This window comes from Globicephala melas, chromosome 5 (assembly GCF_963455315.2).
Source record: "Globicephala melas chromosome 5, mGloMel1.2, whole genome shotgun sequence".
NCBI lineage: Eukaryota > Metazoa > Chordata > Mammalia > Artiodactyla > Delphinidae > Globicephala > Globicephala melas.
In genome coordinates, this window is record NC_083318.1 from 29,347,054 (window position 1) to 29,491,232 (window position 144,179).

At 37.1% G+C, this 144,179-nt stretch overlaps 1 protein-coding gene across 1 annotated transcript; it reads right to left on the reverse strand.

The window, feature by feature from the left end:
- Window positions 1-8,687: 8,687 nt before the first annotated feature.
- On the reverse strand, window positions 8,688-113,282 carry ENPEP (glutamyl aminopeptidase). The gene is made up of 20 exons (XM_030864062.3): window positions 112,473-113,282; window positions 98,269-98,410; window positions 95,887-96,018; window positions 71,160-71,280; window positions 68,688-68,842; window positions 68,145-68,258; window positions 63,585-63,719; window positions 61,677-61,742; window positions 56,621-56,686; window positions 56,333-56,484; window positions 39,791-39,870; window positions 29,649-29,785; window positions 29,469-29,524; window positions 22,526-22,676; window positions 21,127-21,200; window positions 20,911-21,015; window positions 20,652-20,822; window positions 18,631-18,771; window positions 10,464-10,542; window positions 8,688-9,434 (listed from the first exon to the last, which is right to left on the reverse strand). The coding sequence occupies exons 1-20, from the start codon at window positions 113,111-113,113 to the stop codon at window positions 9,288-9,290; spliced, it is 2,865 nt and encodes a 954-aa protein (XP_030719922.2). The 5' UTR covers window positions 113,114-113,282; the 3' UTR covers window positions 8,688-9,287.
- Between the last annotated feature and the right edge of the window lie 30,897 nt (window positions 113,283-144,179).

Consider the following 144,179-nt stretch of genomic DNA (forward strand, 5'->3'; position numbering starts at 1 on the left):
ACAGGTAGACTCCTAGAAGAGAAAAGAAGTATGAATTGACCCAGGTATGCCCCAAATATGAGGGGAGAAGTGAGTAAAGAGACAGAGAAGGGTTCTACTTCTAAATATGAGGGGAGAAGTAAAGGGGCAGAGAAGTGTCAGTACTTTTGCTCCGTTAGAAGATACCTCTGCATTGAAGGACACATTAGGTGTTGGAAATACATTCATTTCTAACATTTGGGGAGAAAGAAAAGGGATTCTTGCCAGAGAAATTTCCTAGGGACTTATAGCACTTGCATCAATAGTCTTGAAAACTTCGAGAAAGAATCTTTCTCTTCTACCATCTCTGAAATAATCCAAAGATCACCCTAATTCTTTTTTTTTGGCTGCATTGGGTCTTTGTTGCTGTGCACGCACTTTATCTAGTTGCGGTGAGCGGGGGCTACTCTTTGTTGTGCTGCACGGGCTTCTCATTGTGGTGGCTTCTCTTATTGCAGGGCACAGGCTCCAGGCTCACGGGGGCTTCAGTAGTTGCAGTATGCGGGCTCAGTAGTTGCGGCACGGGGGCCCCTAGAGCGCGTGGGCTTCAGTAGTTGTGACTCGCGGGCTCTAGAGTTTAATGTCCCCTGCATTGGCAGGCGGATTCTTAACCACTGCACCACCAGGGAAGTCCTTATCACCCTAATTCTTGAGTTTGCTTTGTGGATAGCTACACCCTTGACTTAATATTTATAATTTCCTATTATCTATTGACAGTGTCTGGCTTGAAAAATATTGGCAGTTAACAAAACAAGGCACAACTAAAACTATGGCCGTATCTGTAAGGTGTATATGAAATCGAAGTGCCCATGTTGGAACTTGTATACTTAAATCTTATTCTTTATTGTTTCAAATTAAAGACCCTCCTTCCCCAATACCAACATGAAATATGAAAATAAAAACGTCCACGTGAGAGAATCTAAGCATGGCAGTCAGAAACAGAACTTAGGGTAGATTCTGGGGCAGTGTTACATGCAGCATGAATTTGGTGAATGAGGTTAGAAGATCAGATCCCAGTTGACCACTAGGACTCTTCTCAGCTAACTGCTGAAAATGTTGTAGATCCCATGTTGCTCTGTTCTGTTCTCAAGTTATGACTGCACATTTGATTTAAAAGTTTAACCTAAACTTTGATAATTTATATACAGTCATTGACTGATCTTAGCTGGATCCAGAGTGTAGTCTATCACTGTATATTTGAAAGAAAAAAAAAAGCACAGCCCTTTACTTACCCCAAATTATGCATGTGTTAGTTTACCAGGAATTTTGTCTAAATTTTTTATAGCTTCCTCCTGGAAGTATTTCAAGTTTAGACGTTCCTGAAAAATCAGAGCATTGAATCTCCTTATTGTCATGTTGTGGGTAAATTTTTCAGGAACAGCATACATTTATTTGAGCTTTTATTGATTCTTATACCTAGACCTTTAATTCCTTGGGTAGGAATCATTTACACCACTCAGGGATAATCATTGTCATAATGTTGACATAGATCCTTCCAATTATAATACATCTTTAATTTATCTTGAAGTGTTGATTGCAAAGGTATATTAATTAAAGTTATAGATTTTATGATACTGTATCAAGAGTTGTTTTATTTTTTCCCCTAAGAGAAGATAGCTGAGGAGGAAGCTTAGCAATATTTTCTTTAAATCTTTTACAGGCTAAAACAACTGGAGCCATGCTCTACATCCTATAATTTTGGACCTTAATAATTAGCCTATGTGTTAGATGCAAAATTATCTATCTGGGAAAATCTTACCTTTGTACAGTGGTTCTACTTTTGGAATGGAAGTCTGTTCATACAGCTGCTTCTCAACTTTCATAAGAATATGTCAACATTTCTCTCAGTTTGTCTGTTAAAATAACAGGAGAGAAAATCTGTATTCAGACTCACTACTATTTTGATAAAACATCAAAACTCAGTTGAAAATAGTATTTTTGAGAGGTTATCTGAAGAATATATAGTCCATTTCATTTGTCTAGAAGTCTTAAAATTTAACTTTGGATTAAGTCAGATATCAGTTAGCTGAGAATTGACTTTTGAATTTAGCAAGTCCTGACCTCACAAACGCACTTTAAGTGGAATGGTGGGGATTAAAGCCCGATTAGAATGGGCTCAAGGGAGAAATTTTAGATGAACCTAGACAACTCTGTTTTGTTTTGTTTTTGTCTTTTATTTGCTGATAAAATCTTGGACATAACAAATGCTGTATAATATTGGTTGAATGAATAAATGAATATCTCTAGGTATTTATCTAAAAGGGATCCCTGATATTGGAATTGCTAGGTCTGATGGCATACCCATTTAAAATCTGATAGTCTCTGCTAAATTCTCCTCTAAAAAAGAATGGACAACTCTTTAGAGAAATTTGCAGTAAGTAGGAGAGATCTGGAAAGAGAAATAGGGTTAAGAGATTTTGGGAGGGGAGGTTATTTTGGGGGAAAATAATACCATGGTTCCCTCCTGATGCAAAGAATCCAGTAGATAAGGAAACACTGATGGTATGAGAGAGGACGTAGATTTATTAGTGCAGTGCTTTGGGAAGTTGAACAAAGATGAGACCTAGTGCATTGGCCTTAGCTAGGAGCTCAGCTGTAATGGAGGAGAAGGTAGAGCATATGGGAATGGGAATGCTGGTATCTTATTCTGGTGTACGGGAACATCATAATTTATTTAACAAGTTTAGTAACTGCTATAAGTTTTTCACTTTCAGGAGCTCTGAGGTGAAAATCCTTTCATCCCTGTATACCATGTGAATGTCTTTATATAGCATCTAAAGGATAAATCTCTAGAAGCTGTATTGCTGGGTCAAAGGAAAAGCATATTTAAAATTGTAAAATATGTTGCCAAATTCCCATTTAAAACACTGTTCCAATCCACACTGCTACCAGCTGTGGTGAGAGGGCCACTTCCCCATCCCTGCATCAAAGTGAATTTTACCAATCTCTTTAGTTTTGGTTGATCTGGTAGGTGAAAAATGGTATCTCTGTTTTGATTTTGTGTATTTGGGGATATTCTTTCTCTATTTTCAATTTCTGGGTGGCTTTTAAAAACATCTTATTGAGACATGATACACATACCATAAAATTCACCCGTTTAAAGTGTACAATTAAATGATTTTCAAAGTTCATACATGTTATATCATGTATCAGAATTTCATTCCTTTTCCATAATATTGCACTACAGGTATATACCATCTTTTTTTTAATCCATTCATAATTTGATTTGTTTCATTTTTGACTATTACAAATAATATTGCTATAAACATTTGCATACAGCTTTTTGTGTGGGCATATGTTTTCATTTTTCTTAGATATATACCTTGGAGTAAAATTGCTGGGTCCAACACTAACTCTATGTCTACTATTTGGAAGAACTGCCAAACTTTTCCAAAGCAGCTGCAGCATTTTAAATTCCTACAAGCAATGTATGAAGGTTCCAATTTCTGCATATCCTTGCCAACAGTTGTTATTGTCTGTCTTTTTTAGTATTGCCATCCTAGTGGGTGTGAAGTGGTATCTCATTGTGGTTTTAATTTGCATTTCACTATTGGTTTGTAATGTTGAGCATCTTTTCATATACTTACTGGATATTTGTTTATCTTTAGAGAAATATTTATTCAATTCTTTTGCTCATTTTTTATGGGTCATTTGTCTTTTTATTATTGAGTGTAAGAGTTCTTTATATATTCTGCATACAAGTCCCTAATCAGATATTTGATTTACAAATAAGGTTGTCATCACTTTCCTGATCGATTTACTTGCATTTTTTATTTTTATTTTTTAGCAGTTTTGTAGTTTTTTAGGTCTATGATGCATTTTGAGTTAATTTTTGTGTATGGTGTAAGAAAGTGGTCCAACTTTATTTTTTTGCATGTGGATATCCAGTTTCCCAGCATCATTTATTGAAAAGACTATTTTTCCCCACTGTATTGCTTTGTCAAAAATCAAATGACCATATACATAAGTATTTATTTCTGGACTCTCAGTTCTATTCCATTGACCTATATATCTGTCCTTATGGCAGTATCACATTGTATTGGTTACTGTAGCTGTGTAGTAAGTTTTAAATTTGAGAAACGTGAGTTCTACAACTTTGTTCTTACTTTGAAGATTCTTTTATTTATTCTGTGTTCATTTCAATATGAATTTTATGATCAGGTTTTCAGTTTTTGCAAAAAAGCAAGCTGGGAATTTTTAGGGATCATGTTGAATCTGTAGGTCAATTTGGGGAGTATTGCCGTTTTCACAGTATTAAGTCTTCCATTCTATGAACCTGAGATGTCTTTCTGTCTGTTTAGATCTTTACTTTTTTTTAACAGTGTTTCCTAGTCTTAGGTCTACGAGTCTTGAACTTCTTTTGTTAAATTTATTCCTAAGTATTTTATACTTTTAGATGGTCTTGGAATGTAATTAATTTTAATTTCATTTTCTTATTTTTCATTGCTAGTATATAAAAATACAATTACTTTTTATATATTGACCTTGTATCCTGCAACTTTGCTGAACACATTTAGTGGTAATCATGTGTATGTTTGTGTGTCTGTGTGTGTGTGTGTATTCCTTAGGATTTTCTATGTGCAAGATCATGTCATGTGATAATAAAGATCATTCTCCTTTTTCCAATTTCTATGTCTTTTATTTCTGTTCCTTACATAATTTCCCTTGCAAGAACTTCCACTACAGTGTTAAGTAAAGTTGCAAGCGAGAACATCCTTGTCCTGTTACTGATCTTAGGGGCAAAGCATTCAGTCTTTTACCTATATGTATGATGTTAGCTGTTGGTGTTTCTTTATTTTTTTTTTAATTAATTTATTTTTGTCTGCATTGGGTCTTTGTTGCTGTGCGTGGGCTTTCTCTAGTTGCGGCTAGCGGGGGCTATTCTTCGTTGTGGTATGCAGGCTTCTCATTGCGGTGGCTTCTCTTGTTGTGCAGCATGGGCTCTAGGCACGCAGGCTTCAGTAGTTGTGGCACATGGGCTCAGTAGTTGTGGCTCGCAGGCTCTAGAGCGCAGCCTCAGTAGTTGTGGCCCATGGCTTAGTTGCTCCATGACATGTGGGATCTTCCCTGGGCATGGCTCGAACCCGTGTCCCCTGCATTGGCAGGCAGATTCTTAACCACTGCGCCACCAGGGAGGCCCCCTGTTGGTGTTTCATAGGTGCCCTTCATCAGGTTGAGGAAGTTCCCTTCTATTCCTAGCTTGTTGATTGTTTTATCATGAAAGGGTGCTGGATTTCGTCAAATGCTTCTTTTGCACCATTGGTATGATTATGTGGTTTTTGTCCTTATTCCATCAACATAGTATATCATGTTGATTGATTTTCATATGTCAAAACAATCTTGCGTTCTTGGGTAAATTCCAGTTGGCACTTGGTCATGGTCTTTCACCATTTTTCTTTGTTGCTAGATTTAGTTTGCTAATATTTTGTGGAGGATCTTTGTGTATACATTCGAAAGGGATGTTGACCTGTAGTTTGGGGTTTTTTTTCCTTATGATGTCATTGCCTAGTTTTGGTATCAGTTTTGGTATCTGTGATCTCATAGAATGAATTGAGAAGTTCCCTCCTCTTCTATTTTTTGCAAGTTTATGAAGGATTGGTGCTAATTTTTCTTTAAATGTTTGGTAGAATTCATTAAGGAAGGCATCTGGTCCTGGGCTTTTCTTTGTGGGAAGTTTTTTGTTTTTGTTTTTGTTTTTATTACTAAATCAATCTCTTCAGTTGTTATAGGTCTGTTCAGATTTTCTATTCTTGAGTCAGTTTGATAGTTTGTTTTTCTAGGAATTTGTTCATTTTGTCTAAGTTGTTGACAACACTAATTTGTTGGGGTATGGTTATGCATATTCTCTTTCTTTTTATCTCTGTAGGTTTGGTAGTGATGCCTCCTCTTTCATTCCTGATTTCAGTAATTTAAGTCTTCTCACTTTTTTCTTGGTCAGCCTAGCTAAAGGTTTGTCAATTTTGTCGTTCTTTTCAAAGAACCAATTTTCGGTTTCATTGTTTTCATTCTGAAATTCAGGCTAACAGAGCAGCCTCTATATGAAACATTGCTGGATGTAGGGTGGCAGAAGAAAAATGGCAAAACATGTGCTGACTCCTTATATTTCTGCCTGAAATCAACATAGATCACTTTTATTCATATTTCACCAGCCAAAAGCAACATACCCATGTTAGACTTCAGTGGGGTAAGATAATGGAATTCTCCCCAGGGAGGGCCAGTGACTATTAATGAACAATAACATAATCTGACACACTGCCTTTCCTTAGTGCCTTTAGTTGCTTAGGTTTGGTTATTCCTGAACCCAACTTTATTCTCCAAACGGGTGTCTTAAATGGGGACTAGGCGATATCATAATAGTAACAATAATAGCATCTAATGTTGAGTGATTATCATTTCCCATACATGCGTCCTTTACATGTATTTTTGCATTTAATCCTCACAACAACGCAGTGAGGTAGTGATTATTTTTATCCCCACTTTATAGATGAGGAAACTGAACAATAGAGAGATTAAAGGCAAGTAGTTGAGATTCAAACTCAGGTCACTTTAATTTTAAAATGCATGTTTCTACTTTAATATGTGGTTAAGTACATAGATTCTGGTGATAAACTGACTAGGTTCAAATCCTGGCTTATGCCAGATACTATTTTTTGGCCTTGGGCAAGTTTTGTTACTTCTCTGTCTGTTTCTCCATCTGTAAAATGGCGAAATTAACAGTACCTACCTCATGGGGTTTTTGTAAAGTTTAAATATATAAATTGATGTATGTGGAGTGCTTGCGTGTAGAACAGGGCTTGGTATAAAAAGGAGGTTGATATTATTAGAGTATTAGTATTATTACTACTATCACTATTATCATTATTTAGCAAAGCTTTGGAAAGCTCCACTGGTTATCCTGCTTTCTTCCTTCTGTTCCCTGCTTCTTAATCCCCTTTGAGAATTACCATTCTAGATTTTTGTTCCCACCTAATATTTATCTATTTTTGGATTAACACTTCACCAACATGGAGGGTAACTGTAGGAGTACCATTGTCTTCAACCCAGCTGTGTATCTCTGCTTCCCAGAACTTCCCTGCTGGTCACTTTTATATTCATAGTTTATTATTTAAACTCCTACTTTATATTTATGGGGGTGCACAGCAATGATCTGCAATATAGAAATAAACTGCCTAGGGGGAGGCAATCATTATTACTGGCACTGCTTCTTGCTACATGACTTTGCTGATCATTTCTTCCAATTAATTCTTTAAAGTTGATGGTTTACCGTGGTTTAATTTTGGATACAACGTACTAAATTTTTTCGCTGTAAAAATCATGACACAACCAAGAAAGCACAGTAGCAAACTGTTCTTGGCATAGATCTGTCTACTGGTCATCAGCCTTTTAAAAACCAGATGCTGTTTGAGAAAGGCCTGATTAGCTAGTGGTGTCATAGCAAAGTGTGCACAGTTCTTTTTCACGTGGGCTAAAGAGAACTAAGCAATTCATTCTCAGTTTTAGTGCTTAAAGTAGAATGGAACAGAATGACTTGTAGGCAAGTTGGAATCTGTTTCATTTACCATCCCCCTCAAATTTATATTTTTCTTTTAAGAATTTATTACATAAAGCAGAAGGATAAACGATCCCACTTCCTTATTTGTCCACTTGATACAATACATAGACTTCAGGTGCTGGTTTTGATTGCGGTCAATTTGAAGTTAGGGATTTTTTTTTTTTTCCTGATGATTTATGATGTTAATGTGTTTTTTTCTTCTGAAGTAATTTAAAATAATACTTTAAAAGTTTTAGTCTGAAAATTTCTTCTTTTTTTGTCTTTTTTTCCCCTCCAGTCTACATTTGAATTTGCCAGTTTAGCTATGTGGATTGAAAAGTGATAATTAAGAGACAGTGATAGGAAAGGTTACAAAATTTGAGAGTCCTTGATTAGGGCACATTTTTATGTAAAGTCAAAGCAAAGATTTTGATTGTTCCCATGTGCTTCAATTATCATCAAACCAATCTTAAATTATCTTATACTTCTGAAGGTTCCAAATAAATTTAGATTTCCAGATATAGCAGATTGGAACATAGTAATTTACCATCTTTTCTGCCTATTGGACTTGTATTGTGGATCTGCTAGGCATCGAGTGCCATATTAAACATGTTCTTGCCACCAGCTTCTACAAAATTGATGTCTTTAATCAAGTCATGAATATAAATTTGATCAATGCTATTCTGTATGGATTAGGATCTAAGGATTTATGCATAAAAGTTATATATAAGAAGATACATCCTCACATATGCAGAGTCATGTTGGAGACATCCATGGGTTTCCTCATTTTCACACTTAGATTGCTAGGTTAGGTCAAAGCTAAATTCTAATTCCATATAGTTTTATGGAATAATCAGCCTTCTCTCTTTCCTAATCAGTTTCCAATTATTTAGCCCTTTTCCCCTAAAATCCATGGAGTAGAGTTAAGCACTATCTTCCCTTTAATTTCATAGCTTATTTGAAGGAGCTTTGTAGGGAATGGAGCAAGATGACAGAGTACCAAGCATGAAAAAGACTGGGTTCTTGAATCTTATTTGCCTCCAGCTAAATTATTGGGGGATGCTGCAGTCATTATTATTCAAGAGTAAAGTGACACTGGAAAACAATGTATTTTTTCAAGGTAATCATTCAAATTTATTTTAAAAGGAGAGGAGAGTTCTTTTTTGATATTATGGGAACAAAGGCAACAGTCAGGCATTTCTTTGGCTAACTCATGCAATCCTAGAGTAAAATATAAACCCAGGTTACTTTGATAGGATTTAAAGGAGTAAAAACATATGTGAATACAATGATACTAGATCTGTGTAATTCTGAATAATAAAATAAAGATTAAGATGATACTATTGGTCCCTCAAGTACTGGTATTTAAACTTTAAAAATCAATCAAGAGAGAAGATTAAGTAGTTTTTCTTTGGTACAAAAAATGTAAAGCTAAGACCAAATTGTTCTATTTTCACAGATTTAAGATACAAAGAATGATATTTAAAGACATTAAAATGGCTCTTAAATTCTCTTCAGTTTGTAAAGAATCTCCTATGAAGTACACTTAGAAGAAATCCCTGAGTACCTTAACTACTCTATTAGTATCTTCATAAACAAAGAGGAACAATTTAAAGTACTTAGCAAAAGCAGTATCTATGTATAAGACTTCCTCCAGAGTGCTTGTAAATTAGGCCACCAAATATTTAACGGGAGAAACAATACAGTCACAAAATTAAAATATGATAATTTGAACACATTAACCATTCAAATCAAAAAACCAGTCTCTTATGGTGTCTCTGTTTTGTTTTAGCCATTCGATATTGTTTTTCACTGTTTCCAGCACTTGCTTCCTAGGTTTTTCTCCTGCTCCAGCTTCTGGATATCTTTTGAAAAAGCTCTCCATCTATAAAAGAGAAGGAAATAAGAAAGTAATTTTAAGCCCAATTATTCTTCAAGGATTTTCTTTACACTCTGGATTTATTTCCTTCTTTCCTGGACATTCAGTATCACTGAATAACACTGAGATACATTTTCTGGTGCATCATTTAGATTGAGCCCATCTCTCAGATTAGCAATCATTACCCATGGCTTTTGGACACCTGGCAGCATGTCACACAAAAAAGGCCCTGATGTATTGGGGAAGGAGAGCAGCACACTGGTGGCTGGCATGCTCTTTCTGCTGCTTCGGGTTTCTCAATTTTCTGCACATTCCCCAAGGTGTTCCCTGGAAAATCTGGTCTGTGAAATGATGGCTTTGCTTAGCCTTTCATTCCAGGAATCTGGAGTATTTTAATACGCGTTCAGTTCATTTATTGAGGGCTCATCAAAAAATATCTGTTAAACTTGGTTCATTTTCCCTCTTCCCTCCAAAATCCTCCCCCAAACTCCACCATAGTAGTATTTGTTATTTATAAAAATAAGGATTATTCTGTTTCTTAATACAGAGGAATGTAACATTCCAGTATCTAATACAGGTACTGAAAATTCATACAATCTCTATTTGTGCAACATTAATGAACATTCCCTACCCCCCTGGGAATTGAGATATTTGAAATCTGAAAGATTTGGGCTTAGTTTTGAAATTCCAAAACTATGAATTCAGAAAGGAATCAAATCTTGACCAGCTTATCCCAGGATTACATTTACCTGGAAAGGGGAGACATACTGTTCATGCTTTGGTAAACCAAATGGTCTCATGGAGCCTTCTAATCCTCCCAAGGCCTCACGTTTCTCAACTTTTAAACTTTATTTATTTCTTGGTTGTTTGAATTTTTTTCAGTTTAGAAAAAACTAGGTGTACATTTAATTATATATAAGAATTATTTCTTTTTTCTTGTCTTCTGGGATCTGAATAGAGAAAATATCACTTCTCCTAGAAAAAAAATTAATTCTGTTCCTTCCTTGACAAGTATAGAGGAATTTATCTTCATACCTGCCAGAGTTGTAGTTCAGTGTTGAATGGCTCTGCTATAGTGACAATCCGGCCAAGGTTTCTGTCATTGAGTGTATATCTGAAGAGAAATTTAGGGGAGGAAAAGGGTATGTAAGTGCCCAGAACTTTAAATATTTTCTCTAAATGCAGACATATCCTTTTTATTTTGGGAGTTTTTAAAAAAGTAATTTTCAAAGTACAGAAAGTACAAAACAGAGTAAGTAAACATATTTAATTTAAAATCCAATTCAGGAGAAATTCTCAGCAAATTCTACACTTCTTTTTGTAGACATATCCACACCACTTACTCAGAGATGGTAGACTGCTTATTACATTCCCCAAATCTGTTCTCCTTTTTTCCTGCACACATGAGAACCACAGTCAGATGACATTTCTCAGCCTTCCTCATAGCTAGGTGCAGACAGGTGATCTAGTTCTCATCAGTGGAATATGAACAAAAGTGATATATTCGGGGCTTCCTTGGTGGTGCAGTGGTTAAGAATCCGCCTGCCAATGCCGGGGGCACGGGTTCTAGCCCTGGTCCGGGAAGATCCCACATGCTGCGGAGCAACTAAGCCCATGTGCCACAACTACTGAGCCTGTGCTCTAGAGACCATGAGCCACAACTACTGAAGCCTGTGTGCCTAGAGCCCATGCTGCGCAACAGGAGAAGCCACCACAATGAGAAGCCCGCACACCACAACAAAGAGTAGCCCCTGCTCGCCACAACTAGAGAGAGCCCACGCACAACAACGAAGACCCAATGCAGCCAAAATAATAAATAAATGATTAATTTTTTTAAAAAAGAAGTGATATGTTCAACTTCCACCTCCTTGCTTAAGTAAAGGGAAATTGCTTGCCTTGGACTTTTTTTTTTTTTCCCCTCCCCTTTTTCCAAACTTCAACCACACAGATAGAATAAGGTCAGACTACCCTAACAACTTGGAATGCTCATTTCAGGAGACCAACCTGAGTGAGAAATAATTATTTATGTCCTTTAAGCTGCTGCATTTCTGTGTTTCTGTTACAGCAGAATAGCTCTATCACCTTTATCCTAACTAACACTTCCTGTCTTCCTGCAGGTACAGGAATTTGAATATAGGCTATTTATTCTGCTTTCAAAAAGCTTTATTAGCTGCTTGCATATTTGGGGTTATGATCTATATCAGTCTGCTAAGCAAAGACACTTGAAGCTGGGTGCAAAGATAGCACTTTCGAGATAATATTCTATTCCTATCTCTTTTGCATTTTCTCTCTTAAAGAACAAGAATCAGAAATTTCTTTATAGACCAAAATACAAATCATTGTAATACAGGTAAAAATTTCATCCCAATTAATCACAGTGTAAGAAAAATAATCACAGGAATTATGTATAAACCTTGAACTGTTGGAATGTTGGGGAAAGATAAAGGAAAATATATCAATATATAAAGAGGTAAACAAACAGGAGAAATTTTACATTTAAAATTTATCACATAACAGAAGCAGAAATCGTGAAATAAAAAGTAATAAAGTTTGTCACATACACATTACAAAATTTTATACTGAAGAAAAACTGCCATAAAATTAAAAATTTATTATTTTGTTTTAAAAATGGCAAATATTTTCACTATAAAAAGAACCCTTACAGATTGGTAATAGGGAGAAATATGCCAACATGAAATTAGTGAAGGAATGAATCAGCAGTTTTCAAAAGAAACGTAAAGAGAAAATGTATTAATGGAAACAGATGAAATGTTCTAATAATTATCCACAATTTCAGTATACTAGGTCCAGTGTTCACTCTTATCACAGACACCATTGAATTTAAATCCATTATGTCTTTCATCTTTCTTCTCTTAGAAATCTAAGGCAAGCAGTTTCCCTTTACTTAATGTCATCAGCCATTATTCAAAATGTAAGAATCTCAGTCATCTATGCTCAACACTGTCCTTACAATGTGTGTACCTCCTTGCCTCTGACTTAGCTGTCTAGAGCTGCCCAACCTCTCAAACCCGCCACCTGACCCTCTGGAACTGCCCCTTTACGGGGAATACTACTTATTTGGAGAATGTTTATTTTCCCACATCCTCCATAGCACCAGGTCAGAAAGGGAATTGGTGTGGTCATGCTCCCCATTGTGGATTCCCAACCATTATTCCTCCACTCTCTCTTTAAGAACCTCTGTTCCTTCAAGTTATTCCCCTTCATCTCATTTATGATACACTTTGGCACCTGACTCCTATCATCCTTTCTACTTCAGGCCATGATTTCAAGGTCCACATGGATGAAGATATAACAGCTTAGCGCCTTAGTTTCTTGACCTCCTCATTTCCAATGGTATTTTCTCCACTCTACTCCAGCCACCAATTCCCATCATCATACCTTGTGATTATCCATAGGTACTCTGACTCTAAAATTATTAATTTATGCATGCTCCATGACATAATTTACCATTCACTTTCCACTATGACCATTCTTTGACGTTATCTGGATTTCTGACCCATTGACCATCCCTACCCCTACTTTCTTCTGGATCATCAGCTCTTCCTTTGCTTTCACTTGTTTCCTTATATAGTTTAGATTCCATGGTCTACCATTTTCAGTAACATTTTTGCATAAGCCCTAAGCGCCCTTATATTTCAGTAATTTGAGTCTGGCAAAACTCCAGCTTTGGGTGAAATTAACTGCTCATTTCCTTTGTTTGTACCACGTAGACACATTCTGTCAAGGGAGGTCACCCAACATTCCCCATATTCTATATATACTATATACTATATATACTATATACTATATAGTATATGTATATATACATATACTATAAATTCATGGCTGTCAATCTTAAATGGGCCCTTCACATTGACAGTCCTGCATTATCCTGGTCAACTCATTCTCTTCCTCTTTGAATTGCCTTTTGCAAATGTTTTCACTCCCTTAAAACCTCCAAACACTCTCCCTCTTCCCTTCCTCCTCAGATGATCTTGTCTTCTAATTCACGGAGAAAATACATAGTAACCTCTACATCTTTTAGCTTACAAACATATAAATATACCTGTTTTCCTTCTATCATCTGTGCTTTGGTTCCTATTTCTCCCTCACTTTCTCAAAAACATTAATTTTTAAAAAATCTTTTTCCTGTCTTACATATTAAATCTCTCACTCTTCACTGGATCTGTCTCATCAGCTTTTAAGTATATTAAACATATTAAAATATCTTCCATATAAAAAAAGGGAAGATCCTCTCCCTTGATCTAGCATCGCTCTCTTAATATCTTCTCTCACCTCCCCATTCATAGTCAAACTTTTCAAGAGGCTTCTCTACATTTCTTGCCTCCATTGTGTTACTACTGACTGTTATTTGCTTCCATTTGAGTTTTGCCCCCACCGCTCCACTGAAAGACTCTTTCTGAGTTACCAATAAGTTTAGTGAGCATTTTTATTCTTTGATTTATTCAAACCTTAAGCAGCATTTGGCAAGGGACTCTAACTTCCTTGAAACAATCTCCGCTTTAACATCTCAAAGGAGACTCAAAAGGCATATATATATAGATAGATAGCTAGCTAGATAGATAGATAGATCTCAACTCATGGTTCTTCTGCAAACTTTTTCTGGAAATTTAGACATTTTATTCTTGTCACCTCACTTGCCTCCCATTTCTAATCTACCAAATTCTAAATGTTCTTATCTTTTCATCTTCACCATTACATCCATAGTACAGTGTCTCACTGTCTTTTGCTGGGACTACTCCAATAGCTCTAATTGCTTTCCTCAGATTCGCTCTGGTCTGTGCTTTACTTTACCACCAGAGCTTTCTTTTCAGAGTAAAATTGATCATTTTACTTTCTTACTTAAAACCCTGTAGTGACCTTATCATTGCTCTTAGAACAAAAGCCCAAATCTTAATGTGACCCTGAAAAACTTAGCCCTTATCTTTCCTCTTTTCTGATAGTAGGCATTCAACCAGGAAAGCTTTGCCTCCTGTTCATATAATTCACTCCTGTCCTTCCTTCAGAATTCAGCTCAATCATCACTCCCTTAGGAAAGCCCTTAACCTTCAATTTCTCTTGACTTGGTCAGTTTCCCCATTACACTCTTTCGGTGTGCCCTGAACCTCTTCTATTTGTAGTTATTACAGTTTTAACTGTACTACATGTATTTGTGTGATTCTTTACTTAATATTGATCTTCATTATTAGACTCTAAGCTCCATGAGAACAGAGAACCAGATCTGTTTCTCCTTGTATACTGTTGTACTTTGAGTACCAAGCACTGTGCCTAGCACATAGTAGATGCTCCACAATATTTACAGGATGAAAGAATTATAATTTAAAATGAGATATTAGTTTTCACGTACTCAATTAGCAAGAATATTTTAAAATGACAGCACTGAGTATTGTCAAGGGTTGGAAAAATAGTCAAAGTTAATAGTAAATTTTGTTGTGGATGACAGTTTTGCAGCACTCATCAGAAACTCTAAAAATGAACACATCCTTTAACACAGCAATATTACTTGTACTATTATTTTTATCCTAAGGAAATTCTCAAGGATGTTCAAAGAGAACAGAGGTTCAGTTTCAAAGATGTTCATGAGTACATCATTTATACAGTGGAAAGTTTGGAACAATTTTATTATCCAACAGATGGAGATTGGCTAAGTAAACTAAGATGTATCTACACATTGAAATATGACTGAGGATTTAAAATAACATCGAAGAAGCATACTTAAAGACATGAAAAGATATCCACAATATAGGATAATGTAAGAAAAAGCAGGTTATAAAACCGTATGTCTGGGCTTCCCTGGTGGCGCAGTGGTTGAGAGTCCGCCTGCCGATGCAGGGGACGCGGGTTCATGCCCCAGTCCGGGAAGATCCCACATGCCGCGGAGCGGCTAGGCCCGTGAGCCATGGACGCTGAGCCTGCGCGTCCGGAGCCTGTGCTCCGCCATGGGAGAGACCACAACAGTGTGAGGCCCGCATACCACAAACAAAACAAAACAAAATAAAAACCATATGTCTAATATAATTCCATTTCTGTAAATAAATGAACAGCCATAGAAAAATGACTCAAGGAAAAACAGTGTGACAACAGAGGTTATTTTTAGGTGGTGGGTTTATGGGTGATTTTTGTATCCTTATTTTTGCTTATCTGCATTTTGTGCAAAACAATACACACCTATTTTATAATAAGAAAATTGAGATTTTAAAAAAGGAAATCACACAAAGTTCCAGTAATGATATTTTACAGATTCAAAGAAAGTTTGTTATTACAGGTAAGAAAACAGTTTTTCCAGTGACTTTCTATAATTTCTATAATATTCCTCTTCTGTTTTGTTCTTTGTGAAAAAAAATTGAAGAATATATTTAGAAACTAGCAATGAATAGATTGAATAAAAACTGCAACTACCTGTAAAAATATCAGAAATATAAAAACAAAATACGTTCATTCCAAGAAACCATCATATGAAGTGTACCATTTAAGGGGAAATATGCTGTATATTTATCATATTTGATTACTTTTGAAACTAAAATAAGGATTTAATTATATCTTAAATATTTTGAAAAATAATTATGTAAAAATAATCTTCTTGAATTTAATATTTATGTAAGTACTATTATGTTATCCAGAAGAAATGGTTTTGATGCACTTAAAACTTTTAGTTAAGTGCTTATTAAATTATCTTGTTTATGAGATACTGTTTAAATGACTTCAGTCATGTCCCATTGACTTAATTTTTCATTCATAGTCATAAATTTAAATCAAACTTTATCACACCACACTATATTGGCTTATTGAGTTCGTTCAACTTCATAGTTTCATGTAAGAGTTTAATGGAATAAACAAAAGCAAATAATAATTTCTGAAGTATCTTTGGAACTTTGTGGTTAAGTCTCAAAGTGGAAAGGACATTAGTGGTGTGGCCATCAGCTGTCATAAAAATCACGTAACAAAAGCTTTATAAAAAAGCAGCTTATTTATTTTAAGATGACAATAACTTGTTCAGAAACAAAGGCAATAAAACCACACATTCTGAAGTCTGGAAAACATTTAAGAGTTTGAAAATATTTGGCTAATGCTTGGATCATTTCTGTTTAATTTGCCTTATCCAATTTTAATGGGGAAATTATATATTTTTCAAACTAACCATAATTAATATTGGGCTTTTTTTATCTGACATGTGGTTATTATATAATTTTATGTTTTAGGCTATTTGAAATGATACGAGAATTAGATCATTAGACTATGAAGAAATATTAAAAGCCTTGGGAGAGGGTTTTGGAACTAGCACTGCAAATACTTCATCATTTTGTTTTTCCTGAAAATTTCAACATTAGGTCTAATAGATTTATTTTAAGGCCAACTGTTTATGACTTTATGGCAATGTAACACCTGTTCTTTTTCCTACTTCTTAATTCTTAAGAGGTATAACAATGAGCTAATTTTTAAAAATGAAATATGCATTATTTGAAATAACTCACATGACAGCAATTCAAATAAGCCTTGAGAAATATTCTGTTCAATAAACAATAAGGAAGTGCCCACTTTATTATGTAAAATAGAATATTATTTACTTATATTTTCACAATAATTTAATAGTAAGCATTTTTCTTCATCTACATAGGTTTCTTACAGCATGTACCAAAAAAAAAGTTGCGTAGTCTTTTCGATTAAAACAAAATACACAGTACGTGTCATTAGCCATATATCTTTCAAAATGGAAAGTACTACCTTGCATAATATGAACTATTACCTCCAGATAACATGTTTTCAATAGGTAGATTTATTAATTCTAAGCCAAATAGTTTATTGAAACAATTATAAACAGATGAACAGAGCATCATATACACACCACACACACGCATACACAAGCATGCCAATCAATCTTCATAGAAATGGATGAGCAGTTACATTCAATAGTTGCAATAATACAAAAGGCAAAAATTTATCACAAGTAAGCAAAAGCAATGCAGGGTATCTTTGCTGAGAGCTAGAGATATAATTTGGATCTCAGAAGGATAAGAAATGTGAATGAACATAATGGCACACTGGTTAATTGTAGGGTAGAAAAGAGTATAGAAATAAAAAGTTATCTTTGCAGTTAATATTTCTGATAAGGTGGTCATTATGCACTAGGCAGTGCTGAAGGGAAGACAGGAGAGATTAGGAGGAGATGACACAGGCCATTTCTTGGTATGGAGATTATAGATGGTATAGTTCTTTGGTCAGTGTTTACATATTTGTTTGGGACATATAATCTATATTTTATACTCTGTCAAAGAAGTATCTTTTTAATGGAAATAAGCATTAAATTTAGAGGATCAAGACCATGAGTAGCAACATTTCTTCCATATGAGGCGGAAGAAATAAGAAATTTAGGAAAGCATCTCTTTAGCTCATTTGCTCATCTTTTGTCCTTGCTCCTTATTTTAAAACTGCTATTGCCCGGGAAATATAGTTTGCTTTTAAGAAGGGAGGAATTGGGAGATTGGGATTGACATATATACACTATTGATGCTATGTATAAAATAGACAACTAATGAGAACATACTGTATAGCACAGGGAACTCTACTTAATGCACTGTGGTGACCTAAATGGGAAGGAAATCCAAAAAAAGAGGGGATATATGTATATGTATAGCTGATTCACTTTGCTGTACAGTAGAAACTAATACAACATTTTAAAACAACTATACTCCAATAAAAAATAATTTAAAAAAAAAGAAATTTTCAAAATACCTAAAGCTTAATTATCTGGTTAAGGGTGGCAAAAGTTATCCATATGAACTCAGTAAGATGTAGGGCTCTAATGGGAACCCAGGTCCAGGAATTACCATTTCGTTTTCATTAAAAATTAATTGAGAACTAAATATGTGCCTGGCATTATGCTAGGTGCTAGCACAATAGGCAGAATTAACTTGTTTTAACCAAACTAAAAATAATGCTTAGTCATCTTTGCAGATTTCAAAATTCTGTTGATCAGTTGGAAACACTACTTTCCAGAAAATGAACTATGCTTAAAATTTACTAGTACATTGCTTCCCTGGAAGGAAAATACCATGATCCTTACCTCTGATAATATGCCATTTCAGATATCGTATAGATGTCAGAGAAAGCACAGAAAAGAGAAAAAGAAAGAACTTGTAGATGGTATCAGACAGAACAATAAACCATTATCTGATCATCCCACCTGTTGACTAGATATTCCCAGTTGAGCTGTATCCAATTCCAGGCCATAGTCTTCCCATAGCTATTATATGAGATGTATCGAATGACTGTAAACACATCCTGAGTTTTAATAAGATTTGAGTCCTTGAGCAAATCCAGATATCTGAGAGAAGCCAAACAAACACAATTCAAAATGAACTTTTAGTGTTCACCCTTAGCTAAATTCCAATAGAACATCGCTTTCATTCCAGTAATTCAATTCTTGAGTCACCAATTGACACAGTCAATTAAGTAAGACAAATGATAAAACACAATTTAATATTTTCTAAAATATTTAACTTTTTAAAGAACAACCTATAATTTTGAGGACTAGTGTAATGTAAACTTTAGGAACATTTAAATTATTTTGGAGGTACTAAAAACAACCACAATTTCAACTATTAATTTAAAAAATTATTTGTATTTATTTAATAGAAGTACTTCATCCATTTTACCTGGTTATTCAATTATACTAAAAAACCCCCCAAAACCCAGCAAATTAAAGGAAAGTACTTACATTACTATTTTATATGGGATTACAGTTGTCTTATTTGCTCTTCCCTAGATTGTAAAAAACAACTTTCTAATGTAACTTGTATGGTTGGATTAATTGGCTATAATTATGGTATAATGCAAATAAGTGTAAGATAAATTAAGTGACCAAATCAATAGATTTTTATTAAATTTATGCCGTGGCTGTACCCAGAGGGAATATCTGAACGTGCTCTGGTAAACTTCCAGAAACTGCACTGGTGTGGTGGGCTCCTGAATTTTGTACAATTTATCTCTTATCCTCTAGTTCACAAGAGTCTTAGTAAGGCATCTAAGTACTTGCTAATTTTCTCATCATATACAATTAGCACAATGCCATCAAAGTAATGAATCAATATAATGTTTTGTGGAATGTCAAGATGATCAAGTTCTTGATATCTTAGGGCAGAGAGAAGAATTCACATATAGCCCTAAGGTGAGATGGTGAAAATGTATTGTTAGCCCTGCTAAGTAAAAGCAAACTGCTTTTGGTAGTCCTTACAGATTGGTTATTGCCTTGCAATTTACTATTTATATTCTGCTTCTCCCAGGAACCTTTAAGTTTCTCAAGGATAGATTTCATTCTTGTTCATTTTTATTCCCACAATCTATATACCTGTACATAGAAAGGACATCTTAAGTGTTGTTTAAATGAATGAAGTAAATAACTCAGAAGCCATAACTAAGGAAAAATAAAAAAGGCAGAAGCTAGTTGATTTGGGACATAGATGTGGAGTGGGAGAACATTCATAAATGGGCTTCAAGCAGTCTTTGTACCTTCTGAGTGGAATGTAAATACCTTTTGGGTGTGTGTCTATGCATGTTGTGGCAGACACTCCTCTGCTGACAGAGACCAGTTTTGTTCTGGGCTTGGGTCAAGGTATCCTTGATCCTAGGGAAGGTAAACTACTACCCCATCCTCAGAGTATCATGATTGGCCCAAATCAGTCAAAGGAATTCAAGTTCATCCTAGTCAGCAAATGATCAAATGGTAGATCCAGAGTATAACCCAGAATGATCAAGGGTGACCTAGTTCTGGATTATGAGGGGAAGTGGAGATAACTGACCTCTTATCATAAAAGACAGAGCCTTGTGAGGAGGAGCTCTTTTGCTCCTGTCCTTCTTCCATTGAATGTGTTTGTGTGAAGGCAAAATGCTTGGAGCTCTGGAAGTCATAAGACGTCCAACATGTAGAGGATGGCAGAAAAGAAAGAGAAAGAGCCTAGGTCTTGGATGAAAATGTTGAACCACTGTACACAACTGGAAGCTCCCTACCTCCAGAATTTTTTATATGAGATTACATGTCTTTATTTTTTAAGCAACTCTTACAGGGATATTTTGTTTCTTGCCAGGAAAATAACTATTTAATAGATTTTCTTGGAAACATCATCCATAATTAGCATTTTAAAGAGACTGTGACGTATAAATTATCAAGTACCAATACACGTAATTTTTTCAAAAGTTCCAGCTTACCTTGACAAAATAGTAACATTCTTCACTGATGCTAATCCATACAATAGCTTTTCTTTTTCTTGAGCTAATGAAGTTTTCTGGTATTGCTGAAGAGTGTAGTTCCATGAAGTCTCATTGCCAGAGTTCTGCATTCCATACCGATATACCAGAAGCCTGAGATTTACAGGAAGACTAGAAGAAGAAACAGTATTTCAGAGATTTTAATTCCTCATTTCTCAGTTTAAAGTCTTCCAGAAATGAAAACATGGTGAACAGTCACCTTACGGTCCCAGTTAGCCATGCCTGAAATAGCTGGGAAGCGTTGTTCAAGGCATCGCTGTCTCCCATCTTGCACGCGAGCCCTAATACAGAGGCACGGAGTAATCTAAGAAAAGAAACACACACAGAACTGGTGCCTTGACCACTTTTCAACATGTCTTAACATATACAAATGAATACTAAATGAATATTAATTTTTAAAAAGGTAAAAAATAACTTTGTGAGGTGGTCTCCAGTATCATTCCATCCCAGAGAATCTGCAATGGGCTTCACTTGATCTCGGAAGTATTTCTGAAATAAAAGCACCATGCAGAGTGAGTAATAATTTACTATTTAGCAACAGTCTCCCGTTTATTATAATCTACAGTTCCCTGTGGTAATCTTTTCCCCCACTAGCTCAGAGAACTTTGGGCCTGTCCTAGGAAAGGGATGTATTAAAGTTTTTATAACATTGTAATTTTACTTCAGTCCCAAACATAACATCCTGGATCACTCTCTAATGTTTTATAGAACTTTGGGTAAGCCCCTTTTAACCTCCACTTCTTAGTTAACATGTGTAATAAATAGAATAACACCTGACATACTTACCTCACTAAGGAAGATTGCTCAAGTATCGATGAAATGATAACTAATATTTGTATATTGGCTTAGGATTTAAAAATGACATTTATATTATATGATTCTCACTATTCCATTACCATAGGCAGCCAACTGCTGACATTCCTATTGTACAAAGGAAACAAAGACTCACAAATATGAAAGCATTTGTCCAAGTTCTTTCATAAAGAAAGTGGAAGAGCTAGAGATTGGAATCCAGAATTTGTTTAAAATTACAAGTGTCCTGCAAAAGTGCTGCAGAAATCACAAAGCCAAGAAAAGCATTTAGAATGACTATCTTATAATAAAATCTCAATGTGGAAATAATAGCAGTAAGAATAAGGAAAAATTATGTCATATTTTGATGAGAATAGATTCATTTTTACATAGATAAATCCATTAAAAATAGGATCTAGTTTGTATCTATGGTTTAAAATGTTGTTTATTTTAAATTTATTTATTTATTTATTTTTGGCTGTGTTGGGTCTTCGTGTCTGTGTGAGGGCTTTCTCCAGTTGCGGAGAGCGGGGGCCATTCTTCATCGCCATGCGCAGGCCTCTTACTGTCGTGGCCTCTCTTGTTGCAGACCGCAGGCTCCAGACGCGCAGGCTCAGTAGTTGTGGCTCACGGGCCTAGTTGCTCCACGGCATGTGGGATCTTCCCAGACCAGGGCTCGAACCCGTGTCCCCTGCATTAGCAGGCGGATTCTCAACCACTGCGCCACCACGGAAGCCCCTAAAATGTTGTTTATTTTAAATAAAATATTAACTATTGTATTGCTTCTAACACTAAAATACACCTTTAAGAGGTATACTGAACCAGAAATACTGATACATTTCAAGTTGAAAAAACAAATAGCATCTCTTTGATTTGATTAGTCAAGTCATTATAATTTCCTTTGATTTCACTTGGCAGGCAAGATATGCTTTTGTGTTTCCCACAAGCTCCTTCTCTCAGAAATCTTCCTATTCTGCTAATGGCTAAACATCTCCTTTCATAAGATATAGCATTAACATTACCTCAATCATAGGGTATAGCTCTTTATCATCTTCAAACATGCTAATAATATAGGTTACAGCTGAAATGACTCTCTGCCATGGTAAAAATTCCTCTTCCATTTTGAGATACTTGGTCAAGTTCAGAGCCTCCTTGTAATTTAGAAGTTGAGCTCTAAGAAAGAAAAAGAAAGCCCACAGTAAATTAAAAACCACAGACTAGTTTCCTTCGACTGAAAGTACTAATATGGGGATCATAGACTTCAATGTTAATGAGAACCCTTCCATTAAACAATTAAGAAAATGCATTACTGTTAAGGCCCAATCAAAGAGGTTTGTTCACAATGATGTATTAGAGCTTTCATATATTCAGTAATAAAGGGGAAGAGAGAACATTAAGGTGTGCATTTGAAAAATTGCTATGGCAGAATTTTAGATAAAACGAAAGCCATTTAGCTATACAGTTAATATTGACAAATAGAAACTTTTAAATTTTAGGTTCACAAGCTGATTGTAGTATACAAATGCACCTTTATAAGTGTATTGTATTGAATTTTTTTACATTTGACATGAATAGGAAATATAACAGTACTCGAGAATTGTGAATATTTAAAACATTCCAATTGAACTTATATTTACCATAAAAACATCTCCCTTTTTTATACATTTCCCAATAATAGTGATAAATAAAAATAGATTTTGTTTCTCAAAAAAGTGAAGTTACCATCGACATTTCAAAGTTTAAAGAGTTCGATTTCTTCCTCCTTAGAAAAGATTTTGGAACCTTTTGAAATAATGTTCTCAGAAATCTGTTATGCCTCAAATTTCAGCCTAGGTTTTGGAAAGAATCTTAGATAGGAATCCTGTCTTTCCAAATTACATTTTGAAAGTTAAAATTAAAGAATAAACTTTAAATTATTGAGAAAGTAATACTGATGCATTGAGTGCTAGTATATTTGAGGTAATTTTTTGTGAATGGCAAATAATGTAACCATATCTTGATTTCTCCCCTGAGAGTTGATAAGATAAACTGGTACTGGAGAGCTAGATAAGAATAAACACCTTTGGTATCATATGATTTGCACTAATGTGATATGATACAGTTTGTTTTCAGTTCAGAGAGCTGATTTCTTCTATTTTCTCAGTTCCTGATCTTATTTAGAAGAATTTATATTTTGGAGCATTCAGCCTGTCTTAATAAAAGTATAAATAATGTTGAGAAATGGAGTGTTTTATTGAGAATGTTTATTGAGTAAAAAAAAAATTGTAGGGTTTTATGTTGATGGTTGAAACTTGAGAATTTTCTAATTTTAATGATTCTCTATTTTCCCGGGTGGATAGCACAACAGTCAGTTGTGCAACAGTCCAGTCAGTATTTTCTTAGACTACTTATGAAGAATAATTGTTGCTCTGAGGATCAAATTAAAGAAAAGGCTAATGAAAGTTCAGGAAGAATGGCAGGTAATTTGGTTAGAAACCTCGTGGGCTGCACATTTATAGTAGGTGAAAAGATTAGAAGGAGTGGGTCTTGGTTACAAAGGCCAAAAGAATTGGCTAAATTAGCATAAGTAGAAGTAAGGAAATAATCCAATGATCCAAAGGTTAGAGGCCCTGATGAAATACTATATATTTAACTGTTGAAAAAATCAATATCCTATCCTAGTGCCTTGTTTTTTCAACATACTTGATAGCTATGCAGTTGTTCCACTTTGGTATCACTTGTTTAGGTTTGAGTCACATGGTCAGAACACTGGACTGAGAGTGAATTTTTTGCTGGTTATTATAGAGATAATATTTCGAGAATTAAGTTGATGCACTTTTCATTTCCCACAAATCATGTTACTCTGTGGTATTTGATACTTCCGAGGAAGAGCAGTATCATTTAGAATCATGATTCTCAAGTTTGTGCATGTATCTGTAACACCTGGAAGGTTTGTTAATCACATACCCTTGGGCCCTATCCCTAGAATTTCTGATTCAGCAGGTCTGGAGTAGGGCCTAAGAAGTTGCATTTCTCATAAGTTCCTAGGCAACGCTGATACTACTGGGACGACGAGTGAAGAATCTGTTTTTAGAACAAAGACATGTATAGTGCCCTTCCCTCCCAGACCCCCTTACAGTGCTGCGTTGGCTCATAGCTGCACTTTCCTCAGAGAATAGCGCTTGACCAGATACATCCATCTGGCTTAAAAGGTTATGCTACCCCCACCCCTGGCCATTAATTGTCTGATTTAGGAATGCAACAGGCCAGCCTGCTTCCCTCAGGTTGGATCCACTCTGTAGTACAATTCATGGATACGGCTTCCTACTGGAATCTGGCAAAGCTAGACTCCAGCTGAGACCATATTGTCGCTCAGCCTTTTTCCCTGCCCCAGCCTGCTTCTCGCACTCCCTATCTCACGAGAGTACTCTCTAAATAAACCACCTATTCGGGAACCTCCATTTCAGACTCTGCTTTGAGGGAACTCAACCTAAGACAGCATTTTTACTCAGCTTTGAGTCTCAAACTCTGTTAAATTCGTAGACCAGCAGCAGCTCTGAAAGCCAGATTTGGTTGAGAATTTTCCTTGTTCAGAAATCTTCCATTTATAGTAAGAGTCCAACCTGAGGAACTTAAATCCTAGAATTGTCCTATAATCTATAGTGTGGAGAGGATGGAGGCTATAAACTTAAAGTTCTCACAAAATGCTGTAAAGAAGAAGAAGAAAACAAAGAGGTCTTTTGAGGGAATTCTTACTTTCCTGTCTTGGCCTGAGGTACCCAGAAGATTGGGGAATCTGGAACAAAAGGTTTGTTTTTGCTTCCTCCGGTGTGACCTGGAAAGACTGCACAGTCCTTCTCCAAGAAGCTCAAATTAAACATAGTGTCTTACCAAACATGGCTTTCGAATGGGACATTAGACATGGTTGAGAGAGGTGGTTATGTGGATAGAACTGACCCCATGGTCTCTCGTTCTTCAGCAGAGCCTTCAGATGGTGTGGAGACTTTTGAAAACTTCCCATGTGTCTGGTCTCTCGATGTTAACTTACTAATTAAATTCAGATTTCTGGCTTAAAACAGTCTCTTTGCAATCAGCTGGATCCCTTTTGGAGTCTTTCCGCATTCCCCTACTTCTCCCTTCTTTAAAAGGCAGTCCTTGATAGGGTGGGGAAAGTTGCTTATCTGGTTCTGTGTTGTGGTCTGGTCAGCTCTGTTAGCACCTGTGAAATGGTAAATCTGGTGTACCTAGAAGTCTGTAATCTCGGCGTGGCTGATGTCCACCTTGTGGTCTTTATTTGCTAACCTGGCCCTCACCTTGGAAAGCACTGGAGCCACTACACCTTGAAGCCTGACTGAAAGTCTGTTTGGATCCTTAGCTTAGGGGGCTTTTGAAGCCATCCTTTCTGCCACTCTGCCCTTGCCTAGGGACTCCTGGTCCCTCCCATGTGCCTGCTAGCCAGCACTCTGCTTTCCCTTGTGCTGTTCCTCACCCACTCTCTTTGTCACACAGTGGGCTGCAGAGTGCCATATAAGCTACTGACAAGGTAAAAAATCTGTAACAGGTAGACAAAAAAAGGATTTTTTCTGTCTCCGTTTTGGCAAGGCCTCCAAACCAAGCCCCTTAACCTACACTCCAAAGTAAGACGCAGGCCCATCGAATTAGGACTGACATGGTTAGGAACAGGTTTTTGTGACCCTTAGCTGATAGCCCACTACCAGCCTGCGAAAGAGATTGGAGCGGCAAAGGGGGAGAGGGAGACATTTTAGAAGAGGGCTTTTGGAGGATTCTGTCAGTGTACTGTGAATGCTGTCCTCCCACAGGAGACAGGAGGGTGTAGGATGCTTTTCCCCTCACATGAAGCCTAGAAAAGGGGCTTTAATGGAACCACCTGAAGAGTTTTATCTGTGTACCCTGGAGCTTGGGGGCACAGTGGTCTGGTGTCTGATACCCCAAGAAATCTAAAGGATGAGAGACTGTGGTTGCTACTGCTCTGACATCGGAGTGAAGATAGAGGACTGCGTGAGGTTGCCCATCCTTCCAGACCTTGTCAGGGGAACGGATATATGAATACTTCCTGTAGACTGGATGCGGTTCAGAGGTTTTCACTTCCTCACCTCAAAGAACTGCAGGAGAAAGACCCTTGGCCATGGAATGTGTGTGGATGGTACATATTCCGCGAAAGCACCACACAAGGAAAAGGATCAGTGTTAAACATCTGCAAAGTTCAGAGAGGACCAGAAGTAGACAGCATGTCAGGATCTTTCTTGCCTTCATCTGCCCTCCTTCTGCTCTCCTTGCCTTAACACTGGAGGAATCAGAGGCAGCATGGTGAGAAGCAGAAGTTCCATGCAGCAAAACGGAGAAGAAATCAAGCGCTTTATTCCCATTGCAGGGGGCTGGCCTGAAACTAGCCTGAGCTGGGGGCTGGAGGAACTTTACATGAAGTTGAACGTTTGAGGGTTTTACTGGGCAGGGCATATAGTTGAAGTGAGTCTGTTGTGGGGACTCAGAAGTGACTGGGTGAATTTTTACTCCTTATCTTCAACAAATGTGCCCAGCGGGATATTCCATCCAAGGCAGTAAGAGTACTAGCTCCTCAAACCTGGGGGCAGGGGTATCAAGCATATTTTTGTTTTTAGATCCGCCCTTTTAGTCTTGCTGATGAAACAATAGTTCCATTTCTTTTTGAATACCAGAGTAGAACTGTGTAAATTCTAACGCAACCACATGCACTTACCCATCTAAGTACGCATTTCTGCTTTTCTGCAAAGTTTCAGAGTGATCTGGACCGGACTCTAACCAGCACAGGTGGGGTCTGTTTCTCTTTGAGTCCCTTTTACCTCATGCATTACAGAAGGAAACTGAGTGATAATAGCTCAGGCGATATTTCAGGTGATAGCTAAGGTATTTTCTGGATTGGTGGCTGTGTGATTCTACATGTTTCTTGGCTTTCAAATTTGTTTCACTTTCTGCCTTTCTGAAGCTCTTCAAAATGTTATGGGCTATGGCCAAGGAGCTGAGCAAATGTGAGAGAGTCGTTCAATTGTGTGAGTTATCTGCTTTGTACACAGCTCCTCAGAGAAAGCTGTTCAAGAGGCTTTCACTTCTTAAAGCAAAAGAACTGTCTGCATTGTGTTGTGATGGAAATTAAACCATAAGGTTATTACAGCTCTGTGTAATTTCTAACAGCCAAGATGCTAAGCTTTGGAAGAGATCACTATGTTTTCACAGGAGAGAGTTTTCCTGAAAAAAAAAATCTAAATGGTCCTATTATGTTTTAAAATGTTTAATTTTTAAGTTTTTGGCCGCACCACATAGCTTTCAGGCTCTTAGTTCCTTGGCCAGGGATTGAACCCGTGCCCTCCACAGTGAAAGCGCGGAGTCCTAACCACTGGACTGTCAGTAAATTCCCTAAAATGTTGATCATTTTCTTTCACCACTTAATTTCCCCAGTCTACACAGTACCAGGTACAGAGTAGGTGCTCAATAAATATTTATCAAATGAGTGATTGACATACCATAGCATAATGAAAATAATTAATCTGTTGCATATCCAGGAGATTAAACTTGGAGATTCACCAAAGAGAATCAAGTTGTCTATTACCTACAAAGGGAATCTAGATTGCAAATTCATAAGAGCTTTTCTAAATGCTTCTTTGCTGCTACTAAACAATGGTGGATGCTTTTTCATCAAGTAATACAATCTGCTGAGCACTTCCTAAAGACCAGACAATGTTTGGTGTCCCTTATGTGCATTATTTCATTTGCTCCTCACGAGAGTCTTATGAGGTCATCTCCATTTTACTAACAATAAAATTGAAGCAGAGACAGGTTAAGAAACTTTCTCGAGGTTATTCAGAACCAGGATTTTAACCTGGTTTGAGAGCTTGTTTTTTAACCCTATAAATTCCCTCCTTAAAAATGTCACAAATGTTTTCTGACTTCCAGTATACTATCTAGGGAGTCCATGTAAAATAGTTCTCCCATGCCTTTAGTGCTGCTATACTATCCTTCCAGCCATGTATTCAGCTCATATTTAATGAACATCTACTAGGGGCCGGGCACAGTTAGGAGCTGGGGATAAAATGAATAGGAACATGATCTAGGTGCCTACCTTTGTGAAACTTGCAGTTTGGTGGGTGAGATGGATAATTAATAAGCATTGACAATATAATATTATCGGAAATGCAGGACCCCATAAAAGGGACACCTAACCCAGACAAAGGGGCCATGAGGCTTCCTGAGGAACTAGCATCTCATTCTCAGTACCTTGCTTATGTCTAAAATGAGGCCACTACAAAGCCAGCAGAGCAAGTTGGCTGTGTCCCTAGCTCCTACAAAAGTGCCAGAAATTCAAAAAATACTTGTTGAATTACTAGTGTTAGACTACCTGAGAAAAATGTCTCAAAGGTACTGTGGTTACTACTCTTACATTACCCCAATCTGTGTTGATTATTTTTTTCAAAGTGTAGGTTGTTTTTTTTCTAAGTGTAAGTTACCTTCAGGCCATGAGAAAAAAATTCAAATTTCCTAAACAGTACCTTAATTCAATCCTAGGGCGCTATGTCTCATACTTCTTACCCCAGTGACCTGAATAAGATTTGACAACTCTAACCATAAAATCTTACAATGGGCTTGGGCTCACAGAGATGAGTTAATGAAACACACTGTTCGTCTTTTTAATAAATCAAATTATGACAGTACACTTTTGTGCATTTGCAAGTGTCACTCCTAATTAGCTCAAGGACTCTGATTAGACAAACCTATCTAAAGTCAATAGGGTAGGTGAGTTTTTGTGTATGTTGAGTTGATATCAATATTTTAGCTATAAGGCTCATATTAGTTTTAAAAAAGTTATGAAAAAAATAATGTAAATAGTGGCTTCGGATATTTTAAACTATAGTACTTTGTTGTAATTCATTTTTAAAAAGATTTATGACAAGATCCACAGTATTTTAAACGATTGAATCTCATTCCAAAACCCACCTTGCCAAGGCAAAAGCGTCATCGATAAGACTTGCACGATCAGCAGAAGAAAAGTACTGGGAAGAGAAAGAAAAAAAGGTAAGAAACATGAATCTTAAAACGAAACGTGTTGAAAATTAATGTCATTATGATGCTGTTCTTAGAACAAAAAGAAAACAATTCACAACCTGCTATTCTTACCTTGTGGTTGAGGGAAAGATTGGTAGCTATCCATTCCCAAGTTGATACTTCATAATTTACACGATAAAACCCAATATGGTCTGGGTTTATTTTGAGAAAAGTGTTTCCACTAGGTTTAGGAGAGTTCAAAGTGATTCCTGTGGTAGTAAATAAACACTAATGAGAAACATGTTTGCACATACTATAAACACAGAGAAATTAGACCCAGAGGGTAAAAAGCAAAGAAAAGAAATATTAGCTCAAGGAGTCAAGTTTGATTTGGATCCAAAGCCCCAAAGCCTAATTCTTATTTAGTTGCCTAACTTTAACATGTCATTGTAGTGTGTGAGCTGAAAAAGAAATAAGTAATGTAAATAAGTGTCCTGTAATTTGTGACTTATTATTATTTCTTACTGGCAGAAGCTTGTCATATGGGTGAAATAATTCTGTGCTTGTCAGTCCTTCAATAAGTAAAGCAATGGTTAAAGACAGAGAAGTCCATGCCCTTTGGGGGTAATCCATACATTCTTAATCGTGATGGATTAACTACACAAAGAATATTCACTGGGGCAGCCTGGGGAGGGGATAAAAATGTAAACATTTAAAAGAATACTTTGTTTATTAAAATCAACATTCAAATTGATGGAAATGGTGATTGCTAAGCAGAGCAATGATTTGACGGTCAGTAGTGCTTTTAAAATGTCAAGAAGGCTTGCAATAGGACTAAAATCCAGATAAAACATTCTTGATTTTGTGGTCCATTTCATGCTCGTCCTCCCAATTTTATTTATCTTTGTAAAGTCTTCTGCTTCCTTATTTCAGCTGATTACGTCAATGTTTTTTCATCAGTGGATTTACCAAATTAACTTTCTGAAGTAGCATTCAGAATTTACATAGGACTCTAGGATATAGATTTTGGAAGTTCAACATTGAGGAACAAAGACTTATGTTTTAAGTAAAAACTGCTCAAAATAATAGTTGTGCTCTGACATGACCAGTGTTTGTTAGCATTAGCGAACGAACATTAGGATGTTCGTTAGCATCCTGTACTTTTATACTTATATACTCTTTTGTTTGTGTGGACAATATGCAATTTAAATAATGATGTGGGAATACTTAGTATATTTAAATAATTTCAAATAGTTTAATGTAGTGATAATGTGGGATGTGATATTGGAAAATAGGAGATGAGGCTGGAAGTAAAAGTGAGGCCTCAGTGTGAAGAGCCACAAGCTGTGTTAAGTTCATCTTTTTTTTCTTTTTTTTCAAATTTATTTATATTTATTTTGGCTGCGTTGGGTCTTTCGTTGCTGCATATGGGCTTTCTCTAGGTCTTTTGTTGCTGCGTACGGGCTTTCTCTAGTTGTGGTGAGCGGGGGCCACTCTTCTTTGCAGTGCGCGGGCTTCTCATTGCGACGGCTTCTCTTGTTGCAGAGCATGGGCTCTAGGCACATGGGCTTCAATAGTTGTGGCACGTGGGCTCAGTAGTTGTGGCTCATGGGCTTAGTTGCTCCACGGCATGTGAGATCTTCCCGGAGCAGGGCTCAAACCCGTGTCCCCTGCATTGGCAGGCAGATTCTTAACCACTGAGCCACCAGGGAAGCCCAAGAAGTCCATCTTCTGAGAGATGGTAAGAATAGAGAAGATTTTTAAGCAGGGAAATAATATGCTCCAGCCTGTTTCTAGAAAGATAATTTTGATGGTGGTATGGGAAGGAGATATTGGAAGGAGATTCTAGAGTCTACTGTAATAATCTAGGGCAAGAGAGAATGAGGGCTTACACTAATGTGGAGATGATGAAAATAGGTGATGTGTTCAAGGGACACATCACTGGTAAAATCAACACTGTCCTTTTTCTGAGTTGATGAGGACAGTTAGAGGAGGGAAAAATAGCTTGCATGATTGGATGAATAATGGTGTTGCCCTTACAGAATAGAGAAAGATGAGTCAGTTTGGGAGGAAAGATGATTTAAATTTTGGAAGCATTCACAAGGTTTGGAGGATATCCAGGACACAGTAGTTTTCCATAATATATAAGTAAACTCTTCAATAAAGTTTCTTTAGGAACGTTCAGAGTAGGTTCTTGACAAATTGTAAACATTTACCTCACTCATATAGTATTTATCTTTCTTTGTCATCCTCCCATGGACATGTTGTTGAAAGGAAGCTAATCTTTTGGCAGCCATACACTTTGAATGTTTGTATTGGGAGGACAGCCTCTTGCTTAAGCACAGAGCCATATATTATAGGAGAAAGAGCATGAACTTTCCAGTCTGAGAGACTGAGGATAAAATCATTGCTCTATGACTTACTAGCTGTGTGATCTTGGCCAAATCACTTGACCTCTCTGTGTCTCAGTTCATCATGAGGGAAGTAGGGATAAAAATCCCTCACAGGGCTGTTGTGAAGATTAAATAAGATAACATAGGTAAAGTGTTGGTCACATAGTTATGTGTCCAACAGATGGTAGCTATCCCCATTATTATGAAAGGGGATATGCCGCCAGTTCTATAAATAGCAAAGCAAATATAAATAACGTTGAGAAGTTCCTGGCAATCCATCCAAATACTGCAGTATTTTATAAAGTGTGCTTTATATATACCTAGTTAAGCCTGTCTAGAGTTACAGTGATTTTTCTCACTTTATAGATGAGGAAGCTGAGATCCAGGAAGTCAGTAGTTACCAGACTTTCCAAGTTCATGCTACTCTTGGAACAGTTGTCAACAACAAAATACTGTTGGGTTGTTTAGTTACATAATGAAGTAAATAGGACTAAAATATTGATGCCTATTCCAGGTGGTGCATAGAAGTAAGGGTGTATGTTTCATTCTGTTTCTCCAATTACTATTAAGAATTTTCTGATTATAACAGTAGTATGTGTTCTTTAGGTTCCAAATATGTATTTGGAAAATACAAAAAGAGTATAATGAAGAATACAGAAATTACCCACCACCAGTTGACATTATGTTTTTATCTTGTGTGCATGTATGTATCTTCCATACATATGTACATATGAACACACAATACACGTACTGGAACCTTACTGTGTTTATTATTATTAATCCTTTTCATTTGAAATTATATTGTAAGCACTTTGCAATTTCATTTTCTATATATGAAGATTTAAATTTAATGGCCATATAGTACTCTATCATTCAGTTTATAAATTGTTTTGTGCTATTTCTTGCTAGTTTTACACATAAAAGTGGTGAACGAATTCTTTCTGGGTAGGGGCTCTTTCTAGAAAAATTGTTTCCTTCTATTATTTGTCTGATAATTATCTTTTCAAAATTTCATCCAGAGGCTAGTTTCAACTCAGATTTCAATAACATAGCATGCATAATAATTCTCTAATAGACTATTTTATATAAATAATTGTAACAAGCTTCAGTCAACTAGACAGCTTGTGACAGCCTGAAATTTTTAGAGAAGGAAACATTTTTCTTTGTGGACATAAATACTGTGTTGCATCGATCCTTTAAGCAAGTTATTTTTCTGTGTAAAATGACAGTTTATATCTATCTTATTAAATTTGTGTATCAGTTAGTAGTAAAACAACTGAAATACACAAGAGTAGTGTTTTTTGACTAATTACACACAAATTATATTTGGAGACCTAAAAATTTCAAGTAGGATGCACTGTCAGAATTTGGGGGGACTTCCCTGGCAGTCCAGTGGTTAAGACTTCACCTTCCAATGCAGGGGGTGCGGGTTCAATCCCTGGTCAGGGAGCTAAGATCCCACATGCCTTATGGCCAGAAAACCAACACATAAAACAGAAACAATAACAATAACAAATTCAATAAAGACTTTAAAAATGTCTCACATCAAAGATATCTTTAAAAAATTCCACTAGTATTCTGACTAGTTACAGTTTAAAAAAAAAAAGGAATTTGGGGTCAAGGAAGAAAAGCTTAATCTCTGAAACGAAGACTAACATGACCCATTGTACAAATGGATTGGTTCCATTTGTGACAATGTTTTCAACAAATTACTTATTCAAGGAAATATTATTGATTGTGTTAATAATAATTATAGAGTCCCGTCTAAATCTCAGCAAGTAGCCTAGAGAATCTCCCTGAAAAGAAAGATGTAGGATTAATATGTAATGTATAATAAGTAGGAATCGGGAAAAAATGCAATCTGACTATCGTGATGAAGGATTATCATAGGCAATGGTTTTGGTGATTGTGAAGAAATAATTGCAAAGGAGAGTTGGATAGTGAAGATCCGTTGATGTGTCCCTAGTCTGCCTAGGAAAGCAGGTGCCCAACTTAGTTGGTACATGTGTTCCAGATCATTTGACAGATCTGCTCTTATAGAGAACAGTGTATATGGAGAAACCTGTTGGTTGTTTACCATACTGTTCCCTTTTCCTCCTGGGTACACAGCTAGACTATATTTATTAGCCTCCCTTGCAGTTAGGTGGCAACATATGATTGACACCGAGACATAAAGTGTGGGGAGAAATAATAGATGCATTTCTAGTTCTGGTCTCTCCATTATCTTCCTCTGTATTCTGATCAGATGCAAAAGATTCAGCAGAGAATTATTTAAAAAGGATAACCAACAAGGACCTACTATAAAGCACAGGGAACTCTGCTAAATGTTATGTGGCAGCCTGGATGGGAGGGGAGTCTGGGGGAGAATGGATACAGGTATATGTATGGCTGAGTTACTTTGCTGTGCACCTGAAACTATTGCAACATTGTTAATCAGCTATAATCCAATGTAAAATAAAAAATTAAAAAAAAAAAAAAGAGAAAAAGATCCAGCAGAGAAGTCCAAGATTGGGTCAAGGGGAGGGAGGAGGTGGAGCCATGAGAAAGAAAAAGCCAGGAATTCTAAGTCATTATCTGAGAGTGAGCTACCTAGGAGAGATGGTAGGTCAGGAACACCTCCATTGGAGTGTTGCATGAATAAGAAATTTTTATTGCATGGAGCCACCCCTGATAGCCTCTCAATGCAATAATTAGACTCCCCTAGTTAATGCAGTATATATACAAAGCAGTCACAGCTTATGACCTCTTTAAAATAATTAATATACCCCAACTCTCTATGTACCCTTATTAAGTAAATTTTCTTCCTGGAAGAGATATCTAATTAGCTGAAGTGAACATTCTGTTTCACCTTGGCCAGTATGTTTTTATTTGTGTAAATTAACAAATTAGCATTCTTATATGTATGGTTCACGTGAATAAGATTTCTGAGACTTGGTTGACCAGGGCTGAATTAAACAAACTGAGCTTCTGAATCTGCAAAATGGAATCTGTAATGATTCAATCAAAATTCAAAGATTCCATGAGGCTCAATTTGGAGGAATGAAGAAAGTTTCTCTCTCTCTCTCCCCTGCCCTATTTGCCATTAAATTAAAAAATATATGCCCATCATTATCTTGATATGAAATATTTAAGTATAACAACCATCAAATTTTCGTAATATTTATGTGATAGTCAGAATTTGGTTATCTAAACCATCCAGAATGCATCCTCAATCTGAAAGAGTTATGAAAACAGTCATCACAAAATCTATTCCACCTCCTATGCCCTAAACTGTCTTTTAGACCCTATGTGCTTGTGAACCCCTATTTTTATTTATTTATTTTTTTATAAATATTTTTTAAAGCAATTGAAAATTTTTTTTCCTTTTTTAAAAAAATGAATGAATTTACTTTTTGGCTGTGTTGGGTCTTCGCTGCAGCGCGTGGGCTTTCTCTAGTTGCAGCGACCGGGGGCTACTCTTCATTGCAGTGCGCAGGCTTCTCATTGTGGTGGCTTCTCTTTGTTGTGGATCACAGACTCTAGGCGTGCTGGCTTCAGTAGTTGTGGCTCGTGGGCTCAGTAGTTGTGGCTTGTGGGCTCTAGAGCGCAGGCTCAGAAGTTGTGGTGCACGGGCTTAGTTGCTCTGCAGCATGTGGGATCTTCCCGGAGCAGGGATTGAACCCATATCCCCTGCATTGGCAGGCAGATTCTTTTTTTAAAATACATTTATTTATTTATTTATTTGGCTGTGTTGTGTCCTCATTTCTGTGCGAGGGCTTTCTCTAGTTGCGGCGAGCGGAGGCCACTCTTCATCGCGGTGTGCGGGCCTCTCACTGTCGTGGCTTCTCTTGTTACAGAGCACAGGATCCAGATGCGCAGGCTCAGTAGGTTGGCTCATGGGCCCAGTTGCTCCGCGGCATGTGGGATCTTCTCAGACCAGGGCTCGAACCCATGTCCCCTGCATTGGTAGGCAGATTCTCAACCACTGCACCACCAGGGAAGCCCTGAGTTAGATTCTTAACCACTGTGCCACCGGGGAAGTCCCAAATCCCTATTTTTAAATACTATGTTTTAGCAAGATTGGTTGTCTGATATCATGTGATAATCTACAAGTCTTCGAAATGTTAGAAAGCAGCAGATTAGAAACAAAAAGGTGGCATACTACTAAATGTAGATGCACTGACAGTAGCCAAAATAGTAGCTGATGCTAAAGATAGAGGCATTACTATACACAGTCAGCCTCTAGAAGCACAGCGGTCTGCAGGCAAACAAACGTTCATTAAGCAAGGACTTCCTGAACTCTTAGTAACTCTTAGGATGCACACAGAACCTTGTTGGGAATAGGGGAGCAGGAGACAAGGAGTATGATGTGTAGTTGGTATCTTCAAAGAGCTTATAATTTACTTTAAAAAGAAAAGACAGAGCATATGAATCGTAAATAACCATGCTGCTGCTTAAAATCTAAGGAATAATACTAAGAACAAGGATTGATGAAACTAACAGCATAAAATATACTCTCAACAATGAGAGGAGAGATTATTCAGGGTAGGTTAGAATAGCCAGAGAAGCATCTGAGATGGAGATCCTCTTCTTTTGTTATAAAGTACATGTTTAATTTAAAATACCGTGTGTAACACAAATGTAAATAAACGACCTTAGGGGAAGTCCCACTCTTGCCTGGGAAATTTCTAACTGATGAATCACCAAAGAAAATGAGAAGAGGGAGGTGGGGCTGGTAACCTGAGCTGATTGCCCATTCAGTACACTCAGGACATGTTGTCATCTGTGCTCTGAGCTGAGAGCTGAAGATGTCCCCAAACAGGAAACCGGAACTTATTGCATAGCCTAAAAATGGAGCAGGCACTTTGAAGTAGGAAGAGATGTCTAGTTTGCTTCTGGCTAAGTGACCAGTCATGATTCTGAAGTTGCAGATAAAGATAGGTTTGTCATCAAAGCTCTGTGAACATTAGAGCCACTTCATTCATTCAATAAACAATTACTAGGTACCTGCTGCAGATATAGAACAACCACACAACAACAAAAAATAAGCTCCATTTCTCAAGGAATATTCTACAGAGAGGGGAGAGACAGATAAAGTCAATAGTTACAGCAAAAAATGTCTTAAATGTAATGACAGAGGGATAGAGCTTCCCCTAAGAGCCCTTTGCTTTCTCACTTTCATACTAGCATTTTCTGTCTGTAGCACTATTTCAGTCTACACTCAGTCCATCCTGTCATCCACTTAAACTCTACCTTTAGCCCCCCCTAACTCTGAGACTAGATGTCCCTTTCTTTAGTAACTTTGCTCAACCCCTAAATCTCCGCTGGTGCTTCTCCTGCGAGTGCTTTTGGCTGTTACCACACCAGGCCCTTATGACATGGTATTATGTTTGCCTGACTCGTCCACACCCTCCCTAGACAGTAATTACCACAAGGTAAGGATTGTGGGTTCCCCCCTACCCAGCATTATCTCCATACCTATCCCTGTGTTTGGCCCATAAGTTAGTTCTCAGTAAATACTTGTTTGAAATAATTAATTTAATTCATTATTTAATTCATTATTCAAATATTCTGTCTAATAAGTACATAATACATACAAGAAGAATGTTTATTGTTAACTCCTGAAACCTATTTTACAAAGCACTTGAATAAGCTTTAGTTATCTGGAAAATTTACTTTTGTGGAAACCTCATTTCATGAAAATGCTAGGTACATTGTGTTAGTGTATATAAATTACTCATGCTTTTAAATTTGTAAACAACAAATCAAGCAGCTTCCCAGACATTCCCCCAACCCTCAGTTAACCAATGGTGACCAATGGGGAAAATATGTAGTAATATTTAAACCAGATCCACTGAAAACCCCCCAAGGGAATCCTAGCCTTATTATGCCTTTTATCGGTGCTATTGCACATTTTTTAAACTTTTTTTCTGTCTTCTCCATTTTCCTTTGGCTTGAGTAATGTACTTGAGTAAGAAAATGGTCAGAAGACGGCCCACAAAAGATAGAGCTTGGTACTCAAACACAAAATTATCCTATATAAAATACTAAGACAAAATGGCATTGATCTGGGTATTCTAAAAGAATTCAAGAGAAATTGCTGACTACATCAGTTAAGGTTAGCCTAAATGACCGAAAGAAAGTTTTGTTGTAAAGGCAACAGAAAGGGGTCTTACCTCGACTATAGCAAAGCTGGTAGAGTTTATAGTAAAAATTAAAACTCACAAAATAATTTATAGTAAAAGTAAAAACCAAAGCTGAAAAAACTATATCGGAGCCACATAAAACCTTGTTGACAAATGTTTATAGCAATATGATTCATAACAGCCAAAAGGCAGAAACAATTCATATGCCCATCAACTGTTGAACAGATAAACAAAAGGTAGTATCAATATGATACTACCTTTGTAATATCAATATGATATTACAAAAGGTAATATCAATATGATGTGAATATAATTTGGCAATAAAAAAGAATGAAGTACTGATACATGCTATGACATGGATGAACTTGAAAACATTATGTTAGGTGAAAGAAGCTATCACAAAATGCTACATGTATCATTCCATTTATGTGAAATGTCTAAAATAGCCAAATCTATGCAGACAGAAAGTAGATTAGTGGTTGCTTAGGGCTGGGGTTATAGGAGAATAGAGGAGTTGATAGCTAAAGGATATGGAGTTTCTTTTTGAGGTGATTGAAATGCTCTAAAATTTACTGTGATGATGGTTACAAGTGTCTGTGAATGTAATAAAAACCATTGGATTGTACACTTTAAATGGGGAAATTTCCTAGTATGTGAATTATATCTCAATAAAGTTGTTTTTTAAAAAAAATCTACTGGAAATAGTGTAAAAACTTACTTGCCAGAGGAAATTAATTACTATTTTAGAATATCTTACAGGAGCAAATAGGCATATGTAATTAGAGGATAGATGATCTACTTTTATCCCTGAGAAGCCATGGGGGAAAGTCCATGCCAAATGCTATTCTGAAACCAAGTCCTCATGGGAAGGGATGAAGAAGAGTCTCATTTGTCTTAGATAAGAAGTGATTTTGAAACACAAAACAAGCACAATAGCAAAAGTATAAAAAGCAAGATTCTTCTGGGATGGTTGCTAAAACCTGTCTTATTTTTTCAGCGATCTGTAGTAGAGAACATGTGATAAGGTCTCCCATGTTTTTATGTAACTCTAAAATTTTTCAAGAAGGGAAAAGACAAATCAATGGAGATAGAATACAGAAATATATTTCTAGTTGGTTTAAGTGAGCAGAACAGTCACAGCTGAATTTAACACAGGCAAGTGCCAAGTCATTCACTTAGGGAGATGGTTAGATGGATGGATATAGATATAGGTAATGCCTTGAGCTACTGGTGACAACTTGACAGCTTAGAAAAAATGATTTGGAGTCATTAAAGATTCTAATGTCATGCTAGTTGAAAAAATGATAGGTCCAATTTAATGGCAGCATTTAAAAAGTCAGGCTTGTTACATAACATTCTAAGAAATTCAGTGGCTTATCTGATATTTAAAAAGAAGAAAGGAAAAGAGAAGGAACAAAGGAAGGAAGGAGAAAAAGCGAGGAAAGAAGGAAGAGAGCAAAGAAAGGATGAAAATTGATACATTGATCTTCCAGTGGTTGGGTATCTGACCCTTCTCCTTTGGATATGGGTATTTATTGTACCAGTCATGGTAAATCATTACAAAGAATTTCTTAAGGTAAAAAAGTTCTCATTATTATAGATGAGGATTTTGGCTCACCAGTTAATTACTTAAAAGGTTTCTTTTTGCTGAAGTTTACATCATAAGTTCCATCTTTATTGTTGTTTCTTTACACTTCTATTCATTTAATGTAGTACATTAATTCAAAGAAGAAATAAATCAATTGATGATATTTACCTCTTGTTTCTGACCTATTGTAGAATGTAATCCTTGATTTGTTATCTTCAGTCCATTTAACTGGAATATTCCATGTGTAACTAAAGTTTTTTAAAAAGAAAAATTTTAACTTTTATTACTAAAAAATAACATTTCCAAAGTAAAAATAGACAAGCATAAAAAGCAATAGACAAGCATATTTTCCTCATAAGCAATTGTCCAGTGTATAGTATACAATTAATACAGTTAATACAGTACTCTTTTGTGGTAAAGATAGGCTATGTAATTGCTTTCAATATATATAAATCTCTAAAATTTGGAACTTTGTATCAAAAATTAGCTAAGGATGAAGAAGATTATTTCAAGAAAAATGGCTTGAAGCTTTGGAATAAAGATATTGCATAAATATAACACATATAAAATTGAGCATTCACATACATACTTGCACAGACTTTAATATGCTATAGTTTCTGTCAAGGAACACAATACATTTTTAGAATTCAGAAGACAATATTAAAATGCTGTGAAGGAAATAATGCATTTTAGAAATTATGTTGCAATGACACCACCACCATCATCCCTTAAAGCTTATCATGCTCTTTAAATATCTCCTATTTACAATCATGTGAACCAGTGTGTTGCAAAGAAAACTCACCAGGCAAGCATGTTTCAGTGGGTTTTAGTGTTCTTTTTAGCTTCTTAGTATTTTCTTGTAGAGCAGGGGGGAGGAGGTTAGCTTTGTACTTTGATACAATATATACTTAACATTTTAGTCTTGAAATCTCATAAAAGAGGTCTTAAATGTCTTTTAGATCGTTCTCATATCATATCTTACCAGTCAGAAAACACAGGAGATCTAGAGAAAAGATGAATCTGTGTTTGGGTTTAGGTTTCAACTCAAGAGTTGGCCTTGTTTTTCTTCATCTGTGTTCATTCAAGTCCCTAATAGAGAATGGGGGAATGATATTTCTCCCTTTCAAGATACAATAAAATTTATGTAATTCAGGGAGAATATATATTTGCCATCTATATGAAAGAAGTCATCCTTTGTTGTCTAACTAGTGAAATGTTTTATAGATTGAACTTTTCCTAGCGCTCTTGAAGGAGTTTATTGCAGTGGAATGTTTTTGGATGTAAGTTTCATAGAACCAGTACATAAATTGTTTCTTGGATCCTATAGGAGAAATTGTCAGTGCTCCACCCTTATCCCCTTGAATTTCTTTGTCATTTTTGTACACCCTGGATTCCATTATGCTTTCCCTGCCCACAGCCAGCACCTGGGTCTCTCTGTTAGAGGACTGCCCTCTGGCTGCCTGAGCAAGGAAAGCTAGAAGTTCCTGGGAGTTTACATCCTTGGATGCAGCCCTTAGCCAATGATGGATGGGCATGGAAATGTTCTTTGCCCCATCTGCAGGACCACACTGAAGCACTGTCTCTAGAACTTCCCTGCAGGGTAGTCACCCTGGACAGAACCTGTTTATTGTTGCACCTTTTCTGCTTGATATCCCTCTTGCCAATCCCCCTACCAGCCTTTCCTAGACTTCCTAATGAGTCACTTTCACTTGAATGATCACCTCAGGGTCTGATTTTAGTGAAGCCAACCTAAGAACGATCCCTTTACTAGACTAGTACTTGTAGTCTAGTAAAGTCTGTCTGTAGTTTAGATAGACTAGTAATATTGCCAGAGCTTCTCGACAGATAGACAAAGAAGCATTATTTTAAAGTCACATTCTACCTACAGATTGCACTCTTTCACTGCTCTGCTGATGTGGTGTTGCCATGTAGACTAACATTTCATTCCTCCTCACCTTTCCCCAATGCCAACCCGACTGAAACAACAGAGTACGGAGTATCTTGATACACTGTATGCACAGTTAGGATTTCACATTTCCACTGTCCCCTCTAAGACACGGTCTCTGGGACTAGGCTGTGCCTAAGAGTAGGCATAAGATATACTGCTAAGGTCATGTAAAAAATATTACTCTGAGGTCTGTAAGAGCATCATAAGACAAAAAAGGATGCAGGGTTGAGGCTATATAGTTTTGGAGCCACTTACAGGATCTAATGTGAGTACAATTATAGATTGGAGAGTACAAAATGTCAAGAAATAGAAATGACATAAATGAAATGATAGAGTTTCCTATATGTTTTCTAAAATTCAAGAGTATCAGATTTAATTTTTTAAAGGTATAATTCACTTTTAAAATATCTAACAATATAACAGTTTCTGACAGTATAAATATGGCCAATCTAATTTTCACTAAGGAAACTGACTTTGCCCCAACATGACATACCTACTACCATTCTTCCACCGGTTTACATTGACTGGACTGCCAAAGACATGTAAACTTGTCCCATAGAGAACTATCCCTGATGGAGATGTGAAACTGGCCCATTTCTAAGAGATGGTTGAAGCCATAGTGTAAAACAGTAACTTACAAATGTGTGGTCCATTTAAATTATAAAAAGTTTCTGGTCAGTAAGAATTCCCTAATATTGGAATATTTAAGCAGTGAGAAAAGGGAAGAGACCATTTAGTTTATAATACAACTTAACATTGTCTACCAGATAGTAATATACCTGAACAGAGAGCAGGTGAACACTAGGGTTGGAGAAAAAACGAATTCCTTTCTGGGGGCATTACTCCCCATATAATCTAATCTATAATTAGATTATATTATGATCTAACTTTTTAATCAAACAGAAAAATAAGGAATGATAACTTTCTATATAATGTCTTTTTCTCTCGTATTTGTTCAAGAGCCACTACAGATTTTTAAGAAATGTTCTCAAGAGGATAGCCTGTCTTTTCTAGGTTTATTTTCCTATGCATATATAACTTGTAACTTTTTTTTAAAAAACAGGGAACACATAGATTGACTTTATGATAAATGGTCACTAAAAATCATGCATCTATGAATCTAAAAATTTTTTAAAGTCTCTGAAGGTTAAAACTAAAAAAAAATTAGAGAAAAGTGTAAATGTTAGTATGGTTCCATGTTCTAAATCTTGATGAATACTATTTAAAGATTTATTATAACTTTAAAAGTGATTTTAGACCTGTTGATATGTTTAGTTCCCTTGGTAATAAAGTTTTTTGTTTGTGTGGAGAGGAATCTATAACCCAGAAGTAGTCTTTAAAAATGTAATCCCACAGGTTTAAAAACAGTGTTGGCTATGTCTCTGGCTTAACAGATCAGTGGATATGAAAGAGAAGGGAACAACTACTGTGAAGCTTTCCCAATGGAAGTTTGTTTCGCAAGAAAGAAATATATTTTTTAAATTTTATATGTGCAAACACTCTTAAATAGCAGTGTTAAATATGGCCAGTCTGATTTGCTAGAACATAAAACAGTAACTGTAAAAAACAATTTATGGTTAACAGAATGATCACAGAAATTATGTTGATTTATGTAATTGAATTATCACCTGATAACAAGTCAGATCTAAGTTTCAAATCATTCATATATTATGAAGAGGAAAGAGTGAAAAACAGAAAAGTTTTCTCCATCATAATCTTTCCTCTCCAAAATAAAGATAAAGAAGGAAATACAGACACTCCCTGACTGATTTCATTGGGTCTAAGACCTCAAATTTTCCTTTGTTTTGGCATGAACTATTAATTTTCAGAACCTGCATTCCAGCAAGATATCCAGTTTCTCTGAATTTCATTTACTGTGGAAGAGCTGAGTGAGGTTTCCAGGGGGAGAGGCTGGTAACAGGTTTCAACAAGGTGAGCACCACTGGCTTCTCCAGTTCAGGTGCCAACCAGTTTCTTTTTTATTTATTTATTTTTATTTTTTATTTTTTACATCTTTATTGGAGTATAATTGCTTTACAGTGGTGTGTTAGTTTCTGCTTTATAACAAAGTGAATCAGTTATACATATACATATGTTCTCATATCTCTTCCCTCTTGCGTCTCCCTCCCTCCCACCCTCCCTGTCCCACCCCTCTAGGTGGTCACAAAGCACCGAGCTGATTTCCCTGTGCTATGCGGCTGCTTCCCACTAGCTATCTACCTTACGTTTGGTAGTGTATATATGTACATGCCACTCTCTCACTTTGTCACAGCTTACCCTTCCCCCTCCCCATATCCTCAAGTCCATTCTCTAGTAGGTCTGTGTCTTTATTCCTGTCTTACCCCTAGGTTCTTCATGACATTTTTTTTTCTTAGATTCCATATATATGTGTTAGCATACGGTATTTATCTTTCTCTTTCTGACTTACTTCACTCTGTATGACAGACTCTAGGTCCATCCACCTCACTACAAATAACTCAATTTCGTTTCCTTTTATGGCTGAGTAATATTCCATTGTATATATGTGCCACATCTTCTTTATCCATTCATCTGATGATGGACACTTAGGTGGCTTCCATCTCTGGGCTACTGTAAATAGAGCTGCAATGAACATTTTGGTACATGACTCTTTGAATTATGGTTTTCTCAGGGTATATGGCAGTAGTGGGATTGCTGGGTCATATGGTAGTTCTATTTGTAGTTTTTTAAGGAACCTCCATACTGTTCTCCATAGTGGCTGAACCAATTCACATTCCCACCAGCAGTGCAAGAGTGTCCCCTTTTCTCCACACCCTCTCCAGCATTTATTGTTTCTAGATTTTTTGATGATGGCCATTCTGACTGGTGTGAGATGATATCTCATTGTAGTTTTGATTTGCATTTCTCTAATGATTAATGATGTTGAGCATTCTTTCATGTGTTTGTTGGCAGTCTGTATATCTTCTTTGAAGAAATGTCTATTTAGGTCTTCTGCCCATTTTTGGATTGGGTTGTTTGTTTTTTTGTTATTGAGCTGCATGAGCTGCTTGTAAATTTTGGAGATTAAAGCCTTTGTCAGTTGCTTCATTTGCAAATATTTTCTCCCATTCTGAGGGTTGTCTTTTGGTCTTGTTTATGGTTTCCTTTGCTGTGCAAAAGCTTTGAAGTTTCATTAGGTCCCATTTGTTTACTTTTGTTTTTATTTCCATTTCTCTAGGAGGTGGGTCAAAAAGGATCTTGCTGTGATTTATGTCACAGAGTGTTCTGCCTATGGTTTCCTCTAAGAGTTTGATAGTTTCTGGCCTTACATTTAGGTCTTTAATCCATTTTGAGCTTATTTTTGTGTATGGTGTTAGGGAGTGTTCTAATCTCATACTTTTACATGTATCTGTCCAGTTTTCCCAGCACCACTTATTGAAGAGTCTGTCCTTTCTCCACTGTACATTCCTGCTTCCTTTATCAAAGATAAGGTGACCATATGTGCATGGGTTTATCTCTGGGCTTTCTATCCTGTTCCATTGATCTATCTTTCTGTTTTTGTGCCAGTACCATACTGTCTTGATTACTGTAGCTTTGTAGTATAGTCTGAAGTCAGGGAGCCTGATTCCTCCAGCTCCGTTTTTCATTCTCAAGGTTGCTTTGGCTATTCTAGGTCTTTTATATTTCCATACAAATTGTGAAATTTTTTGTTCTAGTTCTGTGAAAAATGCCAGTGGTAGTTTGATATGGATTGCATTGAATCTGTAGATTGCTTTGGGTAGTAGAGTCATTTTCATAATGTTGATTCTTCTAATCCAAGAACATGGTATATCTCTCCATCTATTTGTATCATCTTTAATTTCTTTCATCAGTGTCTTATAATTTTCTGCATACAGGTCTTTTGTCTCCTTAGGTAGGTTTATTCCTAGATATTTTATTCTTTTTGTTGCAATGGTAAATGGGAGTGTTTTCTTGATTTCACTTTCAGATTTTTCATCATTAGTATATAGGAATGCCAGAGATTTCTGTGTGTTAATTTTGTATCCTGCTACTTTACCAAATTCATTGATTAGCTCTAGTAGTTTTCTGGTGGCATCTTTAGGATTCTCTCTGTATAGTATCATGTCATCTGCAAAGATTTACAGCTTTACTTCTTCCTTTCCGATTTGGATTCCTTTTATTTCTTTTTCTTCTCTGATTGCTGTGGCTAAAACTTCCAAAACTATGTTGAATAAGAGTGGTGAGAGTGGGCAACCTTGTCTTGTTCCTGATCTTAGTGGAAATGCTTTCAGTTTTTCACCATTGAGGATGATGTTGGCTATGGGTTTGTGATATATGGCCTTTATTATGTTGAGGAAAGTTCCCTCTATGCCTACTTTCTGCAGGGTTTTTATCATAAATCGGTGTTGAATTTTGTTGAAAGCTTTCTCTGCATCTATTGAGATGATCATATGGTTTTTCTCCTTCAATTTGTTAATATGGTGAATCACGTTGATTGATTTGCGTATATTGAAGAATCCTGGCATTCCTGGAATAAACCCCACTTGATCATGGTGTATGATCCTTTTAATGTGCCGTTGGATTCTGTTTGCTGGTATTTTGTTGAGGACTTTCACATCTATGTTCATCAGTGATATTGGCCTGTAGTTTTCTTTCTTTGTGACAGCCTTGTCTGATTTTGATATCAGGGTGATGGTGGCCTTGGGAGTGTTCCTCCCTCTGCTATATTTTGGAAGAGTTTGAGAAGGATGGGTGTTAGCTCTTCTCTAAATATTTGATAGAATTCGCCTGTGAAGCCATCTGGTCCTGGGCTTCTGTTTGCTGGAAGATTTTTAATCACAGTTTCAATTTCAGTGCTTGTGATTGGTCTGTTCATATTTTCTGTTTCTTCCTGATTCAGTCTTGGCTGGTTGTGCATTTCTAAGAATTTGTCCATTTCTTCCAGGTTGTCCATTTTATTGGCATAGAGGTGCTTGTAGTAATCTCTCATGATCTTTTATATTTCTGCAGTGTCAGTTGTTACTTCTCCTTTTTCTTTTCTAATTCTATTGATTTGAGTCTTCTCCCTCTTTTTCTTGATGAGCCTGGCTAATGGTTTATCAATTTTGTTTATCTTCTCAAAGAACCAGCTTTTAGTTTTATTGATCTTTGCTATCGTCCTTCATTTCTTCTTCATTTATTTCTGATCTGCATTTTATGATTTCTTTCCTTCTGCTAACTTTGGGGGTTTTTTGTTCTTCTTTCTCTAATTGCTTTAGGTGCAAGGTTAGGTTGTTTATTCGAGATGTTTCCTGTTTCCTAAGGTAGGATTGTATTGCTGTATACTTCCCTCTTAGAACTGCTTTTGCTGCATCCCATAGATTTCTGGTCGTTGTGTCTCCATTGTCATTTGTTTCTAGGTATTTTTGATTTCCTTTTTGATTTCTTCAGTGATCACTTCGTTATTAAGTAGTGTATTGTTTAGCCTGCATGTGTTTGTATTTTTTACAGATCTTTTCCTGTAATTGATATCTAGTCTCATAGCATTGTGGTCAGAATAGATACTTGATACAATATCGTTTTATTAAATTTACCAAGGCTTGATTTGTGACCCAAGATATGATCTATCCTGGAGAATGTTCTATGAGCACTTGAGAAAAATGTGTATTCTGTTGTTTTTGGATGGAATGTCCTATAAATATCAATTAAGTCTTGTTTAATGTATCATTTAAAGCTTGTGTTTCCTTATTTATTTATTTATTTAACATCTTTATTGGGGTATAATTGCTTTACAATGGTGTGTTAGTTTCTGCTTTATAACAAAGTGAATCAGTTATACATATACATATGTTCCCATATGTCTTCCCTCTTGCGTCTCCCTCCCTCCCACCCTCCCTATCCCACCCCTCCAGGCTGTCACAAAGCACCAAGCCAATATCCCTGTGCCATGCGGCTGCTTCCCACTAGCTATCTATCTTACTATGTTTGTTAGTGTGTATATGTCCATGACCCTCTCTCGCCCTATCACAGCTCACCCTTCCCCCTCCCCATATCCTCAAGTCCGTTCTCCAGTAGGTCTGCGTCTTTATTCCTGTCTTACTCCTAGGTTCTTCATGACATTTTTTTTTCTTAAATTCCATATATATGTGTTAGCATACGGTATTTGTCTTTTTCTTTCTGACTTACTTCACTCTGTATGACAGACTCTAGGTCTATCCACCTCATTACAAATAGCTCAATTTCATTTCTTTTTATGGCTGAGTAATATTCCATTGTATATATGTGCCACATCTTCTTTATCCATTCATCCGATGATGGGCACTTAGGTTGTTTCCATCTCCGGGCTATTGTAAATAGAGCTGCAATGAACATTTTCCTTATTTATTTTTATTTTGGATGATCTGTCCATTGGTGAAAGTGGGGTGTTAAAGTCCCCTACTATGAATGTGTTACTTTCGATTTCCCCTTTTATGGCTGTTAGTATTTGCCTTATGTATTGAGGTGCTCCTATGTTGGGTGCATAAATATTACAATTGTTATATCTTCTTGGATCGATCCCTTGATCATTATGTAGTGTCCTTCTTTGTCTCTTGTAATAGTCTTTATTTTAAAGTCCATTTTGTCTGATATAAGAATTGCTATTCCAGCTTTCTTTTGGTTTCCATTTGCATGGAATATCTTTTTCCATCCCCTCACTTTCAGTCTGTATGTGTCTCTAGGTCTGAAGTGGGTCTCTTGTAGACAGCATATATATGGATCTTGTTGTATCCATTCAGCCCATCTGTGCCTTTTGGTGGGAGCATTTAATCCATTTACATTTAAGGTAATTATCAATATGTATGTTCCTATTCTCATTTTCTTAATTGTTTTGGGTTTGTTATTGTAGGTCTTTTCCTTCTTTTTTGTTTCTTGCCTAGAGAAGTTCCTTTAGCACTTGTTGCAAAGCTGGTTTGGTGGTGCTGAACTCTCTCAGCTTTTGCTTGTCTGTAAAGGTTTTAATTTCTCCATCAAATCTGAATGAGATCCTTGCTGGGCAGAGTAATCTTTGTTGCAGGTTTTTCTCCTTCATCACTTTAAATATGTCCTGCCAGTCCCTTCTGGCTTGCAGAGTTTCTGCTGAAAGATCAGCTGTTAACCTTATGGGGATTCCCTTGTGTGTTATTTGTTGTTTTTCCCTTGCTACTTTTAATATGTTTTCTTTGTATTTAATTTTTGACAGTTTGATTAATATGTGTCTTGGCGTGTTTCTCCTTGGATTTATCCTGTATGGGACTCTGTGCTTCCTGGACTTGATTAACTATTTCCTTTCCCATATTAGGGATGTTTTCAACTATAATCTCTTCAAATATTTTCTCAGTCCCTTTCTTTTTCTCTTCTTCTTCTGGAACCCCTATAATTCGAATGTTGGTGCATTTAATGTTGTCCCAGAGGTCTCTGAGACTGTCCTCAGTTCTTTTCATTCTTTTTTCTTTATTCTGCTCTGCAGTAGTTATTTCCACTATTTTATCTTCCAGGTCACTTATCCGTTCTTCTGCCTCAGTTATTCTGCTATTGATCCCTTCTAGAGTATTTTTCATTTCATTTATTGTGTTGTTCATCGTTACTTGTTTCATCTTTAGTTCTTCTAGGCCCTTGTTAAATGTTTCGTGCATTTTCTCTATTCTATTTCCAAGATTTTGGATCATCTTTGGTATCATTATTCTGAATTCTTTTTCAGGTAGACTGCCTATTTCCTCTTCATTTGTTAGGTCTGGTGGGTTTTTATCTTGCTCCTTCATCTGCTGTTTGTTTCTCTGTCTTCTCATTTTGCTTATCTTACTGTGTTTGGGGTCTCCTTTATGCAGGCTGCAGGTTCGTAGTTGCTGTTGTTTTTGATATCTGTCCCCAGTGGCTAAAGTTGGTTCAGTGGGTTGTGTAGGCTTCCTGGTGGAGGGGACTAGTGCCTGTATTCTGGTGGATGAGGCTGGATCTTGTCTTTCTGGCCAACCAGTTTCTAGAAGTAGCTAATTTAATAATTCTGAATGTTCTTCATTCTCGATGCCAGGGACAGAAAGTTTTTGGCAATTTGAATTTTTGGAATTACCTGAGTGTGCTGTTCATGTAACAGTTCCCAAAGCCCTGAATTGGAAATCAGGAAACAGGTTCTGTTACCTGCTGCCTGTAGTACGGTATCATAAAGTGGGTCTATAAAGATTTTTCAGTTCTCTAGAAATACACGTATGAGCTATATAGAGCAAGATGAGAACAGTATTCTAAAAGGAGATTGTTCTCTGTAAATTCATCCGATTCAATTCCCTGCACACTGTTTATTCTTTAATTGGAAATTTTAGCTCAACTCAATCTTTGGAACATATGCCACACATCCCCAGCCTGGCCGTTCTCCTAGGACAGGCCCCATCAACTCGATCACCTCTCACATGGGTCAGTAGCTACAATATCATCCTAACTGGTCTCCCTGCATCCACTCTTGTCCCACCTGATCTGTTCTCCATAGTGCAGCCAGAGGGGAACTTTGAAAAATGTAAACATGATCCTGCCAGTTCTCTCCTTAACATCCTTGAATTTTCACACTCTTTTGTTCAAAATCTTTAACATGGTCTGCATGCCTGCCCCTGCCTTCCCCTCCAACTTTATCTCCCACCAGTCTTCCCAGTGCCTCTCTGTTGTCCAGTTCTTGGAGCCAGACTGCCTGCATTCAAACTGAGGATCCATCACTTACACTCTGTGCAACCTTGAGTAAGTTATTTAAAAATTTTCTGCCTAAAGTTCTCTATCTGTTATAATAAAATACACTGAAGTACTTAGAATAGTGCCAGCTACTTAGTAAATGCTCAGTAAGCATTGCATATTATATGTATAATGCTCCTTTTAAACTTTAGAGCCTTCATATATGTTGCATTTTGTTTTGAAAACCCCGACAGTCATCCCCCAACACCAATTTACTCAGTTTAAATATCACTTCCTCAAGAAAGAAAGTCTTCTGTAGTCCTCTCTACTCCACCACACCTCCTGTCCCACAATTAATTCAGGCTCAGCGTATAAGTGGGCACATGGCAGGAGAGAATAATTACTGTGAAACTTCCAAATGGAAGCTAGTTTTGCAAGAGAGAAATATTTTAAAAATTTTAGTATCCAAAGGCTCTAGCAGTATTAAAATGGGCCAATTTAATTTGCTAGAACATAAAACAATAACTGTAAAAGAACCAGTTTATAGTTATTAAACGATTCCTGAGACACCTTCTACACTATATTTCTCCGTCCTCATGTTATATTAATTGCTACTGAATAATTGATCTTGTGATGATTTATATATGTGACTGTAAAATGAGGTCAGTGAGACTATTAAAAAAGGAAGAGGGTGAAAGGTCTTTTCGGTGGAAATCGGGTAGTGGAGATTAGAGGCCACCTGGAGTGTGGTGAGTGCAAAATTCTCTCCACCCAAAGCACATATTAAGAAGTTAAAAGACAATTAAAATCGGCATGGGTGAAATTGGAATGTTGTCCAGGGGACCAAGGTGTTGCTCTCATTTAGCCAGGATCCTGTCTAGGAGGGGCCTCAGCTGGGCGATGAAGGTCGGAGATGACATCCCCAAAGTGGTACACCCAGGTTCCTGTGGCCAGCTACAGTGGCTAGGGGGGGCGACCTGAGATCGTGATTTTGTTCTCTTCATTTGGGACCAGTTGGCACCCCGGAAATGTATACAGAAATAACTAGTTAGTTATACAGAAATGGCTATATTATTAATACTTTTGTAAAAGTTGTAGTCATACAAGTGTAATAAGTTTTGAAATCACTGGCTGTGTGGCACGTGTTTTGTCAGCTTTTACAATATTTGGTATGTTTGAAAAATCTGGCAAATTAGAGGAAATGACGTATTGGATTTGTAATTTTATCTGACATTCTTAGAATACCTTAACTCAGTAGTCATGTTTAAATGCCTATAAAAGTCTGATTTGGGTGAGGTTTTTTTGTTGTTGTTAATTTTATTGGAGTAGAGTTGATTTACAATGTTGTGTTAGTTTCAGGTGTACAGCAAAGTGATTCAGTTATGCATATACATATATTCATTCTTTTTTCAGATTCTTTTCCCATATAGGTTATTACAGAATATTGAATAGAGTTCCCTGTGCTATATAGTAGGCCCTTGTTGGTTATCTATTTTATATATGGTAGTGTGTGTATGTTAATCCCAAACTCCTAATTTATCCCTCCCCTGCATGTTTCCCCTTTGGTAACCATAAGTTTGTTTTCGAAATCTGTGAGTTTGTTTCTGTTTTGTAAACAAGTTTATTTATATCATTTTTAAAATTAGATTCCACATGAGTGATATCATATGATATTTGTCTTTCTCTGACTTACTTCACTCAGTGTGATAATCTCTAGGTCCATCCATGTTGCTGCAAATGACATTATTTCATTCTTTTTTATGGCTGAGTAATATTCCATTGTATACATGTACCACATCTTCTTTATCCATTCCTCTGTTGATGGACATTTAGATTGCTTCCATGTCTTGGCTATTGTAAATACTGCTGCAAGGAACATTGGGGTGTGTGTATCTTTTTGAATTATGGTTTTCTCTGGAATATGCCCAGGAGTGGGATTGCTGGATCATATGGTAGTACTATTTTTTGTTTTTTAAGGAACCTCCATACCGTTCTCCATAGTGGTTGTACCAATTTATATTCCCACCAACAGTGTAGGAAGTTTCCCTTTTCTCCACACCCTCTCCGGCATTTATTGTTTGTAGACTTTTTGATGCTGGTCATTCTGACTGGTGCGAGGGGATACCTCATTGTAGTTTTGATTTGCATTTCTTTGATATTTAGTTATGTTGAGCATCTTTTCATGTAATAGGAAATTCTGATTTTGTAAAGTTAAAGGTTTGATTCTTTTTTTTCCTTTTTGGTTGTTAAGGTTTAATGTGTTTGAAAATGCCCAAGAAATTTGATATACTATATTTATGTTTTTTAATTTGTTAGAGTCATAAAAATGTATAGAAAACTCTTTTTAGAAATTAGATTCATAAACCTGTGTCTTTCGGTGTTTATATTTGAAATTATAAATGGAATTTAATAAAATTTTAAGTGGTGATGTTTAGAAGTCTCTTATAAATGATATATGCAAAATAATTTGATTGATTGAGTGTGTAATTGCTGTTAAAATGTTTGGAGAATTTCATTTATGCATTGTAAATAAAAACATCCTTAATCAAAAACTGGGAAAACCACTATTGAAAAGCCACTGTCTCCTACACCCTTTCCACAGACCAGCACCTCTCTCAGAAGCAGCCCCTTTTAAATGCTTCTGGTTTTAGTTCTTCTGATGTCTAATACTGTAACTCTAAATACCTCTATATTTTTTAGATAGTATTTATTAACTCACCCATGAGAGAGGGTGACTTAGTTCACTTATACTACTTTCTTTTTCATTCCCCCTTTAACATTCAAATTATAATAAAGCAAAATTATTATTATTAGACTTTCTATAGGTTACAATTGTTCCTTTAAATAATATACCCATACTGCCTTTTTTTGTTTTATAAATTTTAGTATTGTTACTCTCTCCTAACTGTAGAATAAGGTTATCTTGTGCAGTGCTGATAAATGCTTAACAACCAGCTCTCAGGGCAGGGGTGGGAAGTGGAATGTAGTATTTGCTGATTTCCATTAACTCACATCATGACCAATTTCGGGCTACTGGAATGATGTCACTGAGTTGGGATTAAAGCCAGCTTCGGTCCACCACTGAACCAGTATCCAGTATCCTTTTTTTCCACCTTTTCTTCCTCTTCCACCTCCTTTCTTCTGTCAGCTGTTTTTTCTTGTTACAGTGTTAAGATTGTTTATATTTACAATCTAACCTGTCACTATAACAAACATTAACATGTTATCCATTGGTTGATTATAAAAGCCAAAAGACAATGAATAACACAAACGAAATTATGCTCTATACATATTGCTGGCCGAGAAGTGTGTTGGAGTCATATTTCCTTCTCAATGGTCTGATTTCATGGCCCTTGAGTCCCTTAAATGCAGATTTCCCCTAACACCCTAACATAAGGGTAAAATAGACTCCTCTTCCTTATACTTTATCAATGGCATAAAATCATTCTACCTGCTTCATATTTTTGGATCACAGTTTTTACATACAGCCTTGATTTTGTTTTTTGCTAATTTTCTTCTTTATGGTTGGCCAGACTGATGGGCCTTCACCAATTCCCCAATTCCGCCATCCTCCCAATTATACTCTCTTTTCCCTGGGGATCACCTAACTCAGCCCCAGTCATCCTGCTTTTGCGGCACTGTGAGCCCACTGGATCGCTGTTGGTCTGCATTTCCTTTCATGGCTCTCCTAGGTTGGATGAACTGTTTCCTGGATCCTATGTCTTCCTCTTTTTTTGATTCATTCATATTTTTTTCTCTCCAGGCTCCAATCCCCCTGGACTGTATGTAGCTTTAGTAACTTTCTAAGAAGTGCTGTGTGGAAAGCATTTTCTGGGGTTGCACGTCAGAAAATGTCTTCACTGTGCTTATACGTTTGGTTTAGGGAACTGCCTAGAGAATTAGAGGTTGAAAATATTTTTTGCATCCACGTTTTAAATGACTGCTTCATTTTCTTCTTGAGTTCAGAGTTGTTGTAAAGAAGTCTAATGCCACACTAACTCATGTACCCTTGTTTTGTGAAATTTCATGAGGCTATAGCTAGGTATGTTTTTGGTGGTTTTTTTTCCTTTTTGTACTGTGTAGTCAATGGGGCCTTTTAATCAGAATCCTTGTGCACTTTATTATTTCTTTAGTACAATTCGCTCCTTAAGTTTCTCTGTTTTCTTTTTTTTGGGAGACTTCTATTAGTTGGGTGCTAGATCTTCCATATTTGTCTTCTGTTTCATATTTGCCAGTTCTATGTGTGTTTGTCCTGTACTTTTAGGGAATTCCCCAAATTTATTTCTAGTTGGTCTATTAATTTTTTTCACAACCAGAATTTAATCTTTCATAGCTCTTTTATATTCTCAGTTTGTCTTTTTGAAAACATTCTGCTCTTAGTTAATGGATATAATAGCTTCTTTGATCTCTTAATATATTTCATAAGTTTATTTTAATTATGTCTCTTATAGAGATAGGTTTCTTTTTTTTTTTTTTTTCGGTACGCGGGCCTCTCACTGTTGTGGCCTCTCCCGTTGCGGAGCACAGGCTCCGGACGCGCAGGCTCAGCGGCCATGGCTCACGGGCCCAGCCGCTCTGCGGCATGTGGGATCTTCCCGGACCGGGGCACGAACCCGTGTCCCCTGCATCGGCAGGCAGACTCTCAACCACTGCGCCACCAGGGAAGCCCAGAGATAGGTTTCTTGTTTGTTCATGTGAGATTTTACCTTTTATGCTTTTAGATTTCTTTCATGTGTCTTGCGATCCTTGATCATTCATATTTAAGAAAGAAGGACTAAATTGGTTATTCTTGGTGTCTTGTATGTAACCCTTCTGCTGTTGAGAAGGGAGGTATATATATATATATTTTAACATCTTTATTGGAGTATAATTGCTTTACAATGGTGTGTTTCTGCTTTATAACAAAGTGAATCAGTTATACATATAAATATATCCCCATATCTCTTCCCTCTCGCGTCTCCCTCCCTCCCACCCTCCCTATCCCACCCCTCTAGGTGGTCACAAACCACTGAGCTGATCTCCCTGTGCTATGCGGCTGCTTCCCACTAGCTATCTGTTTTACATTTTGTAGCGTATATATGTCCATGCCATTCTCTCACTTTGTCCCAGCTTACCCTTCCCCCTCCCCATATCCTCAAGTCCATTCTATAGTAGGTCTGTGTCTTTATTCCCGTCTTACCCCTAGGTTCTTCATGATCTTTTTTTTTTTTTTTCTTAGATTCCATATATATGTGTTAGCGTACGGTATTTGTTTTTCCCTTTCTGACTTACTTCACTCTGTATGACAGACTCTAGGTCCATCCACCTCACCACAGATAACTCAATTTCGTTTCTTTTTATGGCTGAGTAGAGAAGGGAGGTATATTTTTGAAACTGACTTCTCCGCTGAACAGGAAGTCTGACTAGAGGCTCTGTGTATGTATGAGGGGAGCTGGCAGCTCCAGCCCATTCATACTACAAATGCCACAAGGAGGAAAGCTTTACTTTGGGTGTCCCAACCAGATGGAAATCCTTAGCTCTCCTCTACGTCTTGGTCAATTTCTTTAGGAAAAAAAGCCCTCTGGATTTTTGCCTTGGGTCATTGCCAGACTTTTGAGAGCTCTATGCAGAGGAAAGAATGGCAGTCAATGAAGGGAAAGTGGAGGGGTAGGGGTCTGGCTGGCACAACTGTCCTGAATCCAGACTTCAAATTAATTGCCCTGTTTTCAGCCTCACTCCTGCCTTCTGCTCTGAGTGCTGACACTGAGCCCAGAGCCTGTCTACGGATAGGGGGAATCGGCTTCCACCTCTACTGAAAGTCTCTTTTTATCTGGCTGCATCTTCCTCTGTTTGTTTTCTGTCTATATTTCTCCCTCTGCTTTTCTTCATCTCGAATTTTATGATGCATTTGGCCCTTCCTATTTTCTTTGCTTCTCTGAGTTTATTTCTTTTAGTACTTCTGTTTCTTTATTCAGTGATTTCTGGGAAGAATTGTACTTGCATGCATGTGCTCAGTCCATCATTTGGAACCTGAAGACAACTGAGCTATTTCTGAGTGCCTTTGTTTCCCTAAAGACACTGTGCTTAAGCATCAGGTACTGAAGAGCAAGGTCTAAGCAAATGGCCAGTATTTCCATCAAATTTCTGCTTTTCTTCTGAAATGCGTTATAGATTCTTACCCCAAAATTGAATGTGGCTCAGAAGAATTAACTCTCGAGTCCAACAGAAAGCGTTTCTGTGTGATGTTCCTCATATCTTCCACATTAAGTACAGGATAACCCATCTGATTGGTCCAGGTATCCATTACTTCTTTCACTGGTAGATTACTTGCCTAAGATTTTTTTAAAAAATAGAGAATAATCAATCAACAAATAAGGGGAAATAAAAGGATAGAATAATCAGATAAAGAAATGATTGATAAATCATTTGTTAATCAAAGAAATGTTTGAGGATATACTCCTCCTTACCTCTTCAAGTGCTGCCCAAAAATCTGAAGTTTTGGCATTCTTAAATTTGTATTTTTTCAAGTAACTCTGCATGTGAAAGATAACAAGTATTTCAAAAGTCAATGTTTGCTTTTTCCATACTTCCACAACATGAGCTGAACCCTTCAACATGTCTCGCTCTAATGAATAATATAGCAAATGTACCTAGAATGAAAATCAAATGATACGCCCTTTTCGAAAAATTTTGTAACCTATAAAAACACTGTACAAATAACGATTTATTTGTAAAGCATAAGGAATATTTTTTATTAATGAGGTAATTCTCTTTTTTGTTGTTGTTTTTTTTTTAGTCTAATGGAATTGTGAACAGGTGAGGGAAAGAGTTTAATTTTTTCAGGACAACCAATATAAGATGCTTAAGGACTGTCAACTATTTAGCAAGCAGTCAACAGTCCAAAACATTTTTGATCCACTAGGAAAAAAGATCCATAATTCTATGATGTTCACTTATTGGTGTTAACCTGTCCACTGCTGGCTGCATCCCCTACCTTTATTTACACCAGTAGTGTTTTCTCATCTCCAACACTAGATGACCCCATCACATATGAGTGATTGAAGTGATATGCAAAGATAAAACTGGTGAGCTTGGCTCTAAGCCAAGGCTCAGCAAACTTTTTCTGTAAAAAGCTGTATAATAAAGATTTTAAGTGTTGTGAGACATACAGTCTCTGTCACAACTACTCAACTCTGCCCAAGTAGCACAAAAGCAGTCATAGATAATATGTAAGTGAATGAGAATGGCTGTTTTCCAATAAAATGTTATTTATGCACACTGATATTTGAATTGCATACAACTTTCACATGTCATGAAATACTCTTTTGATTTTTTCCAACCGTTTAAAACTGTAGAAGTGATTTTCATTTGCAGACCTTACAAAAATGGGTGGTGGGCTGGATTTGGCCTGCAAGCTGTAATAGTAGTTTGCAGACTCCTGCTCTAAATAAATGAATATATAGTCTTCTGAATAATAATAATCATGATGATGATGACTAAATTGGGAAAATTATTCACTCTAAAGAGTAAGATTTCATTTTTCAAATATTTTAAAAATACAAATCTTTTAACTGCAAGTCTCCCTTTTTGTCAGTTCTAGTCACAAAACCTCTCTATATATGAGTTTTCAGGCATAATATGATATCCCTAGAGAAAATTCCTTGTCTTCTTCTAATTTCATAATTGGGCACTACTTATAGTTCTCCAGGAGACCTTCCAGAATTCCTGCTGTATAACTCCTCTGTTATGCTCTAGAATTGTCCTGCTTAAAATGTGGAAGTCTTTGATAGAAATCGAACCTTCTTAAGTGGTCTTTGAACCTTCAAAGAAAATAACTAGTGGTTGACTTTGCTTATATCATTTTCACTCTAAGTTGCTCTAATTTTCAGGAGGTGCTATACCTTAGTCCTGTTATCTTCTAAATTCCCCTTTTTAGGCATAGAGAGATAAAACAGTATTATCTGGACTGCTCCAAGATGCCTGGGAGAGGGTTGAGGCCAGTTTGGAATGCTGCCTTCATATTTGTTCTTTTGATTGGTTCACTGCTCAGCACTGCCACTGGAGGGCAGGCGAAGGAAGGGAGAAGAAATGAAAGGCACAGATTCTGTATCAAATTTAGGTATTCGTTCCAGAGTTTTGCATAGATCATTCATTCCTTCTTAGTAAAATAATTGGATGCTCGGAATAGTAATAATTATAATCATAGCTACCTGGTAATGATGATTTCTAGTGAATAGTATCTTCTTAAAATTAATTTAGAGGAGTTTGTATATTCATGGTGACTTGTACTTAGAAACATGCAATCTTGGAACTGAAAGGAACCTTAAATACTATTTTATACAACTCTCACATTTTGGGCATGAAGGAAACTGGTGTCTAGAGAGGTGAAGAGATTTGCCTGAGATTACGGTGAAGAGACTTCTGAATCCTGGATCAGTTTGTGTGGTTTTCGTCACTGTTGTTATTGTTACTGTTTTTTAAATTGCAGTTTCTTGCTTCACCTTATGTAGAGGCTTATATAAACAGTATATTAAAAGGAACTAATTTTATTTTGTCTAGATTAGTGCTTTTGAATATTCTATATTAAGAAATTTCCTTCTTCACCTTGCATAATCACGATGCAGTCATTCCAGTCAAAAGTTTACGATGACCTAGGTCCCCCAGTAATAGTCCCTCAGTTAGTATCAGTGTGCACAAAGGAAAGGAACAGTATGTTCCTATGACTAGTATCTCAGGAAGGGACAGGACATTTTCCAGTTGAACCATTCCTGTCTTATCAGCGATACTACTGATACTAGGAGAAAAAGAAAGGATGGATATATTTCTCAGCTTCTATTTCATGACCATACATTGTTATCAGTGCTCCATAATTTAATATGCTTTTTTACATACAAGCACAGCCTGAAAGATTTTCCAGTTGATTGTTTTACTCTTTTTTTTTTTTGTGGTACCCGGGCCTCTCACTGTTGTGGCCTCTCCCGTTGCGGAGCACAGGCTCCGGACGCGCAGGCTCAGCGGCCATGGCTCACGGGCCCAGCCGCTCCGCGGCACGTGGGATCTTCCCGGACCTGGGCACAAACCCGTGTCCCCTGCATCGGCAGGCGGACTCTCAACCACTGCGCCACCAGGGAAGCCCTGGTTTTACTCTTAATTCCCCTCACTCTGTACCTACTTTGCTGTCTGAGATTGGGTTTGGGGTTAAAGTGATGAGCATGAAAGAGAACAGAGAGCTGGCCATCCCCAGAGTTAGCACCACACCAGGTTAGCTAATGAAGAGTCACTTTTGGTAGAAAGTTAGTATTTGCAAGGGAAAAGTCTTGGACAGTGTCACATATTGTGGGGTTTAGGGGCAGCAGTCATAGCATGATGATAAATCAAGGAGAGATACATTTGGATACTAGAATTATGTGAAGGGATGTTCCAATTGGTTTGAGAGCTTATTGAGTGTGGCCTATATTGATCATATACTATTTTCAGATATTAGCTAGTGTTTGAAGATTGAAGGCAAAAAATGAGTGTTTCAGTGTCTTTTTGTAAATTAATTCCATAGCACTATAATGATATGAAAATTAGTATCTATTCATTCTAGCGCCGTTTGTAGTCGCAGTTAGGGTGGAGGAAGATGGTTTTAACGTGAGAAATATTAGTTTTAGACTGGACTGGGTTTTTAATTAATTATATCACAGATATGAGATAAATAAAATGCAAGAGTATTATTAAATTATTAGAATAGGTATTCTCTTTTAAAGACTCTTTTGGTACTTCTCAAAAAAAGTTAATATGAAAAATTATTTAATTTGAAGTCCCCTTTGAAGATTCCAAGAACGTGTTATTCATCAGTTTAATTTAGAAGGAAAACTATGCAAATGAAATTTTAATTTACTTTTAAAAATGAATTGTCTTTATTTTTATATTCTATATTATTTATTATAGACCATTCATTCATTCAAGAGGCATTTTTTGGATCTTCTAACATCTGTAATGCCTTCTCCTACTATATGCAAAAATATAGAAGACACAGTTCCTCACAAAAGGTGCTTACAGTTAGAGAAGTATGAAATTTGAGTCTGAAGCTGATGAAAAGTTTACAAGATGTTCTAATGTACACTTAAGAACAAATACATAGCTTCTCTCTTTCCACCTAATGTCCACACAGAATATTTTATTCATGGACAAAAGTAGTAAAATGTACTGATGTGCTCCCTGAATATTTCCTAAATCCTGGTCTTATTTTTTACTTTAATAGTCACCTAGGAATTTAAGTATTGGGTAGAAGGGAACCATTTCCTTTTATGGTATTATGGAGAATGCTGATTGCCACATAAGAAGACTTGGCAGTAGTGAGAGCTGTAGGAATGGTGGGCAGGCACTGTCTTGGGGAATCACATCCAAAGGAAGTACTGGTACCCTTTGGGAAAGCTAGCAGGGCACTGCTCTCACCCATTTTCTATTTTATGGATTGGATACTATCAGCGCTGCTCTGCCTACTACCTGGGATGTCACAGCAGGGGGGATGGAGATGGAAGAGAAAGAGTAGGAAGACTGTTCCATCCCTAGGCTACAACAGAGCCAACCTGCAGACAGGACAGTTACAGGGACATTGTAGCAATGGTGGTAATATAGATAATATAAAACCCTGAGAGAATTGGCTTATGGTCTAGAAGAACAGCAATGGAATTGAAACATCCACTGGAGGAATAAGCTTAAGTGGGATGTGTGAAATGCTTTAAGGAATTGACTGTTATTTCTCTTTCCAAACGGAAGCAGGCCCTCTTTATTCACTGACTTTATCATAATAGGAATATGTGTGTTAACCATTTTATAATCTAATAATAAGGGAAAAGTCCTTTTAAAAACTATAATGGAAGAGCTTTATAGATAGATTTAAATTTTTATATTATGTTGCTATGGACTGAATTGTATTCCCCCCAAATTCATACTTTGAAGGCCTAATGCCCAATGTGATGGTATTTGGAGATGAGGGTTTTGGGAGGTTTAGGGTGAGGTTTAGATGAGATCATGAGGGTGGGAGCCTCATGATGGGATCAGTGTCTTATAAGAAGAGGCACCAGAAGGTTCTCTCTCTCTCTGCTATGTGAGGACACAGCAAAAAGGTGACCATCTGGAAGCCAGAAAGAAAACTCTCACCGAAAACTGAGTCTGCCAGCATCTTGTTCTTGGACTTCTTAGTCTACAGAACTGTGAGAAAATAAATTTTTGTTGTTATGCCACCCAATCTATGGTGTTTTGTTATGGCAGACTGAGCTAATACACATGTAAAGGGTGTAAAAAAATAAGTAATCTGTTTCACTTCTCTATGAAACTTTTGTTTTAAATGACAGTTACAGATACAACATAGGTAATAACCTGGATGTGATCACCTTTTTGTGTTCTGCAATATTATCCTTGAGCAAGGAAAAGAAAAGTAAAAAGGGAATTGTCCTTAATTAATCACATATCTTAACATTCATCAGCCATATATCAGTGTAGTTTTTTAATAATATTAAAAGTAATAAATCATACCTGACATCCTTTTTGAAATTTCTGTGGTGTTATCCAGTCTTCAAGCATTCTCAGAATGGAAGCTCCCTATGATGGAAAAGAATGGCAAGTTAAATTAATAAAGGATATGTAAGAAACAAATATCAGTGATCACTATTGTGACTAGTATTTCATGATCATATATGTGAGATAATGTCTTTAAGATGATTATGCTAAATTATATGGCTATCAATTTGTGATTTTAGGATGAAAATACCACTTGGCATACCCCCTGTATCTATGCTTCTAAAATAACTGAAAGGCAAGGAGAAATTGATAAAATGGCCATCGTTTCAGTAACAAGGTTCAAATAATGATTGCACTTCACCACATGAACCAGTAGATGGGGCTTTCCTAATGAAAGAGAAACTGGAGAAAGTTTTAGAAATGTCATGTTCTTTGATGAACAAGGAAAGCAACTTCAGGATAAAATTCTGGCTACTTCTTAAGTATATTGGAATATTTGGGAAAAATAACTATATTTTAACAGAGAGGGGTAGACAATTGAGGAATTAATCTGGTCAAATAGTTTAATATAGATTACGTATATAATTTAGGCATAAAATGCTACTCTTCCAAAGTGGTTTATCTCATTTGATTTTATTTAGTCTGAAGAGTCTGATGAATACTTCCGCTGTCTACTTGCATTTCATATGTTATAAGATTAATTTTAAATGCATTATTCATAGATTTAAAAATCAATTTTCAAGTAACTGACCAGAAAAACATTGCTTCCCCGTTTAAGTTAGCAATTTCTACTGTAATTTATTAAAATATGTTATTTTTGTACCTAATATAAAGCTAAAGGCTTAGAAACATGTATTTATTTCTGATCTAATACCTTATACCCATGGAATATCTAGGACTTAGGAAGAAGCTGATTTAATAAATATAAATGTCTCTATGTGAATTATTAGAATATACTATAAGTGGATTAGAGATTTTCCTTTTAACAGAAAGATAAAAAGAATCATTGACAATATAAAAGAAAAATGAATAAAAGAAGCCTGAAATAATGCCATGAGAACATATGAGAGGGAAAGCCAAAAAATATGATGCTATAAACTTCAAATACTAATATATAGAAGGCTTTTTCACTAAAGCCAATTTTATCTAGTATTCATTTTCATAATTGTAATATTTTGTCTTAAATAAAACTTTGGGTATCCCCAGGACAGTAAAATGTATTAGTTTGCAGTGGCTTTTGAACAACTTAACCTAGTGGGTAAACCACAAGAGGCTGGAGTGGAAAATCGACTAAAATATGTTGCATACAGGTGTGGAATATGTTTAGAGGAGAAGCTGCAGGAGAAGTTGTGGGAGAAAAATGGGTAGCATAAAGCTTCAGGTCACTATGGGTTATTAGCAACTTTTCATAAAATTTTACTGGATAAAAATGCCCCATCTATGACATGCTAACAAATTCATCTTTAAATCGTATATAAAAACGGATGAAAGTAATTCCTTCAAACGGAATTGGATTTAAGTGCTTCCTGGAAGCATTCTACTAGAAAAGGTGTCCACATATATGGCACTTCTCATTGACCACATGGCAGAAAGAGAAGATTTACTGTGTTTTAAAAAATCAAGTCAAATAACTTTAAATTGGATGCCTAAAGGGTAAATGTTCAGTTATCAGAATGATAGCTGTTATAAACAAAAGTAAAAAGAGAAACTTTTAAAAATCTGCTTCACAATTCTGTGACAATGACCAGCATTGATCATTTCCGCTGAAAATTACAAACTGTTGAATATTCAGCACTTGGAATAAGTTCTACACTGTTTCCCAGAGCCCATTAACATAGTATAACCATTCTTACCATTTTTAGGCATTTACTAAAAGAACCACCAAACAGGAAGACATTCAAAACAGTGTTATATTTTCCGCACCTTGCTATAGGAAATCCCATCAAAAACAGATGTTATTTCATCAGGACTTGTCACAGTGACTATAATTGGGTGTGAAGATATCAAAGAATCATCCTCTTGTACAGGTAATACTTCTTCAAGTAGCATCTGATCACGCTGAAATGACAGAATGAACCAAAGAAATCTAGCACTTCCTTTATAGTGGTTTATATGTCAAAATATCATTTATATAATACACATTGGGGGGAAATAAATATAAATGACTCATATTATTTAAAACAAATATTAGGTGTTCAAATTAATCATATTTTGCACTGATTTTTCTATACTGATTCCATTCCCTTCTACTTATAATTCCCTTGACTTCACCCCTATATGGCAGGCCAAGAAGACAGAAGCATTTATAAATTCTGTTTCTGCTACTTCTCTGTGACTTTCAGACATGAGCCAAACTTTTCAAGCCCTGTTTCATATGTGTGCAGTAAGAATGATGATACCACCCCACAGATTTGTCTGAGACTTGAGGAAACGTGTTGATTTGTCAACAATTGTTTTAGGGGTCTTTTTCCATTAATCATTGGAATTGGGATGATTCGTAATTAATTGAAGAAAACATTAACTTTTGCTTTAGTTCTAATAATTACCTTCTCATTCCTGTCCTAGGTTTTCTCAGCAAAATAGAGTGTTTGAGAGGTCTAGCACTATAGTCAAACTTCCTAGGTTCAAAGCTCAGTTTCTCCACTTTCTAGACATGTGAGTTTAAGTAATTTCCCTCACCCATGATGGCAGCTACGTTTTTAGAAACGTGCAGAGGATTTAATGAGATAGTGCATGACAGGCATTTGGCATAGTACCTGGCACAGAGTGAAAACCTAACACACTAGCTGCTGTTATTATTTTGATTCTTAATCAATTAGATTCTGAAATCTAGTTCTATTAAATCACTAATAATAAAAATCAAAAGCTTTATTGATCTTACTTAATCAAAAATATTTCCCAAAAGGAGCATGCTATATTAGTTTACATTTTCCAATTTTGTGAATTCCACTTATAATAGGCAAGATACTATTGTCAAGTGATGACTGTCAATCAAGGTAATTTTGTCTTGGATTTTAATTTTTGTTCCCCTAAAATGTTTAGGTAAGAAGAAAGGATCTTAATCTCAGTGTCAGGAAATTTGACTTTCATCTTGGCTGTGCTACCAGTTGTCTGTGTGACATTTGGAAGGTACATTACCTTCCTGGGCATCAGATTTTTCACCTGTAAAATGAGACTCCACTATTGTGGTACTTATCAAGCGCTCTTACAATGTATCTTTGTTTATCTATTTCCTCCACCACCAGACCCTAAATTAGGAACTTCTGTAAGGGCAGGAAGTGTGTTTTATTCAGTTTTGGGTCCTCCGTAGTGTTCACTGAATGAAGAATGAATGAATAGATGAAGAATGAATGAGTTGGATCGTATGATTAAATTTCATTTAAGAACTGCATACTAAATTTTTCCAATATTTAATTGTTTTTGAAACACTAAAAATGGAATGTTATAATATTACATATACAATATATTACATAAACAATACATCTTGATATAAGAAGGGTTACTTTATAGAAAATACAGGACAAAATAATTTTTCATTTATATAGTTTAATTTCAATAAATTATGAAATCAGCGATTTTCAACATAGAGGAATGGTCCTCAACTAGGGGACATTTTATCATTCAGATGACATCTGACAATATGTGGAGACATTTTTCTCTTGTTTTCTCTCTTTTTTTAATTGAAGTATTGTTGATTTACAATGTCATGCTAATTTCTACTGTACAGCAAAGTGACTCAGTTATACACATACATACATTATTTTTTATATTCTTTTCCATTATGATTTATCCCGGGGGACTGGATATAGTTCCCTGTGCTATACAGCAGGACCTTGTTGTTTATCCATCCTAAATGTAATAGTTTGCATCTACTAACCCCAAACTCTCAGTCCATCCCTCTCCCTCTCCTACCCCTTGGCAACCACAAGTCTGTTTTCTATGTCTGTGAGTCCATTTCTGTTTTGTAGATAAGTTCATTGTGCCATATTTTAGATATCATATGGTATCTGTCCTTCTCTGTCTGACTGACTTAGTGTGATCATCTCTAGTTGCATCCGTGTTGCTGCAAATGGCATTATTTCATTCTTTTTTATAGCTGAGTAATATTCCATTGTATATATGTACAACATCGTCTTTATCCATTCATCTTTTGATGAACATTTAGGTTGTTTCCATGTGTTGGCTATTGTGAATAGTGCTGCTGTGAACATAGGGGTGCATGTATCTCTTTGATTTATGGTTTTGTCCAGGTATACGTCCAGGAGTGGGATTGCTGGAGCATGTGGTAGTTTTATTTTTAGTTTTCTGAGGAACTTCCATACTGTTTTCCATAGTGGCTGCACCAACTTTCATTCCCACCAACAGAGTAGGAGGGTTCTGTTTTCTCCACACCATCTTATGGAGACATTTTTGGTTTCACAGCTGGGGTGGAGGGTTACTGGCATCTAATAGATACAGGCCAGGGATGCTGCTAAATACCCTACAATACACAGGACAGTCCCCACAACAAAGAATTATCTGGCCCAAATGTCAATAGTTCCATCCTTGAAAAACCACAATGTAGATTAAATTTTAAAGAAGCAATTGTTGCAAATTAACTTTTTCACTTTTTTTTATCTTTCAGTTTTAATTTATAGACTGACTTGTTCTCAAAGTATACTTTTGTGATATGAGAAAATAATAAGGATGCAATACCAAATACTAATTGAACATTTTTTCAGTAATTTCAGTTTTTATAACCTGAAGACATTTATTAGAAGTTAATTGTTTAATTAATTTTATAATTTAATTAATGCTTTTCTTGGTCCATTTTTTAAAAGTTGTTTTTTGAAATATAATTTACATTATTAAAATTTACCCTCTTAAAGTAGACAGTTTGATGAGTTTTGACAGATATAAACAATCTTAACTACAATCATAGTCAAGATATGGAAAAATTTCTTACCCCCAAAAGTTCCCTTGAATCCTTTTTCAGTCTGTCTCCTCCTTTCACCTTAGTCCCTGACAACCAGTGATATATATTTTATTCCTATAGTTTTGTCTTTTCTATAATGTCAAATAAATGGACTCATTCAGTATGTAGTCATTCACAGATGCCTTTTTCCACATAGCAAATGCTTTAGAGATTCATCCACAATGTTACTTTACCAGTAATTTGCTCCTTCTACTGTTGAGTAGTATTCTATTGTATCAATATGCTACAATTTATTTATAAATTTGAGTTGTATCTAGCAGTTGGCTATTATGAATATTCCCATTATGTGCATTTACATGCAGGTTTTGTGTGGACAAGTGTTTTCATGTCTCTTGGAGTAGGATTGCTGGATTATATGATAAATGTATGTTTAACTTATAAGAAGTGGTCACACTATTTTCAAGGGTGACTGTATCATGTCTACCAGCAATGTATGTGACTTGAAATTGCTCCACAAATTTACCTACATTTGGTATTATCAGTCTTTTAAATTTTAGATATTTGGGATGGTTAATTTTATGTCACATTGATTGATGGGGCCATGGTGCCGAGGTATTTGCTCAAACATTATTGTGGGTGTTTCTGTGAAGGTGTTTTGAATGAGATTTTCACTTAAATTGGTGGACTTTGCGTTCACCAGTTTAACTTTTTTCACTTTTTAAAGCAGGTTGTGAAAACGGCAAGGGCTGCGAGCATCTAACACTCTTCTTATTGTATCCAGTGGAGGGCAGTAGTCTATACAGTACACAACCTCCTGCAATGCTACTTTCACATAACCACACACTTACACTTTTATATATACAAACTGATAAGAATACACTACCTAAATACAGATGAAAACAGGTGTAGCTTTTTGGGAAAAATGTCTTCAGAGTTCATAGAAGCCTCTGTTCCAGGCCCCTCAGAGACACAGAATAATAATAGTAATTACATGTACATTTTGGAAGCTTTTAAGCTTACAATACAGAGAACAGTGTTCTTCTTTCATAGAGGAGAGAACTGACTCAGGATATGTAACTTGCTCGAGGTCACATTCCCTGTAATGCATCTAAGAAATGATGTGTGCAAGATTTGAACCTGAGTCTAACTACTAAGTTTATGCGTTTATCTCTTTACCGTGTCATTTCAGCAACCTGTGTAAGGGAAGTCATTTATAAAATTAGGCTTGGGCATTTTTCAAAGGGTTAGCACTACAGATAATTTCTTGAACACAGAGTTGGCATTGTCTAAGCTAGATATTTTTTTCCTGCCCTGGCACGTGTTGTTGAATGACTCTACCAACCACATTCTTGGCTCGTGGTGGTCAATTGCCCTCTAGGGCCTGGGCATAGGCTCTGAGCATGGTGTAGTTCAGTGGACGCAGCTGGTTCCACCCCAGCCTCCCAATGGAATTCCCAATTCAATACTGCACTTGGCCCCAAACTCAGGGCCACTGTCATAGTCCAAAGGCTTCAATCAGCTTGACATGAGGAAAACAGAGATTTGGAACTTATATGTTTAGGGCTCACCATTTGCCACTCTTTTTCTGCATGGTCTACTCCCAGGAACTCAAAGAAGGAAGCAAACCCTTCGTTTAACCACAAGTCTTCCCACCATTCCATGGTCACAGTATTTCCAAACCACTGAAATTATAAGCAAGAAAGAGGGTTAAATTCTCATGCCTTTGGTAGAAAGGCCTAGAAAATTTCAGTACATTCATTTGTTCATGCAAATTTTGTCACTTGACACAAAAGTGGCAGACATCATACTTAGCATTTATTTCCTGCTTTATTTCTCCTGGTTTTTAAGTGATCTGAAATTCTCCTTATTGTCTTCATTTCGGTAGTACTGGGAATATTTAAAGTTATAGGAAAACCTTGTGTATTTACTAAAGGCAGAACAATGTGTCTTAAAAGTTTCTTTATGGTAAAATGTTTATTAGCAGTAAGAAAGACTTTCAAGCAGGATTTTCTGGGTTGGCTACTTTTTATTTGCTAAGTTATAATTTCAATCATTCCTATGGTCTTAAGCCACTTTTTAAAATAAGCTAAGTTGGTGCTAAGATTCTATACCTGATGCACAAGTTCATGGGCAACCACAGTGGCCACCCTCTGTTGGTTTGATGAGGCTGATTCATTAGGGTCATAAAGCAGGTTTGTTTCTCTGTAAGTGATGAGTCCCCAGTTCTCCATAGCCCCAGTGCCAAAATCTGGAATAGCGATTTTATCTATGGAAAAAGAGTCCAGTGAGAAATACATTCTTTCCATTTTGTTCATAACACTTCTTACCAAATTAAGTTCTTCAGGTGAACGTTTTTTAAAAGACTAAAAATAATTTCTCAGAGTGAAAAACAATCATCTATTTGTGTAAACTTTTCAGTCTTTAATGCACTCAGAATATCCATGGAACTCTTCCTGTTGGCTCCAGATATCAATGTGTCTTTTATTTTTTAAGAATACTATTGGCAATGCTCTGTTCAAGTCTTCTATAATTTTATGTCTTTTGTTCCTTTCTGTATTTCATTTTTATTTGCTTTTTTCCCCCATGACTTTCACTTAGATAATACCAATCTTCTGTTTGGGGGGGTATGCTGTAAGGAATAAGAGAATGAAGTTTTCAAATGAGGTCTTAGAAGTACAGAGCTTCCAAGTGTGTAGAAATATATTTCTGTCCAAGGAAACAGATTATTAGAGAACACAAAATTCCACTTTTTCCCTAATTCTGTACAATTTGTGGTCAACCAGATTCCCTACTAATTGAATAGCTTACCATCCACTTGTATGTATGTATTAAATTAGTTGGATCAACATGGAATTGACTATATTCTCTGGAAATTCCCTTCCAGGTCTAAAATGTTGAATTCAATCTAGACTTTCTAGTACTTATTTTTGCTGGGACCTATAATGGTAGACATGCTATCTGACAGAAAGAGGCAGTGTTGATCAGTTCTATGTTAAATCCCAAAACAGAAAAGTTTCAGTTGGATTGGTGGACAGAATGCAGCTTCTCCAGTTAATGAACTATAATAAGCCTGGGATTTATTATTACATATAATTTAAATTAGGCACATAAATGAAAATAAATTAAATTTTCATCTAACATAAAGAAAAGGTCCTTTCTTTATGGTTAAAATAAAGATTCTTAAAGCTTTTTATAAAAAGAATGAAAATGGATACATCTTAAATGGAGGTCAGAATTACAGCAGTAGTTTACTTTTAGTGTTATTTTCATTCTTAGGTTTGGTTATTTTGTCACAGAGTACCTCTTAAAGTTTGGAGAAATATTTCCCCCAAGGGCCAGTATTCTCCATAATGTTACAGAGTGTAATTTGTACCTAACCCATGAACAAAAGGAATTTTTTTAAACCTCATTTCTTTGGTGAGTATTGACATTATAATTAATTAATTCCAGTGCGTTTAATTTAGGGGGTGGATAAATGCAGTAATCAATTGTGAGGAAAGTCTAAGAGTCAATTCTGAAAGAGTTGAAAATGCATATAAAAGTATGAAGAAGAAGAATATGGGAGAGAGGGAGGAAGAAAAGAGAACAGAAAAATAAATTTGTGAGATTTCCACTTTCCAGGTTATCGTGGGTGGTACAAGAGAGATAAAGAGAAAAAGGCTTTTAAATTAATGTGATTAACATTTTATTAGATGTTATTCTGATTTTGTGGAAAGTTGTTTCTCTTCCTGTTTCCTTCTCTAATATTTGTTAAGCAATAAAAAGAAAAAGAAAAAAACCCGGAGCATCCACAAAGTTGCTCAGAGCCACAGACATTCCCATGTAGAGAATTTGACATTCCAGTTGCTTTGCATTGGTAATTTATTAAAGTAAGGGAAGAAACAGAAATAGAGAAGTCGATTGTTGGTTTGTTGGTTTTCTTGTTGCCTTCATTTCATCCCTACAGACATCTATATGGGTGTTACATTTAAAGTCTTTGCTAATACCACTCAAGCTTACTATTAAAGCATTTCTGCTGTTGATAGAAGTGTCATATCCATACCATTTTGATTATAGCACTATTTTTATTTTAAAAAGAAAACATGTTCCCCACATCCTCCTTATTAGAAAAAATACTTATGGAAGGAGCACCAGTTCATTTTAACTGCTGAAGAATCTAGAATTAGTCTTGTACAACAGTGGAAAGACTGGAAGTACATGGGACTCTGACAGCATTATTTATCCCTATTATTTATTAATGTAAGCTATTGGGATGGGTACTAATTTTGAAATCAGCTGATCTAGGTTGCTCTTTCTGGTTCCATCATTATCAATGTCTGCAGTTTTATGTATATACTTCAATCTTTATTTGGAAATAAAATACTATACATTCATCAGGTAAGAACAGAGTATAGACATTATTCTTAGAGGAATCCAGAAAGAATCTTTCAGCATCTAGTAAGTATTAGATACATAGTATAGGCATATGATGAAAAGACTAAGGGATGACCATTAACTAAGGATGCTAAAGCTGGAGGAAATGAGTTAACTTAAGTGAAAACAAAAGCAATATTAAAAACAAGAAAATAAAATATGGTTCTCACCTAATTTAGGAAGAGCATAATCCATAGCGAAGTAGTCTTCAAAATAATCAAACACACTTTTAGTTATATTTGCAGCATATTCAGCTGTGTGCTTTTGCTCTGGCTGGACGTATATAGTGAGCTATTAAAATAAAAAAAATTCAGTGAAAATTTTCATTTGAAAAAACACAAAAACTATGATACATGACATAGTACAAAGAAGGTGGGCTTTGGAGCCAGGTAAGTCTAATTGGAATCCCAGTTCTGCATGGTCTTGGACAAATCACTTCATGTCTCTGAGACTCATATGTAAAGGAAAAGAATACCGCATAACTCACTAAGTAATTTCAATGACTATAAATAATGTAATAATTTATAAATAAATAATATATAAATAAAATATACTGTACATAATGTACAGTATATTTTTTAAATATTACTTTTTTCTACTTAGAACATATATTGTCTTCTTAATATTTGTGTATCTATGTATTTATCTCGCTTTGTGTAATTCGTCTTTGAAGAAATAAGGCATGTGATTTTTTTCTCATCTAAAGAGCCCTTAGATATGTGTTTTCCATTTGCTTTTCTATCCATTGCTACCCACACTACCCTTTGATATATTAACTATTCTACTTCCAGAGTCTAAAATACAATGACTCAAAATTTTCTTGAGAGGGAGGCATCTTGATAAGCCAAATCTTGATAAGCTACATCTCTAAGTATCTAGGATATTATTTTTATGCCATGACATAATTTATAAATCAAACCAAGTATAGACTTTTTACTCCCCAATTCTAAGCATGTATAACCCCAAGTAGCCATCACAATATTGAAGGAGAAAAACAATATTGGAAGATTGATAATATCTGACTTCAAGACTTACTGTAAAGCTACAGTAATCAAGACAATGCGGTATTAACAAAACAATAGAAAAATAGATCAGTACAAGACAATAGAGAGCCCAGAAATAGACCCACATAAATATAGTCAACTGATCTTCGACAAAGGAGTAAAGGCAATACAATGGAGCAAAGACAGTATCTTCAATGAATGATGCTGGAATAACTGGACATCCATCTGCAAAAAAATAAATCTAGACACAGACCTAACACCCTTCACAAATATGAACTCAAAATTGATCACATACCTAAATGTAAAACACAAAACTATAAAACTCCTGGAAGATAACATAGGGGAAAATCTAGATGACTTTGGATATGAAGATGACTTCTTAGCTTTACCACCAAAGGCATAATCTATGAAAGAAATAACTGATAAGCTAGGCTTCATTAAAACTTTTGCTCTCTGAAAGACAATGTCAAGAGAATGAGAAGATAAGCCGCAGACTGGGAGGAAATATTTGTAGAAGGTCCATCTCATAAACAACAGTTATACAAAATATACAAAGAACTCTTAAAACTCAACAAGAAGAAAGGAAACAACCTGATTAAAAAATGGGCCAAAGACCTAAACAAGACACCTCACCAAAGAAGATATACAGATATCAAGTATGTATATGAAAAGATGCTTCACATCATATGTCATCAAGGAGATGCAAATTAAAATAACAAAGAGGTACCACAGCACACCTACTACAATGCCAAAATCCAAAACACTGACAACACCAAATGCTGGTGAGGATGTGGAGCAATAGGAATTCCCATACATTGCTGGGGGGAATGCAAGCTGGTACAGCCATTTTGGAGGATAGTTTGGCAGTTTCTTACAAAACTAAACATACTCTTAACATATGGCCCAAGAATTGTGCTCCTTTGTGTTTACCCAAAGGAGTTTAAAACATGTCCTGAGGTTGGTTCAAGATGGCAGGATAGAAGGACATGCTCTGCTCCCTCTTTCGAGAACACCGGAATCACAACTAACTGCTGAATAGTCATCGACAGGAAGACACTGGAACTCACCAAAAAAGATACGCCACATGCAAAGACAAAGGAGAAGCCACAATGAGATGGTAGGAGGGACGCTATCACAATAAAATCAAATCCCATAACTGCTGGGTGGGTGACTCGCAAACTGGAGAACACTTATACCACAGAAGTCACCCACTGGAGTAAAGGTTCTGAGCCCCACATCAGGCTTCCCAACCTGGGGGTCTGACAACAGGAGGAGGAATTCCTAGAGAATCAGACTTTGAAGGCAGAGGGATTTGATTGCAGGACTTCGACAGGACTGGGGGAAACAGAGACTCCACTCTTGGAGGACACACACAAAGTAGTGTGCACATTGGGATCCAGGGGAAGGAGCACTGACCCCATAGGAGACTGAACCAGACCTACCTGCTAGTGTTGGAGGGTCTCCTGCAGAGGCAGGGGGCAACTGTGGCTCACCAAAGGACAAGGACACTGGCAGCAGAAGTCTGGGAAGTACTCCTTGGCGTGAGCCCTCCCTGAGTCTGCCATTAGCTCCACCAAAGAGCCTGGGTAGGCTCCAGTATTGGGTCGCATCAGGCCAAACAACCAACAGGGAGGGAACCCAGCCCCACCCATCAGCAAACAAGTGGATTAAAGTTTTATTGAACTCTCCCCACCAGAGCAACAGACAGCTCTATCCACCACCAGTCCCTCCCATCAGGAACCTTCAACAAGCCTCTTACATAGCCTCATCCACCAGAGGGCAGAGAGCAGAAGCAAGAAGAACTACAGTCCTGCAGCCTGTGGGACAAAACCCACATTCACACAAAGATAGACAAGATGAAAAGGTAGAGGGCTGTGTACCAGCTGAAGGAACAAGATAAAACCCCAGAAAAACAACCAAATGAAATTGAGATAGGCAATCTTCCAGAAAAAGAATTCAGAATAATGATAGTGAAGATGATCCAGGACCTTGGAAAAAGAATGGAGGCAAAGATTGAGAAGAGGAAAGAAATGTTTAACAAAGATCTAGAAGAAATAAAGAACAAACAAACAGATGAACAATACAATAACTGAAATGAAAAATACACTAGAAGGAATCAATAGCAGAATAACTGAGGCAGAAGAACGAATAAGTGACCTGGAAGACAGAATGGTAGAATTCACTGCTGTGGAAAAGAATAAAGAAAAAAGAATGAAAAGAAATGAAGACAGCTTAAGAGACCTCTGGGACAACATTAAATGCAACAACATTCGCATTATAGGGGACCCAGAAGGAGAAGAGAGAGAGAAAGGACCTGAGAAAATATTTTAAGAGATTATAGTTGAAAACTTCTGTAACATGGGGAAAGAAATAGCCACCCAGTCCAAGAAGCACAGAGAGTCCCATACATGATAAACCCAAGGAGAAACATGCCGAGACACATAGTAATCAAATTGGCAAAAATTAAAGACAAAAACATTATTGAAAGCAGCAAGGGAAAAACGACAAATAACATACAAGAGAACTCCCATAAGGTTAACATAAGGTTAACAGAAGATTTCTCAGCAGAAACTCTACAAGCCAGAAGGGAGTGGCATGATAGAGTGATGAAAGGGAAGAACCTACAACCAAGATTACTCTGCCCAGTAAGGATCTCATTCAGATTTGATGGAGAAATCAAAAGCTTTACAGAGAAGCAAAAGCTAAAAGAATTCAACACCACCAAACCAGCTCTACAGCAAATGCTAAAGGAACTTCTCTAAGTGGGAAACACAAGAGAAGAAAAGGATCTACAAAAACAGACCCAAAACAATTAAGAAAATGGTCATAGGAACATACATATCGATAATGACCTTAAACGTGAATGGATTAAATGCTCCAACCAAAAGACACAGGCTTGCTGAATGGATACAAAAACAAGACCCATATATATGCTGTCTATAAGAGACCCACTTCAGATCTAGGGACACATACAGACTGAAAGTGAGGGGTTGGAAAAAGATATTCCATGCAAATGGAAATCAAAAGAAAGCTGAAGTAGCAATAGTCATATCAAATAAAATAGACTTTAAAATAAAGAATATTACAAGAGATAAGGAAGGACACTACGTAATGATCAAGGGATGACTCCAAGAAGAATATAGAACAATTATAAATATATATGCACCCAACATAGGAGCACCTCAATACGTAAGGCAACTGCTAACAGCTCTAAAAGAGGAAATTAACAGTAACACAGTAATAGTGGGGGACTTTAACACTTCACTTACACCAATGGACAGATCATCCAAACAGAAAATTAATAAGGAAACACAAGCTTTAAATGGCACAACAGACCAGATAGATTTAATTGGTATTTTTAGGACATTCCATCCAAAACCAGCAGATTACACTCTCTCCTCAAGTGTGCATGGAACATTCTCCAGGATAGATCACATTTTGGGTCACAAATCAAACCTCAGTAAATTTAACAAAACTGAAATCATATCAAGCATCTTTTCTGACCACAACGCTATGAGATTAGAAATGAATTACAGGGAAAAAAACGTAAAAAACACAAACACATGGAGGCTAAACAATACATTATTAAATAACCAAGAGATCACTGAAGAAATCACAGAGGAAATCAAAATATACCTAGAGACAAATGACAATGAAAACACAACGATCCAAAACCTATGGAATGCAGCAAAAGCAGTTTTAAGAGGGAAGTTTATAGCTATACAAGCCGACCTCAAGAAACAAGAAAAATCTCAAATAATGTAACGTTACACCTAAAGGAACTAGAGAAAGAAGAACAAACAAAACCCAAAGTTAGCAGAAGGAAAGAAATCATAAAGATTGGAGCAGAAATAAATGAAATAGAAACAAAGAAAACAATAGCAAAGATCAGTAAAACTAAAAGGTGGTTCTTTGAGAAGGTAAACAGAATTGATAAACCATTAGCCAGACTCATCAAGAAAGAGAGGGAGAGGATTCAAATCAATAAAATTAGAAATGAAAAAGGAGAAGTTACAAGAGACACGACAGAAATACAAAGCATCTTAAGAGGCTACTACAAGCAACTCTGTTCCTATAAAATGCGCAACCTTCAAGAAATGGACAAATTCTTAGAAAGGTATAGCCTTCCAAGACTGAACAGGAAGAAACAGAAAATAGGAACAGACCAATCACAAGTAATGAAATTGAAACTGTGATTAAAAGTCTTCTAACAAACAAAAGTCCAGGACCAGATGGCTTCACAGGTGAATTCTATCAAACATTTAAAGAAGAGCTAACACCCGTTCTTCTCAAACTCTTCTAAAATGTTGCAGAGGAAGGAAAACACCCAAACTCATTCTATGAGGCCACCATCACCCTGATACCAAAACCAAAGATAGTACAAAAACAGAAAATTACAGACCAATATCACTGATGAATATAGATGAAAAATCCTCAAGAAAACACTAGCAAACAGAATCCAACAACATATTAAAAGGATCATACACCATGATCAAGTGGGGTTTATCCCAGAGATGCAAGGATTCTTCAATATATGCAAATCACTCAATGTGATACACCATATTAACAAATTGAAGAACAAAACCCATATGATCATCTCAATAGACGCAGAAGAAGCTTTTGACAAAATTCAACACCCATTTATCATAAAAACTCTCCAGAAAGTGGGCGTAGAAGGAAGCTACTTTAACATAATAAAGGCCATATACAATAAACCCGCAGTAAACATCATTCTCAATGGTGAAAAACTGAAAGCATTTCCTCTAAGATCAGGAACAAGACAAGGATGTCCACTCTCACCACTAGTATTCAACATAGTTTTGGAAGTCCTAGCCATGGCAATCAGAGAAGCAAAAAGTAAAAAAAGGAATACAAACTGGAAAAGAAAAAGTAAAACTGTCACTGTTTGCAGATGACATGATACTATACATAGAGAATCCTAATGATGCCACCAGAAAACTACTAGAGTTAATCAATGAATTTGGTAAAGTTGCAGGATACAAAACTAATGCACAGAAATAGCTTGCATTCCTCTACACAAATGATGAAAGATCTGAAAGAGGAATTAAGGAAACACTCCCATTTAACATTGCAACAAAAAGAGTAAAATGCCTAGGAATAAACCTACCTAGGGAGACAAAATTCTTGTATGCAGAAAAGTGTAAGACACTGATGAAAGAAATTAAAGATGACACAAACAGATGGAGAAATATACCATGTTCTTGGATTGGAAGAATCAACATTGTGAAAATGAGTATACTACCGAAAGCAATCTACAGATTCAATGCAATCCCTATCAAATTACCAATGGCATTTTTTACAGAACTAGAACAAAAAGTCTTAAAATTTGTATGGAGACACAAAAGACCCCGAGTAGCCAGAGCAGTCTTGAGGGAAAACAGTGGAGCTGGAGGAATCAGACTTCCTGACTTCAGACTATACTACAAAGCTACAGTAATCAAGACAGTATGGTACTGGCACAAAAACAGAAATATAGATCAATGGAACAGGATAGAAAGCCCAGAGAGAAACCCACACGCCTATGGTTAACTAATCTATGACAAAGGAGGCAAGGTTATACAATGGAGAAAAGACAGTCTCTTCAATAAGTGGTGCTGGGAAAACTGGACAGCTACATGTAAAAGAATGAAATTAGAACACTCCCTAATACCATACAGAAAAATAAACTCAAAATGGATTAGAGACCTAAATGTAAGACCGCACACTATAAAACTCTTAGAGAAAAACATAGGAAGAAAACTCTTTGACATAAATCACAGGAATATCTTTTTTGATCCACCTCCTAGAGTAATGGAAATAAAAACAAAAAGAAATAAATGGGACCTAATGAAACTTAAAAGCTTTTGCACAGCAAAGGAAACCATAAACAAGATGAAAAGACAACTCTCACAATGGGAGAAAATATTTGCAAAGGAATCAATGCACAAAGGATTAATCTCCAAAATATATAAACAGCTCATGCAGCTCAATATTAAAAAAAACAACCAAATCCAAAAATGGGCAGAAGAGCTAAATAGGTATTTCTCCAAAGAAGACATACAGATGGCCAGGAAGTACATAAAAAGCTGCTCAACATAACTAATTATTAGAGAAATGCAAATCAGAACTACAATGAGGTATCACCCCACACCAGTTAGAATGGCATCATCAGAAAATCTATAAACAACAAATGCTGGAGAGGGTGTGGAGAAAAGGGAACCCTCTTGCACTGTTGGTGGGAATGTAAATTGATACAGCCACTATGGAGAACAGTATGGAGGTTCCTTAAAGAACTAAAAATAGAATTACCATATGACCCAGCAATCCTACTACTGGGCATATACCTTGAGAAAACCATAATTCAAAAAGACACATGCAACCCAGTATTCATTGCAGCACTATTTACAATAGCCAGGTCATGGAAGCAACCTAAATGCCCATCGACAGACAAATGGATAAAGAAGTTGGGGTACATGTATACAATGGAATATTACTCAGCCATAAACAGGAACGAAATTGGGTCATTTTTAGACGTGGATGCATCTAGAAACTGTCATACAGAGTTAAGTAAGTCAGAAAGAAACAAATATCGTATATTAACGCATATGTGTGGAACGTAGAAAATGGTACACATGAACCCATTTGCAGAGCAGAAATTGAGACACAGAAATAGAGAAAAAACGTATGGACACCAAGTGGGGAAAGCGGCAAGGTGTTGGGGTTGTGGTGTGATGAATTGGGAGATTGGTATTGACATGTATACACTGATGTGCATAGAATGGATGACTAATAAAAAATTAATTTAAAAAAAAAGTCCTGAACGAGGATGTTTATAGTAGCTTTATTTGTCATTGCCAAAACTTGGAAGCACCAAGATTTCTTTCATGTACCAGATAAACTGTGGGCAGTGGAATATTACACAGTGCTAAAAAGAAAGAAGCTATGAAACCATGGAAAAATAGGGAGGAACCTTAAATGCATATTATCAATATTAAGTGAAAGAAATGAATCTGAAAGGGCTACCTGTTTGACATTTTGGAAGAGTCAAAAAGATGGAGACAATAAAGAGATCAGTGGGGCTTCCCTGGTGGCGCAGTGGTTGAGAGTTCGCCTGCCGAAGCAGGGGACACGGGTTCGTGCCCCAGTCCGGGAAGATCCCACATGCCGTGGAGCTGCTGGGCCCGTGAGCCGTGGCTGTTGAGCCTGTGTGTCCGGAGCCTGTGCTCTGCAACGGGAGAGGCCACAGCAGTGAGAGGCCCACATACCGCACACACACACACACAAAAATCAGTTGATGACATGCTGGGGTGTGAGAGGTGGAGAGATGAATAGGTAGAGCATAGAGGATTTTTAGGGCAGTGAAAATACTCTGTATGATATAGTAATGATGGATATATGCATACAACTTTAGCCATATTTTCTCAGAAGTGAAGAACAGCAGAAAGATCCAATAATTTAAAGGATGAGTTTCTAAAAAGTATCCCTCAGAAGACCTTCAAGATGGCAGAGGAGTAAGACGTGGAGATCAACTTTCTCCCCACAAATACATCAAAAATGCATGTACATGTAGAACAACTACAGAACACCTACTGAACCCTGGCAGAAGACTTCAGACTTCCCAAAAGGCAAAAACTCCCTACCTACCTGGGTAGGGCAAAAGGAAAAACAGAGACAAAAGAATAGCGATGGGACCTGCACCTCAGGGAGGGAGCTGTGAAGGAGGAAAAGTTCCACACACTGGAAAGCCCCTTCACTGGTGGAGATGAGGGGTGAGCGGGGGGGAAGCTTTGGAGCCACGGACGAGAATGCAGCAACAGGGGTGTGGAGAGCAAAGTGGAGAGATTCCTGCACAGAGGATCAGTGCCGACCAGCACTCACCAGCCCAAGAGGCTTGTCTGCTCACCCGCCAGGGCAGGCGGGGCTGGGAGCTGAGGCTGAGGCTTCAGAGGTCAGACCCCAGGGAGATGACTAGGGTTGGCTGCGTGAACACAGCCTGAAGCGGGTAGTGCGCCACAGATAGCAGGGAGAGAGTCTGAGAAAAAGTCCAGAACTGCCTACGAGGAGAGGGGATTCAGAGCACCGCCTAAACGAGCTCCAGAGGTGGGCGTGAGCTGTGGCTATCAGCGCAGACACAAGAGACGGGCATGAGATTCTAAAGCTGAGTCTGCAGCCACTAAGAATCCTGTGTGCAAGCACAGGTAACTATCCACACGTCCCCTCCCAGGAGCCTGTGCAGCCCGCCACTGCCAGGGTCCTGTCATCCAGGGACAGCTTCCCCAGGAGAACACATGGTGCGCCTCAGGCTGGTGCAATGTCACACCAACCTCTGTTGCCACAGGCTCTCCCCACATTCTGTACCCTTCCCTCCCCCCCAGCCTGAGTGAGCCAGAGCCCCCTAATCAGCTGCTATTTTAACCCTGTCCTGTGTGGGCAAAGAACAGACGCCCTCAGGCAACCTACATGCAGAGGTGGGTCCAAATCCAAAGCTGAACCCCAGGAGCTGTGCAAACAAAGAAGAGAAATTTCTCCCAGCAGCCTCAGGAGCAGTGGATGAAATCTCTACAATCAACTTGATGTACCCTGCATCTGTGGAATACCTGAATAGTCAACGAATCATCCCAAAATTGAGGTGGTGGACTTTGGGAGCAACTGCAGACTTGGGGTTTTCTTTCTGCATCTAATTTGTTTCTGGTTTTATGTTTATCTCAATTTAGTATTTAGAGCTTATTATCACTGGTAGATTTGTTGATTTGGTTGCACTCTTCCTTTTTTCTTTATATGTATATATATTTTTCTCCTTTTCTTTTTCTGATTGTATACGTGTATGCGTCTTTGTGTGATTTTGTCTGTATAGCTTTTCTTCGATGGTTTGTCCTAGGGTTATGTCTGTCCATTTTTTCTTTTTTTTTTTTCATATAGTTTTTAGCACTTGTTATCATTGGTGGATTTGTTTTTCGGTTTGGTCATTCTCTTGTTTCTTTCTTTTTTTTATTACGTCTTTAATTTTTATTTTTAATAATATATTTTTTTATTTTTTATTTTAGTAACTATTTTATTTTTTCCTTTCTTTTTCTTCTCCTTTTTCTTCTGAGCCAAGTAGCTGACAGGGTCTTGGTGCTCCGGCCGGGTGTCAGGCCTGAGCCTCTGAGGTGGGAGAGCCGAGTTCAGGACATTGGTCCACCAGAGACTGCATGGCCCACATAATATCAAACGGCAAAAGCTCTCCCAGAGATGTCCATCTCAACGCTAAGACCCAGCTCCACTCAACAACCAGCAAGTGACAGTGCTGGACACCCTATGCCAAACAACTAGCAGGACAGGAACACAACCCCACCCATTAGCAGAGAGGCTGCCTAAAATCATAATAAGTTCACAGACACACCAAAACACACAACTGGACGTGGTCCTGCCCACCAGAAAGATGAGATCCAGCCTCATCCACCAGAACACAGGCATTAGTCCCCTCCACCAGGAAGCCTACACAAACCACTGAAACAACCTTACCCACGGGGCACAGACATCAAAAACAATGTGAATACGAACCTGCAGCTTGTGAAAAGGAGACTCCAAACACAGTAAGTTAAGCAACATGAGAAGACAGAGAAATATGCAGCAGATGAAGGAGCAACGTAAAAACCCACCAGGCCAAACAAATGAAGAGGAAATAGGCAGTCTACCTAAAGAAGAATTCAGGGTAATAATAGTAAAGATGATCCAAATCTTGGAAATAGAATGGAGAAAATACAAGAAACGTTTAACCAGGACCTACAAGAGCTAAAGAGCAAACCAATGATGAACAACACAATAAATGAAATGAAAAATTCTCTAGAAGGAATCAATAGCAGAATAACTGAGGCAGAAGAATGGATAAGTGCCCTGGAAGATAAAATAGTGGAAATAACTACCACAGGGCAGAATAAAGAAAAAAAATGAAAAGAATTGAGGACAGTCTCAGAGACCTCTGGGACAACATTAAATGCACCAACGTTTGAATTATATAGGGGTCCCAGAAGAAGAAGAGGAAAAAAAAGAACTGAGAAAATATTTGAAGAGATCATAGTTGAAAACTTCCCTAGTATGGGAAAGGGAATAGTCAATCAAGTCCAGGAAGCACAGAGAGTCCTACACAGGATAAATCCAAGGAGAAACATGCCAAGACACGTATTAATCAAACTACCAAAAATTAAATACAAAGAAAAAATATTAAAAGCAGCAAGGGAAAAGCAACAAATAACATACGTGGGAATCCACATAAGGTTAACAGCTGATGTTTCAGAAGAAACTTGCAAGCCAGAAGGGAGTGGCAGGACATACTTAAAGTGATGAAAGGGAAAAACCTAACAACCAAGATTACTCTACCCAGCAAGGATCTCATTCAGAGTCGACAGAGAAATTAACACCTTTACAGACAAAAGCTAAGAGAATTCAGCACCACCAAACCAGCCCTACAACAAATGCTAAACGAACTTCTCTAGGCAGGAAACACAAGGGAAGGAAAAGACCTACAATAACAAACCCAAAACAAGAAAATGGTAATAGCAACATTGATAACTACCTTAAATGTAAATGGATTAAATGCTCCAATCAAAAGACATAGAGTGGCTGAATGGATATAAAAACAAGACCCGTATATATGCTGTCTACAAGAGACCCACTTCAGACCTAGGGACACATACAGACTGAAAGTGAGGGGATGGAAAAAGATATTCCATGCAAATGGAAATCAAAAGAAAGCTGGAGTAACAATTCTCATATCAGTCAAAATAGACTTTAAGATAAAGACTATTACAAGAGACAAAGAAGCACACTACATAATGATCAAGGGATCAATCCAAGAAGATATAAGAATTGTAAATATGCACCAAACATAGGAGCACCTCAATACATAAGGCATTGCTAACAGCCATAAAAGAGGAAATTGATAGTAACACAATAGTAGGGGACTTTAACACCCCACTTTCAGCGATGGACAGATCATCCAAAATGAAAATAAAGAAACACAAGCTTTAAATGATACATTAAAAGGATGGACTTAATTGATATTTATTGGACATTCCATCCAAAAACAACAAAATACACTTTCTTCTCAAGTGCTCATGGAACATTCTCCAGGATAGACCATATCTTGGCTCACAAATCAAGCCTTGGTAAATTTAAGAAAATTGAAATCATATCAGGTATCCTTTCTGACCACAATGCTATGAGACTAGATATCAATTACAGGAAAAAATCTGTAATATACAAACACATGGAGGCTAAACAATACACTACTTAATAACCAAGAGATCACTGAAGAAATCAAAGAGGAAATCAAAAAATACCTAGAAACATGGGCTTCCCTGGTGGCGAATTAGTTGGGAGTCCGCCTGCTGATGCAGGGGACACGGGTTCGTGCCCCAGTCCGGGAGGATCGCACATGCCGTGGAGGGGCTGGGCCCGTGAGCCATGGCCGCTGGGCCTGCGCGTCCGGAGCCTGTGCTCCGCAGCGGGAGAGGCCACAACAGTGAGAGGCCCGAGTACCGCAAAAAAAAAAACCCAAAAATACAAACAAAAAAACCCCTAGAAACAAATGACAATGAAAACACGGTGACCCAAAACCTATGGGATGCAGCAAAAGCAGTTCTAAGAGGGAAGTTTATAGCAATACAGTCCTACCTCAAGAAACCAGAAACATCTTAAATAAACAACCTAACCTTACACCTAAAGCAATTAGAGAAGAACAAAAACCCCCTAAAGTTACCAAAAGGAAAGAAATTATAAAGATCAGATCAGAAATAAATGAAAAAGAAATGAAGAAAACAGTAGCAAAGATCAGTAAAACTAAATGCTGGTTCTTTGAGAAGATAAACAAAATTGATAAACCATTAGCCAGACTCATCAAGAAAAAAAAGGAGAAGACTCAAATCAATAGAATTATTAATGAAAAAGGAGAAGTAACAGCTGACACTGCAGAAATACAAAGGATCCTTAGAGATTACTACAAGCAACTCTATGCCAATAAAATGGACAACCTGGAAGAAACGGACAAATTCTTAGAAATGCACAACCGGCCAAGACTGAACCAGGAAGAAACAGAAAATATGAACAGACCAATCACAAGCACTGAAATTAAGACTGTGATTAAGAATCTTGCAACAAACAAAAGTCCAGGACCAGATGGCTTCACAGGTGAATTCTATTGAACATTTAGAGAAGAGCTAACACCTATCCTTCTCAAACTCTTCCAAAATATAGCAGAGGGAGGAGCACTCCCAAACTTATTCTATGAGACTACCATCTGATACCAAAACCAGACAAGATGTCACAAAGAAAGAAAACTACAGGCCAATATCACTGATGAAAATAGATGCAGAAATCCTCAACAAAATACTAGCAAAGAGAATCCAACAGCACATTAAAGGGATCATACACCATGAACAAGTGGTGTTTATCCCAGGAATTCAAGGATTCTTCAGTATATGCAAATCGATCAATGTGATACACCATAGAACAAACTGAAGGATAAAAACCATATGATCATCTCAATAGGTGCAGAAAAAGCTTTTGACAAAATTCAACACGCATTTTTGATAAAAACCCTCCAGAAAGTATGCATAGATGGAACTTACCTCAATAAAATAAAGGCCATAGTTGACAAACGCACAGCCAGCATTGTTCTTAGTGGTGAAAAACTGAAACCATTTCTACTAGGATGAGGAAAAAGAGAAGGTTGCCCACTCTTACCACTAGTATTTAAAATAGTTTTGATAGCCACAGCAATCAGAGAAGAAAATGAAATGAAAGAAATCCAAATCAGAAAAGAAGAAGTAAAACTGTCACTGTTTGCAAATGACATGCTTCTATATACATAGAATCCTAAAGATGCTACCAGAAAACTACTAGAGCTAATCAAGGAATTTGGTAAAGTAGCAAGATACAAAATTAATGCACAGAAATATCTTGCATTCCTATACACTAATGATGAAAAATCTGAAAGAGAACTTAAGGAAACACTCCCATTTACCATTGCAACAAAAAAGAATAAAATATCTAGGAATAAACCTACCTAAGGAGACAAAAGACCTATATGCAGAAAACTGTAAGACACTGATGAAAGAAATTAAAGATGATACAAACAGATGGAGAGATATACAGTGTTCTTGGATTGGAAGAGTCAACATTGTGAAAATGACTCTACTACCCAAAGCAATCTACAGATTCAGTGCAATCCCTATCAAACTACCAATGGCATTTTTCACAGAACTAGAACAAAAAATTTCACAATTTGTGTGTAAACACAAAAGATGCCGAATAGCCAAAGCAATCTTGAGAAAGAAAAGCAGAGCTGGAGGAATCAGGCTCCCTGACTTCAGACTATATTACAAAGCTACAGTAATCAAGACAGTATGCTACTGGCACAAAAACAGAAATATAGATCAATGGAACAGGCTAGAAAGCCTAGATATAAACCTATGCACATATGGTCACCTTATCTTTGATAAAGGAGGCAAAAATATACAATGGAGAAAAGACAGCCTCTTCAATAAGTGGTGCTGGGAAAATTGGACAGCTACATTGAAAAGAATGAAATTAAAACACTCCCTAACACCATACACAAAAATAAACTCAAAATGGTTTAAAGACCTAAATATAAGGCCAGACACTATAAAACTCTTACTGGAAAACATAGAACACTCCATGACATAAATCACAGCAAGATCCTTTTTGACCCACCTCGTAGAGAAATGGAAATAAACACAAAAATAAACAAATGGGACCTAATGAAACTTAAAAGCTTTTTCACAGCAAAGGAAACCATAAGCAAGATGAAAAGCAACCTTTAGAATGGGAGAAGATATTTGCAAATGAAGCAACTGACAAAGGATTAATCTCCAAAATATTCAAGCAGCTCATGCAGCTCAATATCAAAAAAACAACCCAATCCAAAAATAGGCAGAAGACTTAAGTAGGCATTTCTCCAGAGAAGATATACAGATTGCCAACAAACACATGAAAGGATACTCCACATCACTAATCATTAGAGAAATGCAAATCAAAACTACAATGAGGTTTCACCTCACACTGGTCAGAATGGCCATCATCAAAAAATCTACTAACAAGTGCTGGAGCAGATGTGGAGAAAAGGGAGCCCTGTTGCACTGTTGGTGGGAATGTAAATTGATACAGCTACTATGGAGAACAGTATGGAGGTTCCTTAAAATACTAAAAATAGAACTACCATATGACCCAGCAATCCCACTACTGGGCCTATACCCTGAGAAAACCATAATTCAAAAAGGGTCATGTACTACAATGTTCATTTCAGCACTATTTTGAATAGTCAGGACATGGCAGCAATCTAAGCAATCTAAGTGATAAAGAAGATGTGGCACATATATACAATGGAATATTACAGAGTGAAGTAAGTCGGAGAGAAAGAAATATATGCTAACACATATATATGGAATGTAAACAAAAATGGTTTTGAAGAAACTAGGGATAGGGCAGGAATAAAGATGCAGATGTAGAGAATGGACTTAAGGACATGAGGAGGGGGAAGGGTAAGCTGGGACGAAGTGAGAGAGTGGCGTGGGCATATACACACTACCAAATGTAAAGTAGATAGCTAGTGGGAAGCAGCTGTATGGCACAGGGAGATCAGCTTGGTGCTTTGTGTTCACCTAGAGCGGTGGGTTAGGGAGGCCTGGAGGGAGATGCAAGAGCGAGGAGAAATGGGAGTGTATGTATGTGTATAGCTGATTCACTTTGTTATACAGCAGAAACTAACACACCATTGTAAAGCAATTATACTCCAATAAAGATGTTAGAAAACAAAAACACTGTAGTGCTTCAATATGGCATAATGGTATGCTTTAACAAATAAAATGGTAGTTTTTGAATATATATATATAATTATATATATATATAAAACCACATTAAATCATGAATTTTAAAGCACATGCAAAGATGCTCAACATCACTAATCATCAAAGAAATGCAAATCAACACCACAATGAGGTATCACATCACACCAGTCAGAATGGCCATCATTACAAAATCTACAAACAATAAATGCTGGAGAGGGTGTGGAGAAAAGGGAACCCTCCTGCACTGTTGGTGGGAATGTAAATTGATACAGCCACTATGGAGAGCAGTATGGCGGTTCCTTAAAAAACTAAATATAGAACTACCATATGACTCAGCAATCCCACTACTGGGCATATACTCTGAGGAAACCATAATTCAGAAAGATACACGTACCACAGTGTTCACTGCAGCACTATTTACAATAACCAGGACATGGAAGCAACCTAAATGTCCTTCAACAGATGAATGGATAAAGAAGATGTGGCACATATATACAGTGGAATATTACTCAGCCATAAAAAGACACCAAACTGAGTTATTTGTAATGAGGTGGATGGACCTAGAGTCTGTCATACAGACTGAAGTTAAGTCAGAAAGAGAAAAACAAATAGCATATGCTAACGCACATATATGGAATCTAAAAAAAACCGGTACTGATCAACCTAGTGTCAGGGCAGGAATAAAGACACAGACGTAGAGAACGGACTTGAGGATACGGGGTTTGAGCAGGGGAAGGGGAAGCTGGGATGAAAGGAGAGAGCAGCACTGACATATATACACTACCAAATGTGAAATGGACGGCTCGTGGGAAGCAGCTGCATAGCACAGGGAGATCAGGTTGATGCTTTGTGTTGACCTAGAGGGGTGGGATAGAGAGGGTGGGAGTAAGGCTCAAGAGGGAGGGGATATGGGGATATATGTATACATATACCTGATTTACTTTGTTGTACAGCAGAAACTAACACAACATTGTAAAGCAATTATACTCCAATAAAGATAATAAAAAAATAAATAAAAAGAATCCCTTAAATTACTATTGCTGACTCACTGTTCTCCCAAGCTACTGGGTGATTGACATTCTTGCTTTATTTGTCTAAGTAAAGATGTGTTCATCTCCGAAGGCTACAAAATTCACTCATTTATCATCCCCTTTCTTTTAAAGTTTGTTTTGTTTTATTTATTTATTATTTATTTATTTATTTTTGCTTTCTAGAAGAAGTGATACATTTCCTCACCGCCCTCCTGTTCTCTTTGTGAACAACATGCGTTTTCCAAGAAGTTAAGTGAAACTAAGGATCCAGTTGGTGTCCACTGAACAGAGAGAAGGTAATTGCCCCCTGTGAAATCAAAACTATCACGTTCATATAGCATTGTCATGTTGTAAACTGAGATTCTCAGAATTTCCACCACATCTGTTCTCTTCTGTTAAAAACTTCAGAAAGGGTAGTTCCTCTTGCCTCACTCTGCTGTTGTGTACACACTCTGTACTTTTGTGTTGCGCGTAATATTTGGAGAGCGAAAGAGGGTTGAAAAAGAGGAAGAAGAAATAACAGTGAGGTCTCCCACCTTAGGTGGAGCAATGGGGAGGAGAAAGACTATGTGCTTTTTCTGTCAATATGTTTACATTGCCCATGCTGGTTGATTGACTCCCTTCAATCAGAATGCTTCTGAGACAATATAATCAGGTTTTTCTTCCTCTCCATATTTCTATTGTTGGCAGCAACAGGAATGCAGTGTCCTTAAATAGGATTGGTGTTAGTGTAAATTCGATCCAAATAAAAGCAATGCCTTCCTTTTTTGTTTCTGAGAAACTCAACACCACAGAGAAGTATGTTCTGTCTTTACAGTCTGGCCAGTCTGCAGATCACATGTGATCGATGACCCTTATTTTGATATATAATCCATCATATTTTATGACCACTGCTTTGATCAACTGAGCTAAGCAATCACAGAATATATAGATACAGCCTGTTAACCTTGTAACATTATTAGGCAAAGCATATCTGTGTGTCCTATCTGCCATATATCAGAAACATTTTTATGTTAAAGATCACTTTCTATGGGCGTCGGTAGAAGCTGCTACCCACCTCCCTCATTTGCTGAGCCTCAGCACTTCTGTCCATGACAAAATTCAGTAAATTACTCCTGAATTGTCATTGCTTTGTAACAATTACTATCATTCTAGTTTACGTGCTTGCTTTACTGAGATGACTTTTTTAAAGCCTGTGATAACCATATTGAAATAGCATGGGGTGAGGAAGGAGATATGCATGCATATTGTTTCTTCTTCTTACTTTCTGAAAAGTCATATATGCCTTTATTATTCAAAGACTCTATTAAAGGTTAAATATAAAGGTTTTTATATAAGCTTTATAACTATATATATATATATATATATATATGAAGTTTGTAAGGCTTCAAGAACTTAACTTGAATGCATATATTTAGTTTTTAAAGATACTAAGTTTCCTAAGTGAATTAAGTTACCTAGATATACCACTGTTGGATACTATTTTTTAAATTTATTTATTTTTGGCCACACTGCACAACTTCTGGGATCTTAGCTCCCTGACGAGGGATTGAACCCATGCCCCCTGCATTGGAAGCGTGGAGTCTTAACCACTGGGCTGCCAGGGAGGTCCATGGGTACTTTTAGTCATAACTCAAAGCACTGCATCTATTGAGCTAGTGTCAGGTGTAAAATCTGTGCTTTCTGAAGCTTATATGCAGCTGATTATTCTTTTAGGAGGTGTGATACATCTTACATCTGCTTTATCACTGTTGCTGTTGCCTTTCTTTTATCATATGGCAACCTACTGTAAAGGACGCTTTTAGAGTTGTTAATATTGTCCTTTTAATTAAGGGTCTCCAGGAATTTGAGAGATGGAATGTAAGTCCACGAGAATTTATTCTAATTGGTTGCTGTCACTTCTTTTATGTGTAATCATTATGATTAACTATTAGTCTTACTGGATACTTAAAAATTCCCAGGTAATGTGATAAGCACTTACCATGCAATGTCTCACTCTACACACCAATTCTATGAATCTGGCACTATTAATAATAATAAAATATAATGTTTTGCATCACTGATGATATCTTTACCCCAATCCTTTCATTAGCCCAGTTTTCACAATTATAAAGTCCAAAGAGTTCTGAAAATCAAAAGTTGTTTTATATGTTCTAAGCAAACAAATTTGTCAGTAGCATCTGACCTGAACTGATAGGAGTTTTTAAAAATAATTTTTATTTTCTCACTAAAAAATATTGCTGCAGAAATACTACTGTTTGATTATAAGGTGCTGCCCCAGAGCCCATTGTAGTTACTCAATAATACTCAATATTTGTACCATATTACCATTCACAAATCTGAAAATTTCTGATGTCAAACATACAACTAGACACAAAGGTTTTAGGTAAGGATTGTAGACTTCTATTTCAAATTTTAGAGTTGGAAGAGTTTTAAAAATAAACTTCCTCATTGTGTACATTGTGTGCGTGAGAAAAATGTGTACATGAGAAAAATGAAGTAAGACAAAACTGACACTAAACTTCAGCGCAAAGTTTGTTTTTTACTGTATCATACTTCTTCTTTTCTCTACTCCTAAGAATGAAACCTGACTTTCCCTAGCTACAAAATAGAGGTAACAACGGTACCTATCTGATAATGTGAGCAGTTAATAAGCTAATGCATAAGCAATTCTTGACACATGATAGCTCTGTGTGTCCCATCAAGAACATTAGTATCATTAGAGATAATACATTGAATGATTAACCTCTGTAATTTTCTTCGTCTGCACTTCCTTATATGTGGGTGGTATCCACATTACCATTAGGAATACTAGGAGAATGAAGGGGGAAAAAATAGAAGTTAAGTTTTTGAAGTCCAGAATAGGCTTTTCATGCCTACACAATAAATTTGAAAGCCAAACTGTTTTAATTTGCAAGAGCCTGGTTAAAAAGGATTTTAGCAATAAAAACAGAAGGCAAGGAAAAAAGCAGACCACAATGTTTATACTGTAACAATAGATTGGAAAGAGACTGGAGGGACGTCCAGAGGGCTCTGTCTCAATAAACTAGTACCCCAGGAGAGGGGTACTAAGATTGAAGGGGCAAGGCTCTGGAAGGGTGTCTTAAAGTCTGAGGTGAAGGCACTGAACTTGGGAAGACCATGTGAACAGAAAGGAATCAGATTGAACAGATGCTACCCACCACTACCACCATCACCCTAGTCAGAAGCCCAGTCAGGGCCTACAGGGTTCCCACTACCACCTGGCAGCCCTGCAGGTCTGCTGTGTCCTGTGTCCATGTTTTTGTTGTCCTTGTCTGCTGAGCATCTTCCATTGACAAAGGTGACCAAACATCCAGGTTTGCCCAGAATGTCCCAGGAATGTAAGTCTGCTGCTTATCTGCTTACACCTCTTATGCCAGCATAATTAGTAACGCCTTCTCTATTATTTATATTCTATAAATGATAAAAATGTATGATCACTCTCCCCATTGACAACAGTCTGCCTTTCCACTGCCGATCATCCAGCAGAGTTAGCACCTGTTCATCTCTTGAGGTTTTTGTATCTTATCTCTACTGTTCCAAATAGACACACCCCTTTAAATGGCCCAGGACCCTTGCAGGGCCCCTAAAGCAGAAGATGAGATCTTTGGCACTCAAAAATGGCATGATCAGCAGAGACCTTAAAACACAGTTGGGAGACACTGGACAGTGGTGACCACTTCTGTTTTACATCTTAATTGAAGTGCAGGTACCTTAGCATATTTCACTCCCTTCAGGGCTTAGCATCTTCCTTGTGCACATAGTATGTGCTCAACAAAGACTGATAAAACATTCTGATTGGAGGAACCCTCAATTTTATTATCAATGCTGATGTAGCCAGGATGAGAAAGAGAAAAGAACTTGATATTGTTTTTAATTCTATAAATGCGTGTTTAAGGTACATGGTTGATATTACAGGAGGTCATCAATGTGTTTAATTTTTTATAAGTTTATGTTCTTCTAAATATTCTTCCAGCAATAGGCAGAAATTTGGGGGAAGGGGAATACTTAGTAGAAAAGAATAGTGATACTCTGGGGTTTTTTCAACTTTTCTTTGTGACTGCTTTATCACAGGAATGTGATATACACTTCCTAAATTTTAGATTGCCCCTTATGCATAGATAAATTATTATAAATATGCAGAACCTTGGCTTGAAGTTTGGGTGACTAAGGACTGTAATTTCGCTGACGCTTTGAAGTTTCACAATGTGTTCAGAACTTTGAGTTCCAGAGGTCAGCTGCCATGAGGTGTTGTTTGAGAAGAAACCCAGCATCGTCACTTACGTTACACAAAACATTTGTTGACAGCTTACTTCTCATTTAACTCAAAATTTGAGTTGTTTGATGCTTGGTGATTATCATTCCTGCAGTAGAATTTTTCAAAACAAATAATAAACATTAAAAAATCTAACTTATCTCATAGAATTTTATATTCTTTTTTATTTTTGTATATTTAAATAAAGAATAAGGATCATTAGCAATCTTCTGTGGCTTCCTGAATTAAATACATTCCTTCAGGGAAGATCAAGAGACCTTAATTTAGAATAGTCCTTCCAGTAAAGAAAGAAATTTTTAAAAAATTCATTAAAATGTTATAAAAATCAAACTCATTCTGAAAACTTGGCATCAAAAAGACCACAAATAACAAATGCTGGAGAGGGTGTGGAGAAAAGGGAACACTTGTACACTGTCAGTGGGAATATAAATTTGTGCAGCCACCATGGAAAACAGTATGGAAGTTTCTCAAAAAACTAAAAATAGAACTACCATATGACCCAGCAATTCCACTGCTGGGTATATATCCAGAGAAAACAAAAACATTAATTCAAAAAGGTATATGGATTGGGTTGTTTGTTTTTTGATATTGAGCTGCATGAGCTGCTTGTATATTTTGGAGATTAAGCCTTTGTCATTTGCTTTGTTTGCAAATATCTTCTCCCATTTTGAGGGTTGTCTTTTTGTCTTGTTTATGGTTTCCTTTGCTGTGCAAAAGCTTTTAAGTTTCATTAGGTCCCATTTGTTTATTTTTGTTTTTATTTCCGTTTCTCTAGGGTGTGGGTCAGAAAGGATCTTGCTCTGATTTGGGATATGGGGATATATGTATACATATAGCTGATTCACTTTGTTATACAGCAGAAACTAACACAACACTGTGAAGCAATTATACTCCAATAAAGATGTTAAAAAGAAAAAGGTATATGCACTGCAGTGTTCATAGTAGCATATTTACAATAGCCAAGATATGGAAGCAAACTAAGTGTCCATCAACAAATGAATGGAGACGATGTGGTGTATATATATATACAATGAAATACTACGCAGCCCAAAAATAATGAAAATTTGACATTTGCAACAACATGGATGGACTTGGAGTGTATTATACTTAGTGAAATAAGTCAGACAGAGAGAGACAAATACTGTATGATATCACTTATATGTGGAATCTGAAAAATAAAACAAACTAATGAATATAACATAAAAGAAACAGACTCACAGATATAGAGAACAAACTAGTGGTTACCAGTGGGGAGGGGGAGGGGAGGGGCAAAATACAGGTAAGGGATTAAGAGGTACAAACAGCTATGTGTAATATAAATAAGCTATAAGGACATATTGTACAGCCCAGGGAATATAGCCAATATTTTATAATAGCTATGAATGGAGTATAACCTTTAAAAGTTGTGAATTACTATGTTGCACATCTGAACTTCATTGTTAACCAACTATATCTCAATAAAAAATGTAATGCAACTAATATTCAAAAAAGGAAATAAGCAGAGTTAAGTCTTTTGAGCTACTTTCCAAACTTGGTTACCTTTTTTCCTAACAATTTTTTAGGGTTGGGTCCTCTAATCTTCATGAGCAACAAGGACATTTTAAGCATAGTGAATGGTTCAAGTACTAATATCTGCTACTCCAGGTAGACAGTTAAGAAGAACATAGGCCTCGATTCAGTATTTACTGACATAAAGGATTCTTGCCAGAATGGTGAGTTCAGTCAGGGTATTATAGATTTTTGGACTGCACAGTATAATCTGACTATGAATAGCAGGTGATAAATATACCAGAATAATACTGTCAGAAACAGAGTGGATAAGAATAGTTTTTTGATTCATGAAATTTCTACTAAAAATGTTGTATTACACAAAAAGTAACTAGCTTAATCTTTTTTTTAGCTGAACAAGTAATATAGAGATTTTGGCTCTAGATCATGCAGAATATTGATGCTTTAATGTACCCCCACTGCAAACAAACAGAAATGATAGTTGCAATATAAAAGTGGAAAACCCACGAGAAGTATCAGGGCTTCAAACAATATAAGCATCTCCGTGGAGTTGATAAAGACACAAAGAAGTTGGCAGGAACTAAAGCTATTCGCTTATTGGGTTCTGGTTTTTGAAGGAATTAGCAACAAATTCCTGGAGGTTAGAGCAAGGTCATGCTTTGGAAATTATTTTTTTTAAACTCTGACTACTATGGCTGATTGTTTTATCATAGTTTCCTGTTTTTATTTTATGGTGATCATATCTTCTTGAATCTCTGAGTGTAATAATTAAAGGTTGTGTTGTCAGAATATGTTTAATTTTTTATGGCTTTTTTTTTTTGTTTCCCTAACTATTCTTATTTACTCACACTGTGCTTTTCTGTTGGTCTTGGATTTTCTCTTTTATGTTGCTTGTTTTCCTCATATGTCTGTCTTAGGTTGTCTGTTTAGCTCTAAGAATGTAGTACTGTGAGACTGGTGTGGGTTCCCACCGATGTTACTTTCAAGTAGATATAAGTAGTGTGGTTTTCCTGTAATTCCCTCTGGAGTGGGAAATTGTACTGGAGCATTTGTGCTTGGGTGTTAAGGGCTAGATTTCAATTTAGAGTGAATGGGTAGGGAGCCAGTCAAATGCCAAAGAGGTGGAATTTACCTTGAATTGACATTCACATTAGATGCCTTTAAGTTCTCCTGCAAGGTTCTGTTCAGTTGTGAAGAAAAGAACCCCACAGGTTTTTGCAGGAGGGAAACTCTGGTTGCCTGTCTTCCGTAGATGGGGTGGAGGGAGGAGCATCTCTCCCCTCCAGTGAGGTAAAGATATTTTTCAGAATATCACATTTCAGAACGTTTAGCAGGGCACATTGTTTGAAAAGAATCTGGAATTTGAGTCTCCACCACTTGCCAGTTGGGTGATCTTGAGCAAATTAATTAAACTCATTATTTCAGTTTTCTCATCTGTAAAGTAGGAGCGATGATTTCTTCCTTATAAAATTATATTGCAAAGATTATAATGTTTTATATATATAATATGTATCACAGAGGCAGACTAACCGTTAGACAGCTTAGCAAGTGTTCAGGGCATGAGCAAATTGGGGGCCCCCCAAAAGAGAAAAATAATTAGGTAAAAGTATTTAGAATTACTTTTCTAATTTAGAATCTAATTTAGAATCTACTTTTCTAAGAAAATTATTCAGTTCATCATTTTGATTTAAAAAAAGCTTATTTGTATTTTCTTACACTTTTAGAAAATGCTTTTTGATACTTTGCTGTTGTCCTATGTTGAATTACACATTGGAATGGCACCACAGACACCTCAGTGCTTAGTTACTTGAAGGATTTTCATCTCCCTCTGGTTTCCTCCTCTCCCTCTGGTCTTCATCTGGGACCCCCAAACACATACACCCAATCATTTTACTAAATTAAGCATGTGCAAATATTTAATACCTTTGTGCTGATATACTTAGGAGCTAGCTTTGGACTTATAGTGAATTTTCACCTTAAATAATTCAAGACTATCCATTCCTATGGCTGTTTCGTTTGTTTATTTTTCACCTGGGTCCTTTCAGCTTACATTTTCCTCTATTATTCAGTGTATCATCAGGCTCACAGAGCCTGGTGACTAATGGGCTTTTCTGGTCTGTTGTGTGAAAAAAAAAAAAAAACTATTCAAAAAAATTATAAAATCACAAATGCATACGTGGTAAATTTAAAAAATATATAATGGTACTCACAGGTATCCCCCTATTTGATATCCTCATTACGGAGTCAAATTGATGTACAGCAAAGCACACCAGGTAAGTGCTCATGGGAACAGACTTTTGGAAAGTTGTTCGATTCCATTTATCATCCACTGACTCTTCTTTCTGTTGAAAGCAAAAGATAATTTTTTATTTATAAAAAGATCAATCATGGACAAGACAAACAAAAAATTACTCCAAACCTAGCTTTCCAGTCAGAAGTCCTTTGTCAAAGCTTAGGTGTAAAAAGAAATTTTACCCCTAACTGGTGATGTTGAAAAAAACTAGAGGAAAATTCATTTTATTTTTAGTACTATGAAAGAGTGATTGAACTATATACCATATGAGGTTTCTCAGGGAGAAATACAGCTTTGTGATATAAACTGGACAGGAGTTTATCTTTCTACATTAAACACACAATCCTGGCCATAATATTTGAGCAGGTACTGTGGCCTCTTAATGAAGAACAGGCTAGTGCTCAGTGCCTTGCACACAGAACGAACTAAGCAGGTATTTGCTGATTTGACTATGTGCAAGAGGGTAATAGCTGTACCAGGCATAGCAGGATGTCAGGTTGTCTTTTTCATCTCTGGTTGTCTCCATCTGAGACCCAGGGTATGGTCACTAAAGTCACTGCTTTGGTTACCGTGGAGAGAGAGAAGGATTGCATTACTTCATGCAACTACCGACCCCATCTGTCTGGTTTTCTGTCCATGCCAGCTTTGCCTTCCTCTCTCAGCCAGTCATCAGTCCTAATACTTCATCCATGAATAGTTGCCTGATTCCTGCTACCCATTGTTTAAACATTTCCACATGCCCTGCAGCCACACAGTGAGTTACTCTACAGTGGAAAGCTTTAAAAAAGGATTTAAGAGAGGGAGGCTAGACTAGAACTTGATGCATCATCGGCAAGGCAAGCATGATGTGCACATGCTTATAGAGAAGAGTTGGAGCCCCAGCAAAGTTACTCTATGATAAGAACCTAGTAGTAGTTTCGATCTCCTAAGGACCCAGATTATTCACCTTCTTCCAGGACTAGTTTCTGGAACTAGGTGAAAGTGAAGAAGTATATACTCTGCAAAACAAAAAGGTCATGTGAGGAAACTGTAAACAGAGGTTAGTAAAGTTTGCATTCTTACTCCTCCCACTTTCATTTTCTCTGTTCTATGCCAAAAAATTCTGATGGCATTTTATTCTGATCCAGTCTTCTGAATTAGAGTGTCATAGTTTAGGTTTATCCTTTCCTCTTTCTTCTCCAATCAAAACCCAATTGCCCAGGTTCTGACACCAGAAGAAAAGTTGATAAACTTACACCAACAGTTTACTTTTTAACCTTCTTAAAGCTTTGGTTTGCTTTTTCAAGGAATATTTGTAATTAAAGAGGATGAATTTCAGTGATGATATTTCACAAAGTGGATCAGAAAGATGGGAGTTGTAAAGTACGCACAATGCTTTTCTGGTATTAGATAGGTGACAGTTACATCTAAGGATGAGCTTCACCCTTTTATTTTATTTTATTTTTTTTGCGGTACGCGGGCCTCTCACTGTTGTGGCCTCTCCCGTTGTGGAGCACAGGCTCCAGACATGCAGGCTCAGCGGCCATGGCTCACGGGCCCAGCTGCTCCGCGGCATGTGGGATCCTCCCGGGCCGGGGCACGAACCCGTGTCCCCTGCATCGGCAGGCGGACTTTCAACCACTGCGCCACCAGGGAAGCCCCAAGCTTCATCCTTTTACATGTCAAAGGTATAAGGAATAATAAACCTCAACCTTGAGGTAATGATGCTTTAGTTAACTGCCTTACCCATTCTGGAGAGGAGGAGCAGTAACAGAGGAAAGAGTCATGTTAATAATTATACAAACAGAACTTATTGTAGCCTGTTTTTTTTTTTTAACATTTAATGAGTACTTCTTATTCACTAGAATACCTATAGGCATGGTGTTTCCTGGAGTTGTGGCTATATTCCAATATTTAAGTGATGATTTTTTGTAGTAGCCCTCTATTAAAAACTGGGTTTATATTCAACTGAAAACCAAGAATAGTAACTAGGCCCTTGAATATTTTTAAATCTGTAATTCCATTAGTTTGCCTTTAATTTGTCATGATTAGGGGCTTCTTTCATTTAAGCAGAACCCAGCTGTATCCATTCTTGCTTAGAAAACCTAACATGGTGTTTTGATTGGAATGTGATATCTTGAATTAAAGATGTCTAGTACTCAAAGAAAAGAGATTGCCCAAATGTATTTTCGAGCTTCTAAATAAGCTATTAGAGCACATTTATTTTAGAGTTCAGTAGGTTCTTTCATAGCAAAGCAGGTAATTTACCTGATATTATAAACAGACTATCTGCATAAATTAAAAAATTTAAAATACTCACCTCCACTGGCATATTTGAAAGTGCCTTATATTCTTTGGGGTGGACGATAGATATTGTATAAGTTGCCTTTTTGTTGGGCTCATCAAAACAAGGGAAGGATTTCCTGGCATCTGTTGGTTCATGATCAGTGGCTGCTATGCTCCTTAGAAATAAACACACAAACAAAATATATGTTGCCTCTTCTGATAGCCCCTATGTTTCTATTCCTATAGAAAAGAATCAGCTATGTAATTATAACTACTGCATTTCTTAAAATGAGTTTCCATCCAGAAAACTATCAAATAGTTGTCAGAGTCTTTCCTGGAATTGTTAGGTTAACAAATAAATGAAAATTCAGGAACTGCTTCGGATATTTTATATGAGTAGTTAGGTATTTTGTTGCCATAACTAAAAATCTGTGAACTCTAAATGAGCAAAAATCAATCCGTTTCTGAGCTATCACTCTTTCCATCCTAAAGCCATCAAGCGACAAGTAGGTAAACACAAAGCCAAACTCAAAGGCTTGCTTGTACCTGTCCTTGTGAGTGTGAACAGCTGTGTCCTGTCACGGAGTAGAGGAGTATATTCCAGAGTCCACAGCTCCTGTCCCTAATAGTACATTCTTTCTTACTTATGTTACACCAGGGACAAATCCCTTAGTTTTCATTTTCATGCAAAGTCAGTCCCTGAGCAATCTCCCAGTGAAGCAACCTTTGGCCAGGTTTAAAGTCCACTTTTGGAAAGAGACAGTATTCCTTTATAGCTCTAACTTAATGCTTATTAAGCTAAAATGTTAGTGTTTAATGTTTCCATCATTTCAAAGTGGAAATATTTTTTTCTGAGTAATTGCTCAAAACAAATCAATGAATGTAAACTTTTTACATGTAGTTATATTACAGTAAGATATTGTACATTTGCTCATTAGAAGGGTAAGCAGAGTAAAAAGTGTAAAAGGAAAGAAATGTTGACTTATATTCATTAATAATTTGTGTAAGGAAAATATTTCATCCTTCAGAATTCTCAGAGACTAAGGAACATATTTCATAAAGAATAACAAATTGTTACATTGTTCATTGATCCAATAAATATTAATTGAACCCCTTCCTACACACACACACACACACACACACACACATCTACCAGGCATTATTCTAGGTTCTGAGGGAATAACAAAGAATAAATAAATAAATAGATAAATAAGGAGAGTGTTAAGAGCTATACAGAAAATGAAACAGGGGAAGTGACAGAAAATGACTCAGGAAAAGTGGTGAGCAATATTAGGTAGAGTAGTCAGGGACAGTCTCTTGGAGTAGGTGATGGTTTGCTGAGACCCGAATGATGAGAAAAACCCAGACAGGTGAAGATTAGGGAAAATGTGTTTCCTTAACAGAGGGAACAGCAAGTGCACAGTCTCTAAAGTGGAAAAGAATTTAATGTGGTTGAGACCTGAAAGCTGTCCAGTGTAGCTGAAGTACAGTGAACTGGAGGGACTAAGGGGTCAGCAGAGGCCATGGTAAGTGTCTTCATTTCATTTGGGTTCAAGGATGCATTATATACATTAACTTATATAAAAAATAATATGTCATAGGTCAACATCCAACTACAAGAAATTAAAATATTTTTGAATTTCTTTTAAAACCCCTCTGGATATAAAAATTAGTTGTTAAAAACTCAGCCAAAAAAACTAATCTGTAAAAAATAAAACTGGAAAAGGTCTGTCTTTTAGGACACTGTTGACTGAGGGGGACAACTTTCTGGGATGACTGAAAAATCTATACCTTATGTACAGCTGATTCATTTTGTTATAAAGCAGAAACTAACACACCATTGTAAAGCAATTATACTCCAATAAAGATGTTAAAAAAAAAAAGCTATACCTTTTTATGGGTGTGGTTAACAAAGATGTGTGCATTTGTCAAAATTCATTGAATTGTTCCCATTAGATTTGTGCATTTAATGTATATAAATTTTACCTAAAAATAACTAAATCAATATTGAGCTCCAGTAAATAGGTTTAGATTTGGATTGTTGCAGTGGCATGAGTTAACAGTTCAGAAACAATCTCTTCTGTATCCCAAGCTTGAGCAAATGAAAAAAAAAATGAGGATAACAGAAGGCAGGTTTCTCACAGCTGGGGAAGAGAGTTATAAATTTGTAAAAAAGGGAAGACTAGACCTTGGTATTGAACTGTAACTGCAGGTTCAGTGTATACTCAATGATTTTTCACATACACATGTATCTATATATGTAAATGGATATAAAAATACACAGAGACATGTATTTCCTAGTTTTGTCTAGAAGAAATGACAAGCTTGTAGCAATGAGCACAACTAGTTCCCATTACCACTCTCCAATAAAAGGAACCAGAACTCTTCATAAAAACGGCTGATTCCAGTGCTGGATCAGAAAGGTCCAAAATGATCCTGGAACATCTTGCTTTGCCAAAAAGTAAGGAAGTTTTCAAAGAATCATAAGAATAAGTCAAAAGGACACAAAAGTCAGCTGGAGGGGACTACCCCTGGCCAGATCTGGGGGAACATCAAAATAAGTAATGGAATTATAAACTATTGATTAAAATAAGAATCCATGATAAAACATGAATAAATAAGTGGGGCAAAGGAAAGCTCTTCTTTACAGTAGATTGCCTACTAATAATTTTAGGAGGAATGATGGATTTAGAAAATCATCAGTGGATGCCAAAACAAAGTGGATGAAAGTTTGTTGAGGAAAGGAATATCTGAATAGTTTCAAACACTTTCTCTGAAAATTACTTACAGATAAAAAAATTACAACTTTACAATGAAGAAAACTGTTGGATACCATCTTAAACAAGTAATCAAAGATCACTAATAATTGTACAGATCAACATAACGTGTCTCCTGATGTGACTTCGTGAGAGGGACCAAGTATCACTTCTCTGAAATTCCTGACAAAAATGCTTGACTTGCATTTTTAAATCATGAGGAAAATCAGACAAACTAAAACTGAGGGATATTCTCAAAATAACTGGCCTGTGCTCTTCAAAAATATCAAGGTTGTGAAAGACAAAGAAAGGCAAGGGACTGTTCCAGTTTAAAGGAGTCTAAAAAGGCATGACATTAAATGCATTGCATGAATCCAAACTGGATACTGGACTGGGAAAAAAATACTGGGTTAATTGATGAAATTTGATTATGACTGTGGATTAGATGATTATCATATCAATGTTAAATGTTCTGATTCTGATAACTGTACTGTGGTTATGTTAGAAAATGTCCCTGTACTTAAGAAATATATACTGAATGTGAAGAGGTAAAGGGAGACAATGTTTCAATATACTCTAAAGGTCTAGAGAGAGACAGAGACATGGGGTTGCTGGGGAGAGAGGAAATAGGACAAAATGTAAACAATTGGTAGTGTTCCTAGGAGTTTCTTGTATTGTTCTTGTAACTGTTCTGTTAAGTTTGAAATTATTTCAAAATAAAGTTACCCAAAAAGTCCCAGCCAAGAATTTGTTCTTCAGTATTATTGATTAGTTTTTGTGATAACAGTTTAACTAATCAATTGAAGTTTCTAACACATGTAGACTGTAGTGAATTGCAAATGCATCAGAATATAAAGAAGCCTGTATACTTCCCCAGTGTACTAAGGATTTATAAGAAGATCCACCAGGCTCCAACCCCATGTTTAGTCAGCTGCTTTTTTCTTTTGAATTCCTCTGGATTCTGATTTCTTCCCCAGGCAAAGGAAGAGGAAAAGTCACTCTCTGCAAGAATGTTTCAGTTTAGTCACACCTCAGAAATAAGCCAGATAACTAATTTGGGAATATGAGTGTGATTAACAGACAAGGGAGAGATTGACAATAATACAATAATAGTAGGGGACTTGATCACACTACTTACATCAATGGACAGTCATCCAGATAGAATCATCAGATAGAAAACCATTAAGAAATCAGTGGTCTTAAATGACACATTAGACCAGTTGGACTTAATATGTATCTACAGGACATTCCATCCCAAAACAGCAGAATACACATTCTTTTCAAGAGCCCATGCAATATTCTCCAGCATAGATTGTGTGCTAGGCCACAAAACAAGTCTCAACAAATTTAAGAGGATAGAAATTATATCAAGCATTTTTTCTGACTACAATGGTATGAAAGTAGAAATCATTTACAGGAAGAAAAACAGGAAAAACACAAACAGGTGGAGACTAAACAACATGCTACTAAAAATCCAATGGGTCGGGCTTCCCTGATGGCACAGTGGTTGAGAGGCCGCCTGACGATGCAGGGACACGGGTTCGTGCCCCGGTCCAGGAAGATCCCATATGTCGCGGAGCGGCTAGGCCTGTGAGCCATGGCTGCTGAGCCTGCGCGTCCGGAGCCTGTGCTCTGCAACGGGAGAGGCCACAACAGTGAGAGGCCCACGTACCGCAAAAAAAAAAACCAACAAAAAACCAATGGGTCAATCAAGAAATCAAAGAGGAAATTAGAAAATACCTTGAGACAAATGGAAATAAAAACATAACTATCCAAAATCTATGGGATGCCTCAAAAGCAGTTTTAAGAGAGAAATTTATAGCAACACAGGCTTACCTCAAGAAATAAGAAAAGTTTCACATAAACAACCTAACCTACCAACTAAAAGACTTAGAAAAAGAAGAACAAACAGAGCCCAAAGCCAGCAGAAAGAAGGAAATAATAAAGATCAGAAAGGAAATAAATAGACACTGAAAAAAATAGAAAAGATCAATAAAACCAAGGGCTGGTTTTTTTGGAAAGATAAACTTTATAAGTGTTTAGCCAGGCTCACCAAGAAAAAAAGAGAGAGGACCCAAATTAACAAAATAAGAAATGAAAGAGGAGAAATTACAACCAATATAACAGAGATTTAAAAAAATAAGAGAATATTATGAACAGCAATAAAGCAATAACTTAGACAACCTAGAAGAAATGGATAAATTTCTAGAGACATAAGATCTTCCAAGACTGCATCAGGAAGAAATAGACAATCTGAACAGACCAATCTAAAAAAAAACTCCTAGCAAACAAAAGTCCAGGACCAGAGAGTGTCACAGGGGAATTCTACCAAACATATAGAGAAGAGCTAATATCTATCCTTCTCAAACTATTCTAAAAAAATTGAAGAGGAGGGAACACTTCCAAATTCACTCCATGAGGCCACCGTTACTCTGATACTGAAAGTAGGCAAAAATACTACAAAAAAAGAAAATTACAAGCCAATATCTCTGATGAATATAGATATAAAAATCCTCAATGAAATATCGGCAAACTGAATTCAACAATATATAAAAAGGATCAGACACCATGATCAAATAGGATTTATTCCAGGGATGCAGTGATGGTTCAAGATCCACAAATCAATCACTGTGATACACCACATTCACAACAGGAAACATAAAAATCACATGATTATCTCAACAGCTGTAGGAAAATTTAACAGAATTCAACATCCACTCGTGATAAAAACTCTCATTGAAGTTGGTATAAAGGGAACATATCTCAACATAATAAAGCCCATACATGACAAACCCACAGCTAACATCATACTCAGTGGTGGAAAGCTGAAAGCTTTTCCTCTAAAATCAGGAACAAGACAAGGATGCCCATTCTTGTCAATTATTTACATAGTATTGGAGATCCTAGCCACAGCAATCATACAAGAAGAAAAAACAAAAGGCATCCAAATAGGAAAGAAAGAAGTAAAATTGTCACTATTTGCATGATACTATATATAGAAAACCCTAAAGTCTCCACTAAAAAACTATTAGAACTAATAAACGAAGTCAGTAAACTTGCAAGATACAAGATTAGTATACAGAAATCTGTTGCTTTGTCTATACACTAATAATGAACCAAAAGAAAGAGAAAGCAAGAAAATAATCCTGTTTAAAATCATATCAAAAAGAATAAAATGCCTAGGAATAAACTTAACCAAGGAGGTGAGAAACCTATACTCTGAAAAGTATAAGACATTGATGAAGGAAGTTGAATGTGATGCAAAGAAATGGAAAGATATCCTAGGTTCATGGATTAGAAGAATTGATACTGTTAAAATGTCCACACTACCCAAAGCAATCTACAGATTTAATGCAATCCCTATGAAAATACTCGTGACGTTTTTCACAGAACTGGAACAAATAATCCTGAAATTCATATGGAACCACAAAAGACCCCAATTTTCCAAAGCAATCTTGAGAAAAGAGAACAAAGCTGGAGATATCAGTCTCTGGCTTCAGACTTCAGACTACAAAGCTACAGTAACCAAAACAGTATGATACTGGCACAAAATCAGACACGTAGATCAATAGAACAGAACAGAGAGCCCAGAAATAAACACACGCACTTATAGTCAATTAATCTATGACAAAGGAGGCAAGAATATACAATGGGGAAAAGACAGTTTCTTTAATAAATGGTGCTCAGAAACCTGGACAACTACATGTAAAAGAATGAAATTAGAACATTTTCTCACACCATATACAAAAATCAACTCAAAATAAATTAAAGACCTAAATGTAAGACCAGAAATCATAAAACCCTAGAAGAAAACATAGGCAGAACACTCTTTCACATAAATTGTAGCAATATATTTTTAGATCTGTCTTCTAAGGCAAAGGAAACAAAATAAAAAATAAACAAATGGGATCTAATTAAACTTAAAAGCTTTTGCACAGCAAAGGGAATCATCAACAAAACAAAAAGACAGCCTATGAAATGGGAGAAAAGGTTAGCAAATGATATGACCAGTAAGGGGTTAATATCCATAATATATAAACAGCTTATACAACTCAATACCCAAAAAATGAACAACCTGAATAAAAATGGCAGAAGACCTGAATAGACAATATTCCAAAGAAGACATACAGTTGGGGAACAGGCACACAGAAATATGCTCAACATCACTAATCATCAGAGAAATGTAAATCAAAGCAGTGAGATATCACCTCACAACTGTCAGAATGGCTTTTATCAAAAACCACAAATAATAAATGTTAGTAAGGATGTGGAGAAAAGGGAACCCTGGTACACTGTTGGTGGGAATGCAAATTGGTACAGTCACTATGGAAAACAGTATGGAGGTTCCTCATAAAACTAAAAATTGGACTACCATATAATCCAGCAATTCCAGTCCTGGGTATCTATCTGGAAAAAAAATGAAAACACTAATTTGAAAAGATACATGCACTCCAATGTTCATAGACAAGATATGGAAGCAACCTAAGTGTCCATCAACAAATGAATGGATAAAGAGGATGTAGTATCTATGTATACAATGGATATTACTCAGCCATAAAAAAGAATGAAAGTCTGCCATTTGCAATAATATGCATAGACCTGAAGGGTATTATGCTTAATGAAATAAGTCAGACAGAGAAAGACAAATATTGTATGTTATCACTTATATGTGGAATCTAAAAAATAAACAAATATAACAAAACAGAAATAGACTTACAGATATAGAGAACAAACTAGTGGTTACCAGTGGGGATAGGGAAGGGGGGGAGGGGCAAGATGTGGTAGCAGATTAAGAGGTACAAACTACTATGTATAAAATAAATAAGCTACAAGGATATATTGTACAGCACAGGGAATATAGCTAATATTTTATAGTAACTTTAAATGGAGTATAATCTATAAAAATATTGAAACTAATATAATATCATAAATCAACTATACTTCAATTATTTAAAAAGGCCCTATTTGTATATGCTAAATTCCATCCAGAGTTACCAAAGTTTTCTAAATATATGCAGATTTGAAAACAACGTATATGAGGTAGCAATACAAAACCATTTTAGATCACAACTTCTTTGGGGAGGTTTTATTCAGTGATTAAAACTTCTTTTTAAAGTTAGATGAATTGGTTTGCAAATTAATGGAAAAGGCCTGGCTAATCTCACAGTATGTTCAGGAGTAACTCTTGGTTATGTCCTAAATAATTATAATGCCAGGCAAATGTGCTGAGGTAAACCATTTTTACATAGGGGCCTCTCTGTGTTGTAAGTCACTTACTAGACCCAGCACATTAAAAGTATAATTCTGTGTAGCTTGTTAATTTACAAAAGGGAAGGCATTCCTCTGACTTCTCTGTGAGTGCATCAGATCAAGCTGACCTTAGAGAACGCTGAAGAGAGAGGAAGTAATGATTGCAAGCACCAACCGTTCACTCTGAATCAACTTTAAAAAAACCAGCTACTTGATTACCTCATAAATCATCTGGCGTACTGTTTCCAATGAAGACTCTCAGGCTATGTTCAGCAGTTTAATATCTTGAGCCAGAAAAATAAACAGCAAGGTCTGAGTGAAAAACTTAAATGAAAGACTGCTGATGCAGGTGAGGCAGCCACAATGAAGTATCTTTGCAGACTAGTAAAGGGTTCCAGAATTCAGTAGAGGAGCTGATCAGTGCAAGACAACCCATCTAGATTATTCAAACTCCAACCAATTTTTTTTTTTTGTGGTACCCGGGCCTCTCACTGCTGTGGCTTCTCCCGTTGCGGAGCACAGGCTCCGGACGCGCAGGCTCAGCGGCCATGGCTCACGGGCCCAGCCGCTCCGCGGCATGTGGGATCTTCCCAGACCGGGGCACGAACCCGTGTCCTCTGCATCGGCAGGCGGACTCTCAACCACTGCGCCACCAGGGAAGCCCCTCCAACCTATTTTTATGGTGGTTTGAACCAATTAATTATTTAAATTTATTTTCCAAATGCTTTTTTTCTATGCAGAGGATACTCAAGGTCAAGTAAAATTTCTTGTTTCCTTGCTTCCAAAATAAAGGAAATTACTATGCATCCTGCAACAAGTAAACAAGACACCCCTGCTGAAGCTGTTCTTTGTTGATAATGGGCATACTGATAGCTCGACATATCAATATAATGAATAAACTGACATACAATTAAAATTTCAAGATCAAAACTACAAATGAGTATACATATCTGTGCGTGAGGATATAATGCGCGCACACACACACACACACACACACACACACACTTAATTATGACCTTCTCAATGATTTCTGCTCTGTTTCCACTTAACTGCTAAATCTTTATCACAAGCCCTAACCTTGTGCTTCAGATTTAATTATCCAAGTGCCTACTAGACATCTCTTCCTAGATGTCTGACAGGCATTCAACACATCGGCCACCGAACTCATGACCTTCCCTTCTAAACCTGGTTCTTCTGTTTTCAATATCAGTGAAAGGTGTGGGCTATCAGATCAGATATCTGGAGCATCCTAAATCTATAACTCATCTCTTCCCCACAGCCAGTCAGTCTTCAAATCCTGACTGCGTTACCTGCAAGCTATTTTCTCCATTATGTTCTCTTCTGTCTGTCCTGAAATCACTGTCCTACCTGATCCTCATCGTCTTCTCTTTCCTGGATAACTGCAGTGTCTCTCATATACTCATGTACAGATTTAATTCTTTCCTCCCCATGTAAATAGTCATTGGTTAACTTTTCCTGCATAATGCCTGTCATTAAATATCCTTACTTTTTTTTTTCCTGTGGGTTTTCCAGAGTTATCTCTAGCTAGCCTCTTCATATAAACCTCTCCTACAAACTTATTTCTTCTCCCGACTATGCTTTTTTGACCTAATGCCTTTCCTGTTTGCCTGCTTTTTACCTTCTTGCTTGCCTCTGCCTATTGAAATCCCACCATTACATCAAAATTCAACTTCAATCCCAGCAATGCTATAAAAACCCAGAAAACCCAAACCGGAAACCATGTGTCCCTCTTTTAAATTCTTCTTGCAATTCCTGTCAGTTCCAATGGTTCTCAGTCCTTAAAGTATGAAGACTGCATTCCTAAGTCAAAAAAAGATTCTACTGACTTCTCTTGCCTTTGATAAGACGGGGAGAAAAGGAACCATGGGAAGTTTTCCATCCTGACTGAGTGGGAAGGTGGAGCTGTCATTGGTGGAAATTGGATTCCTCTATGGGAAAGGGGCTGTGGCGATGCAGCATGTCCCAGCATGTTCCAGAGGACACTAGTGTGAGAGCGTATATGAAAATTTCTATATATTCATTTAATAATCATTAAGTTCTCTCTGTGTGCTAGGTAGTGAACAAGAGAGACACAGGGACCCCACTCTCAGGGACCCACAGAAGATTCCACAGTCTCATGCAGTTGGGAAACTACATACTATGGCAGCTTCTAGAGGTTCATAATGAACATTATCATATAAAAGTCTCTGAAAAGTCCCACCATTTTAAAAAAACTTTAAAGTTTAAAAAACTTTAACATAATTTTGTGTTTAGTATTATTTCCCAAAGAAATTTGGCCACAGAATCCCTCCCTTGCATTTTTCTGACAGTATCTATTAATATCCCATGCAACTAGAACTCTCTGGAACAGATAATTAGGAAATGCTGTGTAAGAGCAATCCAAATGCAGAGAAGGAAATGCTGAACCTTGGAGAGGAGAGAATATTGTTATATACTTCGGAGATGTGAGTAGAGGGGAACTCTGAGAACAACTGGAAATCCTACATAACTATTGAGAAGGAGTGTTGAAGTGGTTTGGTGGTGTGGGCAGGAAAACATTCCAAAGGTTCCAATCCTTCGAAGTAGTTTTCCTCAGACCCGAAGGAACAGACCAGAGAGTAGGAAAAGTGGCTGTTAAGTTTCCCAAACTTTCTTCTCCTGACCCTCACTATAGCTGTCTCCCCGGTGAGATGATACGGTTATTATGGCTAGGGAACTCTAAACTTGCTCTACCTTCTCCAAGTCTCCATTTGCCTCTGAATTTTGAGGGAAAGAAGCTCAGATAGTTGTCTCTTCTCCGTGAAGTTCAAGTGTCGGTTGTATTTACAGAAATCAAGTAATTTTGGCTACTATTGAGTGCACTAATGTTTATTTGCACTGTGGTTGCGACGGTCATATCCCATACCGCATATACTCAATCCTGGAGTTAATTTTACAATAAGGCAGAAGGGTTGGAAAGTATAATCTTGATGGTGTACATAAAATGTATTACTCTGATGGCATTTGAAATTGCATGAGCATCAAATATTACAAAGTTCACTCTATAATCTGAAAGGACGGTGCTCTTCCCTCTGAACTCACGCTTGTGGCCCTCCTCTGCACTCTGTAGATGAGACCCACTAAAGAGGCCTGCTCTGTCAAAATGTTATTCACAGGCTTGAAAGAAAACAATGCACTTTTCTCATATGCTTGAAATATTTCAGAATAAGAAAAACAAAAAGTATTCCATTGAGCCTAAATGAGGTTATTATGTTCCAGAACCATTCCAAAACCATGTGTGCAGTGCAAAACTGGCTGCATCCTGTGTAATGTAAGAGCCTCATCTGCTACCAATGAAAACAGACAAACCTGGTGACACCAGTCCTCCATGGGAGCCTAATTGAGCACCAGCCTTCCTCCCCAACCTTGCGTCACTTAGTATTTCTGAGTATTTTAGCAACTAAGACAGCTAAGTTTCAGAATGTCATCTCTCAAGTATATATCTTATCATAAAACTAACTCATACAGTAAAATAATCCAAAGAGTTAGAATGAATAATATATATTTTAGCATATAGTAATTTTTTGTATTTATAAAATATATAACAGAAACTTATTAATGGAACTGTGTTCCATATTTTTTGGCCTTCCTGTAGTGTATAGAATTTTATAAAGTATTTTGATGGCTTTACCCAGATGCAATTTCTGTTCTTTTCACAACCCAAAAAGCAGTTTTAAACTCAGCAATAATCATTTAAAAGTTTTGACTTGTTTTCACTTTACACTAACATATTTTTAGAATCTCTTGAAAGTAGATATTCTTTAGAGTATTATTACTTTACCAAATTGCAAACACTTAAAAAAATCATCTTATCGTTAGTAAGGCTCAGAGAAATAAGTTCTTTCATTCATTGTTTGTGGAAATGTAATTTGGGACATATTTTTGAAAGTCAGTTTGGAGATACACACATATACACATGTGCATGCACATGTGTTATATATGTGTAGATGTGTGTATATATACACACACATGCATGCACTCGTACATGTGTAGTTTGAGCCAATTTCCTAAGAAATTTCCTATAGAAATATTAGAAAATACTATTCATAGTTTTTTATAAGGCTGTTCATTACATTTTATAGGTGTTTATAGGTAAAAAAGTAGAAGCAATTTAAGTGCCCAAATCTAATGGGAAAGTTGAATCAATTACATTTTATTGGTACAATGGGCTATCATATATCCATTAAGTCATTTGTGGAAGAATACCAAATTATATGTTAAAGTGTTGATATATTGTAAAAACATGTTACACAATACTATATACAGCATAATAATGCCATGTTTATCTGTATCCAGAAAAAATAACTAGAAGAATGTCTGCCTAACTGCTAACAATGACTATGCTTGAGTGATGGACTTATAGATGGATTTTTTTCCTTATAATTTTCTGTTTCTCAAGTTTTCTGTAGTGAATGTGTCTTATTTATGAAATAATTAAACAAAATAAATGTTACATGTTTCTTGACATATTTGTACCCTTTGACCCAGCAATTCTATTTTTCGGACTATATCCTAACATGAGAAAATAAACAGATACACACTTAGGTACTTACAACTATGTTCTTTCTGACTTGTTTATAGTAATAAAACACTGGAAGCTACTTGAATGTCCAACATTAGGGAATTGGTTTTAAAAAAATAACTGCATTCATGCAGTGAAATATTGCACAGTCTTTAAAATCAGATTCTTGAAAATATTTAACAAAGGGAAATGCTTACAGTATATTCAGTTAAAAGGTATATGGACAGAGAGATATGTAGACATAATATAATTACAATTTTGATTACCTAAAAAAATTTAGAATATACATTAGTGTTTTAACAGGGCTAACCACTGGGTGGTGAAATTATTTATAGGTTCTTTTTTTCCTTTTTATAATTTTCTATGCTTTCAACATTTGTAATTTTTATAAACAGAAAGAATGTGTAAACAATAAAGAAGCTTGTTTTTTGCAAGTAATATTAAGATACAGTATCTATATGAACATGATCCCTCCAAATATTTTTTCAGACTATCATTTCTACTCAGTTTATTGCTGTACTGCACAGTGAGATAAGAATGTATAATATTTTATTTTAATCCCTGGGTCTCTCTGACAAACAATAGGAAGAATTCTGACCAAAAGATTTGCTTTGCTCTATAAAATGCTTAAAACAACATAGGAAAGGAATATTCAGAGGGCTGGCCTCAGTCTCACTCTGAACAGTGATATAAGGTTCCTTAATCATTTACTTGTTCAGAATCTAAGTAGGCAAAGGTCAAAGCAGTTTCAAGTTCAGTGTTACCTCAGGTGTAGCCTTCCTCTCTGATGCAAGGACCACACCTGCAGAGTGAAGGTTTTTTGAGTTCATTGAGAGAGTTTATGCCTTTGACAAAGCTCTAGTAATAGCCTCTGATTGAGCGACAAGGCAAGTAACCATTTGGCTAGACTCAGGGAATGCAAGTATATATACATGTATACTAGGAGGGCTGTGTGGGGGGGATATATTTATGTTCTTAATTGCTTAAGGCTTAGCATAACCATTGCATACTGCATGATAGATAATAAGCCTGAAGAGTTATCCGTGTGCTACCACTAATGTATGGACTCAATGAGTATTTATTGAAAGCTTATCTGTAAAACATGGTTCTGGCCATATGAGATTAAAAAGACATAGTCCTACCTTCCTTCCTAAATGAAAACACAAAAACAATTGCGTGAATTTTACATACTCTCAATGTTTCTTCTCCAATAAAACAGACAAAATTATAATTGATATTTACTGATTTTCACTTAAATTTAGTGTGATATAATTTTAAAAGTTCACTTTAAAATCATTGCCACATAGCCCAAGAATATCACCAGTGAAATTTACCAGACACATGTATTTTTAAAGTTTGAGGTAGTTCATGTAAATATTAAGGATAGAATGCAGTATATTATGATTTTTCCTGATGAAATAAAGGACTTACACTGATTTTTTAGACTCCATGCAGCTCATTCAATACTTTCAAATTTTGTGGTAGGCTTTGAAAATATAAATGGGCAAGAATTTTTGCTTCCCAGATGAACAGGCAGAAATGAAACCAAGTTTAGATAAATATCAGACCATCAATATAATTGAAAGGTGGAAAGTGAAAGGGAAGGAGAAGAAATGGAAAGCAAATATATAGCTTTGGAGAAATAAAGCAAAAAAAAATTAAAAAATTTACTTGATTTGTCCTTTCTCCACGTATGTTGTTCTATAAAACCCCACGAGCGAGCCATTCAGCCAGCCGGCGAACTCCATGGTCAACTGGTAGAGACCCTTGCCACTGTTGGGTGCAAGCTCTTCTTCTGTCTCCACTACCACATACTCCTGCTTTTTGTATTCGAAGCACCGCCTGACTTTCACCTGCTCCCCAGAGGGCTTCCTCAGCACCGGGAGCTGGGTGATCCTCGTCTCCCGGAGGTGTAGCCACAGGTTCCAGGTGGGTGAGCTCACGTTGATGGAGATGTTCACGCTGCCCGTGTACGTGTCCTCCTCCAACAGGGGCTTCACCTCCAGGTCGTAGTGCACTGGGTTGATGAAGTCCGGCAGCCTGAAATCTTTCCAGCCTCCACTTTCATCTTCACTGGCAGGGCAGACCCCCTGGTCCTGTGGAGGGCTCAAAGTGGGAGGCCTCGAAGTGGGAGGCCTCTGGGAAGCAGCCTGGGTTGTGCCCTGTCCTCCGTCGGTAGAGTCACACGATCTGGTCAAGCCCACGGAAAGTCCTACTATTAATCCGACACCCACCACCACCGCACAGATGATGGCCACATGTTTCCTTTTAATGCAGTATCTCTTAGAGCCTTCTCCCTCCTCCAAGATCATTTTTGTTTCCAAAGTCAAATGTTACACATAAAAGGTTGTTAAATTTAACTAACTAACGTCAGCAGTCTTCCTTTTTCAATTGGAAGGAATTCCCTGGTTTGGCAGCCTGCTTTCGCCTTTCCCACCCCTCTCTCTCTCTGGCTGCTTGAATCTTTTCCTCTCCCTTCACGTTCCCACTAGACACTCAAGGATGAATGTGGAATCAAGGGGGTGGGGTAAGGACTCCAGAAGAGGAGCTGAGCTGGAGGAAGAGGACTGACGAGAATATTGTCACGGCTCCTCTTACAAACAACGCATCCCCCACTCCACCCCTCCTACTGGAGTGAGTTAAATATAAAACAGGGCTTTGCTTATCGGCCAGTGGGAGGATGATCCTTTGCCAAAGCTCTGTCAGCAGCTTTCGAGGAGAGAACGTTTGGGAAGAGGTGTGCTTGTGATGGAAAATCTCACCCTTTGCCACTGAGTCTGTGGCTTCTTCCTGTTGTGTGCGCAGTCTCTCTCTCCTAACCAAAAGGCTTTTTGCATCTCAGCTATTTTTTAGGTAGCTGTGTTTTCTTTTCATTCTTTTTCCTCATCTTACGTAAACATTCAGATTCTGCCTTTTGCCAAAGTCAGGTCCTGGAGTTCCGTGCACAGAGTGATACATAAATTCAAGGACCACTTAGGTAGTGAGTAAATATTTGTTGAATTGGTGGATTAGTAAAACATGGCCAGGTCACCCTAAATCAGTTCAGTTGATGCTGGATGAAAGAGAAAAGGAAACATAAATTAGTCAAAGCAGTACTGGAGCTCAAAAGCATAAGAAGAAAAAAGAGAGACAGAAAAGTAATGGGTTGGAAGGACAGAAGGACAAGGAAGATAAACTTGATTAACTTGTTAGGTTAAATAACTAAACTCTTAGATAATCTTATCTAAGTGAGATTGAATTCTTTAGCCTAGAGTGTGGTAGATGAGGTTTGGAGGAGATTCCAGATGCAAAGTTGGCTGTTGAAAGATCTGTTATCAGCCCAAACCTATTGCCTCTGAATGAAAAGCTCAAGATGATAGAAATCACAATAATGACTTCCATGTTTATGAGTAGCTAAGATGTATACATCCAAGCCATCTCTAATAGTAGCAGTACAATCATAAATATAAAAAATTAGAGAGCTTTCTATATGCCAGGCACTATGCTAGGTACTTCATAGACGTTATCGTTTAAGACTTACCAGCAACTCTATGAGACTGATACTATTATGATGCCCATTTTAGAGGTGGAAGGACTGACATTCAAAGAGGTAAGTCATTTGCTCAAGGTCACAGCATTGGAGCTTGAACTCAGGTTATCTGAGTCCAAAATCCAAATATCTAACTATACTGCCTCTGTTCTCTGAAGAGGAAATATGTTTAAGGGTTAAGTAACCATGAAAAACTTGGTCAATATTTCCCAAAGTGCAATCCATGGATAATATTAATAGATATAATTGCAAAGCAGGCAGTGCTGCGGTAGATAGAGTTAAGAATATTCTTTCACTACTTTCCATTCTTCCAGAGCTTCCAGATGGCACTACCATCACACTGTGAATCTCCCAGATAGGATATACTATTGTGTGATTTCTATATTTAGTTGATGAGAGAGTTTGTTTGGTGAGATACCTTTTGAGGGTCTTGTGTTCCCACACTCTGAAAAATCCTACTTTAAACTGTTCCAAGTTATAAATTAAACACACGGATAAAAAGAGAAGATTTTAAGAATGAAAGGGTCGACTTTGCTGTACGCGTTTCTATTGTTTTCTCATAAAATGGTAGTAAGAGAAATAAAGTTAAAGGCAAGAGGGGTATATTTTTCTAAATCATAGGTTCATCTTGTTTATTAATTTCACATTCTGAAGTAATCCTAAACTTTAATCATAGTATGTTTAATTTTGGTAAATCAACTTTATGAACTTTAGCCTTTAAATCCCTTTTTTATCAGAAATATCATCTGATGTTTCACTAAATGTTTCACAGGGCAAATATTTTAATGTGTTCTCCATAAATTAAAAGGAAAGTGTGGATCAAATTTATCTCAGCATAATGACTGAAAAAAAATGAAAAAGAAAAGGATTTTGAAGAATGTACATAAAATTATATTAAACTGGAAGCATTTTTTAAAAATCTCAGCTAAGGCAAACATATATAAAACTCTCAAACTCAATTTTGTCTAGAAAGACAGCAGTCTTATCACCAGGTCCCATGTTTGCACTAAACTGAACAAAAAAGATAATAGACCTTTGGAATAAGGTGCACTTAAGGGGGTTTGAGAATGGCCACCTGCTATCAAATATCTCTCCTGTTTTACCTGAAATTCCACCATAAGTGGTTCATTATTTATAGATAAATGCAATTTTTTGCTAGCAGAAATAAAATACCTTAAATCCATGTACTTTGTGTGTGTGTGTGTGTGTGTGTGTGTGAACACGTGCATAAATTTTTAGTCTAAGGCCCAACCACAGCATTTTATTAGTACCAACCTAAAAGAGCCGCCTGTATCCAGTGAAGGGCATCACATCTTATCCATGTCAGCATATTAGGGTTGCCTGAGGTGATAGAGGTAAAACGTCCAGCCAGACAAGTGGGAGTAGCAGAGCCAGCCTGTGCACTAAACACATTTAGGGTCACCATATTAGGGTTTACTAAATATAAAGCCCCAGCTTTCATAGTTGGTAATGCTGCACTCCATTGCAGCAGTTCTTGCTGTCCTTCTCCCTGACACTGGAACACTGAGTCTGTGGCAGGAGGCTCTTGATCTTGAAAGCCCTTGTTCCAGATCCAATCCACAGTGGAGGTCAAGGCAGCCACTGGCAGGACACACGTGCGCGCGCGCGCGCGCACACACACACACACACACACACACACAGAATCTACTCCTATAATGAGACCAACGAACCATCATAGGCACTCACCTAGTTAAACAGTTTATATTGATTAATCTTATGTTGAAAAATCTACATTACATCTAACTACTTTGGAAAGGCTGCCTCTGGTCAGTTTCCATGTAGGTTCAAGCCAGAGGAGTGAATGCACGGCCATTCACTGTAGATCATAAACCACACTCCCCCATAGCTTTTGACAATGTGTATTACCATCTTGTACCCCAAGTACCAATCCAATATCTCTCCCATATAGGACACTCAATAAATGTTCATTGATTGCTTTTTGAATAAACAAATGAATGTATAAATAAAAAGGAGGAAAAAGAACACCAAGAATCCAGAATGGGAAGGGTTAGTGGGCATAATATGCCAGAAATGTTGAGATAAAATAAATTCAGTTCAAATTGCAATAATGACTAGAAAGAAGTTCCCTGGAGGTGAGGACTTGAAAATCATTCCTGATCTTGAGAAGATAAGGAACTTCCTGGCTAATTCCTTCCCACAGCAGGTAGATTGATGCAGGAGACCCACCATAATACTGAATACACAGCATATACCTCCCTTTTTCACTTGGAGCTTCAGTTTAAAGCTCTTCTGTTAAGTCTCAGGAATTACACATACCCTTCTATGTACATGGGGTGCTATTGGCTGACCAGAGAACTCAGAGCATCACCAGAAATGTTGTCAATAACTAACACCACAATGTGATTATTTGACTGGCTCTTCACTCCTATTAGTTGATCATAGCTGAATGGTTCAGGAGAAAAAACAAAAATGGCAAGCTAGAATCACAATAGAAGAAGCAGAATCTGCAAATTGGGCTATATTATATAAGGAACAGGGAGAATCAGAATGAGTTTCTTTCCATCTTGCCACAGGGTCTCAATTATCAACCATGTCAATTCTATAAACCCCATGGTCAATCCAAGTATTTCCAAACTTTAAAGGTTTAGTTGGAATTACAAAAGGAGAGTACCATTGCATTTGATTTGGACGACCATGCATTCTAAATCCATATTGGCAATGTTCATTGTGATCCTGGTCAATTATATTTTATTTTATTTTCTATTCGTCATCTTTTGTGTGGTCTCAGCAACTGTTTTAAAACGTTCAGTTGGTCTTAAGACCTAAGTGATCTCTTCTGACTTTTTCCAAGAGCTGAAAATAGCTGCAGATGTCAGGCAGAAGGTGTTCATCAGGCCACATCTAACTTTTGTTGGTTGATAATGATGAATTTGTCCAATGGTAGCACAATAATAGGAACTACACAGTAGGGAAGACAAGGAGGAAAAGAGTGAGGAAGAGGGTCAAGAGGTAAGAAAGAGGAGGGGAAGAAACATTTTCAGAGAAACTGATGAGAATAAACTTCCAAAATACATTCAAACATAATTCAATAAAAAATAAAAATAAATGAAACAGGGCTTCCCTGGTGGCGCAGTGGTTGAGAGTCCGCCTGCCGATGCAGGTGACACGGGTTCGTGCCCCGGTCCGGGAAGATCCCACATGCCGCCGAGCGGCTGGGCCCGTGAGCCATGGCCGCTGAGCCTGCGCGTCCGGAGCCTGTGCTCCATAACAGGAGAGGCCACAACAGTGAGAGGCCCGCGTACGCAAAAAAAAAAAAAGAAACAATACGTTTATGTCTTCTCTATTTTTGTTGTTTCCAGACTGATTTGAGAATCCTTCTGTAGGCTTTTCTGGACACACAGACTGTGCTCATGATATTCCCCACCTACATAGTCCGTGGGCACCAGGGTTTCATAAGCCACAAGCAAGAATCACATTCCTGTTTCTCATTTGGATGGCTCTAGGTAGAATTGGTGTACTTTACCTACCTCTGAAAAAGTGTCTGTGAGCCACTGTTCATTCATTTGCCTTTCAGTCATTCAGCAAATATTCAACCACTCAAAAAATATATATTAACTCAATAAATATTTACTTTTCAACAAATATTTACTGGATAAGGAATTCTAGGATAAACTTTAAAATGTGGACATTAAAACAAATGTTAATAAATACTCGTAAAGACGTGTGTAAACCCCTGCTTTGTTCTTAGAATGTATCAATAGAAGTTTTGAAAATATTCAGAAAAGCAAAGAAAATAAAATGAAAGGATTTTTATTATTTCTATAATTTTAAACTGCTTTTATATTGGATTCCCTAATGTGCAATAATACGTTGGGAGACAGTGGCAGGACATAGAAACAGCAGAAGAAAAATAATAGTGATAATATAGTCTAGATTTCTGTTCTAAGAATTTCAAAATTATCAGTTTTCTCAGTGCACTAAACAATAGCTCTATAGTCTGAGTTTTAAAACTCCCTGAAATGCTTAATTCATTCAACATTTCCTTTCAGCCTTTTGTATTGTCAAAATTCTTGGCAATATTTTCTTCTCTCTCCTCTCCTATCTGCAGAAGTCTGCAAAAATAATGTTGGCGTAGAGAAAATATCTCAACCAATGTTCTTTTATCCCACAAAGAATCCAAGTGAATTATACTAGTAATGGTGATTTTGGATCTCGTTCCGCACAAAAATTCTATTAGACCCATTCTTCATCTTAAGTAATATTATTTCTTTCAGGGGAAAGGCCTGTAATTTTCCAATTTTTATTTATTAGCACTGACTGGTTTGAAAATTTCTTTATTACCACATTAATTTTTTTAACATCTTTATTGGAGTATAATTGCTTTAAAATGTTGTGTTAGTTGCTGTTGTATAACAGAGTGAATCAGCTATAGGTGTACATATATCCCCATATCCCCTCCCTCTTGCATCTCTCTCCCACCCTCCCTATCCCACCCCTCTAGGTACCACATTAATTTTAATAAAGTTATCTTTAATTTTTGTTTTTTTGGAAGTGAAGATTTTAGCTGCATTAAGATGATCCGAGACATCCATATGAGCAACGGAATGTTTCTCTATTGGAGCTCTCTTTTCTTGGCATATATTCTGTTTTTTGTTTATTACTTTCTTTGTATGCTTGTGCCTTAAGCTGAAAAATTGCGCCCCTAAAACATATCCACATTCTAATCCCTGGAACCTGTGAATGTTACTGTACATGGTTTAAAAAAAAAAAAGGTCTTTGTCGATGTGATTAAAGACTCTTGAGATGGGGGGATTATTTTGGGATTATCAGGTGTCAGGGTGGGTTTGAAATGCAATCTCACATGTTCTTATAAAAGGGAGGCAGAGAGAGATTTTATGCACAGACACACAGGTGATGTGAAGATAGAGCAGAGAAAGATTTGAAGATGCTGGTCTTGAAGATTGTAGTGATGCAGCCACAAACTAAGGAATGCTGGCAGCTACTAGAAGCTTTTGTAAGAGACAAGGACCAGATGCTTCCTTATAGCTTCTGGAGGAAGAGTCGCCATGCTGACACCTTGATTTTGGCCCAGTGATACAAATTTTGAACTTCTGGCTTTCAAAAATGTGAGAGAGTAAATTTCTGCCATTTTTAAGCCACAAGCTTGTGGTAATTTGTTATAGAAGCCACAGGAAATTAATACAACAGTCTTTAGGTATTCATTCAACAAACATTTATTGAGAACCACAATGTGCCATATATTTCAACTGATCGAAAAGCACTAACTAAGAATACAAATGAAAACAGTCTCAGAGTAGAAGAGTTTTTCTCAAGTAGAAAGAGTGTTGGAATAAGATAGAATATTGGCTTTTGGGACAAGGCATACTCTCTTCTTTCATTCACTTCTGATTTTCTAGAGATACACTTAAGAACTCTGTTTTTGTTCTTCGGGAGCACATATAGCTCTTACTCAAGGTTTTAAAGGATTTTTATACATTTATTTTCCAGTTGCCTTCACCATGGAATATTTGTTAAGAGGGTCCACAAATTATTTCTTCAGTGAATAGGATGTATGTGTTTCTATAAAAACATTATGACTCCTGGTAATTCCTTGGCGGTCCAGTGGTTAGGACTCAGTACTTTCACTGCTGTGGGTCCAGGTTGGATCCTGATCAGGGAACTAAGATCCTGCAAGCTGCGTGGCATGGCCAAAAAAAAAAAAAAATCATGACTCCCACTGAATTTATCTGAATCATTTATTAAGTTTATATCTGGGGGGAAATTTATATTTACTTTTGATTTGGAAGCTTTAATTCTAGATGCTTTTCTTGGTCAGGGATGTTGCAAATCCAGGGCAAAATAATACTGGATAACTATAAATATAACTGGATAATTACAAATAACTATAATAATACTGTTTCTTGTGGATGTAACAATTCCTTCTATCTTCTGAATACGTTGCCTCATTTACTTCTGCTCTTGTCATTGATGGTAATCTGGTGAATTATTTAACTTCTACATTTAGACACTTTCCTTTGATGTCTTGATTTTCATTAGCTTTTAAAGGGCTTTCAGGTGACTTTTATTCTTGGTTTATCTGATATCTTTTGCATCTGTGGTTAAGATATTTATATGCATATATTGCAACGGTTAGCTTGATTGCTTAAAATCTCTATTCGGGATTCGGACACATCTCCAAGTGTGAAATCATCAGGTATAGCCTACCATGGGTTGGAGCATATGAAAATTTCAGATGTCTTTTGGAGATAGAATTTCTTTTGGAGTGTATAAGTCAGGGATGCTTTTAGTTCCAAGTAAAGAAAACTTAGCTAACTATGGCTTAACCTATAAAGACGTCTAATGACCTCCCATAACAAGAAGTCTGGAGGTAGGGAGTAGCATCTTGGTTTGGCAGCTCTGTAATGTCATCAGGAAACTAACATATGACTATCTATTCATTCCGTCACCTTTATTATGGGATCCCAAGCTGGTTGTCACAGTTACGGCTATGACAATCACTTTCAAAAGCAAGATGTGGAGGGTGGAAGAAAAGAGTAAGTTTCTTTCCCTTAAGAGTTCTTTCCTTTTATCAGTTAAGAAAATAATTTCCCAGCGGTCCTCAGCAGGCTTCCCCTGACATTTCATTCAGGAGTCCTGACTCACCTGGCCCTTCTGTAGCTTCACCTGGTGGAGAGGTATGTGATAGAAAGACTGACTTGAAACAACACCAGTCTATCTCTAGAACGGCACACATTGCTGGCGCAAACTCAGGATATTTGTTGGCAAATAAGAACGGAGAAATGGCTGTCGGCTAGACAATAAAGACTGCCGGCACGTAGCAAGGAGCACAAACACTGCCTGAATAGATCTTATCTGTGGAGAGGGGAAGGACAAATCTGAGAAGAGCAGAAAGTTTGTGCTTCCTACTTATTTTCTACCTGCTGTCCATCCTCCCAGCATCTCAACTTAAGGTTTTTTGTTCTGTTTTCTTATTTTTGTTGTTGGTGATGGTTTTTTAGTGTTTATTTTTGTTGTTTTTATTTTTGGCTCTCCTATTTCCTGTCTCCTCGCAACTTCCTAAAATCATCCCCGTAGCACTATGGAAAATTTTTCAATAAGTCCCATTCACCGACAGGATCAAGTTCATGACATGGTATTCAAAGCCCCAATTCCCTTCACTCCAGAAAGTTCCTGACATCTCAGAATCCTTTTTCAAATTTACCCCAAGCCAAATTGGTCTGTTGATTATCTTGCAAACATACATTACCCACTGCTGTCATGACACATTTGCTTGTGCTGATGCTCCTGCCTGGGTTTCCCTTTTTCCTTCCTCTTCTCTTTTTAATCATTCTCAGGACCCAGCTTACCTCTCTTCTCAAGTAAACAAACATTCACTGATCCAGATGGACCAAAATGGTCAATCCTCTTTACCTCCTGTAAACACACTAGATGTCATTCATTTGTCATTTATTTTTAGTCCAGTCCTCAAATGGCCGATTATTCTGTGTATTAGTAAATGTAGTCTAACTGCCCAAACAAGCAGTACCAGTATGTTATTTATTTCTCACACAGGCCATATCCAAAGTGGATATTTTTGTTAGTGAGCTCTCCTAGATAGCACTCCTCCAAGTCAGGAGTTCAGGCTCCTTCCATCTTGTGGTGTTGCCCTCTTCAATGTATGGCTCCAAGGTTGCCACAGGAAGAGAAGAGAACAAGAGGATCTCATACTGGATTTTTTTTTTTTTTTTTTTGCGGTACGCGGGCCTCTCACTGTTGTGGCCTCTCCCGTTGCGGAGCACAGGCTCCGGACGCGCAGGCCCAGCGGCCACGGCTCACGGGCCCAGCCGCTCCGCGGCATGTGGGATCTTCCCGGACCGGGGCACGAACCCGTGTCCCCTGCATCAGCAGGCGGACTCTCAACCACTGCGCCACCAGGGAAGCCCTCATACTGGATTTTTAATCACCTTAGCCTGGAAGTTACTTTCAGTCACAACCATTGGCCAGAACTAGTCACACAGCTCTTCATAAAAGCAAAGGGGCTGGGACAGGCAGGCGGCAACAATGACTCTAGCCTTCAGGAGAGGAGCATGTGTCTTTGGTGGTCAGCTAGCCATGACTGCCCCATGCTGGCCTCCCCTCATTTTAGGATGATTTTGCTAGTATGCTGTAGTGACTCAGAAGGAGAAGAAGGACATAGGTAGAAGAACAATGCTGTGCCATTTGCTATTATTTTTATCGAGTCCTAAGGCCGTATCCAAGGCAAAGTGCCTTCTCTCTTCAATTCTTCTCTCTCAATAATTTCACGTATAAACATTATTCACCTACATGCTCATAGTTTATACTTATTTCCATCACCACTGCTCTAAATATTTATTTTGACTTGATTTTTCCTGAACAGACTTGTACTGTGAGGGGGATGCACATAAAGTGATTTACTCTAGGTTCCACACTGCTTCTAGGGATGGCTTAGGTACAGCAACTCCCTATTTTGTTTTCCAAAGGTCAGTTTATTGGCACTTCAGAATACCATAGAAACAAATGGAAGTAAAGGTAACTGCATTCAGGTGGAAGGAAAGAAGAAGGAAATGGAATGAAAAAGAACCAACCTTCATGGTACATACTTGGTACCAGATGTCTTTTATTTGCTGTCTTTTTAATGCATCCAGCAATGCTATGAGTTAGTTATTATGGGTCTCAGCTACTACTAACCATACCATGCTATCTCCAAATCTAATAGAAGGAATTTAGTACTATTTATGGGCTAGTCCAGACTTCTCCATGAATAATTTTTTATTTTAGGTACATTATGGACTATCTAGGTCTTTGCAGCTAGCCTAAGCAACAAATCATATTTATAATATTGTTTTTAAGTAAAAATGTACTACAAGAGCCAACACATAAGACCTACTTATTTTTCTGGTCGTCAGGCCTGTCAGGACACTGGGAGAGTCCCCTTCCCAACATGCACACTGCATTGCATGGTGCCAAATTCGTAGAAGATATTATACAGGTAGAGTGAGTGGTTGAGTGATAATCAGATAAAATTTAAGTTGAAAGAGAAACTAATTTCCTCTTTTAATTATAAATTTAAAATTGAACTGTTTATATAACAGCATTTTCTCAGATTTTCTCTCTAGAATATTAACCAGTTTTGATTATGATACCACATATAACTGTTTTAATTAGAATCTAATATAGGTTTATGGTAGAAAAAAAGAAAATGCACAAAATGTAATATATGTGGCCTTACATTAACTGATAAAAGCAGACAACGAAGTGATATATACAATATGAAACTCCTGTTGTAAAATATGTATACATAGAAAAAGACTGGAAAGCATAAATCAAAGTGTTAAAAGCAGTGATTTTCTTTGGTGATACATAAAATTATGGGAAATTTCTTTTGCAATTTTGTGTTATTGTTCTTATTTTGTTTGTGTAGAGTATTTTCCTGAAGATATGTTATTTAGTATTTAGGAAAAAAACACGCATATACATATTGTTATACAGGGTCAAGTCTTTCATGGAAAAATCTAGATATTTATCTGCATCTGTTACTTCCCTGTAGTGTAATAATTGTCCTCCTAAATCTTGATCCATTAAGTTAAATAAACTAAGAAGAGATGTTTATACTGTCTCTAGAAAGTACAAATCCATTTCCTGTCATCATTTCATATTTCCAGTTTATTAGGATAAGTTAAATTATGTGGGTTCCCCTTTTTGCACTTTTCCATAAATCACATTTTTGATTGCTGACCTCCTATTTCGGCTGAGATTTCCACTCCATGTATTATCCACTTCCTTCCAATCTTTCCCACATCTCACCCACCCCGCCCATCCTGAGGCCCTCTTTCAGACATTGTTAAGCATTATTCCTCCCCTTGGAGACTGTGTTTTACAACATGGATTACAAGACAGACAAATAACAAATATACCTTATTAAGCCTTTATTAAAGACATCTTCACATTCAGACACATATGTAGATAAAGCAAATGTTTCACGTTTTAAAATCAGATTTTTTTCTTCAAGAAAAGCTTTATGAATTTTTTTTATTTTTAAAATTTTTTTTATAAAGTTTACTTTTCTCATTCCCGAACAATATGATTTACACCAAGGCATAGTAATCTTTTAAAAATATAAGTCATATTATTTCCCTGCTTACAACTTTCAATGGCTTCCCAATGCAGTTGAAACAACATTGAGACACTTTTCTACGGCCTGCAAGTACCTCCAAGATATCTTTTCTTTTTATCCCTCAGGCTCCATTTTTCAAGAACATTCTGTTCCTTAAACGCTCCGGAGTCCCATTTTGGGACTATTTCCTTACTTAAAACATGTCTCCCCAACACCTTTGTAAGGCTGCCTCCTTCTCACAATTCATGCCTCATCTCCAATGCCTCTTCCTCAGGCAGGGCCTCGCTGACTACCTTAGCTTCATTATCACTGCCCTTCTCCCTCTTCTTTCACACTGTCTATCCCATTACATTACATCATAGTTCTCATAGCCTTCTCTCCACTAAGATATTTCACTTAGGTTTTCATTAATGTGTATTGTTTGTCTTGCCAAGTAGAATATAAGCTCCACAGGGTAGGAACTTTTTCTTGTATCCCTATTGCCAGAAGTGTGCCAGCACATGGCAGGCACAAAATAAATATCTCTTGTTTGGGGATCTAAACAAAAATTGGCTTTGAATCATACACAGTACCTTGCCTTGTTGGCTCCAAAAATGGCTGCAGGATCTGCAGCTCAGGACCTTCTATCTTTGAGCAGGGAAAGTCCTTTCTCCCAATTCCTTTAGCCTCTATTTATCACCATTCTTGAACTGTCAGTGCTTTTTCAGGCCACCACCAAAAGGGCAATTGTCCTGATTCCACTTTTACCTTCTGACTTTCAACAAGTTCCTGAAAACTGTTAGTTTCTGTAATGGAAAATCAGCCTAAATCCATGAATCTCGCGGTTGTTCTTTGGTCTACAAAGGTGAAACTATGGTGCTGTCATCAGCAGGGTGTGTGCTTTTAGTTGGATTGTCACTTATCTGTCACATCTATGCCTTACCCCTGAATCACAGCATTTTTCTGCAAGGTTGGTCAGTAGGACTTAGTACTGAGTCTGCTTTAGAACTTAGGTCAAAATGGCAATTATGGAAATTAGCATGATTTCATTAGCATCACAGCCTAACCAGTTTTTCTAATTCATCTTAAAATTGTATTCAACCATAACTTATTTAAAAATAAAGATAAATTTATCTTTCATAAGAACATGGGAATTTAGAGCTGCATTGCAGTTTAGGTATGATCTAGTTTATAGATAAGAATATTAAAACCCAGGGTGAGGCTAAGTAACCTTTCAAAGGTCAATGAGCCAGGTGAAGGCAGAGCCACATTTAGACACCCAGTCCAATGCTCTTTCTACTACATCTAGTGAAAGTCAATGTTCATTAGTTATCGGATTAACTATTTTGCAATATTTAATAATTTTTCTCATCGTAGTACCTGGCACATAGAAGGCAATCAATAAAATGGGCAATACATGAATGAAACATTAACATGAAGTTCTTAAAAACATTTTTAAGGCTTTTGACTTCAATATGGAATAGCGATTATTATGTCTTGTTGCTTTCATTTATCTCTGTCTTTTGAGGTTGTAAAACACAAGCATGGCTGTTATACACAGTGACTTAAACAATATTAATTTACATAGTTCTCTGATTCTCACATGTTTCATTTCACACATCTCTGCCTGATGAACACACCCTGGGATGTGTATCCATCTTTGTATTCATAATGCATATATATAATTCCACTTCTGATGTCAATAGCATAGAAATGTTATTTCATTTACATATTGGTAGTTATTTCTAAAAGGAAAAAGGTGGAATTCCTGGATTTAATTATCAATACTTATTCTTCACACAGAAGTGACTTTAAAGTATTTTGCACTGGAATAATGACAAAGATTTGGCATTATAGTTGAAAAAATATCTTTGAATCCTCTATGCACTCATAATATTCAAAAATTTATATGATAGGGCTTCCCTGGTGGTGCGCAGTGGTTGAGAGTCCGCCTGCCGATGCAGGGGACATAGGTTCGTGCCCCGGTCTGGGAAGATCCCACATGCCGCGGAGTGGCTGGGCCCGTGAGCCGTGGCCGCTGAGCCTGCGCGTCCGGAGCCTGTGCTCCACAACGGGAGAGGCCACAACAGTGAGAGGCCCGCGTACCGCAAAAAAAAAAAAAAAGAAAAGAAAACTTCCTTCCTTAAATTTCAATCTGAAGATTAATTATAATGGTGACAATAATTTTATGAAATACATTGCCAAACTTCATTTAAGATGTTTTGAAATTAAACTTTATATTTTGAATATAAATCGAGCCAATTCAGGAAAAGGTCCCATAATCCAAGAGAATGTTTGGCTTTCACTTATAAGCCAAGCACTGGAGGGTTCATCTATTATGTTCTAAATGTAATGACCACTTTTCAGTGCTTTCACCTCCCTGGTTGCATGTACCTCTCTTTAACTTGCCCCAATTTACCTTTGTGCTGTAGGAGAGCACGCAGCATTATATTTACCTTCTTCATGGGTTTAATTTTTTTCGTTTGTCCAATTCCATGAGTCTTAACTTTCACTAGCTCTATTTAACGCTTCTCTTGATATATGTAGAACATTATTGCTTTTCTGTGTCCTGGGGGAGGGAGGAGTAAATAGCACACTCCCTCTGCTTCATTGACAAGCAGTTCCACATTCAGCAATTTTCTAGCATCCAGTCTATAGGATACTTCCACAGACAGCAGAAAAATGATGCTACCAATCTTGCATGAACATACACAGCAGTATCGAAACAACTTTGTCTCATTTAGTCACGTTCACTGAATCAGGTAATGATCAGAATGATGGGCAATTCTTCGCGCTATTACATACTCAATGAAACAGTACCTGACTTATGAACGATGTCTCTTCCTCCCCATCTTGGTGAAAGAAGAGTTTAGAAGCTATTTTGTGGGACCACCACAGCTGGAGAGCCCAGGAGAAGCTGGGATTCAGCTGTCTCTAGGATGTAATGCTTCAGAGTTTCTACTGTAGGGAGTGCTGAATTTTATAATTGTTTACACCTTCCCTTTCCTGAAACTTTTCCTTTACCTTTGAAGGTGAGTCTGTGAAGTGAAAGTTATAACAAAATGAGTCATAATGAACCTTGTAGAAGAAAAAATTCAAAATCTGTTTACCGAAATCCTATTAAGCACATCACAAGTCCCACTTCTTCCATGAGACCTTTTTAAACCAACCCAGTTAGTGATTACACATCCCTCTGAACTTAAGAATATGATTGTTTTCTCTACCACTTGTTTTATAACCCATGACATTTGTTCTATTGGCACTTCATATTGTTATTTACCTCTTATTTACCTTTCCTTCCCTTGTGCTACTCTTAATAAATACATGACTTACTTCCCCACTAGATCATAGGCACTTCCTTGTCAGATACTTCTGTATTCTTTGAAGCACCTAAAACTATCATTTGTGTGAAGTTATTTTAAAAATTAAAAGATGAATTAATTTCCATGTGGGTGAGTATAGGTTCTTGAAAAATACAATATCTGCTTTAGACAGTAGCCTTTGTAAGAACTCAGAGGGGGAGCAAGGGTTTCTTAGATTGGTGCATCTTCATGCATGGCAGGTAGAATAAGATATCTTTCTCTACAGCCCTGCTCTGGAGAATCACCCAGGCCTCATGTAGGCATGTGCTGGGCTGCTTTGTATCCACTTGAAGTATGGGTAGTGAAATAAATCTGGCAAACGTGACCATGTATTTTCAGCAGGGGTGTTCTTGTTAGCTTTATCCCACTCCTGAGCTAGCCCACAGTGTGTCCCTTTTGTACTCCACGCCAGATCCACAAGTAAGCAGGCAGACTGTGCAAAGTTCCACAGCAGAAGTACTTGCTATGTTTTTATGTTCTGTGAGGCATTCTCCTTCTCATGGGTTGAATTGTTGAGAAGAGGTGGGTAGAATTTTAATTATGTGTGGGTAAACACTTTTCATATATGGTGTTTGAACCTGATGTAAAGATTTAGGACAGATTTGCCTAAAAATCCCAAGAGTTGTATTGGTAAAAAAGAGATGGAGACCCCAACCCGAAGGCAAAACCAACCAGGTTTATGCCCCTCCCCATAATCTCCCTCATTTTTTGATAGACTGTGGATTATTTCAGTATTATGTAATCTGCTATGCAAACACAGCTTTAAGTCCCTTCTTCCAATAAGATTGCCATCTATAAACCTGTCTTGTTTAGACATTCTCAAAGTGCCACTTCTTCAAATCATTCCTCTCAAGATGGAAAATTATTGAAGTCTGTCTGATATTCAAAATTTGGGTGTACTTCCATTTATAGCCAGGATTGAATAATAGGGACCAAATTTATCCTTCCATATGAAACTACAAAGAAAAGGAAAATAATACATGAAATTATATGGTTTTCAGGACACCAAACATCAGGCAACATAAGACAGTTATCCTTGAAAGACAGGAAACAAATTAGATGAGTCCTACTTTTGCCCCAGCTTACTGCTTTAAAAGAGTTTCCAGGCTGTGGTGCAAATAGGAGGAACACAGGAGGAGTTAGCAGACTCCTTGAGTTGTGTTGATGGAGCTGAGAATCCAGGGAGACAAAGGCAGCTAGAGCTCAAAAAACAGAGTACTAAAGAGGAGGGAGAATCCAGAGATATACAGAGTGTTCCCCTGACTATGCAACAGTATACTCATTACTGTGTATGTGTGAGGAAACTATCAGAGGCAAGGAAATCCCCCAGAAGACTTAGAGAGATGAGTATGAGCACTCACACAGGGCTGGGTATAGTTCCTTTTCCAGCCGGCAAGTTGGGAAAACCTCAATGTGCCCAGGACATAAGATAGATTGTTCAGAAGGGTTTAGCCTCAGCAGTGGGAAAAAATTAGCCAAACACTGAACATGGCTCTGGTCCCACCTAATAAATCTTAAAAGCAAGACCCAAAGGGATAAAAATGTTTCCTACTATCTTAATTGTATCCCAGAACAAAGCTCAATATTGATAGGAATAAAAAAATATCCAACATTCAACATGATAAAATTCACAACGTCTGACATCCAATCAAAGATTACAAGGCATGCAAAGAAGCAGGAAATTAGAATATTTAAATAGATGGAAAATCAATCAATTGAAACCAGAACTGACATATTAGAATTAGCAGATAAAAACACTAAAACAGTTATTATAACTGTATTCTCTATGTTTAAAAAAAGTTAAGTAGACATGGAAAAAATAAAAATAGCCAAACTGAACTTCTAGAGATAAAAACTATGATGTCTGAGTTGAAAAATACACTGGATGAGATAAATAGTAGCTTAGACACTGCAGAAGCAAACGATTAGTGAAGACATGGTAATAGAAACTATTCAAAATTAATGGATCCATGTATAATGACTGGGTTGAGGGAAAGCATGGAAGCTCCTCGGGAAAAAAGTTTCCATGAGGGTAGAAAGAGGCAGAATTGGTGAGCTGATCCTTGGTCTGAGTGTATAGTCAAGGGGGAACTATGGTTTTGGGTCTGTGGAGTCGCAGACACCAGAACCACTCCCAAATTAGTCATCCACCTTGGTGGGGTAGGGGGTAGGGAGCCTTTGTACTTAGGGTGGTCTGAGTGAATTAAGAACTGTCACGTTGGAGGCTCAGACCAATTTTAATGCTAAAATTGGCTGTGTGATGACTTTCCTATCTTGTACCTGAAGAACCACTCTGGTGATTGCAGCAACCATCACTATGAAGGCAGTAGTAACATGCTCCAGTGCAGGCTGTGGTGAATGGAGAATTTTCTTGGACTCTACAGGTTTCAGCTGCATTAACAGGCAGAAGCCATGTTGCCTATTCTGCACACTTAGCTTCTCATAGCCTTTGTGGAGTTCATCATTCTCAGAGAGGATACAATCAATTCTGGTTCTATCTGCAAGCCAAAGGCAAACATGGCTGGTCTTTCATAATAAGTAAGCATTCTGAGGGATTTGGGGGCATATCAAGGGAGGGAGAACCTAGCAGAGAAGAGACTATGGTGTTCCTTTTAGTGTGGCCGTGTGTGTTATACTTTAAACTATCTCTTATTGCTCCTAATGGATAGTTATGCTCCAAATTGAAACTTAAACACTCCAGTTACATAGGAGAAGTTGAGGTATATTTCTTAGCTCTTTATCTGCTAAAATGCTTCTAGAAAAAAGTAACCAAATAAAAAGGAACAAATAATCCTAGAATAGAGATTTTATGGAAATTCTGCCCAGTTTAAACTTTGCCTTCAGATTCCACTAAACTTCATGTATTATCTTGCTTTGTCGTGAGTGACAAAGAGGAAGTTATTGAGATGACTTTGCAACTCTTACCCAATCCATAACCCCTTTTTATCTACTGCCACTATTCTGAGTGGTTGTAGCTACTACATGTGTGGGTTTATTATGCGCCAAGCACTGTTCTACACATTGAGTTAACTCATTGAGCACAGTTCACTTACGTCTCAAATCTACCCTTTTCTATTCCTAAAAATAAAAACACCATCAGCATGTGAAACGTTTCCTGTGGGAAAAATATGGGGTGTAATACAAATAAATGCTGTCTGTACAAGACTTAACTTGATGTAGAATTAAAATTACTTACTTGTAGATTTCACATGATGAAACTTTATTTGGATTGTCTTTTCCAAAAACCTTAGTATTCAGACGTGCTTGCACTTGAATGTAATGATTTAGGGCCTGTTACACAAAAATAGTTGTAACTATATATAAAGCCATGTAAAACATTCGATCTATAAAAATACTTTTCCCTAAAGTTCATAAAAGGAATGAGAGGGAGTGGTAGAAAGAGATTGTACCAATTTGAACAGAATTGCCCATACATGCAAACCTCAAAAATTCCAATAGTTTGTTACTTTCAAGTAAATCTGTTTCCAGAAATACAGTGTCTTCTGTCTCATTGCAGTGGAACTCTACTCAATAGTCTGTACTGGCCTATATGGGAAAAGAATCTAAAAAAGAGTGGATATATGTATATGTATAACTGATTCACTTTGCTGTACACCTGAAACTAACACAACATTGTAAATCAACTGTACTCTAATAAAAATTTTTAGAAAATAAAACAGAGATTAATCCTTTGTCAGTTGCTTCATTTGAAAATATTTTCTCCCATTCTGAAGGTTGTCTTTTCGTCTCGTTTATGGTTTCCTTTGCCGTGCAAAAGCTTTTACGTTTCATTAGGTCCCATTTGTTTATTTTTGTTTTTATTTCCATTTCTCTAGGAGGTGGGTCAAAAAGGATCTTGCTGTGATTTATGTCATAGAGTGTTCTGCCTATGTTTTCCTCTAAGAGTTTGATAGTGTCTGGCCTTACATTTAGTTCTTTAATTCATTTGGAGTTTATTTTTGTGTATGGTGTTAGGTAGTGTTCTAATTTCATTCTTTTACATGTAGCTGTCCAGTTTTCCCAGCACCACTTATTGAAGAGGCTGTCTTTTCTCCACTGTATATTCTTGCATCCTTTATCAAAGATAAGGTGACCGTATGTGCATGGGTTTAGAAGCAACTGACAAAGGATTAATCTCCAAAATTTACAAGCAGCTCTCATGCAGCTCAATATCAAAAAAACAAACAACCCAATCCAAAAATGGGCAGAAGACCTAAATAGACATTTCTCCAAAGAAGATATACAGATTGCCAACAAACACATGAAAGAATGCTCAACATCATTAATCATTAGAGAAATGCAAATCAAAACTACAATGAGATATCATCTCACACCAGTCAGAATGGCCATCATCAAAAATTCTACAAACAATAAATGCTGGAGAGGGTGTGGAGAAAAGGGAACCCTCTTGCACTGTTGGTGGGAATGTCAATTGATACAGCCACTATGGAGAGCAGTATGGCGGTTCCTTAAAAAACTAAATATAGAACTACCATATGACCCAGCAATCCCACTACTGGGCATATACCCTGAGAAAACCATAATTCAAAAAGATTCATGTACCACAATGTTCATTGCAGCTCTATTTACAATAGCCAGGACATGGAAGCAACCTAAGTGTCCATCAACAGATGAATGGATAAAGAAGATATGGCCCATACATACAATGGAATATTACTCAGCCATAAAAAGAAACGAAATTGAGTTATTTGTAGTGAGGTGGATGGAACCTAGAGTCTGTCATACAGAGTGAATTAAGTGAGAAAGAGAAAAACAAATACCGTATGCTAACACATATATATGGAATCTAAAAAACAAACAAAAAAAATGGTCATGAAGAACCTAGGGGCAAGACGGGAATAAAGACGCATATCTACTAGAGAATGTACTTGAGGATATGGGAAGGGGGAAGGGTAAGCTGGGACAAAGTGAGAGAGTGGCATAGACATATATACACTACCAGATGTAAAATAGATAGCTAGTGGGAAGCAGCTGCATAGCACACGGAGATCAGCTCTGTGCTTTGTGACCACCTAGAGGGGTGGGATAGGGAGGATGGGAGGGAGGGAGACGCAAGAGGGAAGAGAGATGGGGATATATGTTTATGTATAACTGATTCACTTTGTTGTAAAGCAGAAACTAACACACCATTGTAAAGGAATTATACTCCAATAAAGATGTTAAAAAAATAATAAAATAAAATAGAGGCTTTATTTTTAACAACTCCTTTTACTTCTGTCTCTTCTTTAACATGTTTTTCACTTTTCACTAAGTATTTAGATAAGGATAAGGATATAATGATCTAAATGTATATCTGTGTCTAAATCCATATCTATATCCTTATCCATATCTTTGTCTCTCTCTATTTTATCTCTGTCTCCATCTATTCACAATGTAATAGATTGCTGGCATGGCAAGATGATTGAAATAATTCTTCTGTCCCTATATGCTTGCCACTTAGCACTATAGCTTTTTATCACTCTTCCCATCAAGAGGTAAGGCCTATTTCCCCATCCTCAGAATATGTTTACCCTTCTGACTTGCTATGATCAATAGAATAAAGCAGAGGTGACATTGTGTGGCTTCAAGGGCTAAGTCTTAAAAAGCCTCGCAGGAGACAGAACCTCATAAAGAAGGTTCTCTTTTCTCCAGAAGGAAGCTTAGCACATACTCTGCAAAAAAAGTAATGATAAAACTGGATAAAAATTTTCAAAAACAATAATTTAAAGACTCTGGAAATTGACCAGAGACACACAATTTAAGCAGTATTGATGCAGGAAAAATGACTGAACTGCTGTAAGAACAGTGAGAGTCTGTGGAGTTTTAGACTGGGGGTGCTTCCGTTCTGCATTCCATACCCCATCAACTCCATAGCACAGAGTCTACCAGAGTGGCGCACACTGTGAGAACAGGCAGTCTAAGTGCCTGAATGGGCCAATTGATTTGGAACAGAATACAAAAAACATATGCCCAAGGGGGTATTGATAAAAATAACGCTTTCTGGCAAATATGCAGGAAGGCCAACATTGCAGTTAGTCTGAGATCACACTGGTTGGAACAAGTAACAGATCAGCAGATCAGCCAGAAATTTAACAAGGAGATCTAGGAAATGAGATAGCTAAAGTGGGTTTGATAAGCTCCCACATATCCCTAGAGCTCAGGAAGGTTGCATGTGTGCACAAGGACATACATACACACAGGAGAGACTGGAAAGCATTCAAGCTATCTAGTTATCATTGGCTGAACATGGGGCCGTGAGGCCTTATGCATGCAAAAGTAAAATAAGGAACAAATTTCTAAACCGACTGAAGTTTCAAAGCATTCCCCAAGCCACACATAGAGCCAATGGCAAAGGGTAGAAGCCTTACTGACTCTAAGCAAAATCTCTGATCAATCATTAGCTGCCTACTGAGTTACTCTAATTCAGGAGAAATCCTAGGGAGCCAGATTTAAAAGTAAAAAGAAAAGAAAAGAAAGCTGAGACATTGGTGCCCATACACTGCAGGTGAAACAGACTTCCAAGACTTAGTCCAGGGAAGTCATTGAACAAACTAATAAATAAACAACAGCAATGCTTTCCACAGGGAAGAAATCAGAATTGAAAGTTGCTATAGTATATTCTCTAAAGTGCCCAATTTTCAACAAAATTTATGCGACAGCAAAAAAATACATCTAGGAAAGTGTGACCCATTCACAGGGAAAAAATAAGCCAATAGAAACTATCTTGAGAAGGACCAGATGCTAGGCTTAGAAGATAAAGACTTCAAAGCAAAGCAACTGTCATAAATATATTCAAAGAACTAGTGAAAAGTATGATTAAAGAATTAAAAGAAGTATGATGTCAAGGACTTATCAAGTAGAGATTAGCAATAGAAAAAATAAATTATTTTTAAAAAGAAGCAAATGGAAAATCTGGAGTTGAAAAATATAAAAACTTTAATGAAAAGTTTACTAGAGGATCTCGAAAGCAAATTTGAGCTGGCAGAAAAAATGAATCAGGAAACTTGAAGCTAGGTCAATACAGATGCTCCAATCTGAAGAAAAGATAGAAAAAGGAATAAAGAAAAATGAACAGAGCCTCTGAGACCTGTGGGATACATTACATACCCACATATGTGTAATGGGAGTCCCAGAAGGAAAGGAGAGAGAATGAACACAATTTTGGAAGAAATAATAGCCGAAAATTTCTCAGATTTGATAGAAATCATTACTTTTCACATCCAAGAAGATTAAAGAACTCCATGGGGTAAACAGAAAGATTTCAACATCTGGGCATATCAAATTGCCAAAAGACAAAGAGAAAATCTTGAAAGCAGCAAGAGAAGAGCAACTTATCATGTACAAGAGAACCATATTAATATGAATAGCTAACTTCTCATTAGAAAGAGTGGTGACCAAAAGGCAATGGCATAACATCGTCAAAATTCTAAAAGAAAAAATCTCTCAATGAAGAATTATATCCAGCCATGCCATGCCAAGCTTATGGGAGCCTGAGACAAAGAAAAATGAGTAATACTGATCCTGTCTTTAATTTTCTTTATAAAATGGCAATTCTAATCAATAAGAAAAGACCAATTATTCAATAAATGATATTCAGAAAACTGGATAATTAAAAAATATTCTTACACGAAAATCAATTCCAGATGAATCAAGTATTTAAACACATAAACGACAAAATTAGACATCTTTGAAGAAATTATGAACTTTTTTTCATTATTTTGAAATGAAGAAGGACTTTCTTTTTGTTGCTGTTGTTTCCTTTTTGTTTGTTTTTATTTTTATTGAAATATAGTTGATTTGCAATGTTTCAGGCGTACAGCAAAGTGATTCAGTTATACATATTCTTTTACATATTCTTTTCTATTATAGGTTATATTGAATAAGATATTGAATATAGTTCTCTGTGCTATACAATGGGTCCTTGTTGTTTATCAGTTTTATATATAATAGTCTGTATCTGTTAACCCCAAATTCCAAATTTATCCCTCACCCCCTTTCCTCTTTGGTAACCATAAGTTTGTTTTTTATGTATGCGAGTCTATTTCTGTTTTGTAAGTAAGTTCATTTATATTTTTTTTATACTTCACGTATAAGTGGTATCGTATGACATTTGTCTTTCTCTGTCTGACTTACTTTACTTAGTATGATAATCTCTAGGTAGGTGTGGAAAAAAGGGAACCCTCCTACACTGTTGGTGGGAATGTAAATTGGTGCAGCCATTATGGAGAACAGTATGGAGGTTCCTTAAAAAACTAAAAATAGAGTTACCATATGATCCAGCAATCCCACTCCTGGGCATATATCTGAAGAAAACTCTAACTCAAAAAGATACATGCACCCCAATGTTCATAGCAGCACTATTTAAAATAGCCAAGACATGCAAGCAACCTAAATGTCCATTGACAGATGAGTGGATAAAGAATATGTGGTACATATATACAATGGAATATTACTCAGCCATAAAAAAGAATGAAATAAAAATATTTTATATTTTACTCTTCATGGATTTTATTGCATCAATTTTGATTTTAAAATATTGCATTAAAATATATTTCTTGATTACTGAGATTTTTGGTTTCTCTTAAATTTTGTCCCCAAGGTGAGTGTCGTATTTGCCTCACACCAGTTCCAGTCCTAACCACAAAAACTGTTTCAAAAATGAAGGTGAAATAAAGACATCACGGATAAACAAAGACTGAGCATATTTGTTGCTAGTAGACCTGGCTTACAAGAAATATTAAATAGGCGGAGATCACGTTCCTCCCCACAGATACACCAGAAATACATCTACGCATGGAACAACTCCTACAGAGCATCTACTGAACGCTGGCAGAAGACCTCAGACCTCCCAAAAGGCAAGAAACCCCCCACGTACCTGGGTAGGGCAAAAGAAAAAACTAAACAGAGACAAAAGGATAGGGACGGGTCCTGCACCAGCGGGAGAGAGCTGTGAAGGAGGAAAAGTGTCCACACACTAGGAAGCCCCTTCGCGGGTGGAGGCTTCGGGAGGCGGAGTGGGGGAGCTTGGGAGCCGCGGAGGAGAGCACAGCAACAGGGGTGCGGAGGACAAAGCGGACAGATTCCAGCGCAGAGGATCGGGCCGACCGGAACTCGCCAGCCGAGAGGCTTGTCTGCTCGCCCGCCGGGGCGGGCGGGACTGGGAGCTGAGGCTCCGGCTTTTGTCGGAGCGCTGGGAGAGGACTGAGGTTGGCGGCGTGAACACAGCCTGCAGGGCGTTAGTGCACCGCGGCTGGCCGGGAGAGAGTCCGGGGAGAAGTCTGGAACTGCCGAAGAGGCAAGAGGCTTTTACGTCCCTCTTTGTTTCCTGGTGCACGAGGAGAGGGGATTAAGAACGCTGCTTGAGAGAGCTCCAGGGACGGGCGCGAGCCGCGGCTAAAAGTGCGGAGCCCAGAGACAGACATGAGACGCTAGGGCTGCTGCTGCCGCCACCGGGAGGCCTGTGTGCGAACACAGGTCACTAGCCACACGCCCTTCCGGGGAGCCTGTGCAGCCCGCCACTGCCAGGGTCCCGGGATCCAGGGACAACTCCCCCGGGAGAACGCACAGGCGCGCCTCAGGCTGCAACTTCTCGCCGGCCTCTGCCACCGCAGGCCCGCCCCACACTCCGTGCCCCTCCCTACCCCCGGGCCTGAGTGACCCAGAGCCTCCGAATCAGCGGCTCCTTTAACCCCGTCCTGTCTGAGCAAAGAACAGACGCCCTCCGGCGACCTACAAGCACAGGCGGGGCTAAATCCAAAGCTGAGCCCCTGGGAGCTGTGAGAACAAAGAAGAGAAAGGGAAATCTCTCCCAGCAGCATCAGAAGCAGCGGATTAAAGCTCCACAATCAACTTGATGTACCCTGCATCTGTGGAATACCTGAATAGACAACCAATCATCCCAAATTAAGGAGCCCTGTGGATGAAAGGCTCTTGGTGCTGCAGCCAGGAGTCAGTGCTGTGCCTCTGAGGTGGGAGAGCCAACTTCAGGACACTGATCCACAAGAGACCTCCCAGCTCCACATAATATCAAATGGCGAAAATTTCCGAGAGATCTCCATCTCAACGCCAGCACCCAGCTTCACTCAACGACCAGCAAGCTACAGTGCTGGACATCCTATGCCAAACAACTAGCAAGACAGGAACACAGCCCCACCCATTAGCAGAGAGGCGGCCCAAAATCATAATAAGTCTACAGACACCCCAAAACACACCACCAGACCTGGACCTGCCCACCAGAAAGACAAGATCTAGCCTCATCCACCAGAACACAGGCACTAGTACCCTCCACCAGGAAGCCTACACAACCCACTGAACCAACCTTAGCCACTGGGGACAGACACAAAAAACAACAGGAACTACGAACCTTCAGCCTGCAAAAAAGGAGACCCCAAACACAGTAAGATAAGCAAAATGAAAAGACAGAAAAACACACCGAAGATGAAGGAGCAAGATAAAAACCCATCAGACCTAACAAATGAAGAGGAAATAGGCAGTCTACCTGAAAAAGAATTCAAAATAATGATAGTAAGGTTGATCCGAAATCTTGGAGATAGAAGGGACAATAGAATGGACAAAATGCAAGAATCAGTTAACAAGGACCTAGAAGAACTAAAGATGAAACAAGCAACGATGAACAACACAATAAATGAAATTAAAAGTACTCTAGATGGGATCAATAGCAGAATAACTGAGGCAGAAGAACGGATAAGTGACCTGGAAGATAAAATAGTGGAAATAACTACTGCAGAGCAGAATAAAGAAAAAAGAATGAAAAGAACTGAGGACAGTCTCAGAGACCTCTGGGACAACATTAAACGTACCAACATTCGAATTATAGGGGTTCCAGAAGAAGAAGAGAAAAAGAAAGGGACTGAGAAAATATTTGAAGAGATTATAGTTGAAAACTTCCCTAATATGGGAAAGGAAATAGTTAATCAAGTCCAGGAAGCACAGAGTCCCATACAGGATAAATCCAAGGAGAAATACGCCAAGACACATATTAATCAAACTGTCAAAAATTAAATACAAAGAAAACATATTAAAAGCAGCAAGGGAAAAACAACAAATAACACACAAGGGAATCCCCATAAGGTTAACAGCTGATCTTTCAGCAGAAACTCTGCAAGCCAGAAGGGAGTGGCAGGACATATTGAAAGTGTTGAAGGAGAAAAACCTGCAACCAAGATTACTCTACTCAGCAAGGATCTCATTCAGATTTGATGGAGAAATTAAAACCTTTAGAGACAAGCAAAAGCTGAGAGAGTTCAGCACCACCAAACCAGCTCTACAACAACTGCTAAAGGAACTTCTCTAGGCAAGAAACACAAAAGAAGGAAAAGACCTACAATAACAAACCCAAAACAATTAAGAAAATGGGAATGGGAACACACATATCGATAATTACCTTAAATGTAAATGGACTAAATGCTCCCACCAAAAGACACAGATTGGCTGAATGGATACAAAAACAAGACCCATATATTTGCTGTCTACAAGAGACCCGTATGCTAACACATATATATGGAATTTAAGAAAAAAAAAATGTCATGAAAAACCTAGGGGTGAAACAGGAATAAAGACACAGACTTACTAGAGAATGGACCTGAGGCTATGGGGAGGGGGAAGGGTAAACGGTGACAAAGCAATAAAGAGGCATGGACATGTATACACTACCAAACGTAAGGTAGATAGCTAGTGGGAAGCAGCCGCATAGCACAGGGAGATCAGCTCGGTGCTGTGTGACCGCCTGGAGGGGTGGGATAGGGAGGGTGGGAGGGAGGGTGACGCAAGCGGGAAGAGATATGGGAACATATGTATATATATAACTGATTCATTTTGTTGTGAAGCTGAAACTAACATACCATTGTAAAGCAATTATGCTCCAATAAAGATGTTTAAAAAAAAAAAAAAAAAAAGAAATACTAAATAAGCCTGAAAGGAAAAACAGAATATGGAAACTCAAATCCATATCAATAAATAAAGAACACTGGTACTTACATAGGTAAATATATAAAAGTCAGTATAAATATACTTTTTCCCTCTTTTCTTCTCTTATTTAAAATATCATTGCATGAAACTATAATTATAAAAATATATTGTTGGGCAAATAGCACATAAAGATCTAATATGTATGACGATAATAGTTCAAAGTGGGGTGGGGGATAGAGATATATTCAAACAAGGAAATGAGATCAAACAGTAACTAAAGCATCAGAAGTGAGCATCAGAAATGGTAAATATGTGAATTAATGTAAAAGACTATATGTTTCTCCTTTCTTTTAACTTCTTTAAAAGACATAAAAATGTACGAAGAAATAATTATGACATATAAGACAATAATAGCACAGAACAGGGGAGAGAGAATTCAGTTACACTAGAACAAAGTTTAACTTTTACTGTCCTCCTCTTAGAACACTGCCTTGTGACCATGACACAGGGATGATAAGAAGCTACGTGGAGGGGCTTTTGGAAGACTTGTGTTGGGAAAATATCATCAGTTTGGAGTAAAGAAAGAAAGACAATACAGAATGAAAAGAGGCCCTTGGTCCATCAGTTTTCTGAGGGCAGGAAGCAGAAATCTAGTTGAGAAAGCTATTCAGCTACAAACATAGATTTTTTTTTTTTTTACCAAAAAGGAAAGATGTCACAGAAAGCAGAGCTGATAGTCTGGAGGGCAGAGCCAAGGATAACTGAGAACAATGGATTAGGGAACTACCAATAAATTGATGTAGCTGGTCGTAGGAAATAAGGCCAATAAACAAAAATCAGTAGTTTTTCTATATGCCAGCAATACAAACTGAAAAATAAAATTAAAAGTACCATTCTCTACCTTCCAAATACATTAAACACTTAGGGATAAATTTATCAAAATATGTGCAAGATCTGTACACTGAAAACTATAAAACTTTATTGAGAGAAATTAATGAATTGCCAAACAAATGGATAGATATACCATGTTCGTAGATTGGAAGATTCAATATTTTTAAGATGTCAGTTCTCTTATATTGATCTTGGGATTCAACTCAATCTCAGTCAAAATCCTAATGGACTTTTTTTGGATAGAAATTTATGTCAATTCAACATGTAATATAAAACCACAAAACCCATAAGAGCCAAAGCAATTTTGAAAGAGAATCAGTAAAGTTTTGGAGAACTTAACACTACCTGATTTCAAGATTTACTATAAAGCTACAGTAACAAAAAAGGTGAGGTATTTATATAAGAATAGATGTGTAGAACAATGAAAGAGAATGAATATACTAGATATGTTTACATACATATGGACAATTTTTGACAAAGATATCAAGGTAGGTATAGTTTTTCTTTTATTTTTTTAAACAAGTAATACTGAAATAATTAGAAGATACCAGTTGTATTGAAGAAAATGAATTTTGATCCATAATACTTGACTATATTAAAAAATTAACTTGAATTGATTAGAGAACTGAGTGAAAAATTAAAACCATAAAACTCCTAGAAGAAAATATTTGGGACAGGTGAAGGTTTCTTAGGACATACAAACAAGTATTAAATATAAAAGAGTTTATAAATTAGACTTTATTAAAAACCTCTGCTCTTCAAAATATACCAAAAAGAATATGTTAAAGCAAGCTATAGACTAGGAGGAATAAAATTAGAAAGAATTTGATTTTGTTTGGTAAATTTGAGGATTTGCATGTCCTGTGATCCAGCACTTTCATTCTTAGAGATTATTCCCTAGAGAGACTCTTATATGATCCAGGCATGTGTGTGTGTGTGTGTATTTGTGTGTGTGTGTGTGTGGGGGGTTATTTCCATTTTAAAATCCCATTCCATCCCCACCTTTCACCCCCAGCCTTCTCCTGCCAAATGGGCACACACACACGCACACAACTTTGTTAATAGAATCTTCCTATTTCTTTTTAGTCCTTCTTTCAGGGTTAATTACCTTCTGTGCCCACCTGCCATGTTCATGTCCTTTAATCTCCAGGGGTCTTGAAGTCAAAATCCTTTTGGCGTGTGTGTGTGTGTGTGTGTGTGTGTGTGTGTGTGTGTGTGTGTGTGTACTCTATCTGCAACAGGAATGGGGATGTATGACAAAGAAAGAACAGTGTTTACAACATGCTCATGTGTCATATGGTGAAACATTCTTAAATTTGGCTTTACTGGGCTTCTCAGTTAACTTCTTGTAAATTTATTCCTAATGAACTGCACAGAGTTGACAACAGGAAAGACCATATCCCACAGCAAAACTAACTAGGGGGTGTTTCTGTCTCAGTAAGGAGGGGAGTTGTATTAGTAATGATATTTTGATGGTCTGAGGGAAGTAGCTTCATGTACTTCTAACTTACATATATACACACACATATATATGTATATTCTATCTGCAACAGGAATATTTATATTAATATATAATAATTATATATAATATTAAATTAATTGACTTCATTTGTTGAACACTTTTAGGATTACAGAAAAATAAGCAGAAAGCACATAGAATTTCCATATACCCCATCCTCCCCACCCCCAGTTTCCCCTTTTATTAACATCTTGCATCAGTGTGGTATATTTGTAGCAATCAATGAGCCAGTATTGATACATTATTAATAATTAAAGCCCATAGTTTACATTGGGGTTCATTCTTTGTAAGTTCTATGGATTTTGACAAATATTTACTGACATGTATCCACCATTACACTATCATACTGAATGATTTCACTGCCCTAAAAATCCTCTGTGCTCTCTATTCATCCCTCCTTCCCCCTCCCTCGGAACCTCTGACAACCACTGATCCTTTTACTGTCTCCACAGTTTTTTCTTTTCCAATGTCATAAGGTTGAAATTATACAGTATGTAGCCTTTTCAGATTGGCTTCTCTCACTTGGCAATATGCATTTAACAGAATTTTAAATAAAAACATGTGACTACAAAGTTTGTTGAAAATACCACTAAGTAAATACCACTAAGTGTAGTTTCATCATAAGGCCCCAAAACTGGTGATCAAAAAAAAAAAAAAAAAAAAAAGACAGAGCTCTGCTTTTTAACTTGTTGCTGAGGTAGATAATTTTTTCGGTTTTTCTTAAGCCATTAGATTAATGTTTATTGTTACTGCATCAAGTAAAAAGTGCTCTGTGAACAACCAATTTGGAGCGTCCCTACAGGTCCTTATGCGGTGCTCTCTGTTTAAGTTGCATATTCTATGCACATTTTCATGGACCAGTCGTACTCCTGAGATAAAATCTCAATGATTTTCACAAATCATTGGTTGTCAGGATATTGGTTGCGAGGATTAAATGAGAATGTGTGTGCCATGATTAAAGCAAAACCTACTTTAGGGAGTAAATATGAGGATGAAATGTAATAATACATTTTAAATACTCAGAACACTTCCTGGAACATAGTAAATGTTCAGTAAATATTGCCTGTTATTATTTTTGGCACAACTGCTGATTTCCCTTCCTCTATAAAGGCCATTGTGTAAGAAGGAGAGTGCCCTTGAACGTTGATGGGAGAAGCAGCAAGTTAAAGAGGAAGTGGATCGGTGGTTAAGAGCTCTGGCCATGGAGTAAGGTCACATGTGTTCAAAAGTCTAGTTTTGCTAGTTACTGGCTATTGCTTGAAGTTGCTTGACCCCTCTCTAAGACTGACTTCCTCCTATGTAAATGAGGAGAGTAATAATTCCTATCTAAGTAGTTCTTTGCCAGGGGCCCTGACATTGGGTCTGCTCGAAAGCAATGATTAAGGCACCATCATGAGAGGGTTACAGCCTACACTCTGGACCATCTGGGTAAATCCTGGCCCCTTTGATTTTTTTTTTTAATTATGCTTTATTATTTGACCTACATGCTATTTATGATTGTATTGATTAATTTTAAATTCTTTTTTTTTTTTTAAACCCCACATTTGTTTATTTATTTATTTTTCTGGCTGTGTTGGGTCTTCGTTTCTGTGCGAGGGCTGTCTCTAGTTGTGGCAAGCGGGGGCCACTCTTCATCGCGGTGCGCGGGCCTCTCGCTATTGCGGCCTCTCTTGTTGCGGAGCACAGGCTCCAGACGCACAGGCTCAGTAGTTGTGGCTCATGGGCACAGTTGCTCCGCGGCATGTGGGATCTTCCCAGACCAGGACTCGAACCTGTGTCCCCTACATTAGCAGGCAGATTCTCAACCACTGAGCCACCAGGGAAGCCCCCCTTTGATTTTTAGGAATGTGATGGAGCAAGTTATTTAGTCTTTCCTTGCTTCTGTTTCACCTTTGCATAATGAGTTAATAAATGATAGCTCTAATAATTTTAGAAAAATGGAAAAAATATACAAGAAAAGGAGGTTTGGATAAAATGGGCAAGGCATTTTGTGATAGAAACAAGTGTTTGAGATGTTTTCCTATTTCTGGAAATCCCTAAACCACTGATGAGT

Excerpts from the sequence above, each read along its gene's own strand:
- ENPEP (XM_030864062.3), bottom strand. The coding sequence starts at position 113,113 with ATGATCTTGGAGGAGGGAGAAGGCTCTAAGAGATACTGCATTAAAAGG. Across the intron at positions 71,281-95,886 it reads TATCAAATAGGGGGATACCT|CTCACTATATACGTCCAGCC; the intron begins GTGAGTACCATT and ends TTATTTTAATAG. Across the intron at positions 9,435-10,463 it reads CTGAACTACAACTCTGGCAG|ATGGAGAGCTTTTTCAAAAG; the intron begins GTATGAAGATAA and ends TCTCTTTTATAG.